The sequence below is a fragment of the Epinephelus lanceolatus genome, chromosome 4 (genome assembly GCF_041903045.1).
Source record: "Epinephelus lanceolatus isolate andai-2023 chromosome 4, ASM4190304v1, whole genome shotgun sequence".
Lineage (NCBI taxonomy): Eukaryota > Metazoa > Chordata > Actinopteri > Perciformes > Serranidae > Epinephelus > Epinephelus lanceolatus.
The window spans coordinates 48,810,924-48,932,819 of NC_135737.1; the positions used below are offsets into that span (position 1 = coordinate 48,810,924).

The 121,896-nt window shown below is 42.3% G+C and overlaps 4 protein-coding genes and 1 pseudogene across 9 annotated transcripts; 2 read left to right on the top strand and 3 right to left on the bottom strand.

Annotated features, from left to right (window-relative positions):
- Nucleotides 1–3,888: 3,888 nt before the first annotated feature.
- On the top strand, nucleotides 3,889–4,834 carry LOC117259271 (olfactory receptor 52E4-like; annotated as a pseudogene).
- Nucleotides 4,835–30,437: 25,603 nt separating this feature from the next.
- On the top strand, nucleotides 30,438–38,150 carry or55e1 (odorant receptor, family 55, subfamily E, member 1). The gene is made up of 2 exons (XM_078167421.1): nucleotides 30,438–30,497; nucleotides 34,835–38,150. Exon 2 carries the CDS (start codon nucleotides 34,849–34,851, stop codon nucleotides 35,842–35,844), a length of 996 nt encoding a protein of 331 aa, XP_078023547.1. The 5' UTR covers nucleotides 30,438–30,497; nucleotides 34,835–34,848; the 3' UTR covers nucleotides 35,845–38,150.
- A 3,710-nt stretch (nucleotides 38,151–41,860) lies between these two features.
- arrb1 (arrestin, beta 1) lies at nucleotides 41,861–67,766 on the bottom strand. Its single transcript, XM_033630901.2, has 16 exons — nucleotides 67,621–67,766; nucleotides 55,162–55,192; nucleotides 54,839–54,899; nucleotides 54,616–54,660; nucleotides 52,061–52,257; nucleotides 51,599–51,658; nucleotides 51,409–51,476; nucleotides 51,049–51,184; nucleotides 49,564–49,648; nucleotides 49,403–49,475; nucleotides 47,818–47,955; nucleotides 46,796–46,879; nucleotides 45,979–46,002; nucleotides 45,733–45,803; nucleotides 44,308–44,356; nucleotides 41,861–43,609 (listed from the first exon to the last, which is right to left on the bottom strand). The coding sequence occupies exons 1-16, from the start codon at nucleotides 67,638–67,640 to the stop codon at nucleotides 43,498–43,500; spliced, it is 1,254 nt and encodes a 417-aa protein (XP_033486792.1). The 5' UTR covers nucleotides 67,641–67,766; the 3' UTR covers nucleotides 41,861–43,497.
- Nucleotides 67,767–72,085: 4,319 nt separating this feature from the next.
- On the bottom strand, nucleotides 72,086–93,661 carry atg16l2 (ATG16 autophagy related 16-like 2 (S. cerevisiae)). Of its 3 annotated transcripts, none has more exons than XM_033630902.2 (18): nucleotides 93,487–93,661; nucleotides 92,477–92,534; nucleotides 92,277–92,352; nucleotides 92,103–92,176; nucleotides 90,207–90,458; nucleotides 88,553–88,618; nucleotides 88,048–88,137; nucleotides 87,865–87,918; nucleotides 87,671–87,773; nucleotides 83,732–83,837; nucleotides 83,560–83,630; nucleotides 83,414–83,485; nucleotides 83,177–83,297; nucleotides 82,949–83,054; nucleotides 81,492–81,644; nucleotides 81,357–81,404; nucleotides 77,667–77,768; nucleotides 72,086–75,952 (listed from the first exon to the last, which is right to left on the bottom strand). In XM_033630902.2, the coding sequence occupies exons 1-18, from the start codon at nucleotides 93,659–93,661 to the stop codon at nucleotides 75,859–75,861; spliced, it is 1,821 nt and encodes a 606-aa protein (XP_033486793.2). In that variant the 3' UTR covers nucleotides 72,086–75,858. The 3 variants fall into 3 exon arrangements, with proteins under 3 accessions (XP_033486793.2, XP_078023548.1, XP_033486794.2); XM_078167422.1 differs by having other exon boundaries at nucleotides 87,671–87,776; XM_033630903.2 differs by lacking the exon at nucleotides 72,086–75,952 and having other exon boundaries at nucleotides 81,329–81,404; nucleotides 87,671–87,776.
- Nucleotides 93,662–94,658: 997 nt separating this feature from the next.
- wdr62 (WD repeat domain 62) lies at nucleotides 94,659–121,390 on the bottom strand. Of its 4 annotated transcripts, XM_078167426.1 has the most exons (31): nucleotides 121,086–121,390; nucleotides 118,836–118,927; nucleotides 118,688–118,750; nucleotides 118,517–118,574; nucleotides 118,253–118,420; nucleotides 117,997–118,134; nucleotides 117,734–117,916; nucleotides 115,340–115,500; nucleotides 115,089–115,260; nucleotides 114,726–114,857; nucleotides 114,475–114,638; nucleotides 114,231–114,322; nucleotides 113,182–113,307; nucleotides 111,144–111,214; nucleotides 110,897–111,018; nucleotides 110,743–110,818; nucleotides 110,494–110,605; nucleotides 108,251–108,314; nucleotides 105,787–105,900; nucleotides 105,525–105,712; nucleotides 105,377–105,429; nucleotides 105,066–105,284; nucleotides 104,603–104,658; nucleotides 104,513–104,548; nucleotides 104,287–104,438; nucleotides 102,982–103,095; nucleotides 102,743–102,893; nucleotides 98,283–98,361; nucleotides 98,105–98,162; nucleotides 95,854–95,954; nucleotides 94,659–95,090 (listed from the first exon to the last, which is right to left on the bottom strand). In XM_078167426.1, the coding sequence occupies exons 1-31, from the start codon at nucleotides 121,173–121,175 to the stop codon at nucleotides 94,950–94,952; spliced, it is 3,546 nt and encodes a 1,181-aa protein (XP_078023552.1). In that variant the 5' UTR covers nucleotides 121,176–121,390; the 3' UTR covers nucleotides 94,659–94,949. The 4 variants fall into 4 exon arrangements, with proteins under 4 accessions (XP_078023552.1, XP_033487404.2, XP_078023551.1 ...); XM_033631513.2 differs by having other exon boundaries at nucleotides 104,513–104,658; nucleotides 105,603–105,712; XM_078167425.1 differs by having other exon boundaries at nucleotides 104,513–104,658; nucleotides 105,066–105,281.
- Between the last annotated feature and the right edge of the window lie 506 nt (nucleotides 121,391–121,896).

The following is a 121,896-nucleotide window of genomic DNA, read 5'->3' on the forward strand; positions in this document are numbered from 1 at the left end:
ATCTTCCCGAATGTGCAGATGGACCCTTTTTACATGTTTTGAACCTTTAACACAAATGTACATATCTTTATAAAACATGTTCATCAGTTTTTCTTCACTTTTATTTGGAGAGATTGAGAGTTGCATCTGTATCTGTGGCTCTAGATTCCACTACATATTCTCTGCAGCCTATGGCAGCATCAGACGGAGGGTATTAAAGTGCTTAGTCAGCGTTCAGCAGGGACATGTGGTCGAAGGGATGGATGGAGGACATTAACACCTGGCAGACGAGACAAATTCCCAAACACCAAGAACAAGTAAAAGCTGCTGATTTCTTTTCTACAGAGCTGAACTGTCAGCAGCTCCTCTCGTTGAACTTTTCATGGTTCAATCAATCAATCAATCAATCAACCAATCAATTTTATTTCTAAAGCCCAATATCACAAATCACAATTTGCCTCACAGGGCTTTACAGCATACGACATCCCTCTGTCCTTATGACCCTCACAGCTGATCAGGAAAAACTCCCCAAAAAAACCCTTTAACGGGAAAAAAAACGGTAGAAACCTCAGGAAGAGCAACTGAGGAGGGATCCCTCTTCCAGGACGGACAGACGTGCAATAGATGTCGTACAGAACAGATCAGCATAATAAATTAACAGTAATCCGCATGACACAATGAGACAGAGAGAGAGAGAGAGAGAGAGACAGAGAGAGATGCAGGTGATGACAGTAGCTTACAACAACATTAATGAAAGTAATAATATTATAGTTATAGTTCTGGCTACTGTGGTACAATATGTTGAAAGTATATATTAACATCTGATAGTATACATGTGTGATAATAATCATATGTGTATAATAACAGTAGAAGTATGACTAATGATAACAGCAACAGCAGGGGGCATCTGGCAGGACCACGGCAGCAGCACAACCATTGAGTTCCCAAATCTGATTTTCTGACAGTGGGAGAGATATTTCACCTGGATTGTTTCAGACATTTTCCAGAGTTGATGATATGATCAATGATATGCTCTTTGATGACATTTTTCGACACTGTGAAAATGATTGTCTGAGTCTTCTAATGAATTTGAGTGTTTTCAGTGTTCTCTGTGATGTCAAACCAAACACTCTGGGGAGAGATGAGCCAGCTCTGCTTCTGGTGAGGTTTGTTTGTTAAAATGTGTGATGGTGCTGATGTGTTGTTCCTCTAACAAGTATATGCTTTTGAATCCTTTCAAAGTTTCCCTTCAGCTAGCAGATGCATTAACTAATAATGTTCTTGCTGTTTTTCTGATACAAGTTATTTCTCTGCAGTCACTCCTCTGCCTGTTTTCTTGTTGCTCATATATTCCTCTTCAACAAAACAGTCAAACCCTTGCAAAATGTAAAAAGGTGATATAAGGAGACAGATTTGACTTCTGTGAGTTTAGACAAAGGCAGCTAAGTCACAAAGATGGTGACAAGAGAAAATATCAAGAATTTCAGGGGGTGGTAAAATCTGACTACAGGCCTGATGTAATTTTCCCTTTCTCTGTCTCTGATGAGGTTCTGCTTTGTCCTGTGGTCACTGAAGAAAAGTAGTTTTCCATATTGTTCATTTGGCTGACGTTTTACTTTCTTTGTTACAAAGTTTAGTTATTGTGGATAAAATGACAGTTTTTAAACTATATTTAAATTTCAGTGATGATATTTCAGGGTTTAGGAGAGGAGTCTTCAAGGTACAGTCACTGCTGAAAATGCCTACAAAAGAGTAGCCCCATCAACAAAATACAAAACACAAAAATCTCTATTTCAACCAGTAATTCTAAATTATTGTCGAAAAGAAAAGCAAGAGAATTTGAGACTGCATTTTAACCAAAAAAAAAACTAAAAAATAACAGTAGAACTGTGTCTGTCAGCTGATCAGAATTCAAAAAGTTTGTCATGTTTTCTCAGCTGTGTTTACTAACATTACTGATGTAAACAAATTTATATTGTCTTAAAAACTATGGATAATTATTTTTAGTTAATGTCCAGTGTTGGTCGCCTTGTTAAAAGTTCTGTAGTTCATCAGCAAATATATTTCAAGTACAATTTCAAGTAAAAGTACTCAATCAAAATGGACAGTGTCAGTGTGTTTTATTCTTCTATAAATTTGATTTGGATTATTATTCAAAGTAAATTCATGTGTCAGGAGCATGTCAGTGTTTTTTTAGTCACTTTGATGTATATTATATTTCTCTGTTTTTGCAGACACAGTAGTACTAGTGTTAGAAGTAACAGCATAAATGGTTAAAGACAACCTACTTTCATTTAAAATAAAATGGTAAAAAAAAAGTGCTTCTCTGGTAATACAGAGTATATTAACAGGAGATAATAAGGTAAAATGAGATGAGATGACATAATCCTGTATTTGTCCCACAGCTGGAAAGTTTGCAACATTAGAGTTGCAGAGTGAAAAAGGAAGTAGAAAAAAACTCAAAGCAATATATAAGTATATATTACTAAAAAGAAAAGACCACAGAACCATAGAAGGTCCTCAGGAGTGCCCCCTGTCCTCTGATCGACCTGAGTCTCCTCAGCAGATATACTCTGCTTTGTCCTCTCCTGTATAGTGCATTAGTGTTGTCTGTCCAGTCCAGTTTATTGATCAGGTGAACACCCAGGTAGGGCTGGGCGGTATGACCTAAAATTCATATCACGGTATAAATCGAATCCCTTCACGGTAATGATATATATCGCGGTATAAATTTAAGTGTAAAAGTTATAATAGAAGTGTTTCTGAATGGGTTTTGTAGTCCCTTAGCAAAGCTAAATTGATAAAAAAAAACAACAACAAAAGCAAAGATATAATGTATTTTTTAGAGCATTTATTGTGCAGAATGCAGATCTCAAAACTCAAAATTAAAACCCAGTACTCTATGGTGCAAAATGTCCCCTGGGATCTATATCAAAAGGTAATTTCCTTCTTTTAGCAAAATCCTAAATGACTGAGTTGTGTTTTTTCCACCTGGACCTTTATGCTCTGCCATTTCTCCTCTAATCATCAGGCTGTAACCTGTGACAGGCTGCTATGATACCACAACTATCACACATTCACATATGGAGTTTTTTGTGGAGCCCCTAGCGTCACATAGGTTTACATTACCAAAGGTTTATGACAAACTCTCTTGCCGAAAACCAACTCCCGTGTGCACACGGCGAGAGAGGAGAGGGAGAGACGCTGTGCTGCTGAATGAGTTCCCTCTGAGCGGTAAGTCGCTAAAAGAGTCTGAGAAGTCCGGGGCTGTTCATAAGACATTAACTCACTCACTCACAAGTTCTCCAGCAACACATGTTGCACGTGCTACGCTAGATCATGGACGTGAACCAGCTCCTCTTGCTCCGCTGTCTCTGTGCTCGCAGCCATTTTCACACTGAGGCAGGTGCGATGACGTCAGCGATGCTAGGACGGTAGAGTGCAAATCTCTACCGTGGGCCAAATTTATATCATTTCTACCGTCTACGGCATATACCCTGCAGCCCTACACCCAGGTACTTGTTAGATTTCACCATCTCAATGTCCATTTCCTGGATGTTCAATGGTATGAGGGGGGAGTGTTTGCACCTGTAGAAGTGAAAGTCCACTGACAACAGAGCTGTATGTGATGACTTGAGATGAGAATATGTTGCCAGACAACAAAGTCAGCTCATACATTACATCACTTTAGAAATGTTGATATGATATCGATGAAACATAAAAATGTAACTTATTTGTGTTTGCTGACATTTTCTTCTGATGACCGGGCTGTTTGATGTGTGTGCATGTGTTTTGATTTTATTCAGATCACAGATTGTGTTTGAAGAGGTGAAGGAACTTTTAAAAATGTTTCTCTGTTTTCAGGTAATCCAACTGAAACCCTGATCAAGGACGTTTTATGAGAAGGAGATGGAGAATGTCTTTTCGCACAAACAGTTCATCCTCAATGGCTTCAATGAACTTGGAGTTCTGAGGCCCGTCCTCTTCATCCCATTCTTCATCATGTTGGTTGTGTCACTGTCGGCCAACTCCCTGCTGCTGTATATCATCATTTCACAGAGGAGTCTCCACTCGCAGATGTACATCCTCATGGCCGGCATGGCGTGTGTGGACCTGAGCGTCCCACTGGTCATTGTTCCCAACATGCTGCTGAGCTTCCTGTTTGACTGGAGGGGAATCTCTCTGATTGGCTGCCTGTCTCAGATTTACTTTGTTCATCTTGTAGCAGGTTTTCAGTCCACATTGTTGGTGTGGATGGCACTGGGCCGCTACTGCCATCTGCACGCCACTCCACTACCATGAACGCATGGCGTTACCACGATTCCTAAAGTTCATGATTCTAATTATTATTAGAAACATCTTCCTGAACACATTAATGGTGAGTCTGGCAGGATCGTTTTCATTCTGCTCTGGCAACGTGATGAACCACAGTTTCTGTGAGGACATGGCCTTAATGGGACTTGCATGCGGAAGCACCGCCATAAACAACATGGTTGGGCTCATGGGCTTGTTCCTCATCCCTGTAGCAAACTTCATCTTTATCACCACCTCCTACATAGTCATATTCACCTCTGTGCTGAGTTCCGGTAAGTCAGGTGTCAAAACACTTTCCACCTGCGTTACCCACGTCATGGACATGACCATCTGCCTGACCTTTGCAATTGTTGCTTTCCTGTCATATCAGGTCAGGAACGGTCTTCCTGCCACCATTCGAGTTTTCTTCAGCACCATGTACGTGTTGTTCCCGAGCTGCTTCAACCCGATCATCTACGGCATCAGAACCGCAGAGATCCGACAGCACATTGTGAAAATACTCACATGTTGTCACTTTATCAAGACTGTGCATTATTCTTAAAGAAAGACTTTGCCTTTTTATAGTTTCTGAGATCTAAGATGTCACTTGTATACATCAACCTGGTCTCACTCCGAAGTCATTGAAAATCTATGCCTGGTCATTGACTTGCAGCGTCAGACACTGACGAAAAAAGCTGTCCTTTAACTTTATTATCTGTGATTAACTTTATTAGAACAGTACTTTATCTAACTTTGTCATTACAACACTTTATTTAAATGTATTATCACAGTATGTAGTTTAACTCAACTTTTAACAACACTTGATTTAATTTTTGTCTAACAGTACTTTAACTTCATCATAACAGTATTTTATTTAATGTTAGTAAAACAGCACTTTATTTTACTTTATTATAACAGCATATTTATCTTTAATGTATCAGTACTGTTTTTCACATTATCGTAACAGTAGGTACTTTATTTAACTTAAATGTATTAGTTCAGGATTTAAGTACAAGAGGGGATACATATTGTGTGTTGTGATATGGAATGCAAAAATTGTGATATTATTTTTTAAGCCATATCGCCCAGCCCTAATTTCTCGTCATTGTTTTGTATTGTTGTTGTTTTTTTGTGTTGTTTTTTTGTCAACCAGTTAGATACTGGTTGTTGGTGTCGGTCTATTGGAAGCCAAATTAACCAAAATTGACATCCCTCATGGAAGAAGTGCAGCTAAGAAGTGCATTAAATCAGACAAATTTATTTGAAACTCTGCTTCGTAACTTTGATTAGAATTAAGAATTTGACGTAACCAATTGGATTACTCTGTGTTTTTTACAAAAGCCCTGTCCTTGTCTTTAATTAATAATGTATTGACATATTTTTACAACACATTAAAGGCATTAACATGTAAAACTCACATATGTCAAATACATATTTCAAAGGTTTATTGGATATATGTGGTAAAAGGTACATTTTTCACAGTACATGTACAGTACAGGCCAAAAGTTTGGACACACCTTCTCATTCAATGCATTTTCTTTATTTTCATGACTATTTACATTGTAGATTCTCACTGAAGGCATCAAAACTATGAATGAACACATGTGGAGTTATGTACTTAACAAAAAAAGGTGAAATAACTGAAAACATGTTTTATTTCTAGTTTCTTCAAAATAGCCACCCTTTGCTCTGATTACTGCTTTGCACACTCTTGGCATTCTCTCCATGAGCTTCAAGAGGTAGTCACCTGAAATGGTTTCCACTTCACAGGTGTGCCTTATCAGGGTTAATTAGTGGAATTTCTTGCTTTATCAATGGGGTTGGGACCATCAGTTGTGTTGTGCAGAAGTCAGGTTAATACACAGCCGACAGCCCTATTGGACAACTGTTAAAATTCATATTATGGCAAGAACCAATCAGCTAACTAAAGAAAAACCAGTGGCCATCATTACTTTAAGAAATGAAGGTCAGTCAGTCCGGAAAATCGCAAAAACTTTAAATGTGTCCCCAAGTGGAGTCGCAAAAACCATCAAGCGCTACAACCAAACTGGCACACATGAGGACCGACCCAGGAAAGGAAGACCAAGAGTCACCTCTGCTTCTGAGGATAAGTTCATCCGAGTCACCAGCCTCAGAAATCGCAAGTTAACAGCAGCTCAGATCAGAGACCAGATGAATGCCACACAGAGTTCTAGCAGCAGACCCATCTCTAGAACAACTGTTAAGAGGAGACTGCGCCAATCAGGCCTTCATGGTCAAATAGCTGCTAGGAAACCACTGCTAAGGAGAGGCAACAAGCAGAAGAGATTTGTTTGGGCCAAGAAACACAAAGAATGGACATTAGACCAGTGGAAATCTGTGCTTTGGTCTGATGAGTCCGAATTTGAGATCTTTGGTTCCAACCGCCGTGTCTTTGTGAGACGCAGAAAAGGTGAACGGATGGATTCCACATGCCTGGTTCCCACTGTGAAGCATGGAGGAGGAGGTGTGATGGTGTGGGGGTGTTTTGCTGGTGACACTGTTGGGGAATTATTCAAAATTGAAGGCACACTGAACCAGCATGGCTACCACAGCATCCTGCAGCGACATGCCATCCCATCCGGTTTGCGTTTAGTTGGACCATCATTTATTTTTCAACAGGACAATGACCCCAAACACACCTCCAGGCTGTGTAAGGGCTATTTGACCAAGAAGGAGAGTGATGGAGTGCTGCGGCAGATGACCTGGCCTCCACAGTCACCGGACCTGAACCCAATCCAGATGGTTTGGGGTGAGCTGGACCGCAGAGTGAAGGCAAAGGGGCCAACAAGTGCTAAACACCTCTGGGAACTCCTTCAAGACTGTTGGAAAACCATTTCAGGTGACTACCTCTTGAAGCTCATGGAGAGAATGCCAAGAGTGTGCAAAGCAGTAATCAGAGCAAAGGGTGGCTATTTTGAAGAAACTAGAATATAAAACATGTTTTCAGTTATTTCACCTTTTTTTGTTAAGTACATAACTCCACATGTGTTCATTCATAGTTTTGATGCCTTCAGTGAGAATCTACAATGTAAATAGTCATGAAAATAAAGAAAACGCATTGAATGAGAAGGTGTGTCCAAACTTTTGGCCTGTACTGTACATGATCAAAAACATGTAAGAAATACACTTAATGCTTTCAGAATTGTTATGTATATCTATTTACAAAACAAATATTCCTGCTACATATTGTCACACATAGTTTTTTGATGTTTTATGGGAAGATCTGATCTACATCACGGACAAACACAATTGAATGTTCAATAAATGTAATGACTTTAATGTTTTAATGAAAACATTTAATGATATAGCAAAATATAATCAATTCATATCTGCCAGATAGTGATGGTAGATGGTGAGAGTGATGGTATTTTTCTTTATTCTATTTTTATTGTTATTTGTATTTCTTGAAATTGCCTCATTTCATTTGCTTTAATCAGCAGTTATAAATCTGGGAACAACAATGTAAAGCACTTTATTTTAGCGCTTAATTTATAAGGTTCATTGTTATTTTCATTATTATTAATTGTAGTTACAACAAGAAAATTCTGCAATTGTTATATGCAAATGAAATGAATTTTAACATTTAAAGAATCTTGTTAAAATGAAATCTTAGCAAAGCAGAAACATTTCCTGTATCAATCAATTAATCAATCAGTCAATCTTTATTTATAGAGCACTTTTCATACAATAAAATGTAGCGCAAAGTGCTTTACATGTTAAAAGCAGAGGCCCTCCATCCCCAACAGATCACCCACAGACACCCTCACCTCCCTCACCCCCATTCCAATGTGATAAAAAAAAAGAAGAAAAATAAGGCTGTAAAAATAAGGCTGAGCACGGAAGAACCAGAGAGGAGACACCATCACATGGAGCCGTCTGCATCGGGGGGCGTAATGACAATATGATTTAAACATGATACACTGATTTTGTGTTTTCTGATGAAACAATATTTGTTATAACAAGATAACTTTGTCGTTAAATCATTTGGATAATGAAAATCATGTTATGAAGTGAAAAAGATCTTACACTGAGCAAATATTTTATTAAGATGGTTGCCACAGTACCAGAGCGATAATGCAAATTATTACAAGTGATTATAGTCACGTCTGCAGATTAGAGAGGCGGCTGTAAACTGACTTTAACACAAACTGAAACATGACATTGTGTAAACTATAAACAGGAGAGAGTGCAGTGCTACAGTAGATGTGTCTGTATCCATCACTAGATGTCACTATACCACCATCACATTTTCTCTGTGAGCTGCTCACTCACCGTCCAAACTGCTTCAATAGATATGAAGTCATCAGAGGCAATGATCATCACCTGGTGACGACTCAGCCTACATCGAGTGCCTGTCATATTTGCAGTTTGGTGTTCCCGCAGCTTCGCAGCTGTGTGTGTGTGTGTGTGTGTGTGTGTGTGTCTTTGTGTTTGTATGTTTGGGTCACAACAAGGTTTTGTAACTGATTTTAAATTATTTGTCACAAAGCTTCAAACAGAACAACAACACAAATGTTCTGGTCTGAGAGACATAACGAGAGGGTGACAGACACTCACACAGCACAGGTATGCAGAATGATACCACTCCATCTTTACAAATTAAAACATATAGAACTCAGCTGGAAATCTGCAGATGGTAAATTTAGCAGTTCTGTAACTAATATATATAACTAATATTGGCAATAAAAAAATTGAAAATTGATATTTGGAATGGCATAGGAAATATGAAGACCCTTTTTATAGATGACGTGTTTCCTACCTTTGAACAACTGCAAAATAAATGTATCACAATCTCATTTCTACACATTCCTCCAAGTTCGTAGTTTTAAAAGTCATTCACCTTCTTTTCCCAACTTGCCAGTAGAAACACCAATGGAATCTCTGTTTTCTTTTGAGCCCTCCAAACGGGTGCAATATCTTTTATTTAAAAGTTTTTTTCTTCAAATTTACAAGACCCATCACTCAAATATCTGAGATCTATGTGGAGATGGAGTTGGGGTTGGCTATGACAGAGGAGCAGTGGGGAAGAGCCCTCGTGGAAGTCCACACGGCCTCCATCTGTACTCGGCATGGCCTCATTCAATTTAAGGTGCTGCGTGACCTTCATTACTCATAAGTCAAACTTTTTAAATGTTTCCAGATGTTAATTCCACTTGTGCGTCACTGAGCGTCACTGAGCGTCCTCACAGAGCGCCGTATGTGAGGGGAAAAAAGTATTTCTCGTGAGGATCAGAGATTAATTCTACTAAAAAATGAGGAGGAGAAAAGCAACATTAGAGAAAAGGCCAACACCGTGGCAGCTGCAGGAGGAGGAAACATGTGTGGCAACGCATAACGGGATGAATAATGTTTAGTTTCAGTTTAGATTAGTTTATTTGCACATAATGTTAAAAACAGACAGTATAAAATTACCAAGATTAAAAAAAGAAAAGTGCCGGAGAGGTTAGAAGCCACTAAAAGCTTATCAAAGAAATTCCCCTGTCAAAACATCAATGAAATCACATGATAGAGAAGAAAAAGAAACGGGTGAGGAAAGAAGAAATAGAGGAGGAGAGAGGGAAAAATCAAGACAAAACAAGGCAGCAAATAAAATGATGTGTAGGTTAAATGACTCATCACGGGTTCAAGTAGCTACAATACCTGTACCTGTACATCTGACACTGATCACACCCTTGAATCCCATGAAATCAATGCTGCGCAGATGAATTGCGTGTATTACAATTATCGTCTAACATCATTGTGTCTGATAAATTGGTCTTCTTTGTCATAACGTTATATATGCTACAATAAAGCTTAAAGCTGACGCCACAATTAAATCATATCAACACCAAACTGATAGTCTGAATAAAATCATCCTGATATTGAGCTGTGTTAGAAATTAACAGCTGCACAAAAATATAGCTAGTGTCCCTCTTTAAAAAACAAAAAGGAAAATCCCTCAAACACCATGAAGTGTAGACATGATAGGCTACTTTCCACATTTCCAGCAGCAAAGCTGTCAATTAGGCCCATTATCTTTAACAGGGATCATTTCCTCCAACAAAACAAAATGTTGGCACTAATTAATGGTGCTATTAAGTGTCCGCAAATGATCAGTTTCTTTCTTATGATATTTCAACTTCTTTCCACTCCTTTTTGAACAATCTTTTCATTGTCTGTTGTTGTTGCTTTCTTTTCTTTTTTAATGTTCAAAATAAGCTTTCAAATCAAAATCAATCAAATGAATCAAACTTCCCGTCATGACTGGGCTGCATTTCTGTCAGCAGATTCATTTTTTTCCCGAACAGCTGATTGGCCAGTGGGTGCACTGGCGATCTGAACAGCTCAGTGGCGAAAAAAAGCACTTTTATACGGGACGCATTTGCCCCCATTACGATTTTAGCTCGTTTCGCAGCTCAATACTGAACCAATTTTAGAATGAGTGGTACCCATGAATCATACGCACACATACACATGGGGAAATAGAGCCCAGGTTGAAAAATACAGAAGTTGTCCTTTAAGTCACACTGACTTGTTTTTTTGTTGTTGTTTTTTTCCAAATGTATTTATTTATTTACATCTTGTAGCCAATCACAATAGGATAGGCCCTGATTAGGCCTTTATCTTCTGTAGCTGCCTGTTCATGTATATGTGTATACTTTTGCATATGTAAACTTTTTTTTTCTTTAGTAATGCTGTATAGCAGTTTAAAACTAATAACTGCAATTTCTGTAGTGTGAAGAGAAGAGAGGCGACTGACAGCGGGAAGGAAACATGACCTGGAAGTCAACATGTTGCCAAGGAGCTCGTTGCGGCCTTTTCTTCCACTAAGAAGAAAGGAATTGGCGATTAACCAAACTGGAAGAATCTCGTTTAGTCTGGGCAGACAGTCTCAAAACATATAAGAGGGGCCTCCGCAATGCCAGAGCAAACTATTACTCAGCATTAATAGAAGACAATATCAATCAATCAATCAATTTTATTTATAAAGCCCAATATCACAAATCACAATTTGCCTCACAGGGCTTTACAGCATACGACATCCCTCTGTCCTTATGACCCTCACAGCTGATCAGGAAAAACTCCCCAAAAATCCCCTTTAACGGGGAAAAAAAACGGTAGAAACCTCAGGAAGAGCAACTGAGGAGGGATCCCTCTTCCAGGACGGACAGACGTGCAATAGATGTCGTACAGAACAGATCAGCATAATAAATTAACAGTAATCCGTATGACACAATGAGACAGAGAGAGAGAGAGATGCAGGTAATGACAGTAGCTTACAACAACATTATCAATCAATCAATCAATCAATTTTATTTATAAAGCCCAATATCACAAATCACAATTTGCCTCACAGGGCTTTATTGAAAGTAATAATATTATAGTTATAGTTCTGGCTACTGTGGTACAATATGTTGAAAGTATGTATTAATATCTGGTAGTATACATGTGTGACAATAGTCATATGTGTATAATAACAGTAGAAGTATGACTAATGACTAATGATGGCAGCAGCAGCAGGAGGCATCTGGCAGGACCACGGCAGCAGCACAACCACACACGTCACGCTGTCCAGGCACCGCTGTGATATGAGTTAATCTGAGAGACAGTGGAGCACAAAGGCTCCGGAGAAGAAGCCGAGTTAGTGACATCCAGAATGGCCGAGTTAGCAAGATGCAGTAATAGGATGAGAGTGAGAGAGAGAGAGAGAGAGAGAGAGAGAGAGAGAGAAGGAGAGAAGGTGCCCGGTGTATTATAGGGGGGTCCTCCGGCAGACTAGGCCTAAGTCAGCCTAACTAGGGGCTGGTACAGGGCAAGCCTGAGCCAGCCCTAACTATAAGCTTTATCAAAGAGGAAAGTCTTAAGTCTAGTCTTAAATGTGGAGACGGTGTCTGCCTCCCGGACCGTAACAGGAAGATGATTCCACAGGAGAGGAGCCTGATAGCTGAAGGCTCTGGCTCCTGATCTGCTTTTGGAGACTTTAGGGACCACGAGTAACCCTGCGTTCTCAGAGCGCAGTGTTCTGGTGGGATAATATGGCACTATGAGCTCTCTAAGATATGATGGAGCTTGACCATTTAGAGCTTTATAGGTTAACAGTAAGATTTTAAATTCAATTCTGGATTTTACAGGGAGCCAGTGCAGAGAAGCTAAAACAGGAGAAATATGATCTCGTTTCTTAGTTCCTGTTAGTACACGTGCTGCTGCATTCTGAATTAGCTGGAGAGTTTTTAAGGACTTACTAGAGCTACCTGATAATAGAGAGTTACAGTAATCCAGCCTTGAGGTAACAAAAGCGTGGACCAATTTTTCTGCATCTTTTCGGGTCAGGATAGGCCTAATTTTCACAATATTACGCAGATGAAAAAATGCAGTCTGTGAGGTTTGTTTTAAATGAGAATTAAAAGACAAATCTTGATCAAATATTACTCCGAGGTTTCTTACGGTAGTGCTAGAGGCCAGAGCAATGCCATCTAGAGAAACTATGTCATCAGATAAAGAGTCTCTGAGTTGTTTGGGGCCAAGAACAATAACTTCAGTTTTGTCTGAATTTAACATCAGGAAATTGGTGCTCATCCAGGTTTTTATGTCTTTAAGGCAGTTATGGAGTTTAGTTAATTGATTACTTTCTTCTGGCTTCATCGATAAATACAACTGAGTATCATCCGCATAACAATGGAAATTTATAGAGTGATTTCTAGTGATGTTACCTAAAGGAAGCATATATAGAGTAAATAGGATTGGTCCGAGCACAGAACCTTGCGGAACTCCAAAACAAACTTTGGTACGTAAGGATGATTCATTATGAACGTCAACAAACTGAAAACGATCAGATAAATAAGATTTAAACCAGCTTAGTGCTGAACCTTTTAGGCCAATTAAGTGTTCCAGTCTCTGCAGTAGAATTTGATGGTCAATTGTGTCAAACGCCGCACTAAGATCTAATAAAACAAGTACAGAGACAAGTCCTTTGTCTGAAGCAATCAGAAGGTCATTTGTAAATGTAAATAAGAACAACCCCAGGTTTCTTTTCAGCACTGTAGCCAGGCTGACTGAGAGTCAAAGCTCTATTGAGCCTTGTATTCCTTTAGCCCTTAGCAGTAATGATTTTATGAGCTTTTTTTAATGACAAAATTCTAACTATTAGAGGCAAAATTCATGACCTCCTGTCCTCAGATAGTACCTATCTAACCTCAAACACAGCTGTAAGACCTAATATATATTTAGATTGCTTCTCCCCAATTTCTCTTCAAGAATTGACAGCAGTGATTTCTTCATCTAAATCATCAACGTGTCTCTTAGACCCCATCCCAACTAGGCTACTTAAGGAGGTCTTACCTTCAGTTAACACTCATATATTAAATATGATTAATATATCCTTATTAACAGGCTATGTACCACAGTCTTTTAAGGTAGCTGTAATTAAACCTCTCCTAAAAAAGCCCACCCTGGATCCAGAGGTGTTAGCCAACTATAGACCAATATCTAATCTTCCCTTTATGTCAAAGATCCTTGAGAAAGTAGTCGCAGACCAGCTGTGTGATTTTCTCCATGATAATAATTTATTTGAGGAATTTCAGTCAGGATTTAGAGTGCATCATAGCACTGAGACAGCACTAGTTAAAATTACAAATGACCTTCTGATTGCTTCAGACAAAGGACTTGTCTCTGTTCTTGTTTTATTAGATCTTAGTGCGGCGTTTGACACAATTGACCATCAAATTCTACTGCAGAGACTGGAACACTTAATTGGCCTAAAAGGTTCTGCACTAAGCTGGTTTAAATCTTATTTATCTGATCGTTTTCAGTTTGTTGACGTTCATAATGAATCATCCTTACGTACCAAAGTTTGTTTTGGAGTTCCGCAAGGTTCTGTGCTCGGACCAATCCTATTTACTCTATATATGCTTCCTTTAGGTAACATCATTAGAAATCACTCTATAAATTTCCATTGTTATGCGGATGATACTCAGTTGTATTTATCGATGAAGCCAGAAGAAAGTAATCAATTAACTAAACTCCGTAACTGCCTTAAAGACATAAAAACTTGGATGAGCACCAATTTCCTGATGTTAAATTCAGACAAAACTGAAATTATTGTTCTTGGCCCCAAACAGCTCAGAGATTCTTTATCTGATGACATAGTTTCTCTAGATGGCATTGCTCTGGCCTCTAGCACTACCGTAAGAAACCTCGGAGTAATATTTGATCAAGATTTGTCTTTTAATTCTCATTTAAAACAAACCTCACAGACTGCATTTTTTCATCTGCGTAATATTGTGAAAATTAGGCCTATCCTGACCCGAAAAGATGCAGAAAAATTGGTCCACGCTTTTGTTACCTCAAGGCTGGATTACTGTAACTCTCTATTATCAGGTAGGTCTAATAAGTCTTTAAAAACTCTCCAGCTATTTCCAATTCCAGAGCTCAAACTTCTTGTGTTTATTTGAATTGAACAGTTAGGGCTGGCTCAGGCTTGCCTTGTACCAGCCCCTAGTTAGGCTGACTTAGGCCTAGTCTGCCAGGGGACCTGCTATAATACACCGGGCACCTTCTCTCTCTCTCTCTCTCTCTCTCTCTCTCTCTCGTATTCTATTACTGCATCTTGCTAACTCAGCCATTCTGGATGTCACTAACTCGGCTTCTTCCCCGGAGCCTTTGTGCTCCACTGTCTCTCAGATTAACTCATATTGCAGCGATGTCTGGATAGTGTGACGTGTGTGGTTGTGCTGCTGCCGTGGTCCTGCCAGATGCCTCCTGCTGCTGCTGCCATCATTAGTCATTAGTCATACTTCTACTGTTATTATACACATATGATTATTTCACATATGTACACTATCAGATATTAATATATACTTTCAACATATTGTACCACAACAGCCAGAATTATAACTATAATATTGATGATGATTGATTGATTGATAAGACAAACAAACAAGTCCTCATACACAAACAGCAAAACAACATGATGTTAGCTTCAAGGACACCTCAGGGGAAAACATTTTCAGGCCCTGGTTTAGGGATGCATGAATTTGGATTTTTGCCAATATTTGATATGCCGATATGTAACAATGCAACTTACCTATAACCCGATACTGATATCAGTAAGTACACTTTTTTCCCCACCTAATTTTAGTGATCATCAAGTTTCTTCTGTAGTGGAATTAACATCATATTCTACATACATACTCTGATGACGGCCCACAAGCAGATGGAGACATGAAATACTTTTCAGCATATGTAATATTCATTCATTTTGCAAAATAAGAAAAAACACGTTGGCCAGTTCTAATAGTTCATTTTAAAGCTGATATCGGCCGATACCAATGATGTGCCAATATTATTGTGCATCCCTACCCTGGTCTGTTTTGAGATTTTGGGCTCTTTTGGTTCCATCACATGTCGTCTTTCAGACCAGTGGAAAGAAAATGTCTGACGTATACATTTAAGTTTATTTTAGTTCAGGTTTCTGTTCTGAAAATTCATGCAAAAAGGACATATTTATTAGAAAATGCCTCATTTGCAAATCTAAAAAATAATATTTCTGTAACCTTGTAATACAAAAAAATTATTGTGAAGAAGTAATTATTTAGCTGCAAAAGATTCATTCTGATTTCTATTAGTTAAAATTTTAGTCAAAATGAGCTTTTTCCTCTGAGTCATAAATTTCCACCTCAGCAGCTCTGACATCCATCAAACTGTCCACTTTAACTCCTGTATATAATCTAAAGGTTTTTCCAGAGCGCTTTGTTCATTTAACATTAACAGCCTGATTTATGGAACATTTTATTCCTAAAAACATGATGAAAATTTATTTTTTTCTAATGGTTGTTGACAGTGTCTTCTGATTTGTGGAGTGATAAAAAGAGACATCCAAAATCTCCTCCAAAAAAAAAAACCTTTGACTTTAATATGTCAACAAAATGAAACAAGAATTTTGAACCAAACTTTCTCCAATGTTCAGATTTATGTTCAAGAAATGTATACATGCATTTTTAATTAGATAATACCTCATTTGCATATTTAAACACACATTTCAGAAAACTTATAATACAAAAGAACTTGTAATACAAAAGATAATTGTCTTGATGTCAGTAATCAATGGGGAAGTTTCATGGTTTCTGTTAAAGGCTTTACATCATGCACCTGTGGTGCCTCGCCTTAACTGGTTTTGTATGAAAATGTTTTGTTTCTATAAAACACTGTTGTTCCTGAGTCTGTGATGTTTGACTGATCTGCAGTGCCTCAGTTGAGTTGTCAGATGTGTTCGTTTACAAAACCTGGAGTCACAAAAATCTCATTACAGCTACAGCTCGGAGTCCCAGCAGTCTGGCTGAAGAGACTAATGAAGCAGAGCAGATAATTAATCCCAGCGTCCTTCTCAGAGGAAACTTTACTCCGCTGTTTTGACCTCTGGGCCAATTGGCTTTGAGAAACAGTGACAACAAAATGGATCCTGTAGGGATGGGCTGCAGACTAATTAGATTTCACGGTTCAAACCTCAGAGGAAACATGTTCCCTCCTCTGATTTACTGTTTCAATATTGAGGATGGAGGAGATAATATCAGACTGTGATATCATTTTGATTTTAGGGATGTTCTTTGGCAGGAAACACTGCCGTTTATGTTACACACACTGTCACTGGCTTTTGTACTGATGATTTAAATCAGCATCATCTGTTAAAAAAGAGTTGAAGAAGAAGAAAATATCAGGTAAAAAAAAACAATTAAACACCTTAACACCATTATAGAGTTTTAATAGTCATATTTGTCATAACAAGGAAAAAATATATTTGTCTGTTTTAGGAAAATGTAAAATTTTCTGTTTTAATGAGACAAATATCATTTTTACAAGCAGCTGTGTTTTGTTGATTGAAAGAGGATTAAGTGAGATGTTCTTTCATTAAGAAGAAAATGATAAGGCTACAACTAATTGTTTTCAGTATTAGTTTACCTGCCAATTGTTCTCAGTAATTTTATGTTGATTGTGATGACTAATGCACATACTGTGTTCTTACATGTTTCTGCTACTCAACTTCTCATACTTTCTTTTATCTGTTGTCTTTCAATGTAAAGCACTTTGAGTTCACATGTTATAAAACGTGCTATATAAATACAGTTTGCATTTCCATTTCAATCTCCAATATCTACAACCAGGTAAGCATATACGCATCCTTGGGTCCATATAAGTAAGATTTAATTCATGAAGTATAACAGATATGAATATAAACCCAAGGCATAAAGGACCATTAAACAATAAGAAAACATGAAAACTGCAAAATAAAACAAGTCAACAAAAGAAAAACAAAATGAACAAAATTAATCAATGAAACCACGAATGAAAATGTATGTATGTAAAAACGAAAGAAATCATGCTTAAGTATGTCAGAAAACAACACATCATTATATGACAAAGAAATATGAAACAAAGTATTCAAAATATAATCATTGTCTAGCGTTAGTATATGTATTAGTATATTATGTTATTTTTTTAGAAGTCATAATGTAAGATATCATGTCATCAAACAATTTAAGAAATGTCATTGTAAAGTATGTCGTCAAAAATCAAAAAATGTCATGGTGTAGCATTTCGACAAAAATCATTAAAAAATAGTATAGTACGTCATTAAAAATCATGAAAATATGTCGTAATAAAGCCTGGCATCCAAAATCAAGAAAAAAAAAGTCATAGTATAGTATAGTATGTCGTCCAGAATCAATCAAAAAACAATCACAGTAAAGTGTGTTGTCAAAAATGATGAAAAAAGTCATTATAAAGGATGTCATCCACAATCGGAGAAAAACATCATAGTTTAGTATGTCGTCCAAAATCATGAAAAAACGTCATAGTATAGCATGTCGTCCAAAATTTAGAATAATGTAAAAACATCGTAGTATAGCATGTTGTCCAAATCATGAAAAACCGTCATAGTATACTGTGTCATCCAATATTTTGAAAAAACGTCAGAATATTATACGTTGTGAAAAATTTTCAAAAAAGTCCTAGTATAGCATGTCGTCCAAAATTATGAAAAAAAGTCATAGTATAGCATGTTGTTCAAAATTATGAAAAAAAGTCATAGTATAGCATGTCGTCCAAAATCATGAAAAAAAGTCATAGTATAGCATGTCGTCCAAAATTATGAAAAAAAGTTATAGTATGGCATGTCATTCAAAATTATGAAAAAAAGTCATAGTATAGCATGTCGTTCAAAATTATGAAAAAAAGTCATAGTATAGCATGTCGTTCAAAATTATGAAAAAAATGTCATAGTATAGCATGTCGTCCAAAATCATGAAATAAAGTCATAGTATAGCATGTCGTCCAAAATCATGAAAAAAAGTCATAGTATAGCATGTCGTTCAAAATTATGAAAAAAATGTCATAGTATAGCATGTCGTCCAAAATCATGAAAAAAAGTCATAGTATAGCATGTCGTTCAAAATTATGAATAAAAGTCATAGTTTAATGTCGTTTAAAATTATCGAAAAACGTCATAGTATAGCATGTCATTCAAAATTATGAAAAAAAGTCACAGTATAGCATGTCATTCAAAATTATGAAAAAAAGTCATAGTATAGCATGTCGTCCAAAATCATGAAAAAAAGTCACAGTATAGCATGTCGTTCAAAATTATGAAAAAAAGTCATACTATAGTATGTCATCCAAAATCATGGAAAAAAGTCACAGTATAGCATGTCGTTCAAAATTATGAAAAAAAGTCATAGTTTAATGTTGTCCAAAATTATCGAAAAATGCCATAGTATAGCATGTCATTCAAAATTATGAAAAAAAGTCATAGTATAGCATGTCGTCCAAAATTATGAAAAAAAGTCACAGTATAGCATGTCGTTCAAAATTATGAAAAAAGTCATAGTATAGCATGTCGTTCAAAATTATGAAAAAAAAGTCATAGTATAGCATGTCGTCCAAAATCATGAAAAAAAGTCATAGTATAGCATGTCGTTCAAAATTATGAAAAAAAGTCATAATATAGCATGTCGTCCAAAATCATGGAAAAAAGTCATAGTTTAATGTCGTCCAAAATTATCGAAAAACGTCATAGTATAGCATGTCATTCAAAATTATGAAAAAAATTTATAGCATAGCATGTCATCCATAATCATGAAAAAAAGTCATGGTTTAGTTTCTCCATAGAAATTATGAAAAAATGTCAGAATATAATATGTAATGAAAAATTTGGGAAAAAGTCATAATTTATGATGAAAAACATCATAGTATAGCATGTCGCCAAGAATCATGAAAGAAAGCCATAGTATAGCATGACGTCAAGAATCATAAAAAACGCCATAGTATAGCATGTCGTCAAGAATTATGAAAAAACGCCATAGTATAGCATGTCGTCAAGAATCATGAAAGAAAGCCATAGTATAGCATGTCGTCAAGAATCATGAAAGAAAGCCATAGTATAGCATGACGTCAAGAATCATAAAAAACGCCATAGTATAGCATGTCGTCAAGAATCATGAAAGAAAGCCATAGTATAGCATGTCGTCAAAAATCATGAAAAACCATCATAGTATAGCGTTTCGTCACAAATCATGCAAAAATTTCATAGTATAGTATGTTGTCCAAAATCATGAAAAAACGTCATATACTATGTCATCCAATATTTTGAAAAAACGTCAGAATATTATACGTTGTGAAAAATTTTGAAAAAAGTCAGTATAGCATGTCGTCCAAAATTCTGAAAAAAAAGTCATAGTATAGCATGTCATCCAAAATCATGAATAAAATGTCATAGTACAGCATGTCGTTTAAAATTATTTAAAAAAAAGTCATAGCATAGCATGTCGTCCAAAATCATGAAAAAACGTCATAGTACAGCATGTCGTTTAAAATTATTTAAAAAAAAGTCATAGCATAGCATGTCGTCCAAAATCATGAAAAAACGTCATACTATAGCATGTCGTTCAAAATTATGGAAAAACGTCATGGTTTAGTTTCTCCTTAAAGATCATGACAAAAACGTCATAGTATAGCATGTCGTCCAAAATCATGAAAAAGTCATAGTATAGCATGTCGTTTAAAATTATTTTAAAAAAGTCATATCATAGCATGTCGTCCAAAATCATGAAAAAACGTCATAGTATAGCATGTCGTCCAAAATCATGAAAAAACGTCATAGTATAGCATGTCGTTCAAAATTATGAAAAAAAGTCATAGTTTAATGTCGTCCAAAATTATGAAAAAAAGTCACAGTATAGCATGTCGTTCAAAATTATGAAAAAATGTCATAGTATAGCATGTCGTACACAATCATGAAAAAGTCATACTAAAGCATGTCGTCTAAAATCATGAAAAAATGTCATGGTTAAGTTTCTCCTTAAAGATCATGACAAAAAAGTCATAGTAAAGCATGTCGTCCAAAATCATGAAAAAACATCATGGTTTAGTTTCTACTTAAAAATTATGAAAAAACGTATCGTATAGTATAAATATACTATGTCATACAATATTTTGAAAAAACGTCAGAATATAATATGTAATGAAAAATTTGGGAAAAAAAGTCATAATTCATGAAATTCATGAAAAAAAGTCATAGTATAGCATGTCGTTCAAAATCATGAAAAAAAGTCATAGTATAGCAAGTCGTCCAAAATCATGAAAGAAAAGTCATAGTATAGCATGTCGTCCAAAATCATGAAAGAAAAGTCATAGCATAGCATGTTGTCAAAATCATGAAAAAAAAGTCATAGTATAGCATGTCGTTCAAAATCATGGAAAAAAAAGTCATAGCATAGCATGTCATTCAAAATCATGAAAGAAAAGTCATAGCATAGCATGTCGTTCAAAATCATGAAAAAAAGTCATAGTATAGCATGTCGTCCAAAATCATGAAAGAAAAGTCATAGCATAGCATGTCATTCAAAATCATGAAAAAAAAGTCACAGTATAGCATGTCGTCCAAAATCATGAAAAAACGTCATAGTATAGCATGTCGTCCAAAATCATGAAAAAACGTCATAGTATAGCATGTCGTCAAGAATCATGAAAGAAAGCCATAGTATAGCATGTCGTCAAGAATCATGAAAGAAAGCCATAGTATAGCATGACGTCAAGAATCATAAAAAACGCCATAGTATAGCATGTCGTCAAGAATTATGAAAAAACGCCATAGTATAGCATGTCGTCAAGAATCATGAAAGAAAGCCATAGTATAGCATGTCGTCAAAAATCATGAAAAACCATCATAGTATAGCGTTTCGTCACAAATCATGCAAAAATTTCATAGTATAGTATGTTGTCCAAAATCATGAAAAAACGTCATATACTATGTCATCCAATATTTTGAAAAAACGTCAGAATATTATACGTTGTGAAAAATTTTGAAAAAAGTCAGTATAGCATGTCGTCCAAAATTCTGAAAAAAAAGTCATAGTATAGCATGTCATCCAAAATCATGAATAAAATGTCATAGTACAGCATGTCGTTTAAAATTATTTAAAAAAAAGTCATAGCATAGCATGTCGTCCAAAATCATGAAAAAACGTCATAGTACAGCATGTCGTTTAAAATTATTTAAAAAAAAGTCATAGCATAGCATGTCGTCCAAAATCATGAAAAAACGTCATACTATAGCATGTCGTTCAAAATTATGGAAAAACGTCATGGTTTAGTTTCTCCTTAAAGATCATGACAAAAACGTCATAGTATAGCATGTCGTCCAAAATCATGAAAAAGTCATAGTATAGCATGTCGTTTAAAATTATTTTAAAAAAGTCATATCATAGCATGTCGTCCAAAATCATGAAAAAACGTCATAGTATAGCATGTCGTCCAAAATCATGAAAAAACGTCATAGTATAGCATGTCGTTCAAAATTATGAAAAAAAGTCATAGTTTAATGTCGTCCAAAATTATGAAAAAAAGTCACAGTATAGCATGTCGTTCAAAATTATGAAAAAATGTCATAGTATAGCATGTCGTACACAATCATGAAAAAGTCATACTAAAGCATGTCGTCTAAAATCATGAAAAAATGTCATGGTTAAGTTTCTCCTTAAAGATCATGACAAAAAAGTCATAGTAAAGCATGTCGTCCAAAATCATGAAAAAACATCATGGTTTAGTTTCTACTTAAAAATTATGAAAAAACGTATCGTATAGTATAAATATACTATGTCATACAATATTTTGAAAAAACGTCAGAATATAATATGTAATGAAAAATTTGGGAAAAAAAGTCATAATTCATGAAATTCATGAAAAAAAGTCATAGTATAGCATGTCGTTCAAAATCATGAAAAAAAGTCATAGTATAGCAAGTCGTCCAAAATCATGAAAGAAAAGTCATAGTATAGCATGTCGTCCAAAATCATGAAAGAAAAGTCATAGCATAGCATGTTGTCAAAATCATGAAAAAAAAGTCATAGTATAGCATGTCGTTCAAAATCATGGAAAAAAAAGTCATAGCATAGCATGTCATTCAAAATCATGAAAGAAAAGTCATAGCATAGCATGTCGTTCAAAATCATGAAAAAAAGTCATAGTATAGCATGTCGTCCAAAATCATGAAAGAAAAGTCATAGCATAGCATGTCATTCAAAATCATGAAAAAAAAGTCACAGTATAGCATGTCGTCCAAAATCATGAAAAAACGTCATAGTATAGCATGTCGTCCAAAATCATGAAAAAACGTCATAGTATAGCATGTCGTCCAAAATCACGGAAAAAAAAGTCATAGCATAGCATGTCATTCAAAATCATGAAAGAAAAGTCATAGCATAGCATGTTGTTCAAAATCATGAAAAAAAGTCATAGCATAGCATGTCATTCAAAATCATGAAAGAAAAGTCATAGCATAGCATGTCGTTCAAAATCATGAAAAAAAGTCATAGTATAGCATGTCGTCCAAAATCATGAAAGAAAAGTCATAGCATAGCATGTCATTCAAAATCATGAAAAAAAAGTCACAGTATAGCATGTCGTCCAAAATCATGAAAAAACGTCATAGTATAGCATGTCATTCAAAATTATGAAAAAAAGTCACAGTATAGCATGTCATTCAAAATTATGAAAAAATGTCATAGTATAGCATGTCGTACACAATCATGAAAAAAAAGTCATAGCATAGCATGTCATTCAAAATCATGAAAGAAAAGTCATAGTATAGCATGTCGTCCAAAATCATGAAAGAAAAGTCATAGCATAGCATGTTGTCAAAATCATGAAAAAAAAGTCATAGCATAGCATGTCGTTCAAAATCATGAAAAAAAGTCATAGTATAGCATGTCGTCCAAAATCATGAAAGAAAAGTCATAGCATAGCATGTCGTTCAAAATCATGAAAAAAAGTCATAGTATTGCATGTTGTCCAAAATCATGAAAGAAAAGTCATAGCATAGCATGTTGTTCAAAATCATGGAAAAAAAGTCATAGCATAGCATGTCATTCAAAATCATGAAAAAAAGTCACAGTATAGCATGTCATCCAAAATTATGAAAAAACGTCATAGTATAGCATGTCGTCAAAAATCATGAAAAAACCTCATAGTATAGCATGTCGTCCAAAATTATAAAAAAAGTCATCATATAGCATGTTGTTAAAAATTATGAAAAAACGTCATAGTATAGCATGTCGTCCGAAATTATGAAAAAATGTCATAGTATAGTATGTAGTCCAAAATCAGGAAAAACCGTCATAGTACAGAACTTTGAAAAAAATAGTATTACATGTCAAAAAAAGTAAACAGTATCTCCTGTCAATTAAGTTACCCTAAAGTATGTCAACATCACAGCATAGTTTGTCATAAAATAGTCATAGTGCAGTATCTCTAAAAAGTCATTTCATTGTTAAAAACAATGATCTTATTAAGGTATGTCAAAAGGGCACAGTATAGTATGTCATAAAAAAAAGCATGTGAAATATGTTCATTTTATTTCGTTATAAATATTCCTTTTTTCGCTTGTTTAAAATAATACAGTAAGTCAAAATGTCCTGGCATAGTAGGTCATAAAAAAGTAAATGTACAGTGTCCAAAAATATATGTAGTATACTTTGTCAAAAATCAGTTTGTCAGATACATCAAAAAAGTCATAGTAAAGTATGCCCTAGTAAAGTTATTGTATAATATGTCAATAAAAAAATCATAGTGCAGTATGTTAAAAATCATGAAGTCAAATTTAGAATCACTTTTATTGACCAAAAAGTATGTACACATTCAAGGACTTTGACTATTGACTATTATTTTATTCTCCAATGTGCGGACAGAAAAACAGACATACGTGTAATAACAACTACATTATGACATTATGATTTAATAAAATGCACAATTATATATACAAACTTACATACACTCAGATAGATAGATAGATAGATAGATAGATAGATAGATAGATGGATAGATAGTATATATGGCAATGTCGATGTAATGATAATGATATTAACATGATAAAAAAGTGAGTATTTAAAGTATCAAAATGATAATTTCCTGATGGAGTGAATGCTCCGTGTGACAGGTTTATTGCACAGATATTGTTCCTGACGATATGGACTGGTGCTCTGCAGCGCCTCACAGAGGGGAGAAGTTGAGCTGGGTTGTGTGCAGGCTGTGATGGTCTGCAGTGGTGTTTCTGCCGGTGTGCCAACTCTGGAGGTGTAGAAGTCCTGAATAGAGGGCAGACTGGCACCACTGGTTCTTTCTTCATGTAACAATCAATCAATCAATTTTATTTATAAAGCCCAATATCACAAATCACAATTTGCCTCACAGGGCTTTACAGCATACGACATCCCTCTGTCCTTATGACCCTCACAACTGATCAGGAAAAACTCCCCAAAAATCCCCTTTAACGGGGAAAAAAAACGGTAGAAACCTCAGGAAGAGCAACTGAGGAGGGATCCCTCTTCCAGGACGGACAGACGTGCAATAGATGTCGTACAGAACAGATCAGCATAATAAATTAACAGTAATCCGTATGACACAATGAGACAGAGAGAGAGACAGACAGAGACAGAGACAGAGAGAGAGAGACAGAGACAGAGACAGAGAGAGAGAGACAGATGCAGGACAGACGGTAATGACAGTAGCTTACAACAACATTAATGAAAGTAATAATATTATAATTAATAATAATATATTAATATCTGGCAGTATACATGTGTGACAATAATCATATGTGTATAATAACAGTAGAAGTATGACTAATGACTAATGATGGCAGCAGCAGCAGGAGGCATCTGGCAGGACCACGGCAGCAGCACAACCACACACGTCACGCTGTCCAGGCACCGCTGTGATATGAGTAAGTAACAGGGTCCATTATACAGCAGTAACATGTGTAACAACTTCAAATGTACATTTGTAATATTTAGTATTATAATTACACAAAATTTGTTTCCGTTGTGATTACCTGACACTCACAGGCCTCATGTGGAACATTCGACACTCACTTTCTGTACCCTTACGTTCACCTTTGGGGGTATTAATTTTCTGTAACAGCATATCATGTTGGGGTCACAGGGGCTGGAGCCTATCCCAGCTGACCCTGGGTGAGAGGCAGGGTTCACCCTGGACAGGTCACCAGACTATCACAGGACTGACACACAGAGACAGACAACCATTCACACTCACATTCACACCTACAGACAATTTAGAGTCACCAATTAACCTGCTTGTCTTTGGACTATGGGAGGAAGCTGGAGCACCTGGAGGAAACCCACGCTGACACAGGGAGAACATGTCAGAGCACCTGGAGGAAACCCACACTGACACGGGGAGAACATGTCAGAGCACCTGGAGGAAACCCACGCTGACACAGGGAGAACATGTCGGAGCACCTGGAGGAAACCCACGCTGACACAGGGAGAACATGTCAGAGCACCTGGAGGAAACCCACACTGACACAGGGAGAACATGTCAGAGCACCTGGAGGAAACCCACGCTGACATAGGGAGAACATGTCAGAGCACCTGGAGGAAACCCACGCTGACACAGGGAGAACATGTCAGAGCACCTGGAGGAAACCCACACTGACACAGGGAGAACATGTCAGAGCACCTGGAGGAAACCCACGCTGACACAGGGAGAACATGTCTGAGCACCTGGAGGAAACCCACGCTGACACAGGGAGAACATGTCAGAGCACCTGGAGGAAACCCACGCTGACACAGGGAGAACATGTGGGAGCACCTGGAGGAAACCCACACTGACACAGGGAGAACATGTCAGAGCACCTGGAGGAAACCCACGCTGGCACGGGGAGAACATGTCAGAGCACCTGGAGGAAACCCACGCTGACACGGGGAGAACATGTCGGAGCACCTGGAGGAAACCCACGCTGACACAGGGAGAACATGTCAGAGCACCTGGAGTCATAGCCACACTGAGTCATAGTCATAGTATAGTATGGCGAAAAAGCCATTGCATTGTGTCATACAAAAAGTCATTGTCTGGTAGGTTATAAAAAAACCTGGTGACTTAACCTCTAGAGAGTCTCCTGTAATTGGCTCTGGGACATTTTAATTGGTTCAAACTTGTTTCAGCTCATTAGAGTGCTGCTGTGTTTGGGAGCCGTCTTCCCGTGGGATGTTTGGTTTTCTACTATAAGATGAAGTGAGAGCGGTCAGAGCTCTTTCTGTTGACCAGCTGACGAGCCACAGCAGGTAGGAAAGTTCACTTTGTTATTCTGTGTGATAAAAACAGTTTTCAATCACCGTCCAAACCTGAACTGAGGAGGCCATGTGAGTGTTTTTAGAGTACTCCTACTTAAATCTGAATTATCAGACATGATGCTCAACTGGCTTGTTAATGTTCTCATGTTCACACCTTCATTGATCTCTGCTGTTAATTAGTAATTAGTTTATCTGTTTTCTGTGTTGAGGATTTTATTTCAATGTTAAATGGATAGTGTCATTGTCTCTAATCTGAATAATATTAAATATAGATATTTAGTCATTTAATTCCACTGCAGAGAGTCAAGTACAGTTTAATTACTTCATGTTTCCTTGAGTATTTCCATTTTATGGACTACTTCACTCCTTTACATTTGACCTGTATGTCATTTTTAAGACTTTTTAATGGATTTTTTTTTTTATTTATTTTTTTTTTTAACAGCTGTGGTAACAAACTTTTGGACACTTCATTTTTTCATTCTGGTGAATTTTCACACACGAATCTTTGTTTTTCCTGTGATCATTTTGGGAGAAAATGTCTTGAATGTTGTCAAAATAAAATGTATATTTTTTATCATTTGCATAGAGGATAATAACATGTGTGCCTGTTGGTTTGTGGTCTCCTGTTTTAAAGCCTCAAGTTCAATAAAAGCCTAATGTTAGATTTTTACTCCTGACGATTGTATTGTCATATTGGAAATGGAAACTATATTTATTATAAACATTAAATCATTTACTCCACTGCAGAGAGTCATTTACATGCTTAGTTTCCTGAAGTATTTCCATTTTATTCTGCTTCAACCTTCACCTGTACTTTATTTTAGAGAGGATTATTGTACTCAAACATATTTCTTTTACAGTAACTGTGATCATCAAACCTTCAAAACTAAGAGTGCATTTTACTGATGATATTGCTGCATTCTGAACTGGAGTATTTTAACACTGTTGTATTTTTAGTTTTACTTCTGTAAAATGTAAATTCTTCTTCCACCACTGTTTATCATCAGAGATGACCCTTTGTTTCTTTTCTCTTCCCTGTTTTATACCTGTATTTTTTATCATGTTTTAGTTTCATTTTTACGACGTTTATTCCATCAGTGCAGCAGTCAGGGCATGTTCATCACTCTGTCTGTTTAACAATTATATGATGTTCAATTTGTTCTGTGTTGTTGTTTTTATGTTTGCTCCGACTTTTCTCTCAGTGATACTTTCCTTTCAGTGACACTGCCATCATGCCCAAGGGTATCATCCCTGCCTTTCCTGTCATGCTTAAAATTCAATTCAATTCCTCCAACATTAGCTTAACAAAGCGTAGCTGAAAAAAGAAAGAACAACAAATGACTGAAACTCAGAAGCAAGAACAGTTTTTATATTAACAGAAAATCTGATGGAATTATTTCTGTGTAATTAACATTAAACTGACACAAACGTTGTGTTTGATGGGCAGTTGTTAGAGTCTGTCCTGTATCTGCACCCATATCATTATTTAAAAATATCACCTGTACAGTGAGTTATTATTTTATCTGCAGTTTCTCAGTTGTTTCCCATCGCTATGTTTCCAATACACAACAAAACATTATATTGATTTGTGTTTTTAGCGTAAAGACAAACTGTACAGTCACTGCTCCAGGATGGTAGATGTAGAGTATATTTATATGTATGTAAATACACACTGAAATATTATCTGCGTTACTGGATCCCTGCAGGTTTGTATCTGTTAAAGAGTAGATATACACGTTTGTTTGTTTTTGATTAATATGATTTAAAAATATCTCCTTTTTTTTATGCTATTTTGATTTACTTCTGCCTTGTTTGTGTTTGTGTGTTTATATGTATATACAGTACAGGCCAAAAGTTTGGACACACCTTCTCATTCAATGCGTTTTCTTTATTTTCATGACTATTTACATTGTAGATTCTCACTGAAGGCATCAAAACTATGAATGAACACATGTGGAGTTATGTACTTAACAAAAAAAGGTGAAATAACTGAAAACATGTTTTATATTCTAGTTTCTTCAAAATAGCCACCCTTTGCTCTGATTACTGCTTTGCACACTCTTGGCATTCTCTCCATGAGCTTCAAGAGGTAGTCACCTGAAATGGTTTTCCAACAGTCTTGAAGGAGTTCCCAGAGGTGTTTAGCACTTGTTGGCCCCTTTGCCTTCACTCTGCGGTCCAGCTCACCCCAAACCATCTGGATTGGGTTCAGGTCCGGTGACTGTGGAGGCCAGGTCATCTGCCGCAGCACTCCATCACTCTCCTTCTTGGTCAAATAGCCCTTACACAGCCTGGAGGTGTGTTTGGGGTCATTGTCCTGTTGAAAAATAAATGATGGTCCAACTAAACGCAAACCGGATGGGATGGCATGTCGCTGCAGGATGCTGTGGTAGCCATGCTGGTTCAGTGTGCCTTCAATTTTGAATAAATCCCCAACAGTGTCACCAGCAAAACACCCCCACACCATCACACCTCCTCCTCCATGCTTCACAGTGGGAACCAGGCATGTGGAATCCATCCGTTCACCTTTTCTGCGTCTCACAAAGACACGGCGGTTGGAACCAAAGATCTCAAATTTGGACTCATCAGACCAAAGCACAGATTTCCACTGGTCTAATGTCCATTCTTTGTGTTTCTTGGCCCAAACAAATCTCTTCTGCTTGTTGCCTCTCCTTAGCAGTGGTTTCCTAGCAGCTATTTGACCATGAAGGCCTGATTGGCGCAGTCTCCTCTTAACAGTTGTTCTAGAGATGGGTCTGCTGCTAGAACTCTGTGTGGCATTCATCTGGTCTCTGATCTGAGCTGCTGTTAACTTGCCATTTCTGAGGCTGGTGACTCGGATGAACTTATCCTCAGAAGCAGAGGTGACTCTTGGTCTTCCTTTCCTGGGTCGGTCCTCATGTGTGCCAGTTTGGTTGTAGCGCTTGATGGTTTTTGCGACTCCACTTGGGGACACATTTAAAGTTTTTGCAATTTTCCGGACTGACTGACCTTCATTTCTTAAAGTAATGATGGCCACTGGTTTTTCTTTAGTTAGCTGATTGGTTCTTGCCATAATATGAATTTTAACAGTTGTCCAATAGGGCTGTCGGCTGTGTATTAACCTGACTTCTGCACAACACAACTGATAGTCCCAACCCCATTGATAAAGCAAGAAATTCCACTAATTAACCCTGATAAGGCACACCTGTGAAGTGAAAACCATTTCAGGTGACTACCTCTTGAAGCTCATGGAGAGAATGCCAAGAGTGTGCAAAGCAGTAATCAGAGCAAAGGGTGGCTATTTTGAAGAAACTAGAATATAAAACATGTTTTCAGTTATTTCACCTTTTTTTGTTAAGTACATAACTCCACATGTGTTCATTCATAGTTTTGATGCCTTCAGTGAGAATCTACAATGTAAATAGTCATGAAAATAAAGAAAATGCATTGAATGAGAAGGTGTGTCCAAACTTTTGGCCTGTACTGTATATATATATATATATATATATATATATATAAATATAAATAAAAACATTATATAAATTACAATAACATAACTTCTCCTGTTTTCTCAGACACATACGGAGGTCTGCATGGCCCGCTGAGGTAAGTGACAAAATATCTTTTGTTTGTAATTTGGGTGAAATGATAATTTCAGTTATCATAATTCATTAACTTATCCACCAACAGTCACCTTACGGTGGACCCGTTCCAAAGGAACTCTGGTGCGGTTGGTTTGTGGTGAGAAGGTGTTCCGACCTGTGAAGCAACTGCAGTCACATGACACATTGTTTGGGTTAAACATGAGCATGTTACAGTCCTGGAGGATTATTAATGTGCACCTCCTCCTGTACTGCCTTAATATGCACATTCAGCACATCCAATGCATCAAAACATTGTTTTCTAGTTGGAGCTGCGGGTCTAACAACCTCTGACTTTCACCCGGGAGAGTGGGGTTTGTGTGTTTGTTGCCTAACTCTAACCATGTGTGTTGTTGAAGACAAAAACATCAGTTGGTGGTGTTGTACCAACATAGTGCTTTTATTTTGAAAGAGACTGTATCAAACTGTACATTTCCTGTGAAAACAGAAGTGTATTTTGAAAACAGACAACGCATGTAACAGGCTGAAGTTGACACAGCGTCCCAGAACGTCAACAACCAACACACCCAGGGTACCTTGGACGTCATATGTGGACGTGGAAAGTCCATGATCATGGACATGTGACGAGGTCACAGGTCGAATAAGTTCTCCCCAATAAGCAGTGATGTAGCGTTGATGACTACGGCTTTTATTATTGTATACTCGTCACATATCGGCACTCTGTCAGTGGACTTTTACGTCTATATATTATGCGCTAGGTATCCTCCTCTAACTGCTGTTGACATTCCAGGATGCTGCAACCAACGCTGTCAACAAAAGCACATGGCAACTACATTTATTTCTGCTGTGTGATGGGCTGTTAGAGTTACAGATGGAGAGAATCGAGACTTTAAAGCAAATATGATGTTACTGAACAACCCTCCATAGACTTTTATGAAAAACACAGAATGACTCAATAATATAAATGTAATTGTAATGAGTTCGTTCACAGCTGATGGGTGTGTAATTATCAGCAAGTATCAATACTGTCTGCAGCTGTCTGCAAAGAAATTGGTATGATTTGATGTATGCATCGTCTCATTAGCACTAAGACTAAAATGTACCAAAGTTGACTTTTAAATGTTTTTCAGCAACAGCTCATTGATTTTGAACATTTTATAAACTGTTTTTTTTTTTTTTAAAGATATTTTTTAGGACATTTTAGCCTTTAATGGACAGGACAGGTAAGCGTGAAGGGGGGAAACAGAGGGGGAGTGACATGCAGCAAAGGGCCACAGGCTGGATTCGAACCCAGGCCACTGCGGCAACAGCCTTGTACATGGGGCGCCTGCTCTACCACTAAGCCACCGACGCCCCAACATTTTATAAACTGTTTGATAAATGAACAGAACATGTTTCATCACAGACAAGTTCAGACGTTCAAAGGGCTGAAACACTTGCTTTCTTTTTTCTTGAGAAATTCTTTTACAAATTCCCCTGAGACAGATCATCGTATACACATAACATTTTGTGTTTAAATGCTGCTCAAAAAATATTACACAAATTGACCAGATGGGGGCGCTATAATCAAAGTCCAAAAATTTAAAAATTAAATTCATAAAGTCTGATTGACTTGAAATTTCGCACACAGCTCAATGTGCTCAATGAAAAACACACAAGAACCAATACGGTTGACTAGCAAAACTTTCCTCCATTTTGAATTTTTTGAAAAACACATTTTTGAGTCTGTCTCCTAAATCATACGTCCAATTTGTACCAAATTTTCTGTGGATTATCATTGGACCAAGCTTATTGACCGTTATAAAAAATCTTGTTGATATCTCATTGAATTTTGAAGATATTAACCAATAAGCTTTAAAGGAGGCATGGCTCAGGCATAAATAGACCCAACTCCGTAATCTTTGGGCCAATCATCACGAAACTTGCAGGGAATGTCTAAAAAGGTAACAGCAACACACCCTGAAAGTTTCATTCAAATCTACCACTAGGGGGTGCCAAAGGTGTAAAAAAAAAAAAGTGGACACAAACAGACTTTAAATCAGAAATTGTTTGTTCAATTATCACCACACTTGCAGGATGTATTAAATCATAATGTTCAACCACATGCATAAAATTATTTTGAAATCAGTCAAAAGGGGGCACTGCAACGCTGTTTTAATTTTTATGAAAAACACATTTTCTCCTGAACTGTAGGTCTGATCTGTATCTGGATCATTATTGGACCAGAGTTATCAAAAGTTATCAAAAGCTTGTTGATGTGTTCATTAAGTACCTTACACATATCCTGAATGTTTTATTCAAATCGACCACTCAGGGCGCTACAACTGCAAAAAAAAAAAAGGCGTGTCACAACACAAATCAGACTATAAATCAGAAATTATTTGTCCAATCATCACAAGACTTGCAGGTTATATCAAATTTTAATGCTGAATCACGTGTGTCAGATTATTTTGAAATCTGTCAATAGGGGATGCTGCAACCCCATTTTGATTTTTATGAAAAACACATTTTTGACATCTCCTGAACTGAAGGTCTGATTAATATCTTGAGCATCACTGGACCAAGCTTATGAAAGGATATCACCAATGAACTTTAAAGGAGTTGTGGCTCAGAACATAGATAGACCTAACTCCATAATCATCATGAAACTTGCAGGAAATGTCTAAAGAGATACCAGCAACATACCCTGAACAACTTGGGGGTGCCAAAAGTTCAAAAAGAGGGGAAGTGGCGCGACACTAATCAGATTATGAATCAGAAATTGTTTATTCAATCTTGAGAAAACTTGTAGGATATATTTTTAAAAAAAATGCTAAACCATGTGTGTGAAATTATTTAGAAATCAGTCAAAAGGGGGCGCATTTTGATTTTTTTTTTTTTTTTTAAAAACTTCTCCATAACCGTAGGACTGATTTGTAGCTGCATCATCTTTGGACAAAACTTATCAAACATTATTAAAAGCTTGTTAATGTGTCCATAAAGTACCTTCAACATATCTGAAAAGTTTCACACAAATCAACCACACGGGGGCGCTACAAATGCAAAAAATGTGTGTTAATACACAAATCAGACTATAAACCAGAAATTCTATGTCCAATCATGACAAAACGTGTGTAAAATGATTTTGAAATTAGTTAGTACGTGGCACCACCAAACAACTGCATTCGCCCTCCACAAAATTTTGGCCATAAATGAGTTTGATCAAACATCACTAAACTCGATGGATATTTTCAACCTAAGCCATTAAAGCATGTCACCAAAATGTTTTCAACTGACCAATAAATAGGACTGCCCCCTAAAAGTCCACCGATTTTAGTCGACCAGAAAGGTCATTAGTCGGCGAGATTTCATTGGTCGCTTAGTCACAGGAATGAAAAATAAATTAAAAAAAAACGTGAAACTCTATCAGGAGCTGCGCCTTGTCAGAATGAATCCAAACCTATATGACTGGAGCATGTGTGAGTTTACTTTGAAAGGACGGACACAGGAAGTGTCCACGCTCAGCAGTCAGACAGGAGTCAGGTTAATCTCCAGGGCTGGTACCTGCGGTTACTCCACAGGCTAGTTAATAACATGTCGGGCAGGAAATCCAAAGTGTGGGATCATTTTGAGAAGGTGAAGGACGAACCCAAGGTGATATGTAAACTCATCTTCATTGGTCGACTACAAACATGACGTATCATGTGAAACATGGAAGTAGCTACATGCCCATTAGCCCACAGCGTCATTAACAGGCGGCTCGCTCAGTGTGTGACGTGCACTTGGAGATAAAATATAGGCCTATATTAATGAAGGTTCATTAGTACGGTTTGTATTTCTCTGTAATGTAGCACAGTGTTAACAATGTTACTGATACTATTCTTTCTCACACCTTCAACTCAAACCACCAAAATACATCATTTAATCATTACATTCATATCAGAAACATGCAGGAGACGAGTCCACTGATGGACCCTGATGAGGACTGTTGGTCCACTGATGGACCCTGATGAGGACTGTCGGTCCACTGATGGACCCTGATGAGGACTGTCGGTCCACTGATGGACCCTGATGAGGACTGTCGGTCCACTGATGGACCCTGATGAGGACTGTTGGTCCACTAGGAATATTCTTAGTCGGGGGGGCAGCCCTACTAAATAGGAAGTGACGGTGCTTCCATAGAAGGGTGTGGTCCAGTAAATGAATGATGAACGAGCATCTGTTCGATCGTCATAAAACCTGTTGGTTATTTTCAATGCAAATGTAAACTGTCAAAGGGACTGATCACAGCACTCAACTTTTAAAATCGCTGCTTGTAGCTTTAGTAATCCTCCTTGTTGGTGTCTGACTGTCTCTGCTCAGGTGAAGCTGGGGCCATGTTGGAGGCATCACTGGACAGGAACTTCTCCCACAGCACCTTCTTGTTCAGAGGTTTTCCTGAGCTGCACAAACACAGACGGCTGCTGGCGCTGCCGTTCTCCACGTCCTACCTGACGGCGCTGTTGGGAAACTGTCTGCTGGTGTACGTGATCCGAAGCGTGGAGAGTCTGCACAGCCCCATGTACCTCCTCATCTGCACGCTCTGTGTTGTTGACATCCTTGTGGTGACCGCCATCATCCCCAACATGCTCCTCGGCCTCCTCTTCGACTGGGACGAGATCTCACTGGGTGGCTGCTTGACTCAGATGTTCTTCACTCACTTCCTGTCCTCGTTGGAGTCAACATTGCTGCTGGCGATGGCGCTGGACCGCTATGTCGCCATCTGCCAGCCGCTGCGCTATGCCAAAATCATCAACTCCTCCATGTTCGTGAAGCTGCTGCTCTTCACTCTGATCCGCAGCGGCTCCATCATGGCGACGCTGGTCGGTTTGGCAAGTTCACTGCACTTTTGTGGCTCGAATACGATCCAACACTGCTACTGTGACCACATGGCGCTGGTCAGCCTGGCGTGTGGCAACACGGAGAAAAACAGCACAGCAGGCCTCGCTGTGATTGTCTGTTTTGTGGGCGTGGACATACCGCTCATCTTCTTCTCCTACATGAAGATCTTGAGCGTTGTCTTGCGAGCGGCGGCAGCTGGTGAGGACCGCTGGAAGGCGTTTCACACCTGTGGCACTCACCTGATCGTCATGATGTGTTTCTACCTGGTGGGCAGCGTCACGTTCCTCTCTCACAACCTGAACATTCCTATCCCAACGGACGTCAACACCTTCATGGGACTCATGTACATTCTGTTCCCGGCGACAGTTAACCCCATCATCTACGGTGTTCGGACTAAAGAAATCCGAAATGGCTTTTTACGGATTTTTAAAGTGCAAGTGGAAAAAGTTTTGATGGTGAAAGTTTCTCCGGCTGGAAAAAGACAAACGTGACAAAGTTCCTCTGCTTCAAAAAAACTCCCCCCGATTCTCCAGTCAACTGTTTGTGTCTCTGAGTCACAGATTCTCTAACGTTCACCTGAACGTCTCCTTGTTTCAGAGATTTTTGTCCATTTCATGAAAGAAAATAAATAACTGACTAAATCTAAATTAACACGTTTAGTCGCTGAATTTAAAAACATTTCAGTTCTTCGTTGCCTCAGAACTTAAAACTATTTTGTATTGAGTTTTTTATTGTAATAATTTGAAGTTTAAGTTTACGGTCAGGTTAGAGTTTGATCGCTCAGACCCATTTTCTGTTCATGTTTCATACATGTGTCATATATGTTCAGCTTTCTTTGTATTTTGACCGATGTAAATTTCTTGTATTTCTTGTATGTACTCTGCCCACTGACACACACAGTGTTTTAAACTCAATAAATACATTCATCCATTCATGCAGTCACACATTCAATCAAACTCATTAATTCATTCATAAATAGATACAAACATACATTCATACATAAACAAATCAATTTCATACATTCATACATACATTTTCTTCATTCACTGATTCATTCATCCACACATACATAAATACATTCATTCACTGATTCAAACATAAGTGCATTTATTCATACATTCATTCATTTGTACGTACATACATTCATTCATACATACATACATACATATTGTATTCATTCATTCATTCACACACAACATTAGTTTTTAACCGTGCTCTATAATTAAACCTGATTGACTTTGTACCCTGATGATGAGTCCTGCAGGTGGAGCTGACTGATGGAGACTCTGAGTTTAACTCCAGCGTCACCGTGTGGACAAAAAGTTCCTCTGACAGAAAAATGATGATGATGATGATGATGATGTCAACAACCGTCACTGAGTTTAAACTCTGAGCTGCAGAAGTGAAGTTCAGATTATCATCCAGACATTATCAGAGGTGTGTCTGAAGTCATTTACAGGGTCTGTCCACAAGAGGGCGCCAACAGACACGTAAATTGTCCCGAACCAGTTCTTTAAAATACTTTATGTTCATTAATATCAAAGACTGATATCATCTGATGTCTCATTACCTCAGAATCCAGCAATGAGTTTATCGTCACACCCGTCACACACACATGACAGCGCTCGAACACACACAGGCCACACACGTCCTTTTATTAAAGATGCATCAGAATATACAGGTTTCCTCCAGGCCCTGTCAAAATAAAAGTCAAATCAAATCATGTTAGAAATAATAAAGATGTTTTGGGTGTTTTTGATCTTTACCTGTGATGATGTCATGGTTCAGTCTCACACACACACACACACACACACACGTTTCAGTTACTGTTTTACTTAAAATGTTCAAATTAAAAATGTGTTTTTCAAAATAAAAGCTCAGGAATGACTGTATTAAAGGGAAATTTCGGTTTATTTCAACCTGTCTCCTATCATCCTAAATTTGTTTCAAGTGACTAGTAGCATTAAAATAATAGTTAGCATGTTAGCCGTTAGCCTAGATACAGCCGGGGCGCATAGTAGCGTCAGACCTGTTAAAACGTAAGTGAACGGGCAACCTTCAAGTGCAAAGTTAGTCCACTAACCAAGCTTTTTTTCCACAAAGACCGCCTCATATCGTTAGGATAAATGTCAGAGAACATATAGAAAACGACATGTAAACATGTTGTCTTACCTTACCCGTGTGCTGCCATGTTTGTTTACCATCTAGCTCTGCTTTCCAAAGCGCGATCTTATACCGTGCCTGAAATCTCGCGAGAACAAACAGCAACAGCTGGAAGGCAGAACCGGACAGTAGCCTGAAAAGTTCATTCATTTATTTTATGAAAGATTTATAGAATAATGGCTGACTTTTTGCCAGACTTCGACTTTGTGGAGGAGGAATTTGATTTTGCAGAGTTTGATGGCCGCCCTTATTTATTTGAGCCAGAATACACTGACGAAGAGCTTCGTGAAATTGAAGAACGGAGGAGGAGAGAGAGAGAGAGGCGCAACAGGTAGAGGACGAGAGAGGAGGAATGGCTGCTGCAAGGCTGCGTAGCTCTGGAGATTGGTGGTGTACCTGTGAATGCTGTGCCCCAGTGCCCACAGAAGAGGAATGCCTCTGTTGCAAGGAATGGGACTGGTTGCAGCCTTATTTTCAAGGTCTGGATGTGACCGAGGACGGGACACCTCCATCTGGAGTAGTATCCAGCTGGGCTTTATCTAGAGCTCGCCAGATATATTTCGGCCGCGCTTTGGAAAGCAGAGCTAAATGGTAAACAAACATGGCAGCACACCGGTAAGGTAAGACAACACGTTTACATGTCGTTTTCTATATGTTCTCTGACATTTATCCTAACGATATGAGGCGGTCTTTGTGGAAAAAAAGCTTGGTTAGTGGACTAACTTTGCACTTGAGGGTTGCCCGTTCACTTACGTTTTAACAGGTCTGACGCTACTATGCGCCCTGGCTGTATCTAGGCTAACAGCTAACATGCTAACTATTATTTTTATGTCACTAGTCACTTGAAACAAATTTAGGACGATAGGAGACAGGTTGAAATAAACCGAAATTTCCCTTTAATCTGATCCAGTCTCCTGATGCGTCATATGAATAACACATTCATTAAAGGACCAGACTGTTTGTTGTTGTTTTTTCACATGAACACATCCTGTTTACATCACATCAGCTGATCATTTCCTGATCATCAGTTTTTAAACACACTTCCTTCTTTTGTCTTTATTTTTGCGACAGACAGAAATTTAACCCTTTACTTTTCATGTGATGCTCATGATGCGTTCAGGGACGCCTGCACATCACAGACCTACTGTCGTAAAGAAGTCAAACACATGCAGCCGTTATAATTATCATAAATATAATTCATTATAATAAAGATAATTGAGCCCATTCTCACTCCTTACTCGTAAATACTGCTGCTTTGTCAGTGTATTTGGCGTCAGATATACAGAGCCACCTTTCACGATGGTATGAGAAGCATTGGGTGGCGGCTATGTCTTGCCCTCTTTCACATAGAGGTGGCGCCACAGAGCTGTTAGGATGTCCCATCTTCACGCTGTGTTTAAATGTTTACACAGAACCAAACGACAGCGGCATCATGTCACTACAGTGTGTGATTCTTAGACAGCATGATGACATCACACAATCAAAATTTAATCATTTTTTTTAGGGAAATTTTATTTTAAAAAAAAAATAATAATAAAATATTATTTTTTGGACATTTCATTGACATTTTTGTGATATTTTATCCATATTTATCAACATTGTAATACAATTTTTGGACAAATTTCACTGTGACAACTTTGACCATCACTTTAGTTTTTATATGACACACACTTTTAGTAATGACTTTAAAAATATAGATTAATTTGGAGCGGATTATGTGAAGGTCATATATTCTAATCCTCACTTCCTGTGGGCTACAGCAACACTAAACCCCTGAGCTTGCCTGAGAAGGACTAAATGCACAAAGCTGCTATTTTTAAATATCCCATGGAGAGAGACTCTCACTGCAGCCTGTTCTATTTTGTTGTGAAAATGTGGGCGTGCAGCCTCGTTCTGTGGACGATAAACCAGGTGCAGACTTCCATCTGTGTCACCGCTGATGAGGAAATACAGCGAGTGCTGGACGGAGCAGTGAGTGACAACAACCCCGCCCACATTTAAGAGGACTGTCTGAACACACCGAGGGTCTAGGTACCATGTCTGAAGGCTTACTGCTGGCTCCAGAGGGACTGGACTGAAAGGGTTTGGTGGAGACGGGGCTAAAGTGTAGCATGCTGCGCCAATGACGTCAGTGAGGTGAAATTATGTCAGTAACAACTGTATGTATTTTCCTGTACCGACTTTAACCTCTCCCGAATTGATCATCTTGTCGATAACGCCGTAGGCTCGCTGCGAACAACACTTGACTCTGTAGCTCCTCTTAAAAAGAAGTTAACAAAGCAAAGAAAGTTCGCTCCTTGGTATAACTCTCAAACCCGTAAGTTAAAACAAATATCACAAAAGTTTTTTGGCGATTAACCAAACTGGAAGAATCTGGTTTAATCTGGGCAGACAGTCTCAAAATTTATAAGAGGGGCCTCCGCAATGCCAGAGCAAACTATTACTCAGCATTAATAGAAGACAGTAAGAACAACCCCAGGTTTCTTTTCAGCACTGTAGCCAGGCTGACTGAGAGTCAAAGCTCTATTGAGCCTTGTATTCCTTTAGCCCTTAGCAGTAATGATTTTATGAGCTTTTTTAATGACAAAATTCTAACTATTAGAGGCAAAATTCATGACCTCCTGTCCTCAGATAGTACCTATCTAACCTCAAACACAGCTGTAAGACCTAATATATATTTAGATTGCTTCTCCTCAATTTCTCTTCAAGAATTGACCGCAGTGATTTCTTCATCTAAATCATCAACGTGTCTCTTAGACCCCATCCCACCTAGGCTACTTAAGGAGGTCTTTCCTTTAGTTAACACTCATATATTAGATATGATCAATATATCCCTATTAACAGGCTATGTACCACAGTCTTTTAAGGTAGCTGTAATTAAACCTCTCCTAAAAAAGCCCACCCTGGATCCAGAGGTGTTAGCCAACTATAGACCAATATCTAATCTTCCCTTTATGTCAAAGATCCTTGAGAAAGTAGTCGCAGACCAGCTGTGTGATTTTCTCCATGATAATAATTTATTTGAGGAATTTCAGTCAGGATTTAGAGTGCATCATAGCACTGAGACAGCTCTAGTTAAAATTACAAATGACCTTCTAATTGCTTCAGACAAAGGACTCGTCTCTGTACTTGTTTTATTAGATCTTAGTGCGGCGTTTGACACAATTGACCATCAAATTCTGCTACAGAGACTGGATCACTTAATTGGCCTAAAAGGTTCAGCACTAAGCTGGTTTAAATCTTATTTATCTGATCGTTTTCAGTTTGTTGACGTTCATAATGAATCATCCTTACGTACCAAAGTTTGTTTTGGAGTTCCGCAAGGTTCTGTGCTCGGACCAATCCTATTCACTCTATATATGCTTCCTTTAGGTAACATCATTAGAAATCACTCTATAAATTTCCATTGTTATGCGGATGATACTCAGTTGTGTTTATCGATGAAGCCAGAAGAAAGTAATCAATTAACTAAACTCCATAACTGCCTTAAAGACATAAAAACTTGGATGAGCACCAATTTCCTGATGTTAAATTCAGACAAAACTGAAGTTATTGTTCTTGGCCCCAAACAACTCAGAGACTCTTTATCTGATGACATAGTTTCTCTAGATGGCATTGCTCTGGCCTCTAGCACTACCGTAAGAAACCTCGGAGTAATATTTGATCAAGATTTGTCTTTTAATTCTCATTTAAAACAAACCTCACGGACTGCATTTTTTCATCTGCGTAATATTGTGAAAATTAGGCCTATCCTGACCCGAAAAGATGCAGAAAAATTGGTCCACGCTTTTGTTACCTCTAGGCTGGATTACTGTAACTCTCTATTATCAGGTAGCTCTAGTAAGTCCTTAAAAACTCTCCAGCTAATTCAGAATGCAGCAGCACGTGTACTAACAGGAACTAAGAAACAAGATCATATTTCTCCTGTTTTAGCTTCTCTGCACTGGCTCCCTGTAAAATCCAGAATTGAATTTAAAATCCTACTGTTAACTTATAAAGCTCTAAATGGTCAAGCTCCGTCATATCTTAGAGAGCTCATAGTGCCATATTATCCCACCAGAACACTGCGCTCTGAGAACGCAGGGTTACTCGTGGTCCCTAAAGTCTCCAAAAGTAGATCAGGAGCCAGAGCCTTCAGCTATCAGGCTCCTCTCCTGTGGAATCATCTTCCTGTTACGGTCCGGGAGGCAGACACCGTCTCCACATTTAAGACTAGACTTAAGACTTTCCTCTTTGATAAAGCTTATAGTTAGGGCTGGCTCAGGCTTGCCCTGTACCAGCCCCTAGTTAGGCTGACTTAGGCCTAGTCTGCCGGAGGACCCCCTATAATACACCGGGCACCTTCTCTCTCCTTCTCTCTCTCTCTCTCTCTCTCGTATCCTATTACTGCATCTTGCTAACTCGGCCATTCTGGATGTCACTAACTCGGCTTCTTCTCCGGAGCCTTTGTGCTCCACTGTCTCTCAGATTAACTCATATCACAGCGGTGCCTGGACAGCGTGACGTGTGTGGTTGTGCTGCTGCCGTGGTCCTGCCAGATGCCTCCTGCTGCTGCTGCCATCATTAGTCATTAGTCATACTTCTACTGTTATTATACACATATGACTATTGTCACACATGTATACTGCCAGATATTAATACATACTTTCAACATATTGTACCACAGTAGCCAGAACTATAACTATAATATTATTACTTTCAATAATGTTGTTGTAAGCTACTGTTATTACCTGCATCTCTCTCTCTCTCTCTCTCTCTCTCTGTGTCATTGTGTCATACGGATTACTGTTAATTTATCATGTTGATCTGTTCTGTACGACATCTATTGCACGTCTGTCCGTCCTGGAAGAGGGATCCCTCCTCAGTTGCTCTTCCTGAGGTTTCTACCGTTTTTTCCCCCGTTAAAGGGTTTTTTTTGGGGAGTTTTTCCTGATCAGCTGTGAGGGTCATAAGGACAGAGGGATGTCGTATGCTGTAAAGCCCTGTGAGGCAAATTGTGATTTGTGATATTGGGCTTTATAAATAAAATTGATTGATTGATGTATTTGAAGCCAAACCATGATGTTTTTTTCTGAACCTGACTGTATATGAACATGTGAATACGACGCAGGAGGGACCCAGAGTGTTGTATATTGACATTTAGCTCCACTGACAAAGCGGCCATATTTGAAGAGTTGGGATGAGAACGGGTCAGATGATTTATCTGGTGACTGTTAGAAAAGTCTGTCGTCTCTGAAAGTTGATTTTATGTGAGATGAGGTGGAACCAGCAGGTGAAGGAAGAACGATAAACACTGATGAAGATTTTAAAAAAAACATCAACATGTAAACAAACAGGTTAAAATCCGGGCCGTCCTCTACAAAGGTTGATTATTCATGATATTAATAAATCATATAAAGTACTGATGTATTTCATGCAAACGAGGCCACCGGTTCCTCTCAGCTGATTGGTGGCGCTCTCTGTCAGGACGTCCTGCAGCTTTGTCTGCGTGCAGACCGCCTGTGAACAAAGACCTCCGTCAGCTGATGTCCACGCCGAGCGGTGAAGTGTCCGGATCGACCCGAGTTGGCAGTGTTGTTGTTGTTTATGAAGACCCTCTGATACGACACATCGAAACTAATCTCAACACAACGGTATTCCTGTTCGTTCCTAATGGAAACACGTACAACTAAGTGACATTAGAGGCATGCTACCAGCCGTCGATACAACGCTGCCGTCCAGGTCTCCGGCCAGCTGGCGAAGGAGTGGAGAGCTGCTCCGTCTGAAAACACGACCGACGTCTAAGCTGTGGTATTCTAGCTTTTTACACCCCAGCAGGACGCAGAGAGGACGAACATGAACGAGAACACAAACACGGCACCACCGAGTGTTTGAAGGTGTCCAGACTGTGGTTTGACCTAAAGGTGACCTCTGTCAGCTCCACACTACGAACAGCAGCGAGACAACAACAGCAGCGGTGGTGGCGGCGGCACTCCGAGCCTTTATCTGTCATCCAGTTTGGGTGAGTCCACCGGCTCCTCCTCTTCCTCTTTGTCATCCTTCGCCCCAATCAGCCGCTGGCGGGCAAAGTCTTCGAAAATGATGTCGTCGTCGCTGAGGAAAAGAAGGGAGGAGGGAATGAAGGAGGAAGGGAAGGAGGGGAGGAGAGGAGAGGTGGAAGTTCATTTATAACAATACAAAGAAACATAAAAAAAAGCCTTTTATAATTCTACATTTATATCGCCACATATTTATTTATCTATTCGTGTAATTATCTTTTTTAATATTGCCTTCCATAACGTGCAGCCTGTCGGGTATCATCCTGTCCTGATACTGTGTTCACATGATGCACTGAAATAAATAAAGTTGTGTTGAATGGGACAAACAGGACTCCTTCAGTCTTTATTTGAGCTGTACAATCTTTTTCATATGAAACAGATAATGAGCCAACGGGGAGATGATCTGTGCAGTAATAATAAACTCCTCTCTGTTGTTTCCCTGTGGTTGTGTGAGTGTGAAATAATGAGCTGTAAACGCAGAGTTACTGTCTGTCGTTTTTCGGAGGCTCTGCTGACGGCAGGATGAGTTTCCAGTTTACAGCCCATTTCCTGCAGCAGCTCACATTAAGACGCATTAAGGCTGAGACTCCGGAGACGAGTCCATCACAGTTAATGCTTCAGCAGGCCGAGAGGAAAACCCTCTCTGCTGTCAGGGTTATCGACCGGGCCGTAAACCAGAGCAGAGCCAATCACATCACAGGGCTGAGGAGGAGGGAGAGACGGACGGACAGACGGACAGAGACAGCTGCTTACTTTGTGTCAAACTCAATCAGGTTTGTGTCGATCGGAGCTTCATCAGGAGCTGCAGAGATGGAGAAACAGACACATTACATTACTGCTCAGGTTTCAGATTATCATAACAAATATTCTTTATACCGATCTGTACGGCTCTGTCATCTCAGCCCACATACATGTTTTCATATTATCGTTTGGTTGGACATAAAGTTGGAATATTCACGTCTAGTGTTGAGTTTATTGATCAAATATTAATAAAGGCTACTCACTTCTTCCGACTCCCTTTCAGACATGAAGTACTTATGAATGATATTTGTTCTTGTTATCTTCTTCTCACTTTCCCTTTAAGTCATTTATGTTTCTTGACTTTTGTCATATTTGCTTTTATTTTGACTTTTCCTCTCACAGGAATTGTTCTTGCACCAAAACAAGAGAAATAAATAAGTCGTTTCACCTCTAATGAATGTGTGTTACATCCTCTACAAACTGCTGATTATTTCCCAAACTGTTTTTATTTTCCTGCAGCAGCGACCACTTTCACTTCATTTCTGTGGAAACAAACGGGCAGACACACAATCCATCTCATCATCTGATCCTATCACCAGACAGGAAGTTGATATTGATCAATCCTGCAAAACCAATTAACCGTTTTAAAAGTCATGCTTTCTACAACATGTGTGCACGCAGCGCCGGCACCATCCAAAGGCCAAAATATCTGGAACACTGTTATGAGATATGTTGCATCAAAGCTGAACGTACAGCATCAAACATATCGGATCTTCCCAAGTGCAAAGGATGCTTTTATATCTGAGAGGAGACTGATGGATCTAAAACATGTTTCCCTTGTCACATATCAGGGTTCACTGAAACAAAAGCTCCGCCCAGTCATGGTAAAAATGTTGGTAGGTTTCTGCAAAGCACACATACCTTAGATTTGTATGTTACATACGCATCATATCAACATTTCTAAAGTGACGTAGTATCAGAGCTGACTGTGTCATCAGCAGGTGGAGGGAAGGTGGATGGTGTGACACCTCGGAGAGACGCCTGCCGAGCTGCAGACACTGTTTAACACCACGCTGTACCACCACTTTGGGTGGCACTGTCCTGGCAGTGCCACCCAAAGTGGTATCTAAAGCCAAAACATGATCTTTTCTGACCATAACCAAGTGGTTTGTACCTAAACCTCACCAGACGTTAATCACAGCATTGTTGAAAAGTTAAGCTTCAACATATCCGCTACATGATGTGCAAATGTATGGGTGCTGCTGGTTTGTAAAACCGTACGATGCCAACATTTGTCCCTGTGACTGGGCTGATAACATCATTAACTGTGAAAAAGATCTTAAATTTAAAAAATGAAAATAATTCTATGAACTTTATCATTCAGAGACAGAAAATCAGAAGCTACAGAGAAACGAGTGGGTTGTAAAAATGGCTCACCGTCTCTGTAGATGGATTCTTCCAGCGGCTTCGGGTGCATTAATGTGAAAGGCAGCTCGACAGAGACGTCGCTGAAAAACAAATCATCAGATGTAAAACAGAAAACACACAGCAGTTTTATTAAAGACATTTATCTATGTGAGCATCATCAGTGAGACGTTCAGGTGACCTTTGTGAATCTCAGTGTGGTTTGTATCAGTGTGTTCATCCATGATCTCAGTGACGTGACAAAACATGAAAGGTTACCTCGCCGCCAGATCTCCCAGGAGCCTGAAATCGATAAACATTTAACACCGTCAGCTTCAAAGCAGCAGCACAGTGTTTCATTCTGTGTCACGGAGCTGTTAAAGACCAGCTGTGTGATCTGAGCGTCCTTCTGTTCACCCTCTGAACACCATCTGCTCTTACTGACATTATCATCAGTGAATCCACGTCTCTGGGTGAATTTCACCACTTCATTTTGAAACAATAAAAAAAAAAACTACAGCAAGAAATATGCTACATTACTTTTCTGTAGACTTCATTAGGACAGGAAGGAAATCATCGTATTGAGATGTGGTTTTGTTCCTGAACTTTATCTCCAGAAACAGAAGTAAAAACAGAAACTCTGCGGACTATGACGGACGACGGGAAGGATGGAACAGAACTACGGATTCACACTGAAACTGAGCTTCAAAACGAAATTCAACTTCTTGTCCTTTTGTGTAAGAAAATATAAACTGTGATCACATTACTGTATTGTTTCTCACAGAGTAACGTCTGACGTCATGGAAAAACGTACAGAGTTAGAGATAAACAAAGTATGACGTATAAACATCAAGTCAGAATGATAAAGTCAGAGAGTAACGTGTGGCGACAGAATAACGTACAAAGTATTTTTTTGTTGTTGTTATAATGACTCAGTGCATCGATACAAAGACAAAGAGACCCTCAGTTCCACTTTAATATAAAACCAGCAGATATACTCATAATAATTTTCGGCTAATTATAGATTTCAGTTTGACCTTAAAGCTCCTCTCAGCTGATTATATGTGGCAATAAGCTAAAGAAAAAGTGCACTGACCCGCCTCGAGACACCACCAGCTTCACTTTGACTTTGTACGACACGATGATGCCGAGGATCTCCTTATTGGCTCCTTCTCTTAACCTGATAGACACAGGAAACATACAGGACTCAGGTTGATTCACTCGTCTTCCTCGTGTGGTGACGGCACACGGCACCTTACTGCGAGTTTTCACAGGGAGAACTGGAGTCTGGGATTAATTATATGGATGCATAAAACCAGGAGAGTAGTCGTTAGGAAAGAGGTGAGGAGGAAACTGAGTAAAACTTTTTGTTTATGATTGAAGGCGAAGATGACGTTATCAACCAGCCTGAGTTCTTCATTTCCAAAGTTTTACCAAAGATCTGCAATAAACCAGTCAGTCCCCTGAACTCTCCTCAGACATTCAGCTCTGTCAATGCTGTGATGTTGTCGATCATTCCGAAACCCCAACAGTCTGGAAAAAGGCACAAAACTCAGACTCTCCCTGCAGATAGAAAGATTCATGACCGACAGGCACTGCCAAATGTTTCACACCCTTTTTCCGGACTGACTGGGAGCATCTCTGTATATACCTCATTACTGACGTCCGATAACCTCCCAGCGACACCACCCTGCTGCTCCAAACATCAGAACTCCGACCTGACTAACAGCCGTGTGTCCGTGGAGAAAACATGGGTAGCTTTATAACGTCTTCACTGCCACTGTAAAATCACTGCTGCATGAAAAACTACCTAACCCCAACCAGGGGGGACGTTTTGTTCGATTAAATATCTGATTCTATGATGTCTTAGGGTGGCGTGACCCGCCTAACTCTGACTCTGATTGGCTTATCCTAATATTCTTACCCTAACCAGTCTCTCTTCATGATTAAACACAACCAATGAAGGCAGAGAGTACGAGCCGAGCTGTCAAACTGACATTTTCCAGACTGTTGGTGTTTCAAAATAACGAGCCGTCAGAACGAAGGTTAAAAACATCAGATGACAATTTTCCTCTGTCCTACAGGCCTGGGAGGCATCACGAGTGCTGTTGGACTCACAGTGTGCTGGAGGCCAGGTTCGTGTCCTCGTGCTTCAGTTTCCCGTCCAGAGCGAGGCCTCGTTTCTCGCGGTTGTTGGCTAGAAACGGCGTGAGAGTGAAAACTTTGCAGAAAGTCGAACTGGGAGCAACGACGTCACTGAAGACAGAAATATGAACCCAGATATCACCTTCTGACTTGATTCACTGACTCACAGAGTACTCCAACAGAGACTACAGTCATATGTTTGGTTATGGTGATGTCACATCCTGGACTATCTTCAAATGCTTCAGCCCCCTAAAAGTTGTACAGCACGAACTAAAAGATTATGTGAGTTAATAAACCAGAATAATTGTTTTGAAATTATGTCATAGAAAATACAAAACTGTCATTACATGAGTACAACATGGATGACAGAAGCCTGAACTTCCTGCCGCAAGAAGAACGAATGTTCCTGTGATGTTCTGTTTATTTCAGATCTGATTATGCAAACAACACTCTCGCACCATTACCGGGAAATACTGGCATAATGACAGTGAATTATCACATTAGCACGGCAGGTAAGGTAAGGTACGGTAAAGTAAGGTAAGGTAAGGTCAGATGAATTCGAAATATTCAAATTAAGCACTGTGAATGAAGCAAGCAGCGCAATTTTGCATCATACTCTTGTTTGAGAGAGTTAAAAATCTGAACTTAAGCGACTAATTTGCGCCACGAAAGCCAATCAGCATTGAGATCCTCCGGGGACATATGACACAGAGGATATACTAGCGGAAGTTCATTAATCAATTCAGCGGTTACATGCGCCTATGATGCGACTTATTCGTTCATATAAAGAGAGTCTATACAAAATATTCTGGCGTTCAAACTGGCGTTCCAGCAACCACCAAACTTTTGGTGCAGGTTGGTGGTCCCAGTCATCATTATCATGACCTTACCTTACCTTACCTTTTCCTACCTTTCCTTTCCTTACCTTACTTTTTCTTACCTTTCCTTACCTTACCATTCATTACCTTACCTTACCATACCTTACCTTTCCTTATCTTACTTTACCATACATTACCTTACATCACATGACCTTACATTACCTAACATTATCATACCTCAACTTACCTTACCTTACAAGTCATTGCCTTGCCTTGCCTTACACATTGTCTCTTTTTAACTCTCTGCTCATAAATATAACCAGATCTCAAAAACTGAATTATGTATACTGTTCAGATAACTCATGGAAATGTATTAAAAGTTTTATTTTGGAAAATTGGTGGTTGCAAGAACTATCACGTGTTCACAATAAGGGCAATGTGAAAATTGGCAACGTGTTTGGTGTGAACACGACTTTAGCTTCCTGCTGCTAAAATAATGAACCCTGTTGATGTTCTGGTTCTTACTTTTAAATCGATTTAAACAGAATCATAAAAACAATGACATCCTTTGGCCATCTGTGGGACGTCTGTTTTTAAAGGTTTAAAGATCTATCATGACAGCTGGGTAAACTGAATCCACTGAAGAAAACCAGCAGAAAGCTCCAGAGCAGCTGCTGATTGGACCTGAGGGGAGGTTTCTGACTGAACTTTAAATCACAGCAGAGAGAAATGAAACTGACTCTGACTCCTCGGTGGCCACCGGACATTTGTACTGAGCCGTGTTGAACAGGCAGATGTCAGCATACTGTCGCACTGTGGAAACACAAACCAATCGATCGATCAATAACACAAACTGATACCCAGATCAACAGAGACAGAGAGTACAGGTGCATTTGGGTACCTGAGATCTTCATCTTCTTCACAGTCTTGTTGGTGTTGTTGGTGACGTGGACGTTGACGCTGATCGGTTCGCCGTGGTAATAAATCTGAAAGAGAAACATATTATTAGAATTATCATAATCATCACTAAGCAGCAGATCTGAAAACTAAATGTTCTCGTTCTTTTTCATTTTCTTGGTTTTTCTTTGTTAAACTTGTCAGACCAGAAGGCACCAAAACCAGCAGGTGTTTCAAAATCCCCTCACGACACAGGCACATTATTTACTGTCACTGACCTCATGGTGGCGCTGTAAAAATCAAGTTCTGGCATTTATCTCGACAGCTCATTAGTGCCTTAGTACCACAGAGGGACAATAGTGGATGTAAAGTGTGCGCCCGCTGAGTGCTGCGAAATTCAATTAAATACAAGAATCAATATGAGACATTTGATATCGTCACTAATTGTGTTTTCAAGTGCATTCCACACTGATCTCCCTCTGCACCGTCTCAGCTCAGATAAGATGACGAGCAAAGTGGGAAACAGTGAAAATGAAAACAGAATATCAGTAAGTGAGGTGCAAAACAACAAATGCACACAGTATCAAAGTGTAACAGCTTAATGGTAACGAATATGAATGAGAGGTGACGTACACTGCTCAAACAATGAAGTGAACAGGGCCCTCTGCACCAGGAGGAACCCAGGGCCCACTGCACCAGGAGGAACCCAGGGCCCTCTGCACCAGGAGGAACCCAGGGCCCTCTGCACCAGGAGGAACCCAGGGCCCTCTGCACCAGGAGGAACCCAGGGCCCTCTGCACCAGGAGGAACCCAGAGCCCTCTGCACCAGGAGGAACCCAGGGCCCTCTGCACCAGGAGGAACCCAGGGCCCTCTGCACCAGGAGGAACCCAGGGCCCGCTGCACCAGGAGGAACCCAGGGCCCTCTGCACCAGGAGGAGCCCAGGGCCCACTGCACCAGGAGGAACCCAGGGCCCGCTGCACCAGGAGGAACCCAGGGCCCTCTGCACCAGGAGGAACCCAGGGCCCTCTGCACCAGGAGGAACCCAGGGCCCTCTGCACCAGGAGGAGCCCAGGGCCCACTGCACCAGGAGGAACTCAGGGCCCTCTGCACCAGCATAAGGTCTGACAGTCGCTCTGAGGATTTCATCCCAGCCCAGTACCTGACAGCAGTCAGGATACCGTTGGCTATGACATGGAGGTCTGTGTGACCCTTTATTTATATTTATTTAAAGGATTTAAAGAACAAAATCCAATTTTTTCTTCCCTCCCATTCTTTCATTCATCTGAATAAAGCAGAGATACCCCCAAAATACTTAAGTACTGTAACATAGTATCATTACTTGGTGACATTATGCCACTGGCCCACAGTTTCGGGGAAACAGATTGGATGTTTTATCTTTTCTGTAAAAAAAAAAAAAAAACCTTTGTAGCTTCTGTTTTCCACTTCTGCACTGTGTGTGTGTATGTGTGTGTGTGTGTGTGTGTTACCTCTTTGTCCAGAGAGGCCTCCAGGTGCAGAGGTTTGTCTGACATCAGGAACTGTCTGGTGGTCTCTGCAGTCGGCTGAGGACCAGGTTTCTCTGGAGCGTACTGAACCTTACGGATCACCAGACGCACCGAGTTCCTGCAACAGCAACACAACACTGATGCTACACCTATGAATTCATAGTGACTGTGGGTGTTTACTGACTCAGTGAAAGGTATGTGGACTCAGTGTGGATGTGACTCTGGATGGTTGTGGTTTTATCCCCTGTGAGCAGCGCTTCTCTCTCTGCAGGAAGCTGCTGATGCACCGATTTCACTTTCATTCATAATTCATTTCTTTCTTCTGTCAGCACTCACTTTTACCTTTTGTGGATCTTTTCTTCAACATTTTCTGCGCAAAAAGCTTTCACCTCGAAGTCGACTCCACAGGCCTGAAGACACAGAATGGCAGGAGGAATAATGAAGTTGATTTCTTTCATTTGATTTTCAGACATGAAGGTTGGATGAGGTGTTTGCCAGGAGCTGCAGACTGTATGAACAAACACGTCTTTACCTTCCCAGTGTCCTCGGGGCCCGGCTGCAGGGTGACAGAGCATGGCAGGTTCAGAGGAATCTGAAAACACAGGAAGGAAAACTTGAAACACCACCCTGTGGTTGTATGACTCCACCCACCAGTCCACCCTGTGGTTGTATGACTCCTCCCACCAGTCCACCCTGTGGTTGTATGACTCCTCCCACCAGTCCACCCTGTGGCCTGTGCCTGTGGCCAGTGCACAGGCATGAAAAGTCTGAGAGCTTCTTGCTGTTTCTATATGTATGCCAAACCAATAAAAACTTGAATTATAAAAAATAAGAAATCTCAGAAACTATTTTTACCGACCTGAAACTGACCTGGTCACTGAGACAACCGCTGCCTGACAGGATAAATTCAGGGCAACATGTCTCTCATGAAGCTTAATGAAGAAGATGACTCATGAAAAAACACACAGCTCAGCAGGTCAACATGTCTCGGTACCTCAAAGGTGAACGGGTGGGCGTGTTCTCCCAGTTTTTTAATCAGGCGCTCCTGAAGACGAGTCAGGCTCTTCTTCTCTTCGGGCAGTGGAGGAAACGCCTGGACGTTCGCCACAAACAAGTCTTTCCGAAATGTCAACCCAAGGACATCCAGGTCCTCACGACCATAACGGAACGCACAGGTCAGAGTCACGAACACTGATGGGAACAAGAAACACGAAATCACATCCAGATTTACAAACAATACCAAATATTATTTAAATTAAAAAATAAATGGGCTAGGCTGAGAGTTTATTTTGTGCTAAGCTAGGCTAACACATTCTGGATCTTTCTCTGTAGTGGACACACAGGAATGTAACAGAAAACAAGATTTATTAATGTTAAAATGTTCCATTAAATCTATGTTTTAACGGAAAGAACAGAGGCTCCAGGACGGTTCCCTGAGGAACTCCATGACTCATTAAAGACGGAGAAGACAAGAATTTTTAAAGAGGATTAAATGGTGGACCGTTCCTTTAACCAAATAATTCTCTGAGCAGGGGTTTTGGATCCTCTGAACTGTCAGAAGATAAATTTGAGGCGTTTAACTGGATGAGGAAAAAGATAAACACATGTTTGTGCTTCAAAACATTTAACTGTGTAATGTTTGCTTTTGGTTGTGAATTAACCCTATGGGCCCTAGGCGTTTTTGGGGTATTTTTACTGCCTTTACTTTTAAGCTCATATCACAGTCATTATAAAGGCTACATACACATGCTATATCTTGTTTTTTTCAGGACAATGTGGACTAACCAGATTTGCCATCATTTCATGTCCTTCTATGTGCCTGTATTTTATATTAATTTCTATATCAATGAAAAAAACAAATCCGTGTGACTAAATTCTTACATTTTTACATGTATCTCACCATAGCAAGTTGGAAGTTGACATATTCTGCCATATATGAAGAGGGGAGACTCTCTGGAATCTGGCAATATAAGAACCATGATGGTGGGACATTCTGTCACTGCACAGCTGTCTAAAACATGTGGTTTGTGCCAGGCGGACATGATTGCCAGTATTTTTTCATTATTGCAAGAAATTCCATTGACTCATTCACAAGTCAAAAATGTGTTTTATCTGAAAGAAACATGCAATATTTACATCTAAGATCATAGAAAAATAGTCAACCAAGTGCAATGACGTCCTCCAAGATAATATTTGCCACTTTGTTTGCAGTAAACAAAGTTTGTTGTTGTTTTTCAGTTTCAGTTATATATTGGGGGGACATTTTGGGCATTGGGGGGACACATGTCCCCACCCAGTGTATATGGTGACTACGGCCCTGTCATGCATGCATAATTAGGCTACAGTTGTCTGGGTGCGCAAAGGTGAAGTGGCTGGTCTTGTCATACAAAGTTTGATGGAGTGTCAACTGGACAATATGGAGATATTTGCATCTTGAAAGCCGGACTACAAATGTGGATAGATGCGTCGTTCGGGCCCATAGGGTTAATAGATAATTTTACATCTTCAGACTTTAAAAAGTATTTAAATTAAACAGTCTGAGGTGGAGAAATTACTGCTTGGGAGAAGTGGCTCTGTAGACATATGCAACCAGTGACAAAGGTTTTTTCATTGCTTTGAATCAACCCAGTGCGATCTCAAATACCTTCCACCTGCAGCTCTCCTTGTTAATTTGCAGTTATAGTAAATTTGTTGTAACTATGATGCTGTAAGGGTAATTATAGATAGATCGGGGTGTCATCAGCATAACGGTGAAAAGAGAAATTATGTGTTTGGATAATATGACCTTATGGAGCATATAAATGGAGAAAATGATTGGACTGAGTAAAGAGCCCTGAGGGACGCCACAGGGGATGGAGGACGTAGAGGAGTCTTGGCTCCAGCTACCACTGAGGAAACAAAAACACAGAGGTCATGTCCTCTGTGTTTTTGCCAGGAATTTATCTGTTTTAGCGAAACTGCATAGGAGTCATTCTCTAGGATTAAAAACTTGGAGAGTATTTACAGACTCCATACTTAAATCTGGCAACTTTTAGGCAAACAAAAAGTGACATATATTCCCCAGCTGAAGCATCTGTTGGTAAAATATTACAACTCATCCTCACTGTGACCTCGTCACATGTCCACGTTTGGTCATGGACTTTCCACCTCCACATATGACGTCCAAGGTACCCTGGGTGTGTTGGTTGTTGACGTTCTGGGACGCCGTGTCAACTTCAGCCTGTTACATGCATTGTCTGTTTTCAAAATACACTTCTGTTTTCACAGGAAATGTACAGTTTGCATACAGTCTCTTTCAAAATAAAAGCACTACGTCATGTGTTACATGTTTTCCTTCAACAACACACACACATGGTTACATTTAGCCAACTCACACACGTGGTTGGGTTTAGGGAAAAAGAACAGGGTTTGGCTTTACAATCTTACAGGAAGTGAACATCGGCCTCCACGGTGACAGTGTGTTTGTTGTCTGACGCCACAAGTCACTGCCCATGACATGTTTTAAAGTGCATCAACTGAGAATATTTAACCTCCTGGAGGTTGTCTCACCTTTCCTCTCCTTCAGGTACTCCGGGTCGATCAGGACAACACCGTCTGCAGGAAAAAAACAGTCAACAAGCAGCAAGAGGACGGGCGACGTAACCATAAACTCAGATCAGCTGATATGAAAGAGTAGCCAACAGCAGAGGGACACCTCAGCTCAGGGAATTTATTCTGACAGTTTGATAAAAACAAACAAAAAAAATAAATCTGAGTAAAGAACTGATCTCACCGACAGGCTCCACCAGGTCCACGTGGTCCACAAAGTCTCTCTTTCCCAGATAGACGGTGAGCTGAGGGAGGACCGCAGCGGTCAGATCAGCCAATCAGAATCAACTATCAGTATATCCAACAGCCAATCAGAAACAACAGTCAATCTCCTCAAAGCAACTTTAAGGTCCAGACTCTTTCACACATATTCACATATGTTCACATATATTTTTGGGGTGTCTGTTAATCTTTTTTGGGTGTTCAGATACTTTTATAAGAATTTAAATTCAATGGTTTCCCTTCAGATTTTTGAAGAGGTGGAACACACACAAGAAGAGAACTCACCTTTCCATTGGGACTGGCTTTCTTAAAAACTCTGCAGATAAAAACAGACAGAAAAAAGCAGGTCAATGAAACTGTTTCTGGGTTTGGTCTTCGTCACATGTTGCTGATATTTGTTTTATCTTTTGCTTTTCAACAGAGGCGTCATCATTTTCAAAAATGTCATATTTTCGGAGTCACGTGGGACCGCCGAGAAAGATGGCAGCACACTAGGAGAGCTTCTGACAACCATCAGTTAATTACATAAATTTGGAAACATACACTTCGCTTTTTGGCAGAATATCAGTGTCCTCTACTAAAGTGGTGCTAGTATCAGTATCCCACCGACAACTTGAAGCCTCACGGAAAAATGGCAAACAATAGCGGAGCAAACTTTTTCAAAAGACGTCAGAAAGAAGCCCTCCACCAAGTAAACCCAAAACCGACAATACTACCGCTGGAAGGAAGAATGACGATGGAAACATGTTTGAGGAAATACGAAAGATGAACGCCACTCTACAGGTGGTGGCAGTGGATGTAGTCTCAATTAAGGAGACAACGAAGGAGCTCAAAGACTCGGTGCAGAACATCCAGATAAGACCTGTAGAGGTAGAACAACGGATATCGGACATAGAGGACACAAATGCAGAGATGGAGAAAAATGTGGATAAATGTGGCAAGAGACTGGAAACGCTGTGGGCACAGGTGGAGGACCTCGAAAACCGGAGCAGGAGGAATAATGTCAGGATGGTGGGACTGAAAGAAGGCAAAGAGGAGACGGGCAAAGTGATACAGTATGTGGAGAGGATTATTTCTGAGGTGCTCCGTCTCACCGGTAACAAATTCGAGATTGAACGTGCCCATCGCTCTCTCGCCCCCATGCCAAACCCAGATCAACTGCTGAGGACCATAATGATGCGCTTCATACGTTCATCAGCCTGAGACAAGGTGCTACAGGTGGCTAAGGAGAAACGCAGAATCGAGTGGGAGGGCTGTAAGCTGTCTTTCTTTGAGGATCTGATGAGAGAGCTGGCGGAGAACAGAAAGGCCTTTATTCCCATGAAGAGATGTTTGCACGAGCTTAACGTGAGGCACTGGCTGGTGTACCCTGCAACACTTATCTTTACATGGAAAGGACAAAAGAAAACATTCCGAGATAGCAAGGAGGTGGAGAGGTTCATGCAGGATGCTAAATAGAGGACCATGGGACTCGATACTGAAAAATGGCGAGGTGTATGTGAATCTTTGGAAGTAAGGTAACTTTTTTGATGGGTTTGTTGGGGGCCGAGAGGGTTGTGTTGCCTAGGTAACCGCCAATGCACCTAATGGACCCAGTAAAGTTTGTTTAGTCCATGTTCAGTCAGGACGGGAGGTGATGGCTTAGCAGCAGCATGTTGTGTGTTGCTTTGCTTGAGGGTTTTTGTGTTTTGTGTTTTTTGTTTATGTTTGATTTTTACACTAAGACAGTATATCTGAGTAGGCCTGATAATGTTTTGGATAACTTGAAGAATATTTGTTTTGTTAATAAAATAACGCTATGATGAGTAAATGGCAGTCACAACCACAGTACTCTTACAAGCTTGAAAAGTATGGCTAACAGGTACATTAATATAATATGGAATATAAATGGATGTGGAAACCAAATTAAAAGGAGGAAGGTTTTGGCATATTTGAAAGCCAAAAATACAGATATAGCATTTATTCAGGAGACGCATGTAATAGGGGATGAGGAAGCAGTGAAATTCTTTCACATGGTTCAACTACTAATGGACAGGATTGCTTTTCAAACCCAGTACTGGCTCATTCTAAGACAGTCTGGAGAAAAGTACACAGGATGTGTGGTGTGTCGCACTTAAGACAATCATATGCCTCTATATGACACAACCCTGCCATACGGATCGGGAAAAGGACTGTCTGTTGGAATGAATGGCTTATAAAAGGGATACACAAGATAGGTGACCTAAATTTGGACGGAGTGTTTATTTCTTTTTCTGAACTTAAGCAAAAATATAATTTAGAAAGTACAGATAATTTTTGGAAGTACTTACAGATTAGAGACTGTATAACTAAGGGCCAGTTTATTCAGGACAAGAGTCCAGTGATGGAATTTCTGGAACTGCCTTGTATAGCACACAGGGCAGCTGTGTTTTACAAAATCTTTAGTGGATTACAAAAAGATATTTGTAAAAATCTTAGGACCATCTGGCAGAAGGACCTTGGGTGTGACCTGAGTGAAGAGGTCTGGCTAAAAATATTATCAAATACTGGGAAATACATAAAGGAGGCTAGGGGGAAATTTACTCAGTATAGGATAATACATAGGTTTTATTTTACCCCTTCTAAGCTCCACAGAATGGGTTTAATGGTTAATAACCTATGTTGGAAATGGCAGACACAAACAGGGACATTTTTACATGCAATGTGGGAATGTAAACTTGTTAACCCATTCTGGGGAAAGATACTAAAATACATAGGGGAGTGGGTGGGTTCAACGATACCCATATCGCCAAGATTATGCCTACTGGAGGACCAAACAGAGCTACCCAATATACCAAAATACGACCTTGCAGTGATAAAGGTAGGGGTGGTCACAGCTGACCGAATGATCCTCAGATTGTGGAAAAGTACATCCTCTCCAGATATTAAAAATGGATGGAATCAATGCTAGAGGTTGTGTCATATGAACACATGTTGGCTAAGATCAATGATGATACTGAGAACTTTAAGAGGTCATGGGACCGCTTTCTTGCTTGTAACACTGCTGTGACACTGTGATGATCTAACTGGCTGCACTGATATCACTATAATGGTTGACTGTCTATTTTGGCTGAAGTATTTATCACGGGCCTTTGGATGTCATGTAACTACAAGTAATACTGTCTGTTTATATATGTTATGTTTAAAGAAATAAAAACCCCATGTTCAGAAAAATGTCTTTACTTTGAAAAAATAAGTTTCAATTTTCCAAAAATGTTCATACTTTTTATATAATTGTCAAAAATGTCCTCAAATTCCAAAATGTTTTACCAACAAATGTCCACAATTTTCACTTTAAGTTTCTTCTCTTTTCAAAAAAGTCCACAACATTCAAAATGTCCTCACTTTAGAGTAACATTTTAATTTTACGTAAACGTTTGTAATTTAAAAGACATTTTGCAAATGTCCCCAAATTACAGAAAGTCTGAAGCAACAAATGTCCACATTTTCTCAAGAGTGTAGTTGTTCCTAAAATGTGTCCACCTAAAAAGTCCTCACTTTTCCTAAATGTCCAAAATTTTTAGAAATGTCCTCTTATTTGACAAATGTCCTCTAACTTTCCAAAAATATCATTTTACAGAAATGACCGTATGTCTCCACTTTTCAAAGAAAAAAAAAGACAGAACTTTAAAAAGGCCTCATTTTCCACAAAACACTGAGAATTCCCAAAAATGTCCCATGTCCTCATATCTGGAAAAATTGTTCATAATTTTTGATAAAAAATTGTTATTGTCCTCAAGTTCCAAAATGTACCAATGAACCAATAAAGGCCCTCATTTTGTCTCACTTTCTCACTGTCCTCACTTTTCCCAAATGTCAACATTTTTTTAAAGGGCCAGTGTGTAATATTTGGCATGGTTTATTGTCAATCTGAATCTGAATCTGAATATTCTACCCATTAATATGTTTATACAAGTGTATAATCGCTATAAAATAAAATTTGTTTGGTTTTCGTAGCCTTATAATTATGCTTTTATATATATACATATATATATATATATATATATGTAGCAAGGGCCTTGCTTTAGAGAGGTCGCCATCTTGCGCCGCCATCTATGTACGGCAGCCCGAGCGGACAATCCAGCCAGCCAGAGAACGCGTTTCATGTGTATAAATGAACCAACGAAGACAGCGGAAGGAAGGAAGAAGGAGGAGGAAACAGCAGAGTGTTAGTAGTTCGTTGATAGAGAGTTGATAGAAAGTTTGCGAATGGACCACACTTACCACGCAACAGGAGAGAATGAACCCGAACCGTCATCTGCGAGGAAAAGAAGACGCAACTTCACTCCTTGTGATGCACTCTCTGCGGCGCTTTTCCTCCTGGTGATATATCTCCCCAACAATGGCAGCAGTAGCACCGAATCCCATTCTGTGCATTCAGCCTCTCTTCTCGCCCGCTCAGCATCAAACACATGGAGTTCCTCATCTGTGTGCTCCGGCTCAAACAGGTATGGCTCTGGGTCTGTGTCCGCTACAAGAAACTCTTCAAAATCGCGTTCAAAGTCGTCCATTGCAGCTACTATAGTCCGGAAATATTGCTAGGCTAAATAAACAGCTGAGCTCTGTTTACCGGCTACGCTGTCAGTCAGTGTGCGGGCTGGAGATTGGTGGCGCAGAGAGGGGAGGGGGGTCCCCACTAGGTATTGTAAACGAGTATGTGTGTATGAAGTGTGTGTGTTACGCTGGAAGAGTCAGAGTTTGGGACGGAGTCTTTTACCCCCTGGAGTGTTACTGGAGTTTCTGGAGTGCTCAAATAAACTGGCCTTTTTCCCGAACGCTCCTCTGGTCTCCTGCTCGTGAGGGATTCATTACAATATCGTAACATGGTTTAGATTTCTAAATAAACATTCACCTCGTCGCTAGATAGACCTACTCCTGAAAAACTTGTGCGCAAGGCTTTTTGTCCCTACAAGGCCACCGTCATTTACCGGACGGGAGGGGTGAGCGAGTGAGCCCTGCAATCTAGAATTTGACCACTGATGTCACTGTTTTCAACCCATTTTACACACTGGCCCTTTAAATAATATTATTGTCAAAAATCTCCTCAAATTCGAAAATGTCTTCACCAATAAAGGTCCACAATTTATCATCTGATAAATGTCCTGACTTAAAAAAAAATGTCCTCAGTTTTCACAGTAAGTGTCTCCACTTTTGAAAATGTCCCCACTCGTCTTTCTAAGAATGTCCAAGCTTTTAAGAAATGTCCTCATTTTTCTCCCAAATACAGAGAAACAAAGAGCAGCCACTCTCAGATCAGTTTGTTCTCTGCTGGGAGTGCTGCTGTCAAACATCCTCATCACCCTCATCACCAGCTTCCTGTCTCTAATGCTGTAAGACGCAATGCCCCCCCCCCGTGTAAATGTTGTCATAAATTAGCTGCTGTGGCTCCATTAGCTATCAGCTTCCTCCCTCCTGAGTGGACCTTCTTCAATCAGCAGCATCACAATGCCGCTTTACCGGAAACCGCCAGGACTCCTGGGAGCTCGCTCAGCATGCGATTACCTGCTCGCCATCGTCTCTGCAACCTCCTCTCAAACTTTACCGGAGGGGGGGCTTTAGAGTCTCGTGTCCCAGATCTAACTTCAACTTCAGTGTGAGCACTGCAGAGTTATTCCATCACTTTAAGACATTTATCACTCAATCAATACGTTTATAGATCAGAACCTCCAGCAGATGTCACAACGAACCAAATCTCTGTGGACGTCTGAGACGTCATGACAAAAACAATTGATCAATTATTAACAGAAACAATAATCACTACATTTATTGATCCTTTAAAAGTTGGAGCTCTGCATCACAAACAATAACAATAAATTGAATGACATCTTTTAGAAACAACAATTTATTTTAAATATTTAAAATATTAAGCAGATAAAGATTTTATTATTGTATCAGTGAAATTGAAAGACGATTAAAGTATTTAGAAATCCTTCCATCCATTTTCATCCTGTTATCCAGGGTCTGGTCTCGGGAGCAGCAGACTGAGCAAAACACCCCAGACGTCCCTCTCCTCAGCTCCTTCCTCCAGCTCCTCCTGGAGGACCCCGAGGTGTTCCCAGACCAGATGAGATCTATAATTCCTCCAGTGTGTTCTGGGTCTGCCCCGGGGCCTCCTACCAGCTGGACCAGGAGGATCCTGATCAGATGTTGAACCACCTCAACATGAAGGAGCAGCGGCTCTACTCCGAGCTCCCTCCAGATGTCTGACTCCTCCCCCTATCTCTAAGGCTGAGCCCAGACACCCTACAGAGGAAACTCATTTCAGACGCTTGTATCTGTGACCTCATTCTTTCAGTCACTACCCAGAGCTCATGACCATAGGTGAGGGTTGGGACGCAGATGGACCAGGAAATGGAAAGCTTTGCCTTCTGGCTCAGCTCCTTCTTGACTACAACGGACCGACAAACCACCGATTCATCCCACGCTTCATTCTACCCTCACTGTGAACAAGACCCTGAGGTACTTGAACTCCCTCTCTTGGGGCAGTAACTCTCTCCCAACCCAGAGGGATCAATCCATCGTTCTCCAGCAGAGAACCATGACCTCAGACTGGGAGGAGCTGACTCTGCACACGCCCCAGGTCATGCTGGAGGTCACGGTGTGATGAAGCCATATTTAAAAAAGCAGATCTACTGGTGATGTTTAAATAAATACAAAAGTAAAGATTCGTGGTGAAGTCACTGACAGGAGTTGAATGAATTCTTTTAGCTTTGATAAACACTTCATTACATTAATAATGAGCAAGATCCTGAACCCCAAAGTGCTCCTGACAGCTGCCCATCAGTGTGTGTTAAACTGAGGAGCAGGTGGCTCCAAGTATGGCAGCCTCGACCACCGGTGTGTGAACGGGTGAATGTGACTCGTAGTGGTTTGAGTGGTTGGAAGCCATGAATGGGTTCAAGTTTGGATTGTAGTGTTATTTAATCAGTGAGCTCATCTGGAGCTTTAAAAGCTTCTTGTCTCTTAAAAGATTTTATTTTTTGTAACAACAAATTTGGCTTCTCTGCCAACTTCTCTCTCCCACCCGTGTGTTGGTTCATGAATCATCATCGTCCTGCACCTCCTGAAGTCATGTCCACATACTTTGTAGTTTTAAAGTAAAGTAACGTCGTTCAAACGGGCGTCTTCCTCTGCCGTCCCCTACATTACAAACCTGTTGTTGTTTAGTGTTGAAACGTCTTTGAGAAGCTCCGCCCTGAAAGCATTCAGTCAGAAATGATAGTAAAGTTTCTGAAAGCTTCTCCGTCTGGCACTTAGTGCGATCAGCCCGACGCCAACAACACACAGAGGAAGAGAAGAAGAAAACGACACGATTAGAGATGGACACCAATAAAAATGTCAGCTGAAGGTTCAGAGGACAAAAGTGTGTAGAGAAATGACAGGAGGATGAGAGACGGAAAACTCAAAGAAAAGTCATGACTGATGAGGTTCAGTGTTGAAACGTGACGACTTCCTGTCACTCCATGTATCAGCATGTCAAACATGAGGATTAACGAGGTTTCCTCTCTGATCACTGACGAGCTCTTTAATGACACAAACAGACTGCAGCTCCTCGACCTCTTCTTCTGCTCTCACTGAATGAAGTGTCTGATCGATCAGGACGCTCACAGACAGGAAACACTAACTGACTGATCAATACCTGACGATTGTGTCAGCGCCGCCTGAAGACTCCCCCGACACCAAGAGCTCACACCTGAGTTATTACATCACACCTGAACACCATGACATCATCACGTCACACCTGAACACCATAAAGGGTTTTTTGGGGAGTTTTTCCTGATCAGCTGTGAGGGTCATAAGGACAGAGGGAAGTCGTATGCTGTAAAGCCCTGTGAGGCAAATTGTGATTTGTGATATTGGGCTTTATAAATAAAATTGATTGATTGATTGACATCATCACGTCACACCTGAACACCATGACATCATCACGTCACACCTGAACACCACGACATCATCACGTCACACCTGAACACCACGACATCATCACGTCACACTTGAACACCACGACATCATCACGTCACACCTGAACACCACGACATCATCACGTCACACCTGAACACCACAACATCATCACGTCACACCTGAACACCACGACATCATCACGTCACACCTGAACACCACGACATCATCACGTCACACTTGAACACCACGACATCATCACGTCACACCTGAACACCACGACATCATCACGTCACACCTGAACACCACGACATCATCACGTCACACTTGAACACCACGACATCATCACGTCACACCTGAACACCACGACATCATCACGTCACACTTGAACACCATGACATCATCACGTCACACCTGAACACCACGACATCATCACGTCACACCTGAACACCACGACATCATCACGTCACACTTGAACACCACGACATCATCACGTCACACCTGAACACCACGACATCATCACGTCACACCTGAACACCACGACATCATCACGTCACACCTGAACACCACGACATCATCACGTCACACTTGAACACCACGACATCATCACGTCACACCTGAACACCACGACATCATCACGTCACACTTGAACACCACGACATCATCACGTCACACCTGAACACCACGACATCATCACGTCACACTTGAACACCATGACATCATCACGTCACACCTGAACACCACGACATCATCACGTCACACTTGAACACCACGACATCATCACGTCACACCTGAACACCACGACATCATCACGTCACACTTGAACACCACGACATCATCACGTCACACCTGAACACCATGACATCATCACGTCACACCTGAACACCATGACATCATCACGTCACACCTGAACACCACGACATCATCACGTCACACTTGAACACCACGACATCATCACGTCACACCTGAACACCACGACATCATCACGTCACACTTGAACACCACGACATCATCACGTCACACTTGAACACCATGACATCATCACGTCACACCTGAACACCACGACATCATCACGTCACACTTGAACACCACGACATCATCACGTCACACCTGAACACCATGACATCATCACGTCACACCTGAACACCACGACATCATCACGTCACACTTGAACACCACGACATCATCACGTCACACCTGAACACCACGACATCATCACGTCACACCTGAACACCACGACATCATCACGTCACACCTGAACACCACGACATCATCACGTCACACCTGAACACCACGACATCATCACGTCACACCTGAACACCACGACATCATCACGTCACACCTGAACACCACGACATCATCACGTCACACCTGAACACCACGACATCATCACGTCACACTTGAACACCACGACATCATCACGTCACACCTGAACACCACGACATCATCACGTCACACTTGAACACCACGACATCATCACGTCACACCTGAACACCATGACATCATCACGTCACACCTGAACACCACGACATCATCACGTCACACCTGAACACCACGACATCATCACGTCACACTTGAACACCATGACATCATCACGTCACACCTGAACACCATGACATCATCACGTCACACCTGAACACCATGACATCATCACGTCACACCTGAACACCACGACATCATCACGTCACACTTGAACACCATGACATCATCACGTCACACCTGAACACCACGACATCATCACGTCACACCTGAACACCACGACATCATCACGTCACACTTGAACACCATGACATCATCACGTCACACTTGAACACCACGACATCATCACGTCACACCTGAACACCATGACATCATCACGTCACACCTGAACACCATGACATCATCACGTCACACCTGAACACCATGACATCATCACGTCACACCTGAACACCATGACATCATCACGTCACACCTGAAAGTGTTGACTGAACTTTTGTTAAATGTCATTCAAACCAAAGAGGAAGTGACGTTTCTGAGCACAAACACAGAAATGAAACCTGAGGGTCGTTGATGTGACATCACTGTTTGTTTTTCCAGCTGCATTTTAAAAGTCTATTTTTCTGTTCGAGGGAATATTTGAGATCATCTGAAGACGGAGGCTCTTCACAGTAGAAAGGAACAAACTGAGGTTTGTATAAATGAGCTGCAGTGATGTGTTGTCACTGTGAGTGAAGTTGTTGGACGGTGTGTGTTGTGAGGACATCAGACTGTCAGGAGCTGCTCTGTATGTCTGACAGATCGCACTCAGCTCATTAATATTCTCCTGACGACACACACTGGGATCATTCAGCCTGCAAACACACACATACACACAGAGCAGAGCACAACAACCTCACAACATTCACACTTCTCTTAAAGACACACTGCAGCTCCGTCCTCAGTTTCATCAGGTCAGACAGGGAACTACAACTACACAGAGTCATCATCATCATCATCATCATCATCATCATCATCATCATCATCACACTGATGCTGGTTACATACAGCTGGTGTTACTGCTGCTACACAATAATGTACACTACACTGTGCATCACTACAGTGTAACGTTTAGCTTTGCAAAAAAAAAAGAAGCATCATCTACTTCTGTCTTTAGAGAATATCAACTTTTTTAAATGTTTGATGTGAAGACAAACCAGACTGTATACACCCTTTAACTGTTAGTAAACAGTGTGATGTTTGTTGGTGGGCGGGGCTTAGCTGGAGGCCAAACAGTTCTCCACAGACATTAGCTAGCGCTAGCTAACAAGTTGTGTTGTCTTGTTTTAGACGATGGAGGAAGATGATGTGAGTGGTGCGTTCAGAAACACTCATTGTGAGTGTGGGAGCGCACTCTGACACAAACTGGAGCGTTGATAAATTGGGAGCGCTGTCTGAATGTAGCGTTGGGTTATCCAGAGCAGCGCACTCTCAGAGTGGCAGAGCGCACTCTGGACACTCTGTCTGTGGAGACGGAGCAGCAGAGCGCCGAGCGGAGTGAACGTGTGATTAACTTAACCGTTGGTTCATTCATGTAGAAATATAACGCTGCGTTTCTTCCACCAACAGGGCTCTCATTTTAGTGTAGAGCGTCAGACTGAATTTACCAACGCACCATGTCAGGTCACTCACTCTCCGGGACCGCCAGTGTTACTTGAAGAAGTAAACACTGACCAACGGGACCAGACTGGCCGACCCGTATGCTCTCACTCAGTGGATGGATGATGTCACAGGAAGCCAATCTTACAAAGGAGGACCACACTTGTTTGTTTTGCTATGGAAGCTAACGTTAGCTAATGTGCTAAAAAGTTAGCGTTGCAGAGAAATCCAATCTTCCTCTTAATCCCTCCCCAGTTTCTGATGAGGTGGACATGATAACCCTTAATACACATAACCTTATTCATCCCTACAACAGGAAATACTTTTTCCCTAACCTGATATGAAGTGTGCGCTGCACATGTGAGCATTTTTGATGATGGCCTCCGTCCAGTCCTTTGGTCTTATCACATTTAACCATCTTTGTTTTTGTTGACGGGCAGTGGCGGCTGGTTTTGAGCCATGACTCCTTCTATTCTGGCTCCCAATAACACAACAAGACAAACACATTTTAACACTCCTATGTAGCCTACAGTCCTGTGGGGGAGAGGCAGCTGCTCCTCCAGCTGATAATATGATGTCATCGTGACATCACGGTGGCGTCGGCCCTAGAAGGATCTGTTCATGCGTAACTATGTTCATCTCAGTTTTCCAGAACTAAAGTCTTCCTCAGAAATTCACTCATCTTCCACAAGACGCTCTGAGGGCTTTTATCTTCAGCATTAATCAATATTCACTGACATACAGCGGAGCATCTCTGTGGAACAACCTGCTTCCATCTCTACAATCATCATCAACATTATTAAGACTCTTAACACGTCATTGTTGTAAATTGTACATCTCTAATAATTTTGTGTCAAATCTTAGTCTGGAACTTTATTTCAATTCTGAAATCTACATTTTTATTTTCTTCTCTTTATCAATGATTGTAATTATTTAACAGAGGAGGAATCTTCATGAGACATATTTTAACTTTTAATTTCTTTTTCCTGTATTTTCTGCACACGCATTTGCAAATAAACTGAACTGAACTCTATTTATTATGGTTTTATATTAACTCAACATGCATAGGATTTTGCAAACAATCTCTTGAGGCAGTTACGGGGGAAATACCACATTTGCACCACGTGTATGGTGAGGTAACGTGAGGTCATGATGTGATGACAGTGAAGACAGAAGCTTTAACTTTCTGCTGAAAGAAGAACGAACGCTGGAGCTCTTATGGTTTTTATTTTAGATCGATAAAAACAAGATCACGAAAACACCGATCTCCCACTGCCATCTGCTGTAGGTCCATTACACAGGGTAAATATAAAATTAGATATCAAAATAAAGACAGTTTTGTCCCCTTTGTGTTTCCGTAAACTCAGAGACGCTTTACTGACTCTGAACTCTGCAGGGTCTCCGTGGAGACCAGGACCAGGACTAATCTACTTTCCCTAAAGAGTAACTGATTACACTTCTGTGTCTCTGTATTTCCTGTCCGTCTGTCCTGTCAAAATAAAGGCCCAGAAAAAAAGGAATAACCTTTAGAAAGAGAAGAGCCTCGGCTCACACAGACGTCACAGCGCTGGAGGTTCTGACAGAACGTTATGTAATGTTACAACAACACAGTGTGTGGTTCTCCTGCCAGGACACACACACACACACACACACACACACACACACACAAGGATTCTGTGAGGATGTGAAGGAGCCACAAACATTAAATCTTACCTGGTTCCTTTATCTCCCATCCTGACGACGCCGACGAGCCGACAGCAGCCGGACGGAGAGATGATGATGGAGGAGCAGGAGGAGGAGGAGGAGGAGGAGGACGAGGAGGGTAGAAGGATGCCGTCACCGTGGAAACTGAGGGTAGGATGTCTCTCTCTCTCTCTCTCTCTATGTCTCTCAGGAAGTCGCCGTCATGCCGTCAGATTCTCCTCAGCGGGAGGAAAAAACACCATCTGAGCTCTGACTGAATTCACTACTCTGCTCCTGCTCCTCCTCCTCCTGCTCCTCCCTCTCTGTCAGACTCATGGACAGTGAAATGTGTTAAAACATAAAAACAGCTGGAGGACAGATTTTATTTCTGTCGGTGACATTAACACCAGCCGGACTGTGACCTCCTCCATTCTTCAGTCACACAGAAACATTCAGTCACATCACAGCTGTGAACTTCACAGAGTCAAACTGCGTCACAGAGACAAACACAGCGTCTGTACGGAGGCTCAACTGTGCCAAAGTTTCAGTCTTTAATTAAAACTTTATTTATTCAGGCATCACAACAACAAGGCATCTGTCCAAGAGAGGAGATGTTAAAGCTCCAGTGTGTCGCATTTAACATGAATATAATCATTGTTTCCTTTAACAAGCTGAAAATAAGGAGCCGTTTACATTAGCACCCCCGACTGAGACTGTCCTTCATCAGGGTCCATCAGTGGACCAGCAGTCCTCATCAGGAGGAAACCCACGCTGACACAGGGAGAACATGTCAGAGCACCTGGAGGAAACCCACGCTGACACAGGGAGAACATGTCAGAGCACCTGGAGGAAACCTACGCTGACACAGGGAGAACATGTCAGAGCACCTGGAGGAAACCCACACTGACACAGGGAGAACATGTCAGAGCACCTGGAGGAAACCCACGCTGACACAGGGAGAACATGTCAGAGCACCTGGAGGAAACCTACGCTGACACAGGGAGAACATGTCAGAGCACCTGGAGGAAACCCACGCTGACATAGGGAGAACATGTCAGAGCACCTGGAGGAAACCCACACTGACACAGGGAGAACATGTCAGAGCACCTGGAGGAAACCCACGCTGACACAGGGAGAACATGTCAGAGCACCTGGAGGAAACCCATGCTGACACAGGGAGAACATGTCAGAGCACCTGGAGGAAACCCACGCTGACACAGGGAGAACATGTGGGAGCACCTGGAGGAAACCTACGCTGACACAGGGAGAACATGTCAGAGCACCTGGAGGAAACCCACGCTGACACAGGGAGAACATGTCAGAGCACCTGGAGGAAACCTACGCTGACACAGGGAGAACATGTCAGAGCACCTGGAGGAAACCCACGCTGACACAAGGAGAACATGTCAGAGCACCTGGAGGAAACCCACGCTGACACAAGGAGAACATGTCAGAGCACCTGGAGGAAACCTACGCTGACACAGGTAGAACATGTCAGAGCACCTGGAGGAAACCCACGCTGACACAAGGAGAACATGTCAGAGCACCTGGAGAAAACCCACGCTGACACAAGGAGAACATGTCAGAGCACCTGGAGGAAACCCACGCTGACACAAGGAGAACATGTCAGAGCACCTGGAGGAAACCCACACGGACACAGGGAGAACATGTCAGAGCACCTGGAGGAAACCCACGCTGACACAGGGAGAACATGTCGGAGCACCTGGAGGAAACCCACGCTGACACAAGGAGAACATGTCAGAGCACCTGGAGAAAACCCACGCTGACACAAGGAGAACATGTCAGAGCACCTGGAGGAAACCCACGCTGACACAAGGAGAACATGTCAGAGCACCTGGAGGAAACCCACACGGACACAGGGAGAACATGTCAGAGCACCTGGAGGAAACCCACGCTGACACAGGGAGAACATGTCGGAGCACCTGGAGGAAACCCACGCTGACACAGGGAGAACATGTCGGAGCACCTGGAGGAAACCCACGCTGACACGGGGAGAACATGTCAGAGCACCTGGAGGAAACCCGCGCTGACACGGGGAGAACATGTCGGAGCACCTGGAGGAAACCCACGCTGACACGGGGAGAACATGTCAGAGCACCTGGAGGAAACCCACGCTGACACGGGGAGAACATGTCAGAGCACCTGGAAGAAACCCACGCTGACACGGGGAGAACATGTGGGAGCACCTGGAGGAAACCCACGCTGACACAGGGAGAACATGTCAGAGCACCTGGAGGAAACCCACGCTGACACGGGGAGAACATGTCAGAGCACCTGGAGGAAACCCACGCTGACACAGGGAGAACATGTCAGAGCACCTGGAGGAAACCCACGCTGACACAGGGAGAACATGTCAGAGCACCTGGAGGAAACCCACGCTGACACGGGGAGAACATGTCAGAGCACCTGGAGGAAACCCACGCTGACACAGGTAGAACATGTCAGAGCACCTGGAGAAAACCCACGCTGACACAGGGAGAACATGTGGGAGCACCTGGAGGAAACCCACGCTGACACAGGGAGAACATGTCAGAGCACCTGGAGGAAACCCACGCTGACACGGGGAGAACATGTCAGAGCACCTGGAGGAAACCCACGCTGACACAGGGAGAACATGTCAGAGCACCTGGAGGAAACCCACGCTGACACAGGAAGAACATGTCAGAGCACCTGGAGGAAACCCACGCTGACACAGGGAGAACATGTCGGAGCACCTGGAGGAAACCCACGCTGACACAGGGAGAACATGTCAGAGCACCTGGAGGAAACCCACGCTGACACGGGGAGAACATGTCAGAGCACCTGGAGGAAACCCACGCTGACACAGGGAGAACATGTGGGAGCACCTGGAGGAAACCCACACTGACACAGGGAGAACATGTCAGAGCACCTGGAGGAAACCCACACTGACACAGGGAGAACATGTCAGAGCACCTGGAGGAAACCCACACTGACACAGGGAGAACATGTCAGAGCACCTGGAGGAAACCCACGCTGACACAGGGAGAACATGTCAGAGCACCTGGAGGAAACCCACACTGACACAGGGAGAACATGTCAGAGCACCTGGAGGAAACCCACGCTGACACAGGGAGAACATGTCAGAGCACCTGGAGGAAACCCACGCTGACACGGGGAGAACATGTCAGAGCACCTGGAGGAAACCCACGCTGACACAGGGAGAACATGTCAGAGCACCTGGAGGAAACCCACGCTGACACGGGGAGAACATGTCAGAGCACCTGGAGGAAACCCACGCTGACACAGGGAGAACATGCAAACTGCGCACAGAAGGGCCCCCCCCCACCCCGGGGTTCGAACCCTTTTACTGTGAAGCGACAGTGCTAACCACTACACCACTGTGCCTGTTTTAAATAGCGTTATGCCAATATGAAATTTTTATTGTTTGTTGTGTTGTGTGAGGTACATTGTTTCGTTTTTTTTTTGTCTGCATTTTTGTTTTGTTTTTGTTTGTTTCTGTTGTTGTGATGATGGAGTGATGCTGTTTGTTTGTATATCGGTTGTGTTGTATGTGATAATTATCTACTGACTCTGAGCTACACTTAAATAAAAACAGCGAAAGAATAAAAAAACAAGAAAACATAGAGAAAAATGGCGCCATCATGAGGGCGATGGTTGGGTAAAAAAAAAAAGGAGCTGAAAACGTCCATGAAAACACATTCTAATGTGCTCACACTGGGTGTGAAAAAAAACCCAATTCGCACAAGAAAGACGTGATTAGACGCTGGTGCTGTGATGGACGCTACAACAATGACTTCAAATACAAATACTTGAATTAAGTGACGCAAATAAACTGAGTGGCGTGATTTTGCGTCGTGCTCTTATTCATGAAAAATCTGAACTTCATCAATTGATTCACGTGATAGCCAATCAGCACTGAGATCTGCAGCAGAAGTTCATTCATTGGTTTAGTGACTTCAGGCATGTATGATGTGAGTTATTCGAAGGGAAGCGAGTCAACACAAAATATTCTAGCGTCCAATCTTGCGCGAGTAACGTGACGTGAAAATTTGCATCGTGTTTGGTGTGAATACGACATAACGACGACGGTCGCTCCTCAGTCTGACTTGACTAAATAACCCAAATAAATGTTCTTCACGATGAAGGTCGATCCTCTGAAATCATACAGCATGAAGAACAGAACAAACGTCCTCATGGTGGCGCTGCAGCAACAAAATAAAAACCCTCTCCTCTCAGGACTCACAGCGTTGTTAGGATCAGACAAATTATTATTACTTCTGCAGTAATTATTCAGTCCAGATCAGCGGGAGGTCAGTCGGGTCAGTTGGGTCAGAGGCAGCAGCTGTTTCCTGTTTCCTCATTAACAACCTCAGTGTGAAACTGCCTGAAGCTCCATCATCATCATCATCATCATCACCGGCGTCTCATCGTATTTTTAAAACTCTGTGATGAGACATCGACAGAAACAAATGAAGAAGAGGAGCCGACAGGATGAAGGTCAGACACCAGAGTTTATTAGAGATAAAGTTTGTCGATCTTTCGACAGCAGCAGAATGTAAACATCACGTTAATACACGTTTCATCACCGCCCACATGTCACAGGATTAATATGAAGTCATTATTACATCACGTTACAGCCGAGCTGTTCAGACACAAACTGCTCATTCTCCCTCATAATTTAATTCACACATTATAAATATTTGAGAGGGACATTTGATATTCTGTGTTTTCATGTCGATGGCGGCAGCAGCTGGTCACTGTGCAGACGAAGGAACGCTTTGTTCAGTTTGACCGGAACCAATATCACAGTGAGAGGACACAGACAGGAGGTCGGGATCAGACTGAACGGTTGGTTGGTTCGATCGGAGTGTGGCAATGTTGTTTTTAAGGTTCAGACTGTCGGATCATTGACAGGAAGACCAAAACTGACATTTGTTCCGAGGGCTCTACAAACAGTCGGCTGGAAAAAAAAGAGGGACAGGAAAGCATCTACAAACCTGTCGGTGTCAGGTGTTGCGAGATGCAACCTGTGTAGGTGCAGACGACAGGATGTACTGTAGATGAGGATGACAGGACGTAAGCAATGACAGCATGATGTAGGAGATGACAGGATGTAAGTGATGATAACAGGACGTAGAAAACACAGGATTCAGGCGATGACAAGAGGACAGGCAATGACGACAGGACGCAGGAGATGACAAAAGGGCATGGGTGACAACAACTGGACACAAGAAACAACAACAGGATGTAGGCAACAACGGCATGGGAGATAACAAAAGGATGTGGGAGAGGACAACAGGACGTAGGTGACAATGACAAAACGTAGGAGATGATGCTGGGATGTAGGTGACGACAGCGTGACACAGGAGGTGACAGGACGTGGGCGACGAGAACAGGACATAGGCAATGACGACAAGATGTAGGAGATGACAGGACGTAGGAGATGACAGCAGAATGCAGGACATGAGAACAGAACATAGGATAGGACAGCAGGACGTAGGGGATGAGGTGCCGGGAGCGGAGCCTAATCAGTGTAACAGCAGCAAAAGAAAGTCTGCAGCTCCAGCAGGGAGTTCACGCTGAGCCGACTGAATCTGAGCTGTTTTTCATGAACCTTCATCATCGTCGACTTCTCTGTTTGGTTTTGTTTCTCCTGAAGAGGCTATGACATCACGTCATAGATCGCAGATCGTCACAATAAAAGTGGGATCTTCTTACCACCTCAGCATTTGAATTCTTTCAATTTAGACATTAAAACATCAGTAAAAAGATAAACTGTGAAGAGACCTGACATTTAAACTCTAAACGGACGGTCCAACACGGAGGAAAGTTAGCGCAGCTTATTAGCTTTAAAAATCTCTAAGAAATACAATAAAATCATTATAAAACATAAAGACAGTTTTAACACAACTGTGTCACAGCAACATGACTGTGTTACATCCCATAATGTTCACTGGACAGCCTGATCTGTCTCTATTGTGTCATGATGCCCTCAGTTTGGACTGACAGGCTGATTTGAGCGCAGCAGCAGGTAGACTGAGAATGTGAATCAGCAGTTTGTGTCTAAGCTCTGGGCGAAGACACAAACATCCCCTCATTTAAAACAAAAAAAATAAACCCCTTTAAAAAAAACCCGAAGGTTCAAAATAAAGTCATCGAATAAATAACAGACACATCAAAAAGAACATGAACAGGAAGTTGGTGTTAAAACTTGTTTTTACCGTCAGGAGCTGATCAATCAATCAGTTTGTTACGAGGAAACAAATAAAAGCTGCTGAAAAAAGATTTTTATAACAAATCAGGACAAAGATTTTCTGGTTCGGATCAAAAAAGACACAAAGTTTGTTTTTATTTTCCCTCGTTGGTCTGAACAGGCAGCAGACTTTTAGTTATGACAGAAAACATCAGTGACTCCAGTCTGAGCTGTGAACCAGGACCTGGACTGAACCAGGAACTAGACTGAACCAGGACCTGCACTGACCTGTCAGCAGGGACCAGGAGCAGATCTGACTCCACCTGAGATTCATCCAGACCAGCACTTAGAAACAGTGACATTCAGGTTTGGCATTAATTCATCAATCAGCGTCTGAGCTCATGAACACATGAATTATTTGACGGAGCTGATTTCTGATTGGACAGAGGTGGAGGGTCTGAAGTGGAAGAAGCTATCGAAGCTTATTAGCTGTTTTAAATACAAAACGTGAGAAAGTATCCTTTGGAAAAGCGTTCATACAATCCGCCATATAATGGATCAGCTGAATTAAAACCGACCAATGTACAGTCTGTGTTCTGGTTGGAGGCCTTTGACTCACTAAGGCAGTTGAACATGAACAGTGACACAGATCAGAAGAGATGTAAATCACTCTATTTAATGTGGATGTGTTCAGACTCCACCACAGCCCGCGGACATCGACTTCTCCCTTTGAAGCTGCTGACTCCACTCTTCAAAGCCGAGAGGCCAAACAGAGGATTACTGCAGACGCCTTTAATATGTAAATCCACCACCAAGAGCTGCCGAGCTGCCGAGCTGCTGAGCAGTCAGGCTTCAGGACCAGAACCAGACTGAAATCTATTCAGCATTGGAAAAGAAAAAACAAAAAGGTTTGATTTGGAAACTGTGAAGCTGCTGTTCAGACATCACCAGCTGATCAAAGAGTTCATCATCATGGTGAGATAAACTGACAAAAAACATCAGAAAACAGCCGACGGATTGATGCTACGACTCCGAAGCCTTTTAGGAACTTTGATCCAGGAACGAAGGAACCAGGGCAGTAAAATCTGCTGCACCGACTCATCCTCACTGTGACCTCATCACATGTCCACGTTTGGTCATGGACTTTCCACGTCCACATATGACGTCCAAGGTACCCTGGGTGTGTTGGTTGTTGACGTTCTGGGACGCCGTGTCAACTTCAGCCTGTTACATGCATTGTCTGTTTTCAAAATACACTTCTGTTTTCACAAGAAATGTACAGTTTGCATACAGTCTCTTTCAAAATAAAAGCACTACGTCGGTGCAACATCGCAGATTGCCTTTTCCTTCCTTCAACAACACACACACGTGGTTACATTTAGCCGTCACACACACACGTGGTTGGGTTTAGGAAAAAAAACAAGGTCTGGATTTACAATCTTACAGGAAGTGAACACCGGCCTCCTGGGTGAAAGTCTGTGGTTGTTGGACCCATCCGCCACCCCTCCCACCCTATTGGGACTTTTGCCGCCTTAACTTTTGTTTTTGTCCCGCCACAGTTCCCTTTACACAGTGGAGCGCTGTCCGGCTGCATATCATGCCAACAGCTTTTTTCGTCACTGCCCAAGCGCCAGTATTCGACGACTTCGGAGTGAGAGCACTTTGGCTGCACTGCATCCAGAGAACCAGGCTTATTTACTGCAGTACGACCTGATGAACCTGAACTCCTCAAATGAAGGTCTACAAATTTCTGCACAGTGTGTCCGCTGCATCAAACATTACAGAAATATTATTGTGTTTTGGTTGCAAGTTTCCCTTTGTTCAGTTTTTACGGTTAAAAAAAGCTTCATGTTAAACTGTTGCTCCCGTTACGTAAGAAAATGCAAAAAAGGCATCGAAAAAAGTTTCACATCCCTTTTGCCCAATCGACAAACAGCTTAATAAAAACTAAAATAAAAAATAAAGGCACAGATGTTCCCTTTAACAGCCCCCAGATCAGTTTGTTCTTTAAGGTGAGGCGTGTTGTGTAGGGCGATGCTGTGACAACGAGACCTCTCTGTGGATTGGCTGTTTCAGATGTCACTCCAGAGGACGGCCCGTCTACTCTTGTCCACACTGATGACGTATTCACCAGACAGAGACCAGGACACAGCACTAATGGACGAACTAAAAAAAAGAAGGAGAGGGGACATTAAAGCTCCAGTAGGCAACATTGTTTTGGTATAATTGAGTAAAGATTTTATAATATCTTCTCAGCATAATGTAAATCAAGGGGTCTGAGACAAACAATAGGTTTCAGCACTCCAACATGTGGAGTCCCTCAGGGAAGCATCCTGGGGCCCCCTTTATTTTCTATGAAACCTAACAGAGGAGCCAGCGTCACAGTGACATCATGTTATCACCTGGAGGAGCAGCTGCCTCTCCCCCACAGGGCTGTAGGCTCCATAGGAGTGTTAAAATGTGTTTGTCTTGTTGTGTTATTGGGAGCCAGAATAGAAGGAGTCATGGCTCAAAACCAGCCGCCACTGCCCGTCAACAAAAACAAAGACAACTATGGTTAAATGTGATAAGACCAAAGGACTGGACGGAGGCCATCATCAAAAATGCTCACATGTGCAGCGCACACTTCATATCAGGTTAGGGAAAAAGTATTTCCTGTTGTAGGGATGAATAAGGTTATGTGTATTAAGGGTTATCATGTCCACCTCATCAGAAACTGGGGAGGGATTAAGAGGAAGATTGGATTTCTCTGCAACGCTAACTTTTTAGCACATTAGCTAACGTTAGCTTCCATAGCAAAACAAACAAGTGTGGTCCTCCTTTGTAAGATTGGCTTCCTGTGACATCATCCATCCACTGAGTGAGAGCATACGGGTCGGCCAGTCTGGTCCCGTTGGTCAGTGTTTACTTATTCAAGTAACACTGGCGGTCCCGGAGAGTGAGTGACCTGACATGGTGCGTTGGTAAATTCAGTCTGACGCTCTACACTAAAATGAGAGCCCTGTTTATGTACTAGATTTGTACATTTGTTAAGCCGCCTCCTTCTCTTGTATTTTGGGTTCCTGACAGCTTTGCAGTTTATTCATTTTACAAAATGTGAAAAAAGACTTGTAGCTCAGTTGGTGCCGAAAAAAGTAAACCATGTCTGTGGAGTAACAACAAGTCAGAGCAGCGGTTCCCAACTGGTCCAGCCACAGGGTCCAGATTTGTCCTTAGTCTAGTTCAAGGTCCTCAAAGTCAAAAATATCTGGCGTAATACTTGTGTTTGGCCACGTCGTCGAGCTGGTTTTCTGTCTATGTTAAGAAGCTGTTTGTTAGTCACTCACTCTACAACAGGAAACAGCACTACAAAATAAAAGCTCTGTGCCAAATATTCACTGTACTTCAAAATAGTCCTTTTTGTTTTTTACAAACTTGACACACTCGCAAGTCACTTGTGGTCATTCAGAGTGGACCTGCGACCCACTTTGGGGCCGCGACCCACCAGTTTGGAAACACTAGTTTACAGGGTGTTAAACAGATGGAAATTTAAGCATTGAAAGTTTAAGAAATAACCAAAATTACTTGGACTCTACAGGATTAAATTAGATAAATATGTCGTAGATCGTCTTTTTGTTTGTCTTCAATAACACTGGGAGTCCCTCAGGGAATTATCCTCAGACCTTTAAGTTTTCCCATTAAACCTTTTACAGATTTACAGACACCCTTCACATTCATACATTCAGTAAAACATTAAGGAAATTTTGTTCTCCGTCTTAAATAACGATGAGCTCCTCAGGGAAGCGTCCTATTTAACCTTACAGAGATTAAGAAAACTGAATAAAATCTGTCTTCACTGATTTGTTTTTTGTTCAGCTGATCAACACCTCTGGTTGGTTACCTGTGTTTGTCAGGTAGGCGGGTCTCCAGGTTGCCGGTGGAGACATTCCAGATGTAAACGGCACCGTCAGCTGATCCGGCGGCGAGGAAGCAACCGTCTGGACTGAAGGGAAAATACATTCTTACAACTACATTTACACATTTGTACAACATAACCATGGAGCTGCTGTTTAATCACAGGATCTTTCTCAGGCTGCTGTCAGCCCTAGAGTGGTCTCCTCTGGTCTGAATCAGGGACTCATGTTGTCACAAAGTTGTATAATTGCCTAGAGTTGGTTCGTGTTCTCACGGCAGCATTTGCAAGAGGACCAGATCAAATGCCTTGTGTGAGAAAGCTGCTCTTGATTGGTCAGAATTTCCATGTGGGAAAAATCCAGGAAGTAAAGCAAACGTTGAAGAAGAGTACACTTGCAAGATAAATGTGACACTTTCTAATGTCACAATGGAGGGACAACTACACAGGTTGATTTTAGCGCTGCTCATCGTGGACTATATTGCTGTCATTGTTCATTTTAGTCAAAGCATACAGTTTGAAAACGAGGCGCGGCTCCAACTAGAAAACAATGTTTTGATGCATTGGATGTGCTGAATGTGCATATTAAGGCAGTACAGGAGGAGGTGCACATTAATAATCCTCCAGGACTGTAACATGCTCATGTTTAACCCAAACAATGTGTCATGTGACTGCAGTTGCTTCACATCCAGGTCGGAACACCTTCTCACCACAAACCAACCGCACCAGAGTTCCTTTGGAACCGGACTGAGACCACCTCTTCAAGAAGGTCTCAGTCTGGTTGTTTTGGTGTGTTCACACCTGCACAAATGAACCGCACTGAGGGGGCAAACACACTGGAGTTTGACTGAACTGAACCAAACATGGCAGGTGTGAACGCAGCCTGAAAGACTGATAAGAGGACAAACTGTCTCAGAACATCGTCTTTGTTTTCTCATGAGGTTCTCTGCAGGACATATGTTGGTGTAACCTGAAATTTAAACTGAATTAGCTTCGTGTCCTGTGATTTTAACGCATGATGTTTCACCTCTTGGATCTGACTGAGCAGATTGATGATGACAGGCTTCTGTGAGGAGCCTCAGAGAGAAGCCAGCAGGGAGCCCTGACTGTCTGACTGTGTGTAGAGTCACATTTATATATTTAGTGTTTCTGTCAGAGAGCTGAACAGACATCCTGGTCCTGTTGTTGTCATGGAAACTGCAGAAAATAAGCTACGCAGCACCTCGTTCCTCTCTCTGTCTGTTTTCATCTCCTGCTGGAATGTTGGATCAGAAACCCGTTGATCTCCATCAGATCATCACTGAATACAATAAACCTGATGATGAATAAATGATGCACTGACAGTGGTGATAAATAACAGCGCCCTGCTCTCATTGGTTCACCACTCACTGACAACATTTACATAAACACAAGAAACCAGGTTGCGTCAGTAATCAAGTGTTTATATCTGCTGCAGCTGGATTTTTTCCGTCAGCTGTTTTTGATCGTGTTTTAATCAACCAGCAACAAAACTGAAAATTTAACCTCCATATTTGCCCTCAGTGTTTTGACTCTCTTGTTATAGATATCCTGCGTTTGCTTTGTTTGTCAAAGTACTTTGTAAACTTTTGTTTTTAAAGGTGCTATATAAATAAAGTTATTATTATTATAATTATTTATTCAGTAGTTTTAAGTTTTATAGAAATCTAGTAGTTCAAAGCTATCAGGGAGTCGTGCCGTCAGGGAGTCGCTGCCATCAGGGAGTCGTGCAGTCAGGGAGTCGTGCCGTTAGGGAGTCGCTGCTGTCAGGGAGTCGTGTCGTCAGGGAGTCGTGCCGTTAGGGAGTCGCTGCTGTCAGGGAGTCGTGTCGTCAGGGAGTCGTGCCGTCAGGGAGTCGTGCCGTCAGGGAGTCGTGCCGTCAGGGAGTCGTGCCGTTAGGGAGTCGCTGCCGTCAGGGAGTCGTGCCGTTAGGGAGTCGTGCCGTTAGGGAGTCGCTGCCGTCAGGGAGTCGTGCCGTCAGGGAGTCGCGGCCGTCAGGGAGTCGTGCCGTTAGGGAGTCGTGCCGTTAGGGAGTCGCGGCCGTCAGGGAGTCGCGGCCGTCAGGGAGTCGCTGCCGTCAGGGAGTCGTGCCGTCAGGGAGTCGTGCCGTCAGGGAGTCGTGCCGTCAGGGAGTCGCGGCCGTCGGGGAGTCGTGCCGTCGGGGAGTCGCTGCCGTCGGGGAGTCGCAGTCGTCAGGGAGTCGCTGCCGTCGGGGACGTCGCGGCCGTCGGGGACGTCGCGGCCGTCGGGGAGTCGCGGCCATCGGGGAGTCGCAGCCCTCAGGGAGTCGCAGTCGTCAGGGAGTCGCTGCCGTCAGGGAGTCGCGGCCGTCGGGGAGTCGTGCCGTCGGGGAGTCGCAGCCGTCGGGGAGTCGCAGTCGTCAGGGAGTCGCGGCCGTCGGGGAGTCGTGCCGTCGGGGAGTCGTGCCATCGGGGAGTCATGCCGTCGGGGAGTCGTGCCGTCAGGGAGTCGCGGCCGTCGGGGAGTCGTGCCGTCGGGGAGTCGCAGCCGTCGGGGAGTCGCAGTCGTCAGGGAGTCGCTGCCGTCGGGGACGTCGCGGCCGTTGGGGAGTCGCAGCCCTCAGGGAGTCGCGGCCGTCGGGGAGTTGCAGCCCTCAGGGAGTCGCAGTCGTCAGGGAGTCGCTGCCGTCAGGGAGTCGCTGCCGTCAGGGAATCGTGCCGTCGGGGAGTCGCGGCCGTCGGGGAGTCGCGGCCGTCGGGGAGTCGTGGCCGTCGGGGAGTCGCAGCCGTCGGGGAGTCGCTGCCGTCAGGGAGTCGCAGCCGTTGGGGAGTCGCAGTCGTCAGGGAGTTGCTGCCATCAGGAAGTCGTGCCCTCAGGGAGTCGCTGCCGTCAGGGAATCGTGCCGTCGGGGAGTCGCGGCCGTCGGGGAGTCGCGGCCGTCGGGGAGTCGTGGCCGTCGGGGAGTCGCAGCCGTCGGGGAGTCGCTGCCGTCAGGGAGTCGCAGCCGTTGGGGAGTCGCAGTCGTCAGGGAGTTGCTGCCATCAGGAAGTCGTGCCCTCAGGGAGTCGCTGCCGTCAGGGAGTCGCGGCCGTCAGGGAGTCGCAGCCGTCAGGGAGTCGCGGCCGTCAGGGAGTCGCAGCCGTCAGGGAGTCGCGGCCGTCAGGGAGTCGCAGCCGTCAGGGAGTCGCGGCCGTCAGGGAGTCGCAGCCGTCAGGGAGTCGCGGCTGTCAGGGAGTCGCAGCCGTCAGGGAGTCGCGGCCGTCGGGGAGTCGCGGCCATCGGGGAGTCGCGGCCGTCGGGGAGTCGCGGCCGTCGGGGAGTCGCAGCTGTCAGGGAGTCGCGGCCGTCAGGGAGTCGCTGTCATCAGGGAGTCGCGGCCGTCAGGGAGTCGCTGTCATCAGGGAGTCGCGGCCGTCAGGGAGTTGCGGTCGTCAGGGAGTTGCGGTCGTCAGGGAGTCGTGGCCGTCAGGGAGTCGCTGCCGTCAGGGAGTCGCGGCCGTCGGGGAGTCGCGGCCGAGGACGGCTGAAAGATTCTAATATGCTCATCTCTCTGGCAGGAAGTCTCAAGGTGTCCCAGATGCGGCGGTGACACCCTTCACCTACCGGTTCAGGATATGACCTGAGCTGATCGCGACAGGATGATTAGTCACTGTGATGTTTTTGTTTCTCACCTGGTGACGGACGAGCAGGTCAACTCACCTGATCACAGCCTTGGTGCTGTCGCTGCCACATTTAAACCCCTCCGCTCTGACACACACACAAACAAACAAACAGCGTCAGTGAAACAAACAAACAAACACTTCAACTCCATCACAGGGCCTTGTTTGTTTCTACCTGAAACACATGCGGTCGTTGCTCCGCCTCCTCAGGTCGGCCAGCTGGAGGCAGTCGTCACGGCAACAGCTGAGCAGCTGACGATGGTCAGAGCTGATGTCCAGCGAGGTGACTTTCCCCTGAGCGGGAAGCTCCTGGACGCAGCTGATCGTCCTGAGAGTGAAGGAGCGAGGTGGTGAGGAGGTGCAGGGGTGAAGACATGGAGGAGTGAAATGGTGATGCAGTGACGTGGTGAAGAAATGAAGCAGTGATGCAGTGGCGTAGTGACAAAGTGGAGCAGTGACACAGTGATGTGGTGAAAAGTGAAATGGTGATGCAGTGACATGGTGATGGAGTGAAAGTGTGATGCAGTGATGTGGTGAAGGAGTGAAACTGAAATGCAGTGACGTAGTGAAAGAGTGAAGAGTTGAAAGTGTTATGTCATCATTGATCCCGCTCACTTGTAGTTTCACTGTCAGGTCAATACGGTGAAATGTTCTTGTGAACATGAATTCTGTCTCACTGACAGTTAACCACTTCATCTCCTTTCAGTCTGTATGAAAAGCTATAAAGCTGAAGAGCTCAGCTGTGTGACTGATTAACAGCTCTGAAACAAAAGATGAAACCTCAGTACAGTCGGATCAAAAACATAAAATGAAGCCTCGGTCCACCGAGAAAATGTTAATTATTTTAAAATGCTGCAGAAAATAGTTTCATTTAATTTAAGTTTTTGATTTTCTGTTGAGCAGCTTTATATTTTTTCTCTGGTTTTATGACACTAATATTTATGATTTTATTTCCTGTGTGCTCGGCGTGAGTGGATCAGGGTTAAACTCTATTTTAGTTTTTTGTTATTGATGTTTTTTTTAATTTTAGTTTTTTATTCTAGTTTTAAAAAACAACAACATCACTTAAATCATCCAGATTTCATAACATCCTCTGTCTGAAACACATAAAAAGATGATGATCATAAATCCTGACCAATGAGAGCTCAGTGAATGATGTCATCGTCTAATCAGGTGCAGTGAGGGTTGATGCTGGCGTGTGATTGGAGGACAGAGCTGTCAATCATCAGCTGGTTCAGACTCTGCAGGAGGAGGGGGTGGGGGGGGCTCTCTGTGGGCTGAGCTGTTGCTAGGTAACGGAGAGAGACGGGGAGTCGCCGTGGCGACAGCCGGAGAGGTTGATGAGAGGTGTCACAGGGTTTAAAATCAGAGCCGTCAGTCAGAGACGAGATTCTATTGTTTCCTCTAACAGGAGTGATACTGAGGAGGAGTGAAGTGGTGAATAAGTGAAGCTATGAAGGTATGAATGGGTGAGGTGGTGAATAAGTGAAAGTATGAGTTCATGAAGTGTTTGAAAAAGTAAAGTAATGAAAAGTGAAGCGATGAATGAGTGAAATGCATCAGGGGAATGAATGAATGAGGGAATGAATCAGTGAAATGTGTGAATAAGTGAAGGTATGGTTGAGGTGTCACCTCGTGTCCCAGACTCTGATCTTGGAGTCGTAGTGTCCACTGATGATAAAGTTCTCTGAACAGACGAGATCGCTGCAGTACGACGCCACTTCAATTTCCTGCACACCTGCAGAGACAAACCCACCTTCATCACTACACCTTCATCACTACACCTTCATCACTACACCTTTATCAGTCATCAATCGTTCACTAGGCACTGATCAGTGATCAGTTATTGATCAGACTCACAGGCTGCTCTCTGCAGGTCCCACAGTCTGATGGTTCTGTCCGCGCTGCCCGTCACCACCTGATGGAGACACCCGCTGAACCTCGCCGCCGTCACCTTCCTGCTGTGACCTGTTAGAGTCAGCTGAGACAGGTGAGACAGACAGGTGAGACAGGTCTCTTCAGAGTCTCGACAACAGAGGATCTTCAGCTCTCAGCCTGACCAGCAGGAGGCGCTGTGAACGGGTAAACGTTGGTTACCTTGGGAACGGAGTCGTCCAGGCGCCACAGCAGGGCCGACTTGTCATACGAGGCGGCGAGGATCCTCTGACCCTGACGAGTGCACAGGTGAGAGTGAGAAACAGCGAACGGCTCCTTTAACTCCATCAGGTGAGTCATGTACTCACCGTGGGGTCGAACTCCACGCAGGTGATTCCCTCAGTGCTGCCGTCAAGGGTCGATCTGTGAGTCAGTGAGCCTGGTGACATCATCAGTGAGGTCACGAACATGGAAAACATAATAACAATAATAATAATAATAATAATAATAATAATAATAATAATAACAGGAAGTGCGTACCTGCTCGGACCTCCCACAGTTTGATGACCCGGTCAGTTCCTCCGGTGGCCAACAGGTCAGAGCTGCAGCTGAACCTCACAGCGTTGATGCCTTGCTCATGAGCATCCTGACAGAGACAACAGGAAACCATCAGAACCAACACGACGGCGTTTAATTTAGCTTCCTGTACGTCAGTACGCCTCTGACTGCGTTACCTGAGGGTTTCCATTTTACACAACGTCATCCCTCCAAATATTTTACTATGGTCATTAAAAAGGTTTGTTCATTCTCATTATTAATACACACACACACACAACACACACACACACACACACAATAATTAATATATAGAGACAGTACAAAAAAAGAGTCAAAATATTTCAAGGAAAAATAATGTTTTGAATATTATTTTAATGAAGAAGTTTTCAGAAAAAATAGTCAGAATATCTCAAAGATGAAATATTTTAAGAAAAAGAAAATCATTCCAGATACACTGACTTCATTCCTTTTTCCAGTTACTGTCGACCACAAACATTTATTACTGTATTTCATATTTAATATGCTTTATTTTAACTTCTGCATCATTTTATGTCGTAGAATCTATTTTATTTATTTGCATGATTTTGTATTTTCTCCATATTTAATGAGCACTGTTGGAGACCTGTCTGAGGTCTAATGACGGCTTCTCCTGTATGAACACTTTAAAACACAGTGTCAGTCTCACACAGCTGACTGATCAGTCTCAGTGCGACACTAAATAACACGCGTGTGGACATTTTCTGTGCAGTTTCATTTCAGCAGAGACACAATGAGTTCTTATAAAAGCAGAACCTGGAGTCCGTCAGAAAACAAAGGAGGTTCTGAGCAGAACCAGGACTCAGTGAGGCTGACGGAGACAAACCAGGTCGACCTGCTGCTTCTCCTTTAAAAATAAAATGTGACTGAAGGTCGACAGAGAGACACTGAGGCATGATGGGTAATGAGACGCGCACAGAGGAAGTCTTTGTCAAACACACAGGAACTCTCTATGTGTGTGCGTGTTGGTGCAGTTTGTCTTTTGTCCACAGGGGGGCGACAGAGTGTCAGAGACTGTTGAGTTCCATCTCCATGACGACAATAACTCAGGTCAGCAGCTGTAAACTCATCTTCATTTTATATTATCAACTGTTTTCTTTCAGTTAATTCAGTCTGAGATCAAAAAGACACAAACTAAAACAACTAATGGATGAAAAATATTATTTGTTTGTTTCACACGACGTTCCTCACACGTCCACACAGGAAGTTATTTTTTATGAAATAGAGGCCAGAATATTTCAGGGAAATATTCCAGAAAACATTCTGCAGAAAAGGCCAGAAAAATTAAAGACAAAATCCAGAACATTATGAACGAAAAGATTTTGGAATATTTTAGGGAGAATACTTTGATGAAAAATGAATATTTGTACTGTGAATACTTCGAGACAAGATCAGAAAAACTGGGACTATTATGGGAGGAAAGTTTATACTCAGAAAAACTCTTGTGATATTTCAGTTAAAAAGGAGACGTGTAAATATAATGATGATCCCCAAAGCATGATGGGAACTGTAGTTCAAACAATCAGAGCAGGTGTGTACTGGGTGTGTACTGGGTGTGTACTGGGTGTGTACTGGGTGTGTACTAGGCGTGTACTTGGTGTGTACTGGGTGTGTACTGGGTGTGTACTGGGTGTGTACTGGGTGTGTACTAGGTGTGTACTGGGTGTGTACTAGGTGTGTACTTGGTGTGTACTGGGTGTGTACTGGGTGTGTACTGGGTGTGTACTAGGTGTGTACTGGGTGTGTACTAGGTGTGTACTGGGTGTGTACTAGGTGTGTACTTAGTGTGTACTTAGTGTGTACTGGGTGTGTACTGGGTGTGTACTGGGTGTGTACTAGGCGTGTACTTGGTGTGTACTGGGTGTGTACTGGGTGTGTACTGGGTGTGTACTGGGTGTGTACTAGGTGTGTACTGGGTGTGTACTAGGTGTGTACTTAGTGTGTACTGGGTGTGTACTAGGTGTGTACTGGGTGTGTACTAGGTGTGTACTGGGTGTGTACTAGGTGTGTACTTAGTGTGTACTGGGTGTGTACTAGGTGTGTACTGGGTGTGTACTAGGTGTGTACTTAGTGTGTACTGGGTGTGTACTAGGTGTGTACTGGGTGTGTACTTAGTGTGTACTGGGTGTGTACTAGGTGTGTACTGGGTGTGTACTTAGTGTGTACTGGGTGTGTACTAGGTGTGTACTGGGTGTGTACTAGGTGTGTACTGGGTGTGTACTAGGTGTGTACTTGGTGTGTACTGGGTGTGTACTGGGTGTGTACTAGGTGTGTACTAGGTGTGTACTTAGTGTGTACTGGGTGTGTACTAGGTGTGTACTTAGTGTGTACTGGGTGTGTACTAGGTGTGTACTTAGTGTGTACTAGGTGTGTACTTAGTGTGTACTGGGTGTGTACTAGGTGTGTACTTGGTGTGTACTGGGTGTGTACTGGGTGTGTACTAGGTGTGTACTAGGTGTGTACTTAGTGTGTACTGGGTGTGTACTAGGTGTGTACTTAGTGTGTACTAGGTGTGTACTGGGTGTGTACTGGGTGTGTACTAGGTGTGTACTTAGTGTGTACTGGGTGTGTACTAGGTGTGTACTTAGTGTGTACTAGGTGTGTAATTAGTGTGTACTGGGTGTGTACTAGGTGTGTACTAGGTGTGTACTGGGTGTGTACTAGGTGTGTACTAGGTGTGTACTTAGTGTGTACTAGGTGTGTACTTAGTGTGTACTGGGTGTGTACTAGGTGTGTACTGGGTGTGTACTGGGTGTGTACTGGGTGTGTACTAGGTGTGTACTAGGTGTGTACTTGGTGTGTACTTGGTGTGTACTGGGTGTGTACTAGGTGTGTACTAGGTGTGTACTTAGTGTGTACTAGGTGTGTACTTAGTGTGTACTGGGTGTGTACTAGGTGTGTACTAGGTGTGTACTGGGTGTGTACTGGGTGTGTACTAGGTGTGTACTTGGTGTACACTAGGTGTGTACTAGGTGTGTACTGGGTGTGTACTAGGTGTGTACTGGGTGTGTACTTGGTGTGTACTGGGTGTGTACTGGGTGTGTACTAGGTGTGTACTGGGTGTGTACTAGGTGTGTACTAGGTGTGTACTAGGTGTGTACTGGGTGTGTACTGGGTGTGTACTAGGTGTGTACTAGGTGTGTACTGGGTGTGTACTAGGTGTGTACTGGGTGTGTACTAGGTGTGTACTAGGTGTGTACTAGGTGTGTACTGGGTGTGTACTAGGTGTGTACTAGGTGTGTACTGGGTGTGTACTGGGTGTGTACTAGGTGTGTACTAGGTGTGTACTGGGTGTGTACTGGGTGTGTACTAGGTGTGTACTAGGTGTGTACTAGGTGTGTACTGGGTGTGTACTAGGTGTGTACTAGGTGTGTACTGGGTGTGTACTAGGTGTGTACTTGGTGTGTACTGGGTGTGTACTAGGTGTGTACTGGGTGTGTACTTGGTGTGTACTAGGTGTGTACTAGGTGTGTACTTGGTGTGTACTGGGTGTGTACTGGGTGTGTACTAGGTGTGTACTTGGTGTGTACTAGGTGTGTACTTGGTGTGTACTGGGTGTGTACTGGGTGTGTACTAGGTGTGTACTTGGTGTGTACTAGGTGTGTACTGGGTGTGTACTGGGTGTGTACTGGGTGTGTACTAGGTGTGTACTGGGTGTGTACTAGGTGTGTACTTGGTGTGTACTGGGTGTGTACTGGGTGTGTACTAGGTGTGTACTAGGTGTGTACTTAGTGTGTACTGGGTGTGTACTAGGTGTGTACTAGGTGTGTACTTAGTGTGTACTAGGTGTGTACTTAGTGTGTACTGGGTGTGTACTAGGTGTGTACTGGGTGTGTACTGGGTGTGTACTTGGTGTGTACTTGGTGTGTACTTGGTGTGTATTACCAGTACTTGCAGCGCTCTGGCGGGGACTCTGGCCGACAGACAGATTCCCACGGGACACATCAGATCCTCCTCCAGACTGCAGACAGAGTGGCCCCGCCTCTTCCTGCTGACATCACACATGTCACATGACTTTCACACACTGTAAAATAAACAGATAGTTGGCGACAGGACGACCAACAGAAACTGAGACTCACTCAAACAGCTCTCTGATGGAGGTCAGGATCCTCGGAGACGTCGCCGACGCCGACCTGAGACAGACAAAGGCGGCGAGCTGATTCTCAGACGCATCAAAAACCACAATAATAACAATAATTAATTAATAAATAATTCTGTTGTAACATCTGATAAAAAGAAAAGGTGTCTGAGGCCTGACGAACCTGAAGAGTCGGGTGTGTCCTCTGTCTGTGGACTCGTGGTGGTTTTCGGTCTTTGGAGACGTGGATCTGGAGGTCGGAGCGCTCGAACAACTGAAACACAAAACAAAAGTCTTTCGGTTGACAAACGACTTGAGTACGAGGCGACACACACGGGTCAGACAAATCTGTGATAAAAAAACTTCACATTTCAATTCAGTGAAGCTGCTGAAATATTGTGAAAAATTCTCATCCTGCCTCTTCTCTGAACTTCTATTATTATTTATACATTATTTATTTATTATTTACTTTAAGATATCCTGACCTTTTTCTTCTGAAATATTCAGAAGTTTTCCCGTCAAAAGATTTCAACTTTTTCCTAAAAATATTCCACCTGTCTTTTTTTCAGATTTTTCTCCGTCTAATATTCAATAAAAAAAATTTAAAACTTCTATTTTCTAAAACATGCTTTCAGTTTTTTGTAAACAGCAGATGTTTGAGATTTTGGGCAGGTGGAGGTGAGTCTGACCTGTCCACCGTGACCTTTGACCTCGCAGCATTCTGCAGCTCCTTCTGCAGGTTCGCTTCTCGTGCTCTGAAACAGAAGAGAACAGAACTTTACTGTCAGAGTGCAAGTTTGTCTTCGTCTCATCAAACACATGAAAAACAGACAAACAGTAAACAAACAAACATAAACATCATGTTACACTTTAAAAGAATGACGTGGTGCGTTCAGGTGTGTGATGTGTTCTCAGGTGTGTGATGTGTTCTCAGGTGTGTGAGGTGTGTTCAGGTGTGTGAGGTGCGTTCAGGTGTGTGAGGTGTGTTCAGGTGTGTGATGTGTTCTCAGGTGTGTGAGGTGCGTTCAGGTGTGTGATGTGTTCTCAGGTGTGTGATGTGTTCTCAGGTGTGTGATGTGTTCTCAGGTGTGTGAGGTGTGTTCAGGTGTGTGATGTGTTCTCAGGTGTGTGAGGTGCGTTCAGGTGTGTGATGTGTTCTCAGGTGTGTGATGTGTTCTCAGGTGTGTGAGGTGCGTTCAGGTGCGTGAGGTGCGTTCAGGTGCGTGAGGTGCGTTCAGGTGTGTGAGGTGTGTTCAGGTGTGTGAGGTGTTCTCAGGTGTGTGATGTGTTCTCAGGTGTGTGAGGTGCGTTCAGGTGTGTGAGGTGTTCTCAGGTGTGTTAGGTGTTCTCAGGTGTGTGAAGTGTTCTCAGGTGTGTTAGGTGTTCTCAGGTGTGTGAGGTGTTCTCAGGTGTGTGAGGTGTTCTCAGGTGTGTGAGGTGTTCTCAGGTGTGTTAGGTGTTCTCAGGTGTGTTAGGTGTTCTCAGGTGTGTTAGGTGTTCTCAGGTGTGTGAGGTGTTCTCAGGTGTGTGAGGTGTTCTCAGGTGTGTGAAGTGTTCTCAGGTGTGTGAGGTGTGTTCAGGTGTGTGAGGTGTGTTCAGGTGTGTGAGGTGTTCTCAGGTGTGTGAGGTGTGTTCAGGTGTGTGAAGTGTTCTCAGGTGTGTGAGGTGTTCTCAGGTGTGTGAGGTGTGTTCAGGTGTGTGAGGTGTGTTCAGGTGTGTGAGGTGTTCTCAGGTGTGTGAGGTGTGTTCAGGTGTGTGATGTGTTCTCAGGTGTGTGAGGTGTGTTCAGGTGTGTGAGGTGTTCTCAGGTGTGTGATGTGTTCTCAGGTGTGTGAGGTGTGTTCAGGTGTGTGAGGTGTTCTCAGGTGTGTGAGGTGTTCTCAGGTGTGTGAAGTGTTCTCAGGTGTGTGAGGTGTTCTCAGGTGTGTGAAGTGTTCTCAGGTGTGTGAGGTGTGTTCAGGTGTGTGAGGTGTGTTCAGGTGTGTGAGGTGTTCTCAGGTGTGTGAGGTGTGTTCAGGTGTGTGAGGTGTGTTCAGGTGTGTGAGGTGTGTTCAGGTGTGTGAGGTGTGTTCAGGTGTGTGAGGTGTTCTCAGGTGTGTGAGGTGTGTTCAGGTGTGTGAGGTGTGTTCAGGTGTGTGAAGTGTTCTCAGGTGTGTGAGGTGTTCTCAGGTGTGTGAGGTGTTCTCAGGTGTGTGAGGTGTGTTCAGGTGTGTGAGGTGTTCTCAGGTGTGTGAAGTGTTCTCAGGTGTGTGAGGTCGTTCAGGTGTGTGAGGTGTTCTCAGGTGTGTGAGGTGTTCTCAGGTGTGTGATGTGTTCTCAGGTGTGTGAGGTGCGTTCAGGTACCTGGACCTGCGTTCGTTGCGGCTGTTCATGCGGGCAGCGGCTTGTTGTTTCAGGTGGATCATGTCCTCCAGCAGGTGTCCCCCTCTGACCTTCTCCTCTCGGAGTCTCTGCTCCGCCCCTCTCTGTCGCTGCAGCAGGGTGTCGTACGCCGTCTTCAACACCCCGTTCTCCTCCTGAACCTGCTCCACCCGCACCTGCAGCTCCTGACGGGCATCCAACGCACCCGCCAGCCGACGCTCCTCCGCCGACAGTCTGATTACAGTGATGTCATCATCAACAGTGTTAAAGGGCCAGTTCACATTAATGACACTTAGACTGTCTCTGCTCATGAAACACAACGTTTAAAACATGTTTCAGAATCTAGCACAGGGAAAAAATCAGGAACGTGAAGAAAAGACTCCGTCTGAGTGTCAGAGAGAACGCTCCCAATATTACGATTAAACAGTTGTTTCTACAAAAACAAGTTGGAATATTCTGAGGACCACATTGAAATATTTTGTAACGATAATCATCTGAATATTTGATGAAATCGTCTTAAAAAGTTGGAATATTTCCAGAAACAGATTGGAATATGTGGGAATATTTTGAAACCAAAGTTGAAATAGACAGAAAAGAGCTTAAAATATTTTTTATAAAAAAAACAGTCGGAATATTTCTGGAATAAAAGGTCTAAATATCTTTAGAAAAAAGAAAAATGGCTGGAATATTTCTGGGAAACAAAAGTGGGAATATTTTGAGAAAAGATTGAAATATTTGGTGGAAAAAAGAAGAAAAAGAAAAGGTCAAAATATTTGAAAATATTCTGAGGATGCAAAATCTGGAGGAAGAAAGTCAGAAAAATTATTGAGAAAAAAAAGTCTTAATATTTAGGATTGTACTGTGGAAATAAGACAATACCTTGAGAGAGGGTCGGAATATTTGGGACTATTTTGACAGAAAAGATTTGAAGAGAAGGTATGGAATATTATAAACAAAAATGTTGGAATATTTAGGAATACTTTGAAACAAGAGTTGAAATATTTTAATAAAAAGTAATTAATAATACTGAATATTTCCAGAAAACATAGAATATTTCGGGAAACAAAGTTTTTCCTTTTTGGGGGGAGAAAAAATTATATTTTTCAAAAAGAAGTTGGAACATTTGGCAAAGAGACTGGAATGAATGTAAAGTGTAAAATGAAAAGTACGAACATTTTAAGAACAAAAGTTTGGAATATTTTCAGAAAAAAAGGTTAGAACATTTAAATAAAGAGGTATTCTGAAAAAATGGGTTGGAATATTTGGGAATAATTTGAAACAAGAGTTGAAATATTTTTTAAAAAAAGTCATAAAAAAACTGGAATATTTCCAGAAGGAACAGTCTGAATATTTCAGAAATAAAACCCCAATATATGTTTTAGAAAAATAAAAACAAAAAGCTGAAATATTTTCACAAAAACGTCTGGAATATTTCAGGGAAAAAAGTCATTTAATTAAAAACTTGGAATATTTAGAGAAGAAAGAAAACATTTTGACAGAAAAAGTGGTTGGAATATTTGGGAATATAAACGGATACTTAGAATCATCAGAATATTGTTTTTTTTTTTAAAAAAAGTTGGAATACTGAGGAATTACATGAGAAAAGTTGTAACTTTTTGAGAAACCAAAGAAAAATTATGTGTAAAACAATTTAGGAATATTTGGGAATATTTGGGAATATTTGGGATGTTGCTGTGAACTTTGGCTTCAAACTCTGTGTGCGACTGTCACTGAGAAGAGCTGGAATATTTTAGGGTAATTTTCCATGAATGAAATCTGTTCCGTCAGAGTCTGATGTGGAGCCGAGTAAAAGGAACACTTCACACGTTCACCTGCTTAGTTTGGACCAATCAGCTGCGAGGATCCACGGTGACTCACCTGGCATGTTGCTGCTCCAGAACACATTCTTTGATTTTAATCTGCTGCTGCAGCTCCACCACCTGATAGGCCAGCTGAAACAGGAAGTAGAAACATGTCCACGTGACTCTGATACGACTCTGTGTGTGTGTGTGTGTGTGTGTGTGTGTGTGTGTGTGTGTGTGTGTGTGTTACCTCTCCTGTCGTCTTCTTCAGCTGGTTGTTCTGGTGAAGCAGAGCGGAGATGGAGCTGCTACCAGGGGAGGGACATCTGGGTGCACAAAACAAACACACCCTCATCATCATCATCATCATCATCATCATCACACCCACACACAGTGAATCTGTCTGTGTCAGAGGTCAGGTGTCTCCAGGTGTGACAGCAGGTGAGTTACCTGACGGAGCAGCTCAGCATTCCTTTGGCCAGACTGGTTTTCTCCAACAGCTGCGTGTCTGAAAGAGTCAGGAGGAAACAGTCACAGGTAACAACACCTGGAGAGGGGAGGGGCTAAACACCTGGAGAGGGGAGGAGCTAAACAACCAGCAGGGTCCTTATTTTACATGTCAGCTTAGCTACAGCGCTAATGAAAGAAACCTCAAATACAAAAACCCACTCCTCGTGATATTCCCGTTGTTTTCTCAAAGTATTCCGATTGTTTCCGAGAAATATGGCGACATTTGGAAACATGTTTTAAATAATAAAACAGAAAATACAGAGCTGTAATTCTTTCCGTCCACAGTTTTGTCACACAGACATAAAACAAAAGTGAGAAAGATTATTTTAGCTTCTTTGTGGATTTTATTTCTGTGTCCTGCGTCTGTGGGAACATCAGGGACACTTTGTTATTTTCCACACTGACAACAACAGAATGAATCTCATGTGTTCATCATGAACACTGTGAGCATGACGACCTGTCACAGATGAGTCAGTGAGCGGAGGAAGTGGAACAACATGTGGTTCAGTTACTCTGACACCTTCCTGTCCGACACAATAAAGGAACAAGAGACTCGTCAGCTGTGTCTCAGCTCGGGACAGACTGTCTCATCATCTGAGTGTGTCTCTTACAGCTGTGACGTCAGAGGGGACTTTTAAACACTTTAACCTCGCGAGTTTGATTCAATGAACAGATTTAATTCCTGTCTTTAGTTCCCTGAAACAACTCTGGGACATGTCGCTCTGTTCACCAGCTCTGACTCAGGACAGGTCCCTCTGGACCAAACTCCATTTAGAAAACAGCAGATTTTAGTTGGATGGTTTGAGCCTTCGTCAGCACTGAGGCTGCGCAGCTCTTAAGTCGACAGATTTCTAAATGGAGTCTGGTGCAGCTTTGGGACACACAGTGAGCAACACCAACTCCTCTGCAGCCGCTTCAAAGACACATTAATCGGTACTTGTCGGTCGTACAGAAGCGGATCAGGTCCTGGAACTTGTCGTGCTGGCTCAGGTCTCGGCTCTTCAGCTGACCCATGATGTGTCTCTTCCAGGTCTCCGCCGATCTGCCGCCGCGTCCCGGAGCCGCGACTCGGCCGCCGCGCTGCGACACCGCGGCTGGATCCGTGATGACGGTGACAGCGGCCATGATGCTGCTCACAACCCGGGCTGCCTCACGCTGTGTCCCCGCGGACAGACGCTCCCAGGCCGGCCCGGAGTCACAGACGGCTCCGTGATGAAGCTCCGAATGTTGTCGGTTCTTCTTCTGTGGTGTTCTTGTTTGTTCCGTTGTTTTGAACTTTTTTCCTCAAAAGATTCGTCACCGTGAAGGGGGCGGGGCCGAGGAGCCTGCTGCCGGTCCTCTCAGCCAATCAGCGCCCGCCCTCTGCTCTTCCTGTTTTGACTCGAGACACAAAGAACAAACGCCCCCTACAAGACACGCCCCCTACAAGACACGCCCCCACCAGGACTCACCTGTTAAAATGTTTCTATCTTTATGTGATGTTGGACAGGAGGAGTCCTGAAACATGACGTCACTGTGTAAAGACTGTTGTGACGTATTTTCTTATTATTAATAAAACAAACATAACTGTGATTTTTACAGTCCGTGCTGCCGTCTTTTAAAAACATCTCAGAAACACAAAATGTCTCGTTATAACTCAGCGTGTCGCAGAAACAAGCTCTGAACTCAAATATAAATGTTTAGAGTCAAAATCAGGAGGTAAATATTTTCTCTTTAGTATTCGTCTGTTAACTGAATCTGATTTTTTTAAATCTCAAAATGTTAACTGTTTATCTTCATAATATTCTGACTTCCTTAAAAATATTTGGACTTTCTGAAATTTCTTCAGCTTTTATCCTGATAACGTTCAGACTATTTTTCTCAAAATATTTTGACTTTTTTTCCTTGTAATATTCCCTCTTTTATTCCTTGTGTTTTGTGGGATATACCAACTTTTTTCCTGAAAAAGATTGTTTTATTCTTTTATTTCTAGTAATATTCCAGCTTTTCTTATCACGTTCTGTACTTGAGATATTTGACTTCTTGACAGTGTTAAATTTAGGTTGTTTTTGAGTGGAATTAAATCACTCTGTTCTATTTTCAGCTGAAAAAATAAATAGAAATAAAAAATATTAAGCTCTGTAAAACACAAACATTTATTATATAGAAACATAAAATTACACTTTATGTACAAACAGTGATCGTGGTCAAAAACACATTTTGCTGCCACATAAACAAACATAAGGTGCATTAAATTTAATACTGATGTTGATAAAGTCACTGGGGCTGATGGTGAAGTGAAATTTGTCCCCTTTCAGCCTCCGTACCGACAGCAGCGGAGTGACTGATCCTGGTTCAGATCCGGTTCAGTTTGTTTTGGGTAAACTGGACCGGCAGATCAGGGTATTCCCTCAGCAGACACCTCGTCCTCCAGTCAACCAGAGGGGGCGCTGCTGCCCCACCCGTCTCCTCCCGGCAGCACCGCCTGCAGCTCAGAGTGAACAACATCAAACGCTCCCTGCAGGATGGACGACATCTGAAGATGCTGCTCCGAAGCACCGGCCGACACGCTGAGCTGCGGGAGGGACACAGAATCATATTTAGATTTAAAAAGCTGAAATTACAACTGCGTTTACGTCCTATTTAATTATTTAATTTGAATCAAACGTAATTTTAAAAAAAAAAGCATTATTATTTGTGTTGGTTTATCTCTTATTCAGGACCTTTCATTTAAGTTTATCGTTTACGTTTTTGAAAGTCACTTGTCGATGCATCGGTTTTAATTATTCTGTTGACGCTTGAATTTCCCCGCACACTTTTTTTTAAACAAACTCTCAAAATCTTTCAAAATTTTTCATCAAACTGTTAAAAAAATTCTAGGAAATTTAGGAAATTATTCCTACGACATCTCATCTTGAAATTCTAAAACTTTTCCCTCAAAATATCAAAAATAAAAAATCCCAAAACATTTCACTTTTTTTTCCTCAAAACATTCGCTCTTTTTTTTTTTATAACATCACAGGTTTCTAGAATTTACAAATTTATCTCAAAACATTCAAACTTTCTTTTAATCGTCTCTCAACACCAACTTTTCTTCATCAGTGTTACTTAGTGTAACTTAATTTTTTTTACCTTGTTAAAAATTTTCCTGGAAACATTTTGTTTTCGTAAATACTGAGGTTTTTTTTACTTGAAAAGCCTTCGAAGCGATAAATATCTTGAAATTTACAAAATCTTTGAAATATCACAATTCAAGTCAGGATTCAAACTCTGAGGCCGCTCTGAAACACCACCCGAGATCAACAGCAGACCCTCGTTCAGACAGACAGGAAGTTCACCTGTTGGTAGAGGTCTACGGCTCGTCTCGCCGCCTCTCTCAGCTCGTTAGCGACCTGCTGACACTGCTGCAGACTGAGCGTCTCTTTCCCATCACCTGAACCTGCAACAACAAAACATCCTGATCATTTATCTCCTGTTAGAGTCTGAACACCTGAGGGTGGCGCTGCAGGACGGATCTGTGTGTGTTGGCTAAATGTAACCACGTGTGTGTGTGTGTGTGTGTTGGCTAAACGTAACCACGTGTATGTGTTGGCTAAACGTAACCACGTGTGTGTGTTGGCTAAACGTAACCACGTGTGTGTGTCGGCTAAAAGTAAGCACGTGTGTGTGTTGGCTAAACGTAACCACGTGTATGTGTTGGCTAAACGTAACCATGTGTGTGTGTTGGCTAAACGTAACCACGTGTGTGTGTCGGCTAAAAGTAAGCACGTGTGTGTGTTGGCTAAACGTAACCACGTGTGTGTATTGGCTAAACGTAACCACGTGTGTGTGTTGGCTAAACGTAACCATGTGTGTGTGTGGGCTAAACGTAACCATGTGTGTGTGTGGGCTAAACGTAACCATGTGTGTGTGTGTTGGCTAAATGTAACCGTGTGTGTGTGTGTTGGCTAAATGTAACCATGTGTGTGTGTTGGCTAAACGTAACCACGTGTGTGTGTGTTGGCTAAACGTAACCACGTGTGTGTGTGTGGGCTAAACGTAAGCACGTGTGTGTGTGTGGGCTAAACGTAACCACGTGTGTGTGTGTGGGCTAAACGTAACCACGTGTGTGTGTGTGTGGGCTAAACGTAACCACGTGTGTGTGTGTTGGCTAAACGTAACCACGTGTGTGTGTTGGCTAAATGTAACCGTGTGTGTGTGTGTTGGCTAAATGTAACCGTGTGTGTGTGTGTTGGCTAAATGTAACCGTGTGTGTGTGTGTGTTGGCTAAATGTAACCGTGTGTGTGTGTGTTGGCTAAATGTAACCGTGTGTGTGTGTGTTGGCTAAACGTAACCACGTGTGTGTGTTGGCTAAATGTAACCGTGTGTGTGTGTGTTGGCTAAATGTAACCGTGTGTGTGTGTGTTGGCTAAATGTAACCGTGTGTGTGTGTGTGTTGGCTAAATGTAACCGTGTGTGTGTGTGTTGGCTAAATGTAACCGTGTGTGTGTGTGTTGGCTAAATGTAACCATGTGTGTGTGTGGGCTAAACGTAACCATGTGTGTGTGTGTTGGCTAAATGTAACCGTGTGTGTGTGTGTTGGCTAAATGTAACCATGTGTGTGTGTTGGCTAAACGTAACCACGTGTGTGTGTGTTGGCTAAACGTAACCACGTGTGTGTGTGTGGGCTAAACGTAAGCACGTGTGTGTGTGTGGGCTAAACGTAACCACGTGTGTGTGTGTGTGGGCTAAACGTAACCACGTGTGTGTGTGTGTGGGCTAAACGTAACCACGTGTGTGTGTGTTGGCTAAACGTAACCACGTGTGTGTGTTGGCTAAATGTAACCGTGTGTGTGTGTGTTGGCTAAATGTAACCGTGTGTGTGTGTGTTGGCTAAATGTAACCGTGTGTGTGTGTGTGTTGGCTAAATGTAACCGTGTGTGTGTGTGTTGGCTAAATGTAACCATGTGTGTGTGTGTTGGCTAAATGTAACCATGTGTGTGTGTTGGCTAAACGTAACCACGTGTGTGTGTTGGCTAAACGTAACCGTGTGTGTGTGTGTGTTGGCTAAACGTAACCGTGTGTGTGTGTGTGTTGGCTAAACGTAACCACGTGTGTGTGTGTTGGCTAAATGTAACCGTGTGTGTGTGTGTTGGCTAAACGTAACCGTGTGTGTGTGTGTGTTGGCTAAACGTAACCACGTGTGTGTGTGTGTTGGCTAAATGTAACCGTGTGTGTGTGTGTTGGCTAAATGTAACCGTGTGTGTGTGTGTGTTGGCTAAATGTAACCATGTGTGTGTGTTGGCTAAACGTAACCACGTGTGTGTGTGTTGGCTAAATGTAACCGTGTGTGTGTGTGTGTTGGCTAAATGTAACCATGTGTGTGTGTTGGCTAAACGTAACCACGTGTGTGTGTGTTGGCTAAATGTAACCGTGTGTGTGTGTGTTGGCTAAATGTAACCGTGTGTGTGTGTGTTGGCTAAATGTAACCTCGTGTGTGTGTGTTGGCTAAATGTAACCGTGTGTGTGTGTGTTGGCTAAATGTAACCGTGTGTGTGTGTGTTGGCTAAATGTAACCTCGTGTGTGATAAATCTGAAACATGACTCACCACCACTGCTGTTTTCATCCTGGGACGAGGCGACATCACAACTCAACTCAGAGCTCACCTGGAAACAAACGTTTAGTCAGCGACTTTCCGTCACCACACTTCACTAACAGTCACCATGTTGTTGTGTATAACGTGTCAGGCTGTCAGGTGATGCGTTCAGAGTCAGGTGTGTTTGTACCGACGTGCTGCTGACGTTACTCTCCTCTGAGATGCTCGCTGGGATTAACACAGGAGGCGGAGCCTGGCTGGGCCACGCCCTGAAATTGAAGCAGGAACAGAGTGTTATCACTGTGACGACCAACAGTTCAAACCTCGTCTTCACCAGGCTTCTGATTCAGGTCTCTGCTCCGAAATTATGTCCAAAAAATTAAAGGAGTATTTATCTGCAGCAACGAGGTCTGTGTGGACAATCTGGTCTCAGATAAAAGGTGACACTGAGGAGGTGGAAGCTTCAGCGCTGTGTCAGATACATTAAGAATAAAACAGAATATATGAAAGATTTTATCTCCGCCTGACAAAATGTTTTTACTTTTTGAGGGAATGTTCCTTTGTGATACTTAGGTCACAATTCGATAGTCTGTCCTGTCCATTAAAGGCTGAAATGCTCCAAAAATGTCTTGGGGGGGGGGGGGGGGGGGGGGGAGATGCTTGGGTCGCAATGTGATTTTTTCACGATACATTATTATCATGATACTCTGGTCACAATTTGATTAGGGCTGTAGTCAACCAAAAAAAATCTTGGTCGACTAAAGTCGCACATAATCTTCAACTAATCGATTAGTTGTGGGGAAAAAAAATCTGCATGTTATTTTTACTTGTGTGGTGGTGTGTCTGTGTCACTCTGCAGTTACACCTCCACAACACTAGTCGGCGGTGGAGGACTGTGTTAAGAGCTGTAAAGTTTAGTTCAAATCAAACTTTATTTATATAGTTGATTCAAAACACACACACACACACACACACACACATTAAACACAGTAAACACACACACACACACATTAAACACTCATTAAACACACAGTAAACACACAGTAAACACTCATTAAACACACAGTAAACACACATTAAACACACGTTAAACACACAGTAAACACACGTTAAACACACAGTAAACACACATTAAACACACGTTAAACACACAGTAAACACACATTAAACACACAGTAAACACTCATTAAACACTCATTAAACACATGTTAAACACGTTAAACACATTAAACACAGTAAACACACATTAAACATACATTAAACACAGTAAACACACATTAAACACACATTAAACACAGTAAACACTCATTAAACACACAGTAAACACTCAAACACTCATTAAACACACATTAAACACACATTAAACATACATTAAACACACAGTAAACACACATTAAACATTCATTAAACACACATTAAACACACATTAAACACACGTTAAACACACGTTAAACACACAGTAAACACACATTAAACACACATTAAACACACATTACAAACACAGTAAACACACATTAAACACACATTACACACACAGTAAACACACAGTAAACACACATTAAACACACATTAAACACACAGTAAACACACATTAAACATGGCTTAAAAGAGACAGTGTCAAACACAAATCAGCTTCACTATAAGTCGCAGCATTCACAGACAAACACTTGTCTTTATCTGGACACATTTTCCCCACAAATACAACATGCTAACATTAATAGCACAAGTCTATGGCATTTTACATTGTATACATTAGCCTAGCGTCTAGCGATCTTTTCAATCAATCAATCAATTTTATTTATAAAGCCCAATATCACAAATCACAATTTGCCTCACAGGGCTTTACAGCATACAACATCCCTCTGTCCTTATGACCCTCACAGCTGATCAGGAAAAACTCCCCAAAAAAACCCTTTAACGGGGAAAAAAAACGGTAGAAACCTCAGGAAGAGCAACTGAGGAGGGATCCCTCTTCCAGGACGGACAGACGTGCAATAGATGTCGTACAGAACAGATCAGCATGATAAATTAACAGTAATCCGTATGTCACAATGAGAGAGAGAGAGAGAGACAGAGAGACAGAGAGAGAGAGAGAGAGAGAGAGATGCAGGACAGACGGTAATGACAGTAGCTTACAACAATATTATTGAAAGTAATATTATAGTTATAGTTCTGGCTACTGTGGTACAATATGTTGAAAGTATGTATTAATATCTGACAGTATACATGTGTGACAATAGTCATATGTGTATAATAACAGTAGAAGTATGACTAATGACTAGGGGTGTAAAGATTCATCGATTACATCGATGCATCGATTTATTTTCCTACAATCTAACTGCATCGATAGAGCCTTGGCAAGTTGTCCCTCACTGATGACGATATCGCTGTGAAATCGATTTACAAGGTCAAAAATCGATTATATCGATTACTAAGCATTTGTGCGTTGTATTTAAGCACGACAACATTATATACATGTATTTTTATCACTTCTACTCGTAAAGTTGCTCGATTCGCTTCACTCTCCCTGAGTGTGACGTCATCGGCATGTGCCGGTAGTGCCGACTCAAAACAAAACGAAGCATGGCTAACAGCAAAGAGGAGGCGGACGAGCTGGAGATTTTCAAGCCGAATTTGAAGTCGAGTGTGTGGAAACACTTTGGTTTCTGCAAAAAAGGAGGTGTTCTGGACAAGTCGGTGGCTGTCTGTTGAATGTGTACTGACTGAGTAAAATGACAGAGAAGAAGCAGGGAAAACTACTGTCCATTCAACCTGATAGGTAAGGTTGCACTTTATTTTTGTATATTATTGTACTCCTTTTGTACTGAGTAAAATGACATAAGTAGCAGGGAAACCTACTGTCCATTCAACCTAATAGGTTGCACTTTATTTTTGTGTATTATTGTACTCCTTTTTTTTGTCTTTTGATCAGCAGGTTCTGAACTTGTGATAATTATAGTATTTAATATAAGGTGAATGTTTTTGCCATTAATCGTTGTGTTTACTTATTTACATCCAAAATTAATTAATCCCTGATTCTCTTTCAAGAAAAAACTCCCCTGCACTGTCCACAGTATTCAGGTATGTATTTCACAGTCACACTGGTTCAGTTTTTGGCAAAACAAAAAAAGTTACTGAATCGATTTCTAGCCGTTGAATCGAATCGAACCGTATCGTTCTAGATGAGCCAAATATCATTCTTGAATCGAATCGGAACCATGGAAAATGATATGAATTGAATCGTTGTAAAAATGAATCGTTACACCCCTACTAATGACTAATGATGACAGCAGCAGCAGGAGGCATCTGGCAGGACCACGGCAGCAGCACAACCACACACGTCACGCTGTCCAGGCACCGCTGTGATATCTTCTCATATTAAACCAGGGACAACAGCAACATGTAACAAAGGTAACGGCACATAATTTGGCTCCATTACAACTCACAAGGTTCACTGACAAAACAACTGTCTGATACTAAACACGTTTTCCAAGCAAATACAACATGCTAACGTTGTTAGCGCCAGCTTATGGAATTTTACATTGTATACATTAGCCTAGCAGCTAGCGGAGATTTCCTCTGCTCATATGAAGCCAGGATAAATCACACACAAGACTTAAAATGCTATTTTAGTGGAGGCTTTATTGTCTTCACAATTTATTGTTTCTTATCTGTGAAATACAAGTAAATACAAGCTTTGTTTCCACTGAGGGAAATGGTTTCAGCTTACAGAAACAGACAGGAGGTCTGCGTCACCGCAATGCTGAGCGAGCTGAGTGGGCGAGTCCAACTTTCTGTCAACAATGTGGGTGTTTTGAAAACACCCCCATTTTCACAGGTAACTTAGCCTGTCCCCCCGCCGCAGGAAATAATGGATTAATCCTGGAAAGCTGTTGATGTAGCACTTTTCTCCTTATGAAAGAAACACGGCGATTATTTGACCAATGAGAATTTGGTTGGAAGAGAGCATAGCGACCAAATAATCGACTAGTCAACCAGCAGACTACAGCCCTAAATTCGATATCATGATACCTGGGTCACAGTACGATATTATCACCATACGATATTACAATACTCTGTAGAGATTGGGTACGGCTGTGTCGGTGAATAAACGTGGGGGCGGAGTCACATACCTGGGTTCACGTGTTTTTAGCATGTAACAAAAGCCTTGGTTTTCGACAGCACTGTATGGACGCAGATCTTTGCACAGGAAGTAGGTGACTGACTATGTTATTTTCTGATGGTAGTTGTGCCGAGCTCAGTGTGTCCAATATTGGTTGATTTTTAGTGTTAGCTTGGCGTGCAGTGGCTAACGCAGCCTCTGGATGGTGAAGTGTGAGGAACACATTTATAGAGGTGTCCCGCTGCACCTCAGAGACAGCGTTTACCGATGGATCAGACTCGAAGAGGCGGTCGCTTTGGATGAATAATTTCAGGCGGCTTTTCGCAACCACATAAACAACAAAGGTAAGACACAGTCTGCAGTTGTTGATGTATGAAGGCGAGTTTTTTGGCGGTTCCTCAGGATTTATTGGAGGAGTTGTTTGAGTGGAGAATGAAGTGACAGATACTGGGAGTGTTGGAATGTGATCGTGCACCTGTACGCATGTGTGTGGGCAGGGCCTCTCGAGAAAAACAGTTGTGTCATACCTGTCTGTCAGAGTCCCTGAGGATTGTGGGTAGACTGGCCTGATTCTGTCCTGGAAGCGAGACAGGAAGCGGGTGGAGATGCTGAGTCGAGGGTTAAGGTAGTGTTTGTCCTCTGACGGCTGCAGCGTCCTCAGGTCGGCCTCGAACTTCTCTGAAAGGTCACAAACGCCACAGTGTGAGGAGACAGCACCGGAACACTGATGATGATGATGATGATGATGATGGAGAGTGTTTGGTACCGTCAGTCAGACTGGACGCCAGAGTGTCAAAGTGGTTCTTCACAGAGTTTCTGTCCTCGTCGTCCTCCAGACCCAAACTGCCCACAGAGCTGGCCTGACTCAGAGAGTCTGTGTCTGACAGGAAAGACCAGCATCACAAGTCTGATTTCACAAGAGTGACATCACCAAAACCGAACTCAGCATGGCGTCAAGGTTGGCACCAAAGATTAGTGTCACCAGTTCACCATCTGACCCCTGTGTCCCAGAGTAATGATGTTAGGTATAGTCAAAAACATGTTTTGTGAGGTCACAGTGACCTTGGACTCCATGATAAATTGTTTTTGCTGGTCAAAGTGGATGTTTGCACCAAATTTTAGGAAATCTCATAAAGACACTCCTAAAATGCGAAGTTCACTAGGATGAGACGCAATGTCACAAACATTGACAACCAAAATCTTATCAGCTCATCCGTTATTCCGGGTGAGTGTTTGTGCCAAATTTGAAAAAAAAAAATTACTCAAAGTGTCTTTTCAATATTGTGTTCATGAAAAAGAGATGGACACAAGGTCACAGTGAGCGTTGACCTTTGACCACCAAACTCTAATGAGGTCATCAGTGATTCAAGTGGACATTTGTGCCAAATTTGAAGAAATTCCTTCAAGGTGTTTTTGAGGGAATCAAATTGACAGAACCAAGGTCACAGTTACCTTGACTTTTAATCACGAAAATCTAATGAGTTCATTCTTGAGTCCAAGTGGACATTTGTGCCAAAAATTCCCTCAAGATGGTCTTGAAAAATCAAGTTCACGAGAATAAGACAGATGCTAGGTCACAGTGAGCATTGACATTTGACCACCAAAATTGAATCAGTTCATCTGTGATTCCAGGTGGACGTTTGTGCCACATTAGAAAAAATTCCCCTCAAGGTGTTCTTGAAATATCAAGTTCACGAGAATGAGACATCTGCAAGGTCACAGTTACCTTGACGTTTAACTACTACAATCTTATCAATTCATCGGTGATACCAAGTGAATGTCTGTGTCAGATTTGAGGACATTCCCTCAAGACGTTATTGAGATATCACAATCATGAAAAAGAGACAGACACAAGGTCACAGTGACCTCTGACCACCAAAATCTAATCACTTTGTGGACGTTTGTGCCAAGTTTGAAGAAATTCCCTAAAGGCGTTCTTGAGATATCACTTTCATGAGAATCAGACGGACGGACAGATGGACAACCAGAAACCTATCTCCTCCATCCTCAGCTGTTGCCGTCATAGAAGCGTGAAAATAGCGTACGTCCAGTTTCACGCTACGGCTCTCACCGGTGTCGTGCTGCTGCTCCAGACTTCCTGCTGAGTCTTCAGAGCAGGCAGAGTCTGGACCCAGCTGAGTGCTCCACACAGGCTCCACCCTCTGACCTTTGACCTCCAGCTGGGTCAGAGAGCGCTCGGCCACGAGCTCCACATCAAACTCCCTGAAAACACACAGAGTCCATGACGAAGATGTTTGTTTGTTTGTTTGTTTGAGCTTCCTGAGTGTGACGCTCACCTGTCAGCCGAGGTGTCGGTGGTGCTGTTGGTGTCGGTGGTGCTGTTGGTGTCAGTGGTGCTGTTGGTGTCAGTGGTGCTGTTGGTGTCAGTGGTGCTGGGGTAGATGATGTAGCTGCTCCTGTTCTCACCTGGATTCTGCAGCACCTGAACATCACACACAGTCAGAGAGACGTCAGGTGTCTGTTCACAGCTAATCAGCAACCTGCCGAAAATTGCACTTCCTCTAATGACCACTGGAGGCCGACTGCAAGAGTCAGCAAGAACATAACCACAGCCTGGAAAACTGGAATAATTTTCCAGGCAGCGACCGTCCTCAAAATAACTGAGCTGAACTTTCCGGAAGCAGCTTCCTCTAATTTGTTCAATCTCTTTATAATCCCAAACATCACTTCTTCCTCCTCCTCCTCCTCCTCCTCCTCCTCCTCCTCATCTTCCTCCTCTCTGTGCTCCTCCTCATCTTCCTCCTCCTCCTTCTCCTCCTCCTGACTCTTAGTAGGACTCTAGGAGCAGATGGTCAGAGGGTTCGGCTGCTCCGCCCACTAGCTTTGTACCTGCTCCTCCTCTCCCAGCAGATTCTCCAGCCTCTGAGGGTGGAAGTCCTCCTCCTCCCTCTGCTCCTCCTCCTCCTCCTCTTCCTCCTGACTCTTGGTGGGACTTGGGGAGAAGTTGGAGCAGATGATCAGGGGGCTTGGGTGCTCCGCCCACCGACTCCGCACCTGGCGAGGCTCAGTTCCTGATTGGATGGCAGAAGAGGCTCCGCCCTGACCCTGCTGAACACACACACACACACACTACATTAAAATCAATGTGTAGGCTGATTGATTATCTGAATACTGATCAGGAACGATCAGATGGAACTGACCAGCTTTCTGAACCACATGGGAAGTTTCCCGTTGCTCTGAAGAGGCGGAGCATCTGAAACAACAACAACAACAACAACAACAACAGGACTCAACCACAAGAACATCACAGACATGTAATCTGACCCCAGACCTCCTCCTCCTCCTCACATAGAGCAGAGTCCAGTCTGTCTGGACTCCCCTGGGCCCCCTCCTCCTCTTCCTCCTCCTCCTCCTCCTCCTCCTCACATAGAGCAGAGTCCAGTCTGTCTGGACTCCCCTGGGCCCCCTCCTCCTCTTCCTCCTCCTCCTCCTCCTCAGGCAGCTGAGACGAGGGTCCAGTGATGAAGGTCTCCCTCCTGAAACAACAGACACATCAGCTCCTCCTCCAGCTCCTCCTCCTCCAGCTCCTCCTCCCCCTCCTCGCACTCACCTGATGTTGTGCGGTCTGAGGCTGCAGGTTTCAGGTGCGGTGGTCAGTCTGAGGCCCCTCCTCTTCCTCATGGTGCTGGTCATCTGAGAGTCCAACCTCCACACAAAAACACAACTACACACAGGCACACGCACACCATTAACTACAATTATTATAATATTAATTAGAGACATAATGTCACAGTCAAGCTGACTTTTGACCTTTTGACCTCTATTATTTTATCCTGTTAGACATTTGTCACGTTTGTCAGAATTAGAGTATAAATTCTTCCGTTGAGGACAAAAACATGTTTTGTAATGTCACACTGACCTTTGACCTTTGAAATTTCTAATCACTTTATTCGTCAATCTGAAGAAATTCCCTCAATTGTTCCCTCCAATGAGATGGACACAAGGTCACAGCAACCTTGAGCTTTGACCCTTGACAACCAAAATCAAATCAGTTCATCCCTGATTCCAAGTGCCATTTGTGCCAAATTTGAAAGAAATAAAAAAATCCATCAGGTGTTCAAGAAATCTCATTAATAAGACTAAGACGGGCGCAAGGTCACAGTGACGTTGACCTTTGACTACCAAAATCTTTGTCAATTTATCGCTGAATCAAAGTCCAAGGAGATATTTGTGCCAAACTTTAAAGAAATTCCCTATAAGCGTTCTCGAGATATCGCATCGGTAGACAGATGCAAGGTCATACTGACTTTGATCTTTGTCAAGAAAAATCTAGTCAGTTCATTGTCAAGTCCAGGTGAACGTTTGGGCTAAATTAGAAGAAATTCCCTCAAGGTGTTCTTGAGATTAGGGATGCACTGAATATTCGGTAACTGAATATATTCGGCCGAATATTGCAAAAAAAACACACATTCGGTATTCGGTGGAATAAGTGAAAAGCAAGGCCGAATAATAGTGGCGTTTTGATAACACAATCAAACGGCGTGTCATGACGGGCGGATTAAAATGTCGGCAGTGTGGCGATCCGTCCGTCAAGCACTCGCATTTGCGACTAAAATAGTTTTGAGCGAGCAAAATAGGCTTAAATCATTCAGCACGCTGTGCGAGCAGCCTACAGATTTCAACCAGCAGCAGAAACAAAAGGCGAATCCCACCGATTGTGGGTTGAACGGGGGTCACAGACACAGACAGGAATGCATTCCTGTCAAATACGGCAGCCATCGGCTTACCAGGCGACGGAGAAGTCGGCTCCAATAATATCCTCTTCTTGGTGTCATGACTGCCCAGAAGTACCTGAACAGCCGAGCCAGCCGAACACAGGTATGTGACGTGTCAGAGGAGAAACGAGCCGTTCACGGCCCACAAACCTCACCACACTTTAGGGACTGTTCTTTACTTATGAAGGGACTGTTCTTTACTTGTCAGGGGAGGAGGGTGGCTGGTTGATTCTTATTTTATTTATTTATTTTATTTTGATCCCCCCTATGTTAATCACTTATTGATGCTGTTTCTGAAGTATGAATAAGTCAATAAGTAATTTATTCCATTGAAATATCATTGATGTATTATAGAAAAGTGATTTATCTTTTTATAAATGACAAAAGGCACATCTGCCTCATTTTTGCTGTGGTATCCTGATACTACTCAGAACCATGATACTTTCACTGGTATCGCACAGTGGGTCCCAATTTTGGTACCGTGACAACACTAATCTGGAGGATTCATCTGCAAAAACTAATGAAAAACTAAACAATGATATTCGGTATTCGGCCAAGCGTTTAATATTATTCAGCTTCGGCCACAAATTTTCATTTCGGTGCATCCCTAGTTGAGATATTGTGTTCACAAGAATAGGACGGATGTACATACATACGTACATGTACTTAAGTATGGACAACCCAAAAACATATTGTCTGAGGCATAAAAACTACTTACTTCGACCTTCAACCATCAATTTCTTATCAGTTTATTCTTTCAGGTGGACATTTGTACCAAATTTGAAGAAATTCCTTCAAGCTGTTCTTGAGATATTGAGTTGACGAGCATGAGATGGATGCAAGGTCACAGCGACCTTGAGCTTTGACCACCACAATTTAACTGGTTCATTCTTGACTCCAAGTGGACATTTGTGCTAAATATGAAGAAATTTCCTCAAAGGTGTTTTTGAGGTGTCCTTAAAATATCACATTTGGGAAAATAGGATGAACTGACAGATGACCTGAAAATATGTCGGTCCTCGGCAATCGCTGCTGCAGAGGCATTAAAACAGCCACACACGCATTACATCACCCAGCAGTGGGTGTGTTTATTGGTTCGGTGTCACACAGTGCATTCTGGGAGTTGTAGGTTTTCTACCTCTTCAGGAACAGTGACGATCACAGTATTTTTCCTGTTTCCTGTGGTCATGTGACACTTTGTGCTGCACAGTTTGATGACAACACCATCTTTATCTCTGCGGCAGTAAAACATGGACTGAGCTGAAGATGAGCTGCGATTCTGACACCTGTACAGTTTACCTGTCTCCGGACACGGTGATGAGGTGTCTGCAGTCCTGAGTGAACCTCATACAGGTGACGATCTCTGAGGACACAAACAAACAAAGGTGAATCAACATCTGAAGAGGAAAGAGAAGGACCTGAGAGAATCTTTGACCAAATCCTTATCAGTTTATCGTTGAGTCCTAGTGGATGTTTGTGCCAAATTTGAGGGACTGAAATATTGTGTTCACAGACATGAGACGACCGCAAGGTCACAGTGACCTTGACTTTTAACTTCCAAATTAAAATCAGTTTGTTCTTGACTCTAAGTGGACGTCTGTGCCACGTTTGAGGAAACTCCTTCAAGGACATCTTCTATGACCTTCTTGAGATATTGCATAATACACTAAACCTGTGCTTTGACTCTTTAAACATCTCCTTGTCCCGACTCCTGAACGCCTCTTCCGTCAGCCACCTCAGCTGTCTGAGTTTAGGACTAAACCAGGGTTTGTCATTGTTATACCTCACCGTGGTGTGTGATGGTATTCAGCGGTCCTCACAGAAGCTGATGTATGATGTCACAGCCTCTGTGTACTCATCCAGACAACTGGTGGAGGTCCTGAAAACATCCCAGTCAGTGGTGTCCAAACACGCCTGAAGAGCCTCCACAGCATCACTGCTCCACTTCTTAGATGACCTCACAACAGGTTTACAGAGCTTTAACTTCTGCCTGTATGAGGGAATCAGGTGGACGGTGGCGTGGTCAGAGTGGCCCAGTGCAGCGTGGGGGACGGCGTGATAGGCTTTGTTAACAGTTGTGTAACAGTGATCCAGGATATTCTTCTCGCTGGTCAGACGTTTTATAAACTGTTTGTATTTGGGGAGTTCATGTGTGAGGTTACCTTTGTTAAAGTCGCCAAGGACAATAACTAAGGAGTCTGGGTAAATCCGCTCCACACACAGTATCTGGTCAGCGAGCGTGCGCTGTGCCTCCTGCACAATGGCCTGCGATGGGATGTAAACACCGACCAGAATGAATGGAGCAAACTCACGGGGGGAGTGAAAAGGTTTGCAGTGGATGAAAAAATATTCCAGATCAGGAAAGCAGTGCTGCTGGATCACTGTCACGTCATTACACCAGCCACTGTTAGTGTAAAAACAGATACCTCCACCTTTAGTTTTGCCGGAGAGTTCCGTGTTACAATCCGCTCTTAAGAGTTGGAAGCCTGCCAGCTGCAGCGCAGAGTCCGGTATTGATCCACACAGCCATGTCTCCGTGAAGCACAAAACTGCAGATGTAGAGAGGTCTCTGTTTTTCACCATCAGTAGCTGAAGTTCATCCAGTTTGTTAGCAAGCGAACGCACGTTGGAAAGAAATATATCTGGCAGCGGTGTGTGGCGTCTGCGATGGCAGAGACACACAAGCACACCGGCACGTTTCCCCCTCCTCCGGCGTTTCACTGCATGAGCAAAGGTGAGGGCACCTTTGGCCAAAAAGCCCAATAAATCCACTGAAGGCTCGAGAAAAGTGGGGGGAAAAACGCTGGAGTTGTTCCCCTGATGTTCATAAGCTCTTCTCTGGTGAAAGAGAATCGGGAACTGGCGCAAAAAACAGGGTTTATAAACAAAGGAAAACCATGCGCACCAAAACACAGAAGAAGCCTACCGTGGCGCCATCTTGACACCATTCTTGACCTTTGACCCAAAAATCTGATCAGATTATCATAGAGTCCAATCGGACATTGGTGCCAAATTTGAGGAAATTCCCTCGGGACCTTTTTGAGATATTGCATTAACGAGAATGAGATGAACCAGGTCACAAAGATGGTGACCTTTGACCACCAATATGCCAAATTTAAGGAATTTTCTATTAGGTCTTTTTGAGATATCACTTTCAAACAATGAGATGCGTACATGGTCACAGTGACCGCTGACCACCAAATTCTAATCAGTCAATCCTTGAATCCAAGGGGACATTTGTGCAAAATTTGAGGAAGTTTCCTCAAGTCCGTCCTAAAATATTGCATTCACACAACTGAGACCAACACAAGGTCACAATGACCTTGACCTCTGACCACCAAATTATAATCAGTTTGTTCTTGACTCTGACAGGACACTTGCGCCAAATTTGAGGAAACTCCCTCAGGGCCTTCTTGAGATATCGTGTTGACAAGAATGAGATGGAAGGACAAACGGACAACGTGAAAACACACGTCCTCCAGCCGTGGACATCACACAGTGTCTGTTGCTTTAAAAACAAACATGTTGTTGGATTTACTCACCAGAGTGTCCAGACAGTGTGGAGACACACTCTCCTGACTCGTAGTCAAAGATGGTGATGCTTTTATCAGAGCAGCTCGTGGCGAAGAACGACCCCGACGGATCCATCTGAAGCTGCAGAGCATCGGCCAATCACATGACAGAGTGAAGACACATCGGCAGAGGGTCATATGTTATAACTCTGCGACATGAGACCAGAACTCATCTGATAGGCTGGTTGATAAACATCAATAATCAATACGTGTCCTGACCTTTAGCAGAGCTCCTTTGTCAATGGACGAGCCTTTCAAACACTTCTTCAGTTTCCCCATTTCCACGCTGTAAACCCTGAAAACAAATCTGCTTTAGTCCTCAGCCCATTGTTACACGATGTTACTCCGTCTTGTTTTCTTACTGATGTCTTACCTGACATTTCGGTCCTGACAGGCGATGGCGACGTGCGTCCTTGATGAGTCCAGGTCCATGTCGTACAGCATCGTCTTCTCCACCACGTGGTGACTCCTGGAGAACTCCAGACCCTCCGCCGTCTGGACGTGACATCATAACACAGAGGAGTTTTACCATCAGCAGTTTGTAGCTGAATGAATGAAACAACCCGAGACGCCCCGACAGAACGTCGTCCATATGACTGTACATATTAGCGTGTTCAGACCTGCTCAGCTGTCTGGAAGTAGATGCTTTTGTCGGCTCCACAGCTCACCATTCGGACCTCTGGACTCTCACCTGGAACACACACACAGGTAAGACTTTACAGGAAGTGACGGTGAGACCCTGTCAAAATGAGCTATGTCTGTTATCCAACCAGTAATTTGAGTTTCAAATTTAAAACCAGAATTATATTTATGCTGTTAGACTTGTGTGTGAGATTGTCGTAATCAGTGTATGAATTCTTGAATTACGGCCGAAAATATGTTTTGTGAGGTCACAGTGCCCTTTGACCCCCAAATTCCTCTTCATCTCTTTTCAAACCTTTATTTAAGACTCATAAAATAAGACTTCTAATAAGTTTACTGTTAATCCAAGTGGATGTTTGTGCCAAATTTAACGAAGTTCCCTCAGGGTCTTCTTGAGATATCACGTTTAAAGAATGAGATGGACACAAGGTCACAGTGACCTCTGACCACCAATTTGTTATCAGTTCATCCTCGAGTCCAAGTGAAGGTTTGTGCCAAATTTGAGGAAATTCTCCCAGGAACTTCTTCTCTATAAATTTCCATTGTTATGCAGATGATACTCAGTTGTATTTATCTATGAAGCCAGAAGAAAGTAATCAATTAACTAAACTCCATAACTGCCTTAAAGACATAAAAACCTGGATGAGCACCAATTTCCTGATGTTAAATTCAGACAAAACTGAAGTTATTGTTCTTGGCCCCAAACAACTCAGAGACTCTTTATCTGATGACATAGTTTCTCTAGATGGCATTGCTCTGGCCTCTAGCACTACCGTAAGAAACCTCGGAGTAATATTTGATCAAGATTTGTCTTTTAATTCTCATTTAAAACAAACCTCACGGACTGCATTTTTTCATCTGCGTAATATTGTGAAAATTAGGCCTATCCTGACCCGAAAAGATGCAGAAAAATTGGTCCACGCTTTTGTTACCTCAAGGCTGGATTACTGTAACTCTCTATTATCAGGTAGCTCTAGTAAGTCCTTAAAAACTCTCCAGCTAATTCAGAATGCAGCAGCACGTGTACTAACAGGAACTAAGAAACGAGATCATATTTCTCCTGTTTTAGCTTCTCTGCACTGGCTCCCTGTAAAATCCAGAATTGAATTTAAAATCCTACTGTTAACTTATAAAGCTCTAATGGTCAAGTTCTATCACTACACTATCAGATATTAATACATACTTTCAACATATTGTACCACAACAGCCAGAATTATAATATTATTACTTTCATTAATGTTGTTGTCAGCTACTGTCATTACCTACATCTCTCTCTCTGTCTCTGTCTCATTGTGTCATATGGATTACTGTTAATTTATTATGCTGATCTGTTCTGTACTACATCTATTGCACGTCTGTCCGTCCTGGAAGAGGGATCCCTCCTCAGTTGCTCTTCCTGAGGTTTCTACCGTTTTTTCCCCGTTAAAGGGTTTTTGGGGAGTTTTTTCTTATCCGCTGTGAGGGTCTTAAGGACAGAGGGATGTCGTATGCTGTAAAGCCCTGTGAGGCAAATTGTGATTTGTGATATTGGGCTTTATAAATAAAATTGATTGATCACATTAATGACAATGTGATGAACCAGGTCACAATGACCTTTATCTTTGACCTTCAACCACAAAATTATTATCAGTTTATTCTTCAGTCCAAGAGGACATTTGTATCAAATTTAAAGAAAGGGGATGAACAGACAGACGGACTGACAACCCAAATAACTCGAGCCACGGCTATCGCCGGTGCAGAGGCATTTTTAATAGAATCTTTTAAACCTGTGTGTAGAAATAATAAGAATGTTTGATATCAGCTTCTAATTTATTTAATTCAATTTACTGCTGATCACCAACTACAATTATTCATGTATTGTTTCTTTATGAAGTAAAAAACAAAGGAGTGTCAGCTACTTCTGTGACAGATGGTGACAAATGCACAGATGACATCGTCACATATTGATCTCAGACTTATTGAAGGTATCGTATCATAATAAAACCAGTTATGAACAAACAGCTCTGGTGTGTTTACCAGTGAACTTGACAGCAGTGATGGAGGCTGAGTGGTCGTTCAGAGTCTGTTCCAGACTGTAATTCTTCTCCAGGTTGAAGACGTGGATTAGTCGATCCTTGCTGGCTGATGCCAACAGCTTCACACCTGAAAGAACACAAACCAGGTAAACAAATATTTCATTGACTCGTATAAACCTGAAACTGAGCAGGACATCATTAAGAGTCGACTGAGCCTGCTTACAACTCCTGATTTACAGGCTGTGGTCAAAGGTCAGAGTTCAGTCCAGGTACCGTCTGTTGTTGTTCCAGCCCACTTTAGATGAAACCATGCCCACTTGTGCAACACCAAAACTGCCAGATATTGAAAGCTGATGATTTTCAACCAGCTCTATGTCATCACAGTGTCAAAGCGCACAGAAATGCCACCTGCCTTCCCTTATTCAGCAGTATTAATAGTATTTCCGGCAATACTGGATGTATTTCTGCTAGTATTAGAAGAATTTCTGTTGATATTCAAAGTATTTCTGGTAGTATCAGAAGAAGTATTTAAGGTAGAATGAGAGGTATTTGCAGTATTTATACAATGAGTTAAGTGTTCCTGGCAGTATTTATATAATGGTGTTCCTGGTGGTATTCAGAGTATTTATGTCATTATTAAAAAGCTTGCACTGGAGGTCCATCTGACTTTTGCCTGCCGACCCTATGATGACACACACAGCTGGTTGAAAATCTGTTCTTTATCTATCCAAGCCAGTATTTTCAAAGCTTCTGTCAAATTTGGCGAAGATGAACCTTCAGTGTTTGGATCGACTCCGACTCCTCGCCAGATCACCTAACTTTCTGCTTGGACTGAATCAAAGGGGCCACGTGCTAAATCCATGCGTGCGCTAGCTAGTTAGCAGTGATCTCTTTAAACAACACTGGTAAGCAGTCAGCAGGGAGCCAACAACCGAGCCCGTACGTCTAACAGCCTGCTTTCATCACACAGAAATGGACATGGCTTCATCTACAGTGGCTTGGAAAAACAAAAGACGCGTCCAGCTGATGACCTCTGACCTGATGTCTCACCTGTGGATGCCGGGGAGAACTCAAGACACAACACCTCAGAGTCATGAGCCTCAATCTTCACCAGCTCATCCAGAAACTCCAAACCAAAGATCCTTAACACAGAGGGATGGACAGATAGAGGGACGGACGGACAAAGGGACGGACAAATGACAAACAGACAGACGGCGCGACAGAGACACAAGTGAGACACTTTGTGAGGAGCTGTGTTGTGTTTCAGTGTCATCTAGCGCCATGTGTCTCTTACCGCACGTTTCCACAGCGGTCTCCAGCTGCCAGGTGTTGTCCATCAGGACTGACACCCAGCACTCTGATCCCTGACTTCCCATCAGCCCCTGCTGCCTTCCCCCTCTCCCCCCTCTCCCCCTCGGCCTGTGCGTCCTCCTCCACATACAGAATCCTCAACAGGTCCTGAAACACACACACACGACTCATTAAAACACACTGTTTGTTCTCTACTGGCGTACTTGTACTCTTGTGTACTCATGCTGGTGTTACATTGCTGTAGAGGTTCCTGTGTGCGGTGGGGGGGTCAGTGTTCCACATCCTGATGGTGTTATCAGATGAACAGGTGAGGAAGGAGGATGGAGGCAGACAGGCCTGAGAGACATCTGACAGCTCGGGATACACCTGAACACAACACAACACACACACACACACACGAACATGAACACACACACACACACACACACACACACACACACACACACAGACAGACAGACAGACACACACACGCACCACTTTATATACACTACTATATATATACTCCAGTATATAAACCAATATGTAGTATCAAAAATATATCTGGCAGTACAAGAAGTATTCCTGGTGGTATTTGCAGTATTTGTAGTATGGATTTACTTCAACGCTCCACACACAGCTGCTGTGGTACAGAGCAGAGTACAGCTTCCCGGCGTTCCTCACGTCTCCGACGTCCCACACGTACAAACTGTGGTCATTGTACACACAGGTCAGGTGTCTGGCGATGGGGTCAAAGGTCAGAGCCAGCGTGTTGGGGTACTGAGCACCTGGACTGCAGGTGGAAACAGACACAGTAAGTAATCAGATTACTCAGCAGGTGTTCTGTACGCAGTGTGTTTGCAGGACTGTACCTGTGCTGTACACTCTGGGTGAGGTCGACGCCCAGGCGGTGCGGGCAGTACAGCGTGGTGATGTACAACATCTTAGACGGACTGAACACTCTGACGGCTCCGTCAGCACAACCACAGAACATCAAGTCCTCACTGACCGCCAGACAGCTCGCCGAGGACGTCTGACAGCAACAACAACAACAACAACATTTGGTGTGTTAGTTTTAGATCAACATATCAACATATATTGGCCATGTTACCAGCAGGCATGGCATATCATTCCATTGTTATGCTGACGACACACAACCCTACCTCCGGACAGATCCCACCCCTTCTGCACTCCTGCCATCTGCCTCACTCACTTCCTGCCTCGAGGAGATGAAGGCGTGGATGAAGCTAAATTTCTTACAACTTAACAGCTCCAAGACCGAAGCCATCCTTGATGGCACCCTACACCAGGTCAGATCATCCACCTCCCCAGCATCTCTTTCTCCACTGAGAACATCCGCGTCTACTTCAGTCACCAACCTCGGCATTAAAATGGACCCCCACCTTACATTCGAAATCCAAATCAAACACCTGTGCAAGACTTCCTTTTACCACCTCAGGATCATTGCAAAACTCCATCCATCACTCAACCTGGCAGATGCTGAAAAGCTCGTCCATGCCTTTGTCTCCTCCAGGCCGGACCACTGTAATGCACTCCTCATTGGGATCCCTAGTAAAAGCATCCAGAGGCTTCAATACGTCCAGAGCAGCGCTGCTAGGATCCTGATGAAGGCACACAAGCATGACCATATCACACCCATCCTCAACTCACTCCACTGGCTGCCCATTGAACTCAGAATTCAATACAAGGTCTCCCTCCTCACACATCAGTGCATTCATGGACATGCTCCACTCTACCTTAAAGAACTCCTCACTCCTCAGACTTCCTCACGCACCTGCCGCACTGCCAACCTCCTCAACCTTCCCCAGGACCAGACTCCACACCATAGACCAGGCCTTCTGCTCGGCTGCTCCCAGACTGTGGAATGCTCTCCCTGACCACCTGAGAGCACCGCACACTGTGGACGCTTTTAAACACAACTTAAGACTTAGTAAAGCCTTTTGATGTATTTTATCATGTTGTCTGTTTTAAATTTTTAGCATAGCATCTACACTGCCCTCTGTAGCTTTGAGATTTGGTTTTATGTAAAGTGCGTTACAAATAAAACATTTTTTTATTATTATTATTATTATTATTATTATTATTATTATGAAATAACACTGAGTTCTTATTTTGAAAAGCAACAGGAAAAATTAAAATCCTGTATTCACTGTACATTGTGTGTATTTACCTTAACTTACAGTTTTTGGTGTGTTTTTTAACCCTACACCTGAATTTCAGTCACACAGTTGTGTTTTAAATCATACGTGTATTTCACATGTCACAGATGTTTCATTTATTGCCTGTGTATTTTAATCATACAGGTGCATCTTTAACCTTACATGTGATTTATATCGGACTGGTGATCTTTAACTGTGCAAGTGTTTTTGTTTTCTTACATGAGTACTTAAAAATTGTACCAATACAATTTAAATACAGGTATATTTTTAAATCATACAGGTGTATTTTCAAAAGTGCAAATCTATTTTCGATTATAGCGGTGCATTTTTATCGTGCAGGTGCCTTTTAAATCATACAGGTGCATTTATATACCGTGCAGGTCTATTTTTGATCGTACAGGTGCATTTTAAATCGTACAGGCGCATTTTTTTACGTACAGGTCTATTTTTGATTGTGCAGGTGTATTTTACGTGCAGGTCTATTTCAAAATCGTACAGGTGCATTTTAATCGTGCAGGTGCCTTTTAAATCATACAGGTGCCTTTTAAATCATACAGGTGCATTTTTTTACGTACAGGTCTATTTTTGATTGTGCAGGTGCCCTTTTTATCATGCAGGTGCCTTTTTATCGTGCAGGTGTCTTTTAAATCGTACAGGTGCATTTTAAATCGTACAGACGCATTTTTTTTACGTACAGGTCTATTTTTGATTGTGCAGGTGCCCTTTTTATCATGCAGGTGCCTTTTTATCGTGCAGGTGTCTTTTAAATCGTACAGGTGCATTTTAAATCGTACAGACGCATTTTTTTTACGTACAGGTCTATTTTTGATCGTGCAGGTGTATTTTACGTGCAGGTCTATTTTTGATCGTGCAGGTGTATTTTACGTGCAGGTCTATTTTTGATCGTGCAGGTGCATTTTAAACTGGTAATGTTTGGTACAGTTGTATTTTAAATGGTACAGATGTGTGTTTGATAAAGGAGTACATTTGGTACAAGTGTGTGTTTGGTACAAGTGTGTGTTTGGTACAAGTGTGTGTTTGGTACAGGTGTATTTCACATGGTGCAGGTATACGTTCCTCACCCACCTTGAGGTCGACCCAGGCCTCCAGCTCCCGGCGGCTGTTGAACCGACACAGCACACCTGAGCTGGTGATGCAGTAGGTGTTAGATGCCATGGGGCCACGCCCACACGCCACCCCGCTGAACAAGTTGTCTTTAAAGTCGCCTAATAATGCTGACCGTCCAATCAGTGGCACCGTGCTGTTCACCTGGACACAGGGAGAAAATGATTAAACTCAGACGACAGTAAACTGAGCTGTGATTGGCTGATAGGAGGTCAGGGTGGTACCCGTCGTTCTTTGGAGGCGTCCAGGTACCAGAATTTGACATGTCTGTTTCCTGCGGTGACAAAGTAGCTGTTGTCCTGAGAGAGGGAGACAGCCAAGACTCTGCTGGACACTTTGTTGAACGCGATGATGGAACCTTTCTGCTCAAAGACACGGAGACACAGAGACAAGACGGACAAAACGCCATCAGGACGTTTTAGTTATTTACCCAGAGGACACGTGGACAAGTTCAGGCACTTTAAATCTGTGCGTCCTCACCCTCCAGTCCCACACACTGACGGTCATGTCGTGTTGGTATCCCACGGAGACGATGTAGCTGCTGTTGGCAGAGAACGCCACGCAGGAAACGCCGTATTTATGAGACTGAACCTCGGCCACCTGACCCCCGTCCACCTCCCACACCCGCACACAGGGCATGTGACCACTCTGAAACACACACACACACACACACACACACACCTGTCCTTCACCTGTCCATCACCTGGTGTCCACACAGACACAACAGACACAGGTGTCTCTTACCTCGCCAGTGACCAGGTGTTTCCCGTCATGAGAGAAGGACAGAGCGCTGAAGGGCTTCCTGGAAGACAGACAGACACCGTTTGAGGACCAGTCTGCATGTCCCAGTAACACCAGTACGTCTACTGTGTCTCCTTACTGTCCTCTGCAGTGTCTCCTTACTGACAGACTCACCTGGACGTGTTGACGATGTGTCTCTGTTTGTTGGTCTTCGGGTGAAGCAGGACGATGACACACCTGAGACACAAACAGTCCATTCAGGTCATAGCACCGTTATGTTCTTTATGTTCCGTCCAGGTGAGTCAGAGGGGGCGGGGCTTACCCTGCAGGATATGCGATGAGCCCAGACCTGGGGTCAGAGGTCAGGCCGCTGCTGCTGGCTGTGCTGATCCCCAGAACCTTCTCCAGACCCACCTGAAACATCAGACACAGACCTGACACTGTAACAGACGCTGAAGTGACACGGTTCATTTATCAGACAGATCTGTCAACAACAAACAGGTGACATCATCAAACATCGATGTTCAGAGTCCAGTCTTCTGTTTGGAGTACGGTGAACTCATTGTCATGTTTGAGATGATGTGAGCTTTGTGACATGGTGCGTTATCCTGCTGGAAGTAGCCATCAGAAGATGGGTACACTGTGGTCATAAAGGGATGGACACGCTCAGCAACAATACTCAGGTAGGCTGTGGTGTTTAAACCATGCTCAGTTGGTACTAAGAAAATCTCCCCCACACCATTACACCACCAGCAGCAGCAGCCTGAAGCGTTGATACAAGGCAGGATGGATCCATGCTTCCATCTGAATGTGGTTTTTCCAATCTTCTATTGTCCAGTTTTGGTGAATTGTAGCCTCAGTTTCCTGTTGTTAGCTGACAGGAGTGGCACCTGGTGTGGTCTTCTGCTGCTGTAGCCCATCTGCTTCAAGGTTGGACAAGGTGTTGTTGCTTCAGAGATGCTCTTCTGCACACCTTGGTTGGAACCAGTGCTTATTTGACTTCCTGTTGCCTTTCTATCATCTTGAACCAGTCTGGCCATTCTCCTCTGACCTCTGGCATCAACAAGGCATTTTGGCTCACTGGATATTTGCTCTTTTTGGGACCATCCTCTGTAAACCCTAGAGATGGTTGTGCTGAAAATCCCAGTAAATCCTCAGACCAGCCCGTCTGGCACCAACAACCATGCCACGTTCAAAGTCACTTAAATCACCTTTCTTCATCATTCTGATGCTCCGTTTGAACTTCAGCAGCTCGTCTTCACCATGTCTACATGACTAAATGTTAATGAGCTGCTGACACCTGATTGGCTGATTAGATATTTGTGTTAACGAGCAGTTTGTGTAATGTGCCACAATGTTAACAGTAGTGTGTTAAATATAAAAAATATGAAACGTGTTTAATGTGCCTTTGGCCACAACAGTGTCGTGTGTACGATAGAAATATAAAAACATGTATAGAGTTAGAATATACGACACACTACAAACATGACGATGAGTTCACTCTACTCCAACGGCCTCCAGTCACCAGATCTCAGTCCAATAGATCAGTGGTTCTCAAACAGTGTGCTGTGGGATTTTGTGATAACTGCACATTACTATTATTACCATATTAGACTGGGCCTGTACAAAGTTATGAGTGAATTTACTTTATCAGTATGTTGTGCACACATTTCCTAATAAAGAGGCAAACTCAGGTAGATGAGATTGTGTCTAGTGTGAGGGATGATTCGTTTAAAAGCAGAAAGCCGTGAGCAGGACGGTGCTTTCAGTTACTGTACGAAGCAAAACACCAAGACGACGAGCTCCCTCTGAGAGACAAAGACAAACTGTCAGGAGACAAAGTCATGAAGCTACCTGTCTGATTTTGTCTTATCTTTATTGTCTCATGTTTTTCTGAGACTGATGACACGTTATTGTGCACAGATATAAATACAGGTGAGTGTTGGACACAAGTTTGAGCACCACAGGTACGGAGCGCCTTTGGGAGATTCTGGGTACTTTATTTTTTCCATACATATGATTTAGTACTCTTTACATCATCAAACTATCACTGAAGTATGTCTGATTCACAAAGTGTGAGTGAGCATTGTAATATTTTCATTAATCAACAAAAAGGATTTTTAAGTGTTTATTAAATAATCGTGTATTTAATAAACACAAAGTGATGTAACTTAGTGTATCTACGAGCTTTTCTCATCAGTGTGGATCCTTCACACTGATGAGAAAAGAGCAGAAACATTTATTGTGTCTATATATTTTTTACTGAAGATGTGATTTTAAACGTGTCATTAAATTGCTCGGTAACAGTTTTCGGTGACACACCGGTGGCCTCCTGCCTCAGTGTCCCAACGGTACCGTTAGCATGTTGCTATAAAAAGTTAGCTCACAAACTAACGTCATAACGGTTTTTATTTAAAAATGAAAACATCTGCAAAGCTGAGTTTTATTAACTCTTTGAGTTTTTATATTCTCACACTTTGGTCTCAGTTCGTCTTTAAACTTGTCTCGAAACTTTAGCTAACGGCTCCGTGAAGCTAACTGTTAGCTCACGGTTAGCTCAGACTGTCGTTACCCGGCTGCTGCAGCTCCTCTTCGGCTGGCTCTGTCGGCTCTTCGTCCCCGCTGCTGGCTTCCTCTTCGCGGCGTCAGCTCCCTCCGCCATGCTGACACCCGCCTCACTTTCACCGTAACACCAGAGAGATGGAGGCTACACACCGCGGTGTGGGCGCATCACAGCCCGCAGAAGTGAACAAGGAGCCCGTCACTGCGGTCAACAACTCCCCGCCGCTGTTGTTGTTGATGATGATGATGATGATGATGATGATGATGATGGACGATTAGCTTAGCTTCATGCTAAGTTAACTAACTAAAGGAAACCTGACACCTGACTTATATACGGCGGGATTCTGGTTCAAACTCAGCCGCGCCTACTACTCACCAACCAACCAATGGACAGCCGAGGGCCCGCCCTCTGCCCCAAAACAACCAATGAGCAGACGAGAAGAAAAAATAACCCGCCCACTGTCCGCTAACCAACCAATCAGTTTCCGTATCAGTGACTCTTTGTGACCCAGTGTTTCAAACGGTATTTGTATTATTGATATTAGTAAAATAAAAAATATAACATCAATAATGTAACTAAAAAAATCATAATAATTTATATTAATTTCTTAAAAATATAAAAAAAATACATCATTTATGGCAAATAAGGTATTTGTGTAATAATAATAATAATAAACAATTATATCATTTCTTTAAATTAATAAACCTTACATAGTTAATATTCATCTTATTAACTATATAAGGTTCATTTATAATAATAATAACAGACAAATGTCTCATGTAAAATATTATAAATAATCAATGATGGACTGTAACTAAGT

Excerpts from the sequence above, each read along its gene's own strand:
- or55e1 (XM_078167421.1), top strand. The coding sequence starts at position 34,849 with ATGTTGGAGGCATCACTGGACAGGAACTTCTCCCACAGCACCTTCTTG.
- arrb1 (XM_033630901.2), bottom strand. The coding sequence starts at position 67,640 with ATGGGAGATAAAGGAACCAG. Across the intron at positions 49,649-51,048 it reads AGGCCTCTCTGGACAAAGAG|ATTTATTACCACGGCGAACC; the intron begins GTAACACACACA and ends TTTCTCTTTCAG. Across the intron at positions 43,610-44,307 it reads CTGATTGAGTTTGACACAAA|CGACGACGACATCATTTTCG; the intron begins GTAAGCAGCTGT and ends TCTTTTCCTCAG.
- atg16l2 (XM_078167422.1), bottom strand. The coding sequence starts at position 93,661 with ATGGCCGCTGTCACCGTCATCACGGATCCAGCCGCGGTGTCGCAGCGC. Across the intron at positions 83,298-83,413 it reads TGGACGACTCCGTTCCCAAG|CTGACTCTAACAGGTCACAG; the intron begins GTAACCAACGTT and ends CACCTGTCTCAG. Across the intron at positions 81,405-81,491 it reads AACGACCGCATGTGTTTCAG|AGCGGAGGGGTTTAAATGTG; the intron begins GTAGAAACAAAC and ends TGTGTGTGTCAG.
- wdr62 (XM_078167424.1), bottom strand. The coding sequence starts at position 121,175 with ATGGCGGAGGGAGCTGACGCCGCGAAGAGGAAGCCAGCAGCGGGGACG. Across the intron at positions 115,501-117,733 it reads AGGCCTGGGTCGACCTCAAG|ACGTCCTCGGCGAGCTGTCT; the intron begins GTGGGTGAGGAA and ends TGTTGCTGTCAG. Across the intron at positions 114,323-114,474 it reads GACCGCTGTGGAAACGTGCG|GATCTTTGGTTTGGAGTTTC; the intron begins GTAAGAGACACA and ends CTCTGTGTTAAG.